Source organism: Durio zibethinus, chromosome 14 (genome assembly GCF_047325235.1).
Source record: "Durio zibethinus cultivar Kanyao isolate XHJ-2024 chromosome 14, ASM4732523v1, whole genome shotgun sequence".
Taxonomy (NCBI): Eukaryota; Viridiplantae; Streptophyta; class Magnoliopsida; order Malvales; family Malvaceae; genus Durio; species Durio zibethinus.
The window spans coordinates 11,480,721-11,602,616 of record NC_143175.1 but is presented as its reverse complement, the minus strand read 5'-3'; the positions used below and the strand labels follow the sequence as shown (position 1 = coordinate 11,602,616).

General features: G+C 29.6%; 7 protein-coding genes, 1 long non-coding RNA gene and 1 pseudogene across 22 annotated transcripts in view; 1 reads left to right on the top strand and 8 right to left on the bottom strand.

The window, feature by feature from the left end:
• Window positions 1–979: 979 nt before the first annotated feature.
• On the bottom strand, window positions 980–8,144 carry LOC111293704 (chaperone protein dnaJ 10-like). 2 transcript variants are annotated; one of them, XM_022886584.2, is made up of 10 exons: window positions 7,727–8,144; window positions 7,320–7,379; window positions 6,339–6,421; window positions 6,059–6,218; window positions 3,829–3,958; window positions 2,923–3,081; window positions 2,532–2,710; window positions 2,358–2,438; window positions 2,093–2,254; window positions 980–1,481 (listed from the first exon to the last, which is right to left on the bottom strand). In XM_022886584.2, exons 1-10 carry the CDS (start codon window positions 7,811–7,813, stop codon window positions 1,386–1,388), a joined length of 1,197 nt encoding a protein of 398 aa, XP_022742319.1. In that variant the 5' UTR covers window positions 7,814–8,144; the 3' UTR covers window positions 980–1,385. The 2 variants fall into 2 exon arrangements, with proteins under 2 accessions (XP_022742319.1, XP_089599651.1); XM_089743525.1 differs by lacking the exon at window positions 2,923–3,081 and having other exon boundaries at window positions 7,727–8,104.
• A 1,218-nt stretch (window positions 8,145–9,362) lies between these two features.
• On the bottom strand, window positions 9,363–21,185 carry TPR9 (Tetratricopeptide repeat (TPR)-like superfamily protein). Of its 6 annotated transcripts, XM_089743522.1 has the most exons (15): window positions 20,702–21,185; window positions 20,522–20,608; window positions 20,358–20,429; window positions 19,667–19,868; window positions 18,234–18,352; window positions 17,231–17,357; window positions 16,965–17,101; window positions 16,722–16,856; window positions 15,708–15,845; window positions 12,469–12,624; window positions 12,093–12,320; window positions 11,549–11,715; window positions 11,156–11,270; window positions 10,960–11,040; window positions 9,363–9,804 (listed from the first exon to the last, which is right to left on the bottom strand). In XM_089743522.1, exons 1-15 carry the CDS (start codon window positions 20,972–20,974, stop codon window positions 9,592–9,594), a joined length of 2,250 nt encoding a protein of 749 aa, XP_089599648.1. In that variant the 5' UTR covers window positions 20,975–21,185; the 3' UTR covers window positions 9,363–9,591. The 6 variants fall into 6 exon arrangements, 4 of the variants coding, with proteins under 4 accessions (XP_089599648.1, XP_022749270.2, XP_089599649.1 ...); XM_022893535.2 differs by having other exon boundaries at window positions 16,965–17,357; XR_016327521.1 differs by having other exon boundaries at window positions 9,420–9,804; window positions 11,156–11,320; window positions 16,965–17,357.
• Window positions 21,186–27,709: 6,524 nt separating this feature from the next.
• On the top strand, window positions 27,710–30,549 carry GRP23 (glutamine-rich protein 23). The gene is made up of 2 exons (XM_022886831.2): window positions 27,710–29,817; window positions 30,240–30,549. Exon 1 carries the CDS (start codon window positions 27,826–27,828, stop codon window positions 29,779–29,781), a length of 1,956 nt encoding a protein of 651 aa, XP_022742566.2. The 5' UTR covers window positions 27,710–27,825; the 3' UTR covers window positions 29,782–29,817; window positions 30,240–30,549.
• A 1,602-nt stretch (window positions 30,550–32,151) lies between these two features.
• On the bottom strand, window positions 32,152–37,410 carry LOC111298832 (uncharacterized). 5 transcript variants are annotated; one of them, XM_089743519.1, is made up of 11 exons: window positions 37,244–37,410; window positions 36,952–37,043; window positions 36,660–36,845; window positions 36,460–36,571; window positions 36,346–36,379; window positions 36,106–36,143; window positions 35,939–35,973; window positions 35,679–35,831; window positions 33,001–35,522; window positions 32,657–32,734; window positions 32,152–32,510 (listed from the first exon to the last, which is right to left on the bottom strand). In XM_089743519.1, the coding sequence occupies exons 2-11, from the start codon at window positions 37,008–37,010 to the stop codon at window positions 32,443–32,445; spliced, it is 3,285 nt and encodes a 1,094-aa protein (XP_089599645.1). In that variant the 5' UTR covers window positions 37,011–37,043; window positions 37,244–37,410; the 3' UTR covers window positions 32,152–32,442. The 5 variants fall into 5 exon arrangements, with proteins under 5 accessions (XP_089599645.1, XP_089599646.1, XP_089599644.1 ...); XM_089743520.1 differs by having other exon boundaries at window positions 37,186–37,343; XM_089743518.1 differs by having other exon boundaries at window positions 36,952–37,040; window positions 37,244–37,338.
• Window positions 37,411–38,900: 1,490 nt separating this feature from the next.
• On the bottom strand, window positions 38,901–43,248 carry LOC111294466 (uncharacterized). Its single transcript, XM_022887775.2, has 8 exons — window positions 42,725–43,248; window positions 41,588–41,735; window positions 41,328–41,478; window positions 41,014–41,139; window positions 40,830–40,910; window positions 40,379–40,571; window positions 40,033–40,303; window positions 38,901–39,321 (listed from the first exon to the last, which is right to left on the bottom strand). Exons 1-8 carry the CDS (start codon window positions 42,920–42,922, stop codon window positions 39,065–39,067), a joined length of 1,425 nt encoding a protein of 474 aa, XP_022743510.2. The 5' UTR covers window positions 42,923–43,248; the 3' UTR covers window positions 38,901–39,064.
• Window positions 43,249–51,725: 8,477 nt separating this feature from the next.
• Window positions 51,726–57,150, bottom strand: LOC111294781 (uncharacterized; annotated as a pseudogene).
• A 16,557-nt stretch (window positions 57,151–73,707) lies between these two features.
• Window positions 73,708–77,134, bottom strand: LOC111293591 (autophagy-related protein 18d-like). 3 transcript variants are annotated; one of them, XM_022886359.2, is made up of 5 exons: window positions 76,966–77,134; window positions 75,975–76,859; window positions 74,939–75,197; window positions 74,539–74,662; window positions 73,708–73,987 (listed from the first exon to the last, which is right to left on the bottom strand). In XM_022886359.2, exons 2-5 carry the CDS (start codon window positions 76,731–76,733, stop codon window positions 73,894–73,896), a joined length of 1,236 nt encoding a protein of 411 aa, XP_022742094.2. In that variant the 5' UTR covers window positions 76,734–76,859; window positions 76,966–77,134; the 3' UTR covers window positions 73,708–73,893. The 3 variants fall into 3 exon arrangements, with proteins under 3 accessions (XP_022742094.2, XP_022742096.2, XP_089599641.1); XM_022886361.2 differs by having other exon boundaries at window positions 73,708–73,978; window positions 76,966–77,120; XM_089743515.1 differs by having other exon boundaries at window positions 75,975–77,133.
• Window positions 77,135–109,608: 32,474 nt separating this feature from the next.
• Window positions 109,609–111,879, bottom strand: LOC149515041 (uncharacterized). Its single transcript, XR_016327520.1, has 2 exons — window positions 110,072–111,879; window positions 109,609–109,965 (listed from the first exon to the last, which is right to left on the bottom strand). It is a non-coding gene; the product is annotated as an uncharacterized LOC149515041 (long non-coding RNA).
• A 5,178-nt stretch (window positions 111,880–117,057) lies between these two features.
• Window positions 117,058–121,896, bottom strand: part of LOC111293590 (uncharacterized) — a 6,090-nt gene continuing 1,251 nt past the window's right edge. The window contains exons 2-8 of one of the 3 annotated variants that reach the window (XM_022886354.2): window positions 121,198–121,274; window positions 120,933–121,101; window positions 120,449–120,537; window positions 120,087–120,251; window positions 119,881–119,958; window positions 118,870–118,973; window positions 117,058–117,494 (exon numbers count right to left, since the gene is read on the bottom strand). In XM_022886354.2, the coding sequence (XP_022742089.1) occupies window positions 117,389–117,494; window positions 118,870–118,973; window positions 119,881–119,958; window positions 120,087–120,251; window positions 120,449–120,537; window positions 120,933–121,101; window positions 121,198–121,274 (788 nt within the window). In that variant the 3' untranslated portion in view covers window positions 117,058–117,388. The remainder of the gene's footprint in view (window positions 117,495–118,869; window positions 118,974–119,880; window positions 119,959–120,086; window positions 120,252–120,448; window positions 120,538–120,932; window positions 121,102–121,197; window positions 121,275–121,896) is intronic. The other 2 variants (XM_022886357.2, XM_022886358.2) reach the window with 2 other exon arrangements.

Here is a 121,896-nt window from a genome sequence, read left to right as displayed (position 1 = left end):
CTATCAGCATATTTGATATATATTATTTTTTAATTTTTTGTGTTTTTTTATATAAAAAAATATTTTAGTAGGTTTTAGAATCACACAGGACATCCCAGTCCTCACCGCCTGTCTTTGACTTCATTTGGAAGCGGGCGGCCACTGCGACTCCAACCCCACTAAACCCTGATTTCCTGATTCGTTACAGTTTTATTATATCTTAATTTAATCATAGTATTTTGGTGAAGATATATTAACTTATGTTTCGAAAGAGGTTTTCTTTTTTTTTTTTTGGGGGGGGGGGGGGGGGGGGGGTTGGGGAATCATTCTTTGAAAGAGCTGAGTAATGAAAGAAAAAAAAGTAGATAAAATTTTTATAAAATGTGAATAATTTTTTTAAAAAAAATAAATATTTTATAAGAAAATTTTTTTAAATTGTTAAATTTATGTCATCTGATATTGTTATTCTATTTAATTTTTAAGTAATTTAATCAACTTGTTATATATTGCTATTATAGATTATGACTAGGCCAAAAATTAAAATAAATTCCTATATTTTCTCAAAATTTCTGAAATAACTTTATTTTGCTTTTATCACTCAATTGATTTAAAATGTTATTTTTGTTTAGTTAAATTCTTATTTTGCATGAAAACTACTAAAATCCTTTAGATAAATAGAATTTTAATTAAAATAATAATATTTAAAAAACTTAAACAAAAATAACACTTTAAATTTTTAATTAGATAAAAAATGCTTTAAGAGTTTAATAGACTATAATAAAACAGTAAAAACTTTTTAAAAAATTTTGAACAAAAATGCTCTTTATAAAAATAATCTATCACAATTTAAAATTATATAGAATTTATCAAAATTTTATATAGAAATCACATTTATGAATGATGAATTGTGATTGAACAATTGTAGAATTTTTATAAAAAAAATTGTTGGTCGATGCTCCTACGTATCACAAAGTAAGAAGTCGAATCCTTTCCTAAGAAGTATGAAAAAGACGAATTGCAATCTCTGTGCTTCAAATAAAACGACGTCACAAGGTGTACGAGTCACTCATTTACATTGTGAAAATGAAAACACAACAAATGCAAAACGAACCAAAAGAAATAAAACAACAAACCGTCATTGAAGAAACCAGGCAGCCAATCTCGGCCAGCCTTTGACAACGGAAAAAAGTATATTCTACAGCCATCTTTCTCCCTATGCATATAGATCTAATCTGCCATAAAAAACATGCTCACTTGGGGGTTGGATGTGCTCTTTCATATCACAGCTCACAGGTATGAAGGAACAAATGATATAACACTCAAAACACCTGTGCCAGCTGCACCCACAATATCGATACATATGATAGCTGTATAATACAAGCATACACCTTTAGATCTCTGCTAATTCAAGGATGTCTTTGTGCACCAGGTGGTGCTGTTGGCCTTGGGAAGTTGTAGGTGAACTCAGCATCCACAAAGTTAGGGGCCTCCACATATGGGCTCTACAATGTCAAATTGTTTCAAACAGTCAGGAAAAAAAATAATAAAAGGAGAAAATGTGGGATTCTCTAGTATTCACCTTCATCCCCCCCCCCCCAACAAATTAAAAAAGGACATATTAAGGGTATTTCTGGAAATAAACAATTTATCACCACAACATATGAAGGTATAAATCCAATATTTGCTTTTTTGAACATTAAGAACCCAGGCTCCACATCTTATGTATTACTCTAAAGCTTCTTGGTTCAGAAATTTGAGTTTAAAATTCAAAGGTTCTCTTCCTCTCTCTAACAAATTCAAATCAAATCCCAACTTCTGTGTAGCCATTTATTACAGTATGAATCATTCAAAGATGAAACACACCACTTACCACCTGATAAAATAAGATGAAAGGTCTTCAAATCCCCCTTCCATAAATCTTAAGATCAAATCCCCGATCCTCTAAATGCAACCAAAGTATGGAAACACAATATTTTGATTGCCTCTTATGTCCCAGTTAGGTAACAGCTAATCTTAAACAGTTATAATGCCATATAAAGAAATGCAGAAAAAGACCCATAGCTGTTACATGGATTAAAAAAAAAAAGTTTATTAATCAGTATAATAACCATACCTGTGATGCAAATGTAGAACAAGATAACTCTTCCTGGTTTAGGGACTTTGGTGATGCATTAGGAGAACTACCATCATAGCTTGGTTGACTTCCATCCAATTTATGTACCTCACTACTGCTTAGTACAGGTTCACTCTCGCTTCCATTCACTGACTTGGCCCTCTACATTCATACCATGGCATTTGCAAGAAAGTTCAGAAGGAATTAAGAAATAATAAGGTAAGAGAACATAAAGATAAAAGAAAAGGAGAAAAAAAATGCACACCTGGAAGATTTTACCCAGAGTTTTCAACCCCTTTGCTCGTGTTCGAAGCTCTTCCTTTTTGGAATTGTTATCTTGGAGAACCTAAAACAATAGTTTGATAGATACAAGAAACATATAACAAATATCTAACCAGTGCCATCTAACAGTCATAAAAGAAGAAACAAGTGAAACAACCATTTGACAAACACGAGAAAGGGTAGCTTCTATGTCGGCTACATTAAGCTTCCATAATGAATCAATCATCAGCTTCTTGTGAGATTGCATGTACTCTTCAAGCTCCTTCTCAGTGTAGTTTCCTTCGGCATTAAGCTGCTTCTTCATGTCCTCCTGCAGCTGAAGCAAAGCAATTGCACCTACGCCATGAAGGGAAAAAAAAAAGATGAAACACAATAATTCTTTCTGCAAAAATTTTCTTTGTAAGAAACATTAACAACACAATTGATTTTTCCTTGTTAAGGATTGAATAAAGACCCAAACTTAATCTGACAGTAGTAGAAAATCAAACGAGTTATCAACAAAACATAATTATGTGTACTAACAATTAAAGTTAGCAGCATTTACTAACCAGTTGCTGCTGTTACTTGGGATTTAATAAAGTGGCCTTTGTTTCTAAACCACTCAGCTATGAATGGCACACCCAAGTATATTGCTTTCTTCCCAAGCTCTTTTGCTGCTTGTCTTGCATATATATAACCAATTGTGTTCAACATATCAACGCCATAAGCTGTAAAACATATACGGCAAATCTATCATAACTGAAAATCAATTAAACAATCAGACATCCAACAAAAATAAAGAAGATAGTGAGGAAACAAGCATACAAAATAGATATACCTATCCTAAATTAAGAATTGTTGGCATACTTCATCCATTTTTTACCCAATTTAGAACCTTTATCCAAGCACCCCAATAGTCACTAACGAGTTAACACTAAATGGCACTAAATTGCCCCTTGTGTGTATATATATATTTATGTGTGTGTGCAAGCACTTGTAAAATGGGAAAGTCATCTGAAACAAGATCCCAAACTAGATTAAATCATCAAACTTTATAATTTCCCATTTGTGGCCCAAAAAAAAAAAAAAAATGTAACCCCAAATGCAAGTTTCAACAGATATCAATAAGCAAAACAGGCATAAAAAGATTAAAGTTCAAATCCTAGCAAATCTTAAACAGTTCAACCACCATTGCACAACAATAATAGTGACGGGTCCATTTTTAAGGGCAACTATAATTGTGGAGGGTCCATTTTTGAGAGCATATAGCAGTTTAATTTTATCTTCAATTTGGTATCAATGACTGCCCACTTTGGTAGTTTATGCAATATTTCAGAAGGCCATATCATATGAGTGCTCAAGAATCATGAAGATGTTTACTAGTAAAAATTCATCCAAGAAGATGAAGAAAGATTTCCAATTTTCTCTCACCCTGAAGTAGTTATGTATCATTGTCAGATAACAAGATATACTACCTGCATTAGAGAGCCTCGATACTTCAGCTTGCGCATGACTAACAAAGTCCTCTTTGTTTCCTTGCACATATTGATTTAGTCGATCTTTCAGTATTTCTGCAAGCTTTTCTTCTCTTTCCTTCTGAACAACCTGTAGCCAAAAACATTTTGCACAAAAAGATTTATAATATCTTTGCTAAATTGAAGGGATGCCAGCAACAACAAACACTTGTACCACATATGAAGAGATTTTGTATTACTTTGCACCAGTGATGAGGGCCAAAGGATAATATTTTATAGGTAGGTAAAACAAAGTCAAGGTTAATGAATAAACATCTTTCTGCAAATGAAAGAATACCATGAAACCAACAATCCATCATAACACTGAGAACAATTCATTGATCAATTTCACATGAAAAAAAAGAAAAGAACAGAGATATCTAACTCTTTTCTTATAACTGCCAAGATATGCATTACCTTATAAATGCTGACATTAAATAGAATATTACAGAACAAAATTAGCTTTAACACTTGCCTCTTTTTACTTTTCTTGTCTTTGAGAAAACCAAGTAAGGAGGTCAAGAACAAAAAGGTGGAAGCTAGGAGATGATACAAGTGACTTCTCATAAATTCAGTAGCACCTCACTGGCAACCAAAAAAAGATACCTAATTTTATTATTAAAAAATCAATTCCATATTTCATGAATTATTCAGCCAAATATGCACTCAAGCCTGTCAATCAGGATTGAGCAAGGTTTTATTTACCGTTGACTCTTGGACCATTGAACAAAGTTGGAGACCCCTGTACAAATCACTTGCAATGTGAGGTCTAGGAGGGTCATATGAATACAGCCTTATGATTGAACCTAGTTATTTAATAATGCATTTCTTTATCATTTAAAATTGATAAAGAAGAGAGCATAAATAATAAAATTGAAAAGAAGAAAAAAACTAGTGGAGCAACACATAGATCCCTTGAGATATCCAAGCCTGTTTGTCTTTTCATAAAATAAATTAGGAACAGAGTCCCTCCCCACCCCCCCACCCCAATAATATATATATATATATATATATATCTTAAACAGAAAACAGGAAATGCGTTTATGTTTCACTTTGAAAACTTTGGGTGGTTATTGAAAACTTGTAAAGCCAAATCTAGTTTGCCCCTATCTACAATATTGCAGCATCTATGAATTAAAATAAATGGGTTCCTAAATTGACAGTGGTGATATACATGGCACACAACCCCTTATCACCCTTAAACAACAGTCATCCTGTTACCTCCACCAAAGTAAATGTTTCTGTTATTAGTATGATTTCTCTCCTAAAATTCCAGAAACCTCGTACCTTATTTCTAGCCACTTATTTGTCCTCAATATACACAGCCAATTCATTTTGTTGTCCTGCATTAGATCTGAAACTTTCTCCCTATGACCCAATACCTGATTCCCCAAGATTTCCATGTCTAACCAAATTGAAAGTACTATTAGGTGGTTTCTGAAAATTATCCTAAAGCAGAAAAACCAATTTCAATCCTAGGTTCGAACAACAAGGGGAATTACAACTAAGCTAAAGCTAATTCACTGTTTATTAAATTAAGACTCTGTTTGCCCTATTTCTTCATTCAATAACTCACCCTGTCAGAATTGAAATTCTTAGGGTGTGTTTGGATGAGGAGGGATTTCATTTCGATCAAGGTTTTTAAAAGTCCAAAAATAAATTTACTTGTGTGGGTAAAAATAAGAGAGAATTTCAAAATTTAAATAGAATTTCAGGAGGGAACTTTTCCTCTTGAAATTCCACCTAAAGAGGTGGTTTTTCAAAATTTCTCCAAATCCACCATCTCCTTACTGCACATGACCCACCATAAATATAAGACTCAAAAAATAAAATATCATTTTATTTAAATTTGATACATATTTTTTATTTTTATTATTATTAATAACATCTATATACTTTTAAAAATATAATGATACCCATATTGCATATTTTTTTTATACATATATTTTTTATCTTCAATATCATTATTCTTATTTTATAATTATTTTTTTACCTCATCAAATTCTAATAGATTAAATTTCTTTCTAAATGAATATTTATCCAAACAAAATAATTACAAATGCTAGCATTTTGAAATGATGCATTGTAAAATATCTTCATTTCAAATTTCTTCAAAATTTCAAAATTCTCCATCGAAACGCGCTCTCAGTAAAAGTCTCTATCATCTACATACATAAATAAGAATTTTTACCCTCATTTGCTCTTGCAACTTTTTGGCATCAAACTGCTGCCCTTCCGTGAAAATGTCTAATGAGGCCATTGATGCCATAGCAAGCTGTCCTATATATTCCTCAAAAAGCTCACTACCAAAAAGCATTGCAAATATTGCTGCAGGATCAATAATTGCCTCACTGCAAGAAAGGAAAACCATCAAATAAATTCCATGAAAATAATATTACACTTTCAATTTTTTTAGACAGCCTATGAACCTTAAGATTCACATATTCATAGAATAAGAATAGGAAACTAACGTTGAGATTCCTGATTTCCCATAAGCATCATATGCTTGTCGTTGTGCCGGATCACTTAATACTTGGTAAGCCTCTCCCAACACCTGGGTAAAACTTAAAAATAAAACTTCTCAAGAAAGATTTAATACCAATATTGAGGTCAAGAATAGATGCAATGAACACAGTACAAGCAGACACTGAAACAGTTTGCACCTGACACTTACAATGTTTAAAAGGCTGCCCATATAACTGTACATTTAAACAATTTCCATCTGCCTTTTTTTGCTCTTATTGAGGATATGACGATTAGGCCTTAATTAAAGCATATTAACATAATATGATTCGCACAACTAACCTCGTATAGTGGGAAAAGGCTTAGGTTTGTTGTTGTTCTACAAGAGCACTAAGATTCAGATATAGGATCACTATTCTCTACCCAAACAGCTTTCAAGTGTTATAATAACAATAGCAGACAACTTATCAATTCATGGCATGATGATAAGAGTGACTAATTCTGGCTCAATCAAGAAAATAAAATTTTTAAGGGGTCAAGGTCCAGAAAAGAAGTTATGCTGAAATTGAACTTCATAAAATTCCTTCTTAAGACTAGGAAGCAAACAACTTAAGAAGGAGGCACCTTATATAGAACAAGGGTAAGAAATGGCAAAGAGATTAATGGTATTCATGTTAAATCACATGGCATTCCTCATTGCAATTTTCATTTTCCAAGCAGAGGTCTGCTTAATTCTGTTCTGAAAGAAATGGTGTAAAGCAAAGTGATATAAACTTTGCCAATGTTAAACAACAAAAAAACTGATCTAGTATTCCAGTCGGCAGCATTTGGCAGTGCCAAAGTCGGGTGAGTTAGTGGTGCCGAAACGTTATTTGCATGTAAGGTAGAGATGATACTAATGGCAATTACTAGCAACAGACTATGATAAGAGAAACCATTATTTTAACTATAATTTTTTGGGTGATGAACATGCAAAATGTAAGGCTTGCCTGAAAATTCTGTGCTGCTAGAGGATCATTTGGATTTTTATCTGGGTGAACCTGCCGTGCCTGCATACAATAAACAAAGTGAGGGTTTTATCTGAAAAGACCACCACCCATAAAGTGAAGAGTTGAATGCTAAAAAATGCTGAGAAGCAGTAGTGAGAGAGCTGCAACCTAATAAGGATATACTGTATATAAAAAGATGAATGAGAAAGGGGGAAATTATTAGGACTGAGTAAATAAATCTTAAGAAAAACAGGGTAAATTGGATTGTATCGACTTTCCATGAGTATGGGTAGCTCTAATTTAACGATCAAGGATGGTTTGCCGACGGATCTACCAACATTAAACATCTACACAGAAAAGATTACCCAATCTAACTGTGATGGTGAAAGCAAGAGAGAAATAATCACCTTGATATAATAAGCTTTCTTGATTTCAGCCTCTGTAGCGGAAGGGCTGACCCCTAACACATCGTAGTATTCTGTCTCCTTCACCATTCCCGATCGATGACTTGCAGTATTCTTTTTTTTTTTGTTAATTTTCTTGATTTGAAAATTTTTATTGAAAAGCGAAAATTCCCTTCCTGGTTCTTATCGGCAAGCAGATAAATAAGACCACTGCAAAGAAATATCCCTTATTTCGATAGAAACGAAAAAGAAATGTAAATTGTCGAAAGGAGAAGAAAGAAGGATCCCAATATCAGATGTTCCAAATCAAAAGTCGCGTTACGTATTTGCCGCAACTCCACGCGCAGACCTCTCATTCATTAGCGTTGACTACAGCCCGTCTGCCGCGGCTTTTTTTTTGTTTTTTTCTTTATTCTTATTATTATTAAGCTATTTCTTTTATTTTTTTTCCCTCAAGGTAAAATTAAAAACAGGTTGGGCGGCCTGATAGACCAGACCTGTAGGCCTGGCCCGACATATTTTTAAAGTCCAATGATTGACTAAATTCATAATATTATTTTATTATAATCCTTGGCCTTGCCTATTAGGGATGAAAAACAAGAAGACAACCTACTTATATTATTGTAACTATTATATTTTGTTAGATCAAAATTAAATTTATAATATTAATATTTTGCCATTTTGATCTAAGAGTTAAAAAGGTATAACATTTATACTGATGTAAGAAGATTTAAAAAAAAAAAAAAAATTTTTTTAAAATAAAAAATTAATTAAAAATTATAATATTTTATTCGAATCAATTTAATTTTTTATTTGATTTAATTTTAATTTGGATATTAAATATTTATATTAATTCAAATCAAAAAATTAAAAATTAAAAATATGTTAACTTTATTATATATTTTATTAGTTTTTTATATTTTTTAAATTTTTATAAAATAAAAATAATTATTTTATATCTAAATTTATTTAAATATATTAAAAATTATATTAAAATAATTTAAAAACTAAAACAAATTTAAAATTTGATAAATCAAATCAATAAAATTCAATTTACATGAAATCAATTATTAAAAGAATTCGATTCAAAATTAGATTGACTTTTCAAAACCTAGAATGTTATACATTAATCTAAATAACCAGACTTTTCAAAACCTGTAATGTTGTGTATTAATCTAAATAACCAAACCATCATCACCGGTATCGTTTATGTCTCAATTCATTCCAAACATAAGCAGCCTAATAAATTGAACCTTGTATTCTCCAAATCACACCTCCACCTTGCTGCTGCATGAAACTTTGAGATAGCGCTCTCAATTTCAATTTCTGCCAACTTCAGCTAAATCTTTGGAGTGAAGGCAGCTGCATAATATTCATTCCTTTCAATACATAAAAGCTTGGATCCATGCTATCCACTGTAAGCCAACTTCCATCCCAAAAGTTTAGGCTAATTTGACACAAATATAATGTTAGATCCTTAATTGAAAATCAAATCAAACATTTGATCCAAAATCAACACCTATTTAGTCATATATTCATGATTGAAAAAAAAGAGTACAGAGATAAATAAATTATATAAGGAAGATCATTTTTATCTTATAATTCACATATATATTTGCCATTGAATTTTGAGCAGTCGTAAATAATTTAGATACTTTATTAAGAGAGATAAATATATATATCAAGACCTACCCTATTGAGTAATAAGAGTTTAATACTTGCACTTTGTTCATTGCAATGAAAAACCACTCATTTATAGGCATATACATAATTGACATCAAGCCAAGATGGCGCCCACAACTCCAGAAAAAATATTGTGGGATGCTATGAACTATCAGTTTCTCAAACTAGAAAAAAATTTGGTATTTTCAGTGTATGATATGGCAACTTTCTTTCTCAAGAAACAGTAGATAAGGAAATATAATGCCAGCATGTGGTCCATAATATTTGGAAAATATAACACTGAGTCGACTTATGTTGTCCACAGCAGTACAATCACCCATCGATAGGTGAATAGATGAAAGCTTAACCAATTCGTGTCCAATCACAATGTGATTGGGGCCATAGAGCTTTTCCAATATCTGCAACCAAAAACAAAACTATGAAAATCTTGTTCAAACATCATTAATTGGAAACTTATAATAGCCCCTCACAAGGCCTTGTATAATTAATGATTAAAATGTAGGACCCAAAATAAATTTCATCGAGACTTTCTGCAAATAATGGGAAAGAGTGATCCTCCTAACCTAGCATGTTATACAATTTCCTGAATCTCATGTTAGGTAGTTTATGCGTGCACACCACCATATGGATGTAGCTTTTGGCATCTCGAGACATCTGGAAACCTACTCCTGGAAGAAGTTTTCTATATGGCAGTGATAGTGAAAGACACTTGAGTTCTAAATATACAAGTGCAATTTAGTTCTCCAAAAAGATACATGCTGTCTAGCTTGAACAACCATAAAGTTGTTGAAGATAACAGACAGCTTAAGATTCAAAACAGTCACTATTTGCAGGTCAATCAGACGAAAATTTAGAAGTAGTGCCCCAAGACTTTGATGCAATTCCTTTTTGTTGTCCTTTTCTTTATGTGCTCTATGGTCGTGATAAACAATGGCCAACACTTGCATATGATAGGTTTTTTTTTGCCAAGTGCATACAATTAGTTCAATGTGACAGCTTTAATGATAATGAGGTATATAGAAGATTTATTAGGTTTGACAAAGTCCTTGTTTACAGACATTTAAAGTTTATAAAAGAATACGATTTGGAAGCCTCTAGTGCTTATTAAAGGGGATGACTATTACTTGGGTCTCTCTTCAGGGTTAAATCAATTCTCAGACAAGTTAAAGTTGAACTGTAGTGGCAATGGCATTGGACACCATCCTAATTTTGTTTTCTAATTGTGGGCCTACTCACTCTTCCATTTTCAAAGTAAAAGCATTAATTTAGCAAAACAAAAGCCTTTAGAGATGGGGAGAACAATATCTATCCCCCCTTACAATGCCCATTTTCATTTCCTCTTCCTCTTCTCCTAACTATTATTATCTTTTCTCATTTGAACAATTCCAATAAAACATTTTATACATTTTAGCTGCACTAATATGAAATTTAACGATTATTCTTAAGATCAAAAAGCAGTGAACAAAATGACTAAAAAGTTATAACTGGTAACATAAACTAATGTTTCATCAGAGTTGAGTAGCAATATGATTCTTGCACTAGCAAACAGTTACCTCAATCGATGCTTTACAATGATCTCTTGCTGGCTGCAAATCTCCAGTGAAACAAAATGCCTTTGCAAGATTGTCCTCTGCCTGCAAAAGACAATATCATAGATGGTTAAATCTACTATTAGTGGTTGTAATTCTTATTAAACTCAGATTGGCAGAGCTTCAAGGGAGGTGTTAATAGTTAGTCAATGAAACTCACTTCTGCAATGCCTTTGTTATAAGCATGCAGTGTTGATCTTAGAAGACCAAGAGATCTCAAAGCATCTGAAAGCCTAGTACTGCAGATATCTTTTGAAGCTATCGAGTCCTGCAACCTATCAAGCAACGAACAGACTGTAGGTAAAGCAGGTATGCTTCTCTGTAGCTGGGCAGTATACATACATCCATACATTGTAAGTTAAAGCTTTACAACATAATTTAAAATGAATTAGAAAAGTACGGCCTAGAATCAACGATGATAGTCCTGATGAGTTATATTTAAAAAAAAAAAAAAGAAAATAACAGAACCAAGATCTTGCCATGTGATTCCGCAGATTCAGAAAGAATACAATCATTAACATCACAAAAGCTTTGGAACATATAAACTGCGGACCTTCTGAGATGAACCCAAGCCTTTTTAACTGCTTCACTGCTAGATGCCAAATTGCAGTAGGAACCACATTTCAAGCAATACCCAGAATCAATACGGAGGCAATTACGTGTTTCATCAAGTGAAATGTGAGCCACTTCCTTGATGTGAATATCATTGAGGTCGAGTACCTGGAGATATAATGATAAAGTTACATGATCCATCTGATGAACTCTGCAGAAACCAACAAAATTCCCCCACAAATGGGCTACAGATTACATAATAATGTTTACAAAAATAATACGTGCTTTAATTCAGTCTCTCATAAAAGTTCAATAATTAATTAAGAAAAAGTCATTCCTGCAGCAATATTCATCTATTATTGGCACTTGTCGAATACTAATTAGGTCTTAACCATTTATACATAGGAATTTAAAACAAATATTTTATTTAGTATTTAGCATAACTCCATCAGTTGAAAATTTTGTGGTCGAACAGCTAGGCCGTACTCGTTGTTTTACTTTATAGCTGATGCTTACTAAATTGCACCAAGAAGATACTAAAGTACCTGCAAATGAGAATCAATGCTGATTGTTTCTGGAATTTTAGGTTTCTGCTTTTCACAGTTAGCCACGAGATTATCTAAAACCACTCCAGAACAATTTGGATTAACACAACAAAATCCACTAATTACAAGATCAGATGCATTCACTTCTGAACAACCACGGCACCAACATCGAAAAAAGTACCCTTCTTCAAGAAATCTAAGGCGGTCTTTACAGTCCCATTGCCCAACCTGTAAAATAAAACTCTAAATTAAGAAATTGATCTTGCTCTGTTTGCAACAGATTCGATGTAACACAACCCTAGAGAAAAAAGTAACGTCACCATTCCCTTCCCTTGAGAAAATGTGTATGCGTGTGCGTATGAGAGACAGAGAGTACCTGTGGACCATAAGACAATTCCAGGGGACACCCTCCAGCCACAAACTCTGTTGCTCTTATCAAGAGAGAGCGTGAAATAAAATATGCATGAATGTTTGGCTGGCAGGAATGGTTGAACAAACTGGCAGCTTTATAAATAGCCTGACCTACTCTGACCTGGGCAAGACACAAACTAATCAAAAGATGGCACATGTTTAGTAACAAATACAAATTTAAAGGTATCACTTAACGTGCAGCGAGTGAGAATAAGTGAGAATAATTCCCAATGGGTGTCATGATACAGTTTGGAAGGAATTTTTAAAATCAAACTGAAAAGTTTGACTCCACAAATTGAAACCAAACTAAACCAAATTAAACATCCAAATTAAATCAATTCAATTTGGTTTGGTCAGCTATTCCATTGAGGACTTTAGTTTACTCAGGTTTTCCTTTCAAATGCCTAAATTTCAAATTTCTACAATGCCAATGCAATAAACAATCATAGAAATAAATACTTAAGCAAGTATAAAGTAATTCAAATAAAAATTAATTGCATAGGTACAAATATTGATTATATAAAATAATATTTGGTTTGGTCTAAAAAATCGGAAAACATCTAAACCAAAACAAAATGGCAATTGTGGTTAGTTTTGAAACCAATCTAAATTTCTATGCATAGGAACTAAATGAAAGTGATTGATCATTTGGGTATTTTTGGTTTATACCAAATAGTGACCCTTGTCTAAGAGTATATATAGGAAGCACCACTAAAAAGGATGGAGGATTCAATTGTAGCATCTCGTGGCCTTGACTATGAAGGAATAACTGCATTTGGAAAAAAAATGCTTAAGGATATTTCTCCTTACCAATGAGTTGGGTAAGCATGTTTCTTCTGATGGCCCTAGATGATGGATTTAAATAATTTGGTGAGAAAGAATTTAAGCTCTATTGATTTTTTACAGTCTTCTGGGGGTAATAGGTTGATTAATGAAATATCCTTAAAATACCCCTTAAACGTATATGAGTTAGAAGGCACCCATATGTGGCTCTTCTAGGTTGGACATTGATATAAGCATAAAATGCCCCTTCAAAGGATATAAGGTGAACTGGTGAAGCACATATTCAAGTTTCCAAGGTAACTGGTGAACAAAATAGCAACAAAATGAAAAAGAATAAAATCATCTACATGGTTTTGTAATAGATCTATATATACAACTACAAGTAAAGAAAGAGAATATCTCAACCCTCGTTCTGGAGATCACAATGATAACTTCTCCAAAAAAACCCCAATCAATCAATGCACCAAAAATGGAGATTTTATCTAAAGATGCTTTGCCAAGAAATAAACCAAGATCTCTGTTTCTCAGTCCACCTAAATGACAAAATCTGAGGTCCATATGATGTGGCACCAACAATAATTAAACAGAATAGCAAGATACCAAGCAAATTTAACACTTGGGATATCCCAATATATAATCTAGAATTTCTTATCAAACCTTAAAACTCAAGTCTCAATAACAAGTCTGAACCATATCAAGTATCTGACAAATTCCATATTTGTCTGAAAATTCATTTCAATATCAATATCCAAAATCCCAATTTCTCAATCACCAAAGCTAACCCTCAAGTATCTGAAGGTAACCTATTCATGTGAGCACCACAAAGCACTAACATAAGCCCAGACAAAGAAAAGAAGGCAATGAAGTCAAAACCAAGGTTTAAAAATCAGTATCAGTGAATGTATTGCAACCTTTACAATAAAAAAATATTGATGGATGTAAAGATATAGATAGAAATTCTAAAACAAGGATATTCAAAACATTGAAAATGCTAAAGGAAATTTTATAATGTATTTATACTTATTTTAAAATAATAGTACTACATATATGATATGTGAAAAGATAGTGAACAAAGAACAGAGCAGCAATATGTTAAGCGAATTGCCATAAATAATTTCTAATGTAGAATGCATCTATCTACAACACAACAACAAAAAATTAACTTTTATCACATTTAAATATAATTACATATGTTAATTATAGAAACTAAACTTAAATAAAACCCAGAGATTGGCTTTTAAGAGGATCGGAGGCCAACAAAGGACATTTCTTGTTCTATGGTTTTCTGGGAATTTAATTCCAAGTCCAGCACCAAGGTCATTTTTTTAACAGACAATATCCAAAAATTATTTTATTTTTAATTTAAAACACTTGTCTATATTATAGGCATTCCTTCTTTGGGCCTTTCATACAACCGACCCCAGAGTTATGGGATATAAGGCTTAGTTTGTTCCATATTATAAGCAACACCTGCCCCAGAGTTATGGGATATAAGGCTTAGTATGGAACAGTTATGGGACATAAGGCTTAGTTTGTTCCATATTATGGGCAACACCTGCCCCAGAGTTATGGGATATAAGGCTTACTTTGTTCCATATTACATGCAACACCTGGATTAACCATCCATTTTATCCTCCCACGCTGCTCCTTTACCTCAACTTTTCTTCCCTCTTCTTTCTCTTAATTCCTTTCTTTCCTTTGTCCCTTATGTTTCTTTTTTGTAGCTATTTTTTCTTATCCAACCTTTCATCAGTCACGGATTTGAATAAGTTATTCTTTTCTCTGGAAAATAGACTTTGCTGAATTTTCATGAAGAAATTGATACATCTCTGATACTTTGGCAATATCACCCAGAATTATGTCAAATTCTATTATCATTTTGCTGAAATATTACCAATATTCACTTAGTCCACAAATATCCGCTAAAATATTTATATACCTACAGATTGCTATCCAAAATTAAAAAAAAAAAAAAAAGAATGTCGGAAAATAGATCAGAGCCCCTTGACATGTGATACATTGGCAATGTTGCTAATATTTCAATTCCATGGACCAGACAAAATAAAGCAAACTCCACTATAAAAGTCCTTGTTTCTAAGTTTTTACCTAGCACAGGTGCACCTATAATATTCAGACAGTGGCAATCCATTACCATAAGAAAACCAAAATAAATCCAACAGACCACCAACCAAACCCGATCATATCAGTCGTATAGAGGTCAGAAACTCAGAATGGACTTAAGATCCCATTACAGTTCATCATTAGGAATGCCCAGAAACAAAAGGAAATATAAATAACAAGCCATTAAAGCTTTCAACTATGAATTGAAGTGAAGGAATGAAAAGCAGGTTATTGAAGAATAAGACCAACAAAAAAAAGGTACTTAAAGGGAAAGAATGACAAGCATACAGTAAAACAAACCTGTTCCACACTACTAGCTGCCTCTGCCTCACCAGAGGAGAACTTTTGAAGCCAATCTTGCTGGTCATAAAAATCACTGGATTTCATACGAACAATTGCCATAGAATTCACTCTAATTTGAGATAGAAGTATGACAATCTGCATATGAATCGCAAAACAGATCCCAATAACTAAACATGATCAGTTATGCAGTGAAGGAAATGAGGCCATATCAACAGTCCAAACATGCAAAATATCAAATCTTTGGGCAGAGCCAACATGTGCAAAGTACTGATTGAAACCACGTAGGTAATCTGATGCAGAACTTAATGATTGAATGGAAAAATGGGAAATGCTAACTGAGACATAAACACATTTTTAAAAAGTTGCTGTAACCAGTCTATGTGTCAAATACTTAGAGGGCAAAGACAAAATATTCAGCATGTAGAAAATTAACATGCTGATTTCCTGGTTATTGAAACCATTTAACATATGCATAGCATGTATGAGAGAGAGAATGGGAGAGAGAAATGAATTGAATCTGGCAAGTAACTTTATGGTCTTGTTTGCTTTTGCACCAATAACTTGCACGTCAGCCATATGACCAAGTGAAGCGAAAGGTGATGTAGGTTGCAGTCATGTCAAGTAAACACCTTGACTGAGAATGTATAGATAAGTCTTGAAATAACTCCTGGTGATATATGAAAATAAAGCTAGCTCCAAGAATCCTCACATTAAGTAAAAAGGATTTCCATCCCTTCTATTGCTTTCTGAATTGTTTGGGAATGGATTCTCCATCAGTTTTTATTTATTTATTTATTTTTATTTTTAGGGTTCGGTTCAGATTTAAGAAGGCGGGAAACTTTAAGTCTCATAGTCTCACTGCTAAGATGAAAGGATACAAAAATATAATGGCAGTTGTAAGAAGAGATTAGAAAAGTACACCAAGAATATAGTAGTAAGAAAAAATCGAGATTGTAGTACAATTTCTCATCAAATGTAAATAACTAACAGAGAGAGAAGGATTGAGAGGACCTGTGATGTGGAGTCTCCATTTATTGACAGTTCAGAACAGTAAGAGTGCTGGAGACAAAACAACAATACAATGGAATATATGTGTAGTTCCAATTTGCTTTCTGGCAGCATTTTTGAATAACTCTCACAAAGCCCCTACAAGGAAAAAACTACAGCCCATAAGCTGGAAGGTCAACCCATGACATAATAGTTATCCACTAACAGAATTAAAGTCAACATCAAAATTAAACTTAAGGGATATACCAAAGTTTCCAAAAGATTAGGAATCTCAGTAAATTGTCCTTTCTGCTCTAAAGATTTCACTACTACTCGACCAGCCAGAACTACATCCGAAGGCAATATTGCAGGCCAGTGAACACCTTGACATTCATGTTTATGTTCTGGAATGCAATCAAGTTTGGGATAGGAATTACTCCCTACAGTTATATCTGGAATATTCTCTTCCATACAGTTGGACTTCTTTTCATGTATGTTAATTTTACTTGAATAATTGACATGTATTTGTCCACCTGCTCGCACTTGGCAATGCTGGGAACAGTACAATGGCAACGAACACGAAATACAGGGGATTGTATCTGCCGGTAGTTCATTCAAGCAATAATGGCAATGAGTTTCCCTGCAGTGCTTCAGAATGACCTGCATATTGTATGGTCAGGTAAAAGTTATATTTCTTATTAGCAAAATTGGAAGTTCCCACAGTGAGAGGCTGAGGGATGTACAAAATGAACCAAGATATTAAATCAAACTGAAGTGAGAAACCTTAAAGTTAAGTATATAGATAGTAATTTTTTTTATTACTTTTAAGACATAAGTTATTGTATAGCCTCATACATTGCTACAAACCGCACCCACATTTAAACCAAAAAGAAAGAACCGCTCAGTATCTCTAATGTTGGCCTAAATCTTTCAGTTTAATTTTCCTCCCTCCGTTCTAAGTCCTAAACTCTTTTTCACAAAAAAAGTAACTTATGGAAAGACAAGCAAATATACACAAAGAAAAGAAACAAAAGAACAAAACTGTGGGATTCTCTCTCATTTTAATTCCATTTTCTGTTTCACATCAAGAGAATAGGAAATCTGCCTATGTGCCTCATGTGGATGGCTAGAGCTTGGTAATGTACAATGAATTGAATCAAGGGGAGGTAAAGTATAATAATGCTCTAAGCTCATGTGGTAAACAATAGCGCATTGAAGTAAACATGTTATGACCTTAGATAATAAAGTTAATGAATTAAATCTTTAAGGTAGTAAAGTGCAATGCTCAAACCACAAGAAAAGAGGTAAATACCATCCAATATTATTCTACTAAGTGAAAGATGCAAAGAGGACACCGTACACTATAAAAATGATATTTCCCAGGACCAAAGCATTTGTACAGAAAAATAAGTATATTTGATGAAGTAAGTTTCTAAGTACTCATTAAGCAATGCCTACTCAAATTTAAAACCATTTAAATAAAATGATAAAACCTACAATAAAATATATAAAGCAAAAAATATAATATGTTCATACCACAGCATAAGGTTCTTCAATATGAATCAAGGAAGCTTGAGGAATGTCAAATTTTGAAGCCATACCCCTTCCTTTGTCTGGTGTTTTGACACAGTGTAGTTTTATTTGTTGTGGCACATCTGACAGATGATTTGAAAAATCAATAATTTAAAAAAAAGAAAAAAGAAAAAGGAAAAACAAAGCACCTTGTGCTACAATTATATATCAAAAAAATCAAGAATGCAATAAAGATTGATAAACAATCATTAAAGTAACCACAAGGCAGATCACAAAGTTCTGATGCTTAATGAAAGTTATCAATCTACAAAGCCTCTACAAAATGTCTGCGGGCAGTAATAACCTGTTTATTGATTTTATAAGCAAATATAATTCTTCTCTGCAAAGGATTGCAACAATCATGACAAACAAGTATAAGTATTTCAATATTCTCTATAACTTTTCAATGATAAGTTATTAGTATCACACTTCAGTTTTAACTAGAAAATGTACTATCGAATACCACATGTTTGGCAACATGTGAAGGTAAAATATGCATGATGCAGCCACCTTTGACAATGGATGTCAACAGACATTAGAACCAGTTCATACCTACACGTTTAGAAACAGCTGAATGTATACATAAAAATAAATTAATAAATTATCACAGTGATGGAGAAGAAAAGCTTTAACAAGAATACAAATGAAGCACCATGTTGCAAATTTTTATTATATTAGATGAAGAGGAAAAATGAAATCTTAAAGAAGGAGACTCATCCTGGGTCCATCGATACCAACAATCTAGCATTGAAAGACGGAACAAAGAAGGGTGCTCAAAAGGGAATATAATTATAAATTAACTGTCTGGCACCCCTCTTTGGCATGACTCTTAGAGGTCAGTGAAGAGAAGCCTAAACATTTGGCAATTTATCTCCTTCTTCCTTTTAATTAAGTTCTCAACCATATTTGACCCACAATTAGCTTAAAGTGTTGCCTTGCACCCTTGTAGACGGCCTCAAACTGATGTAGGACATCTTGGAGAGCTAGGGTTTAAAGTTGAATTGCAATCTGAAATCCTTCGGAAATTTAAAAAAAAAAAAGAGGAAAAGAGAAGAAAATATCCCTATGGATATCACCCAGGGTTCCTAGATTGCTTCACACAAACAAGATGAAGAAAATAAAAGATTAGTGGAACCCATCCAAGGATTTAGAGTAAACAAGTAGATTCGGCAACTCATACTACATATTTTATGGCACACATCAGGAGAAACGAAAATTTTAGAATGTCAGGTCCTTCATGTTACACAGAGATTTATATTAAGTTTCGGCTGAAAAAGAATTTAATAAAATGGTCATAGACAAGGAAAATATGTAAAGAGTAAAAGGATTGGTTATTGACAAAAAATAGAAAGGGAAATCATAGATATATAAGTGCTGAGCAATGGCTACCATCTTACCTGGGATTCCTACACTTTTCTGGCTTTTGTGAACTGATTTAGCACTTTTATTCTCATGATGCCGTGCAAGTATATCCAGTTCATTTTCTATCTGTTTCTTTCCCCCTAGTGATGGCTCCATATTCTTAGCAACAGTTAAGTCATGGACCGCATCTTCAGAATTCCCCAAAGTAGCATTCACCTTACCTCTCCTATACCACGCCTACAATAAAGTTATGTCACTGCCACCAGAAACTGCTAAGTAGTTTGGTGGAATAAGAACAAAAAAGAAACAAATAACAATCACAATAGGAAAGGAAAGAACTGGTATATGCACTTTGGCACCAAAGAAAGCTACATCCATGCCATGAATGATGGAGAAATTTCCATAAAATACGAGATATAAATTGTGTCTCAAATCAAACAAGCCAAACCAAGTTGCATAAACCCTTCTACACAAATTTAAAAATCTTGTGTTTCACCCCTCTATCCTATGTCTCTTTTTGACAAAATCTCATAGCCCATTGTTCACATTTTGATATTCACTGTCACCACATAACCCTAAGTTCAGTGCTACTTTGGAAAGCAAAATGCGATTGAATGTGAAGAAGAGTGAAGGAATGAAAAGGCCATAGGTAATTAAATTAATGTCAGCAATTAATAACTGCAAAGTATTTGAAACTGAGTCTGGGAAGCAGCATATCATATATACCTTTGGATAGGAAGGAGAAATGTCTAGAGCCCTGCTGCAATCTCGAAGAGACTCCATTGACAGGCCCATTTTCTATACAGTAGAAAACAAACATGTTAGGAAAATTAAACATTGGGGAAAGAATCATTTTGCCTTTAGCAGTGAGAAGTGAGAGAGAGACTCACGTGAAATAAAGAAGCTCGATTTAAATACAATGTTGCAACAAGATTTTTGCCAATGTCTTGGGCGTCAATGGGAGAAAGACGAAGCGCCTGTTAGTTGATGTGTTGAGGGCAGCATCAGCAAGAAAAGTTTTGGATTTTATTTATGGAAATTCATTAATAGAGTTGAGAGGCAGTAAAGACCTGAGAATAGCAACGCAAAGCCTGGGAGTGATCTCCAGAGGAATAGCATTGATTTCCCTTTTGCTTCAAGTCCAAAGCAGCCTCCTTGTTCTTACCACAAAGACCGGCCTGGGTCTTGGGGTCTGCTGTCAACTCTGCTATCAAATGATGAAATTGCGGCAAACTGATAAACAAGTGAAGCAGAGAAGATGATAGTGAAGGAAGATCATCAGTACTGCTCTCCGCCACCCTCCGCTTCAGGCTTTCTGGAACCAAACATTTAAGCTTCTCCATTTACGAATCGTCCCCAGCCCCAACCCAGGCCTTTTCTTTTCTGCCTGCTCCACTTGAGTGTTTCATGTTTTGCTTTTGTCACAATAACTCATATTTCTCTCCTCCTTAGACACGGATCGTCATATTTTACTAAACTTTGTTAAGGCGGAGGAGAATAGAACCCAACCTAAACCCTAAATTCATCTCAAATCCACTCAACTCAAACGAGCTCGTTATGAATGATGACCAAAATGAATTTAAAAAAAAAAAAAACTAATCCAAAATTATTTCAACTATAATAATTTTATCTTTTAAAATGTTTTGTAATTTAATTAATTAAAAATACCTAAATATAATACAACTATTTTACATTTTAATAATGTAATAATAAAAAATATATATAATCTTTTTCCTTTACGAGTACTTCCAAATATATCACAATTTTTGCTTTTCACACTCTCTATTTTATTCAAAAAATTTTATAAGTGAAATTATTTATTTTTTTTAATTTTCAAATATCAATATTTGGTAAGTTTTATAATTTTTTAAAAATTCAATTTTAAAAAATTATATAACTTGTTAGAAATGAATGCTAAAAATATAGAAAAAATTAAATAAATTTTAAATTTTAAAATTAATAAAATTTTATAATTTTACTATTTTGATCTTAAAAAAATAAAATTTTATGAGATTCTAATTAAATTAAGAATAAAATAGTAAATGTGATTCTTTTATAAATTTAAAATATTATTTTTTAATAAATATTTTTTATCAATTATTAAAATTATATAATCTAACTTAATTGAATTTCTTATAGAAATTTTTTCATCTATTTATCACGGTGAATTTTTCAGTCAGCATATTATATTTTAATAAAATTATATATTATTCCATAGTACAACATCAAAAAGTTTCAATTTTTATATGTTAATCAGATCTAATAATTCTTTCATTATCCTTGATAACATGAAAAAATAAAATATTTAATTCATAACATTTTATTCTTTTTTTATGATTAAAATGATAAAATTAATTTTTTTATTAATTTTGAAATTTATGATTTTTTAATAATAATTTTTTTATTACACTAATTAATAAAAAGATTTAATAAATTTTTTTGTAATTTTTCTTAAAATTTCAATATCCCCCTAAGAAAATGGATTTCCAAAGAGTTATAACTTTCCGAAAACCTATTTTTAGTAAATTATATAATTTTTCATAAAATAATTTTTGAAAATTTATAAAATTTATTGAATATGGATATCAAAAAAATTATAAGAAAGATAATTAAGTAATTTTATTTATAACAAATTTTAAAAAAATGAAGTGTGAAAAGTGGAAATGGCGATACATTTAGAAACTCCTTTCTTTATTTTCTTAATTTTTAAGCAAACATAATAAATAAATCCTAAATTTTACTCTTTTAGTTAAATAAACTCATATACTTTTATTGTATTTAAATAAATCATTAAACTTTAATTTGTATCTAAATAAATATTTATCTTTTAATTTGTATCTAAATAACTTTTAATTTTTACCTAATTAAGTTCCAACCATAAATCAATCTTTCCTTTTAAATAAAGTTTTATTTAGATATAAATCAAAGGATAAAAATTTATTTAAGTACAATAAAAGTACAAGAGCTAATTTAAAAAATGTTAAATAGTTCAAAGGATTTTTATTTAGTATTTTAACCTATTTTTAATTTTACAAAACTTTGATTTATTATGATATAAAAATAATAAAAAACAAATTATATTTATTAGTATTTTTATAATCATATATTATTATGTATAAAATGTTTGATTTCCACTTTTTTATTTTCATTTTTATTAAAAAAAAAACCCTTGAATATATATATATATATATATCATTTTAGACAGATAATAAAATTAAAAATATTCACTAAATTAAAATGGCATTCTTTTTTTATCAATTAAAAAGTCATTCTTCTGGTTGGTAAAAAAAAAAAAAATCATTCTTCATATAAAAAAAACAATAAAAACATAATACTATAGATCTATAATTATATAAAAAGAATATTATATATATAATATAGTAAGTTAAAATATTATGGAATAATGTGTGCTGACATAAATATTTATATGAATTGTCTTAACACATAATATAATGATTAAAATATGCAATTTATTGAATTTAAATAAAAACTTAAATATTGATATTTAAAATTATGCAATTTATCAAAGCCAAAGTAGATTAAGAAAAATATTTTAAAATTGTTGTAAAATTTTTTTAATATTTTTAATTTTAAAATTATATGCATATCTCTTTTATCTCCATTAATCTAATTATAATATTTTTATTATTGAGCTCTTTTGAAACTAAATAATCATTTTATTTCATTTTCATATTTTTTAATCATTTTAAAAATCAATTTGAATACTTTGTAGCTTGCTAAAATTCTAATTAATTCAATACAAATATTTGCGATTTTATCCTAATTTTAAATGTTGGACTATAATTTTTTGTTTTAAGGTTGAACAATATTTGTTTATAAAATTAAATATCCTCCATTAACCTATGGTTTTAGTTTAGCTATTTAGAATTGATTTTCACCAAAGTTTTTATTTTCTATTAAATTAGTTTATTTATTTTTTAAAAAATGAGACATAATTTTAATTTTCAAATGATTTCTTTTTTTAATAATTAATATCATAAATGATCCTTAAATTACAACAAAATATTTAATATAATATTTGAACTATAAATATGTTAATTAATGTGGTACTTATCCTTAACATAACTAGCTTCAAATAATGATACGTGACATATAAATTTTTTTTAAAGTATCATATTAATTAACATATTTATAATTTATGTACTGTATTAGAGACTTTTAAAAATTAAATATCATATTAAATATTTTACTATAACTTAGAGATCATTCATGAATTTATCCCTTTTTTAATTCTAAAAATCAATCAAATTAATATACAAAACTTAATACTATTAATTTTACATTGAGACAAATTAAGATTGATGCATTATAATAAACTTACTAACATTTGGATTACTCATAAAGTATTAATGTTTTAATTACTTATACCAAAATATAAATTTGATATAAAATTGCCATTCTTTGATGTTTAACTAATACTTCTTTCGTCCAATGTTATTTGGGTAATATGATTTTCATAAAATTAAAAAAAAAATTGTGACTTTAATGTATTTAATATTAAATTTTAATTTTTTTTTTATAAAATTAAAGTTCTATAATTTTTAATATAAAAAAATAAAAAAATATAAAAAATAAGAGTTTTAAATGTAATATATATATATATATAATTTTGAGATATTAAAAAAAGATAGAACAAAAAAAAAAAAAAAAAAGAGACGGAAGGAGTATCTCAATTAAACCAAAATATAAAATTTAAAGTCCTTAGCCACTTATAAACTAGGGTATTTAAATTATATCATGTAATATGGTATACAATTTTGTTATAAAATAGTATATAATGTTCATTCATAGATATGTTTAATTTATATAATAGTGTTATTGTCGCCATGTATATGACTGTAATTTAACTATCCTTTTTGTCCATACAATTGTTTAAAAAAATATTAATAAAAAGAATAAAATTTCCTTTTTATTATTAAAATTTATATTCATATTAGTTAGAGACTCGTGCTTCGTGAAATTTAAAGCTTCCTTCTAGACTTAAATAATAAGATGCTATGTTAATAATTAACATTAAAAAATAGTATAAAAATTAAATGAAAATGATAACAATATGCCCTCAATAAACAAACTAAAATGTTCCAACTAATTCTCAATAAACAAACTAAAATGACCTAACTAACCCTACACCTAATTTAAAGTTAATTAAAATTAACAAACTACACCATTTTGTATATGAAATTAACTTCTTATTTAATTAATTAATTATGAAATTAATTCTCAACTTTTTTTTTTTTTTGAATTGTGGACTGGATTGAAGATTTTTGGACTAGATGGATATTGGGTTTTTAACAATCTAATTGAGTCTTTGAGATGGGATAAATATATATTTGATTATTGTATTATACATTTTTTGTCAATTTAATACTTAAAAAAATAAAATTATTAATTTAATATTTTAACCTTTGTTTTGTCATGTAGTTTGTTATTTCAAAATAACGTCATTACTCAATTTATTGATGTAACATTAACATTCAATTAATGCCACATTAGTAATTAAAAGAAAATTTTGAAAAAATTTCTAATTTTTTTTAAAATTAAAAAAAAATCTTAAATATTTCAAAAACTTATGAAAACCAAAATATTTTAAAAATTATAAAACAATTTTAAAATTAAAAAAATCTCAAAATTTTTTTAAAAAAATAAAAAAACGGGAATTTAAAATAAATTCTTAAAATTCAAAAAGTAAAAAAGTAAAAAAAAAAAACTTAAAATTTTTGAAAATTTTAAAAATATTCTAAATTTTTTTAAAATAAAATCTTTAAAAATCTAAAACATTTTTAGTAAATTATAAAAAAAAAAAAAAGAGTAATGAAAAATTAAAAATTTTGAAAATAATAAGAAAAATGCTACAAATTAAAAAAAATCTTAAAAATTAAAAAAACTAAAACCTTAAAAATTTAATACAAAATCCAAGAATATAAAAAAAAAAGTTTTGAAAATTTTAACACAAATATTAAAAATGAATATAATAATAAAAACAAAAAAATTCACAAAAATTAAAAATACTGAAAATTTTAAAAAAATTTAAATTACATTAAAAATATAAATTTTAAGAAATTTTAAGAATACTTTTTAAAAATTTAGAAAAACTAATAAAAATTCAAAAAAATCTCAAAAATCTTTAAAAATTTACAAAAATTACAAGTTTATGAAAAATTGAAAAAAAAATTAAAATGCTTTGTTTTTATTTTTTAAATTTTTAAATTTTTATTTGAATTTTTAGATTTTTTATTAAAACTTTCAAAATTTTCTGATTCTTTTAATTGTTCAAAAACTTTTTAATTTTTTTTTATAAATTTTAAAATGTTTTAGATTTTTTGAAATATTGTAATTTTAAGAATTTTAAAAAATTCGGATTCTTTCAAAATGTTTTAAATTTTTTAATTTTCACTTTTTTTTTTCAAAACAAATTAGATTTAGATTTTTTAAAAAGATTTTTGAATTTTTTTAGAACTTTAAGAAAATTTTATTTTTATTTAAAGTTTCATTTTTTGCATTTTCATAATTTTTAAATTTTTTTTTAAAAAAATTCTTTTTTTTTAAATCCAAAATTTTTTTAATTTTTAAATTTTTTTTGAAAATTTCTTTTAATGCTAACAAGCAATTTATGATGTAGCATTAGCGGAAAGTTTTACACATGTCAATATTTTATTAGATATTTATATCAAATCAGCAAGTTGATTGACGATATTAATTTAGTAATAAATCTGTGTTGATTTTGTAGTAAATAATCAAAAACGAAGTAGTAAACTAATAATAACTTAGTAGTAAATGCATAATAATATAGTACTAAACTAGTGATAACTTAATTGCAAATCAATGCTAATTTACTTATAAATCAGTGATAATTTTATAATAAATTAGTTAATTGTTGATAATTTTATAGTAAATTATTAACAAATTAATAAAAAATCAGTTGTAACTTTATAATAAATTATCAATAATTTAATAGTAAATCATTAATAATTTATTGGTAAATAATTCATAACTTAATAGTAAATTATTTATAAATTAGTAGTACTTCAATACTAATTTAATAGTATATTATTGATGACTTAGTAGTAAATCAATGATAAAATAATATTAAATTGATGATAACTTAATTATTAATTATTAATAAATTTGTTTTACTTAAAGTTGTCAGAAATTAAAACTTGGTTAATAACAAAAACAAAGCTACGAATTTTATCTTAAGAATCTATGATAATCTAATATGAAAATATTTAATAAAAAAATTCAGTGAATAAATTCTAAATTTGAATGAAATAATAATATTATTATATAAAAAATTACTTTTATATTAGAATTGAAATATCGTTCTTTTGCGATGAATCCATTGTTAAATATATGATGACACAAATTTTATCAATAATTACTAAAAATATATCATAAATTACTAAAAATTACTACAATTACATTAAGAGGTTACTAAAATTTTATAAACAATTATCAAAATTATATTAATAATTACCAAAATTATATTATAAGTTATCAAATTAATGTCGAATGTTATCAAAATTGTATCATAGGTTACCAAAATTTTATTAAACGCTATCAAAATCAAAATTATATTAAAAGTTATAAAATTTTACTTTTAATATAAAAAAACAAATTAAATTATTAATATTTATTATTATTTTTAAAAATATATAAAAGGTTATCAAAATTTACCTATAGTAGTATTTATAATTATTATTATCATATTATTAAAAAATTATTTATTGAAATAAAGTTTTAAAGATAATAATTTCACATGCATTATGTACGTGCCTAAAACTAATATATAAAGGTATATATATTTATTATTTTAATAAAATTATTATTTGATATTTTAAATTAAAATATTAATATTTTAAATTCAATGAGATTGTTTACGTTTTTTACAATTTTTTGTTTTAAATTTTTATTTTTTATTACATATTTTGTGAGAATAAGGGACCTAATTAGACATCAATGTGTCATCTTTATTTAATTATTTAATTTTAATTTAAATAAATTAAAAAAATTAATGAATAAAAGTAACAAAATTAAAAAAAATTTTGAGCAGCAAGAACGTTCGCGACTATCAGCTAGTTTCATATATTCCCCGAGAGAGAGTCTCCAAAGTCAAAGGTTTAAGCTGCTGTAATCTAGGGTTTAAGCATTTAGGGATCTCTTACTCGCTTGAGCCATGCCCCTCTTCCGCCTCTCCCTCTTTCGCTCCCTCCACTACCGCCACCAGCGTCCCAAAGCCACCCCTACTCTTCTCCTCTCTCGCTTACTTCACAATGTTGCGCTTAACCCTGCCTTCGAAAATCCAATCCAAAATCCTCAGACTCCTTCCCCGTCCCCACCCCCACTCCCACGCTCCTACGGCTTCACTTCTGCAGAAGAAGCCGCGGCAGAGCGACGCCGCCGAAAGCGGCGTTTGCGAATAGAGCCCCCAATACACGCCCTCCGTGCCTCTGCCCCGTCTGCCCCTCCCACTCGTGACCCTAATGCCCCGCGGCTTCCAGACAGCACCTCTGCCCTCGTTGGGCATCGGCTTAACCTGCACAACCGTGTTCAGTCCCTTATCCGCGCCTCCGACCTAGACGCCGCCTCTCTCCTGGCTCGTTCCTCCGTGTTCTTCTCCACTCGCCCCACTGTCTTCACTTGTAACGCCATCATTGCCGCCATGTACCGCAACAAACGCTTCAACGAGGCAATTGCTCTCTTTCACTTCTTCTTCAAGCAATCTGATCTCGTTCCAAATGTTGTTTCTTACAACAATTTGATTAATACGCATTGCGATAGGGGTGAAGTTGATACTGCTATTCAAGTTTACCGCGAGATTTTGGAGATGGCGCCGTTTAACCCCTCTCCTGTGACTTATAGGCACTTGACCAAAGGCTTGATCGATGCTGGGAGGATTGGGGAAGCCGTGGATATGCTCAGGGAAATGTTGAATAAAGGGCACGGTGCTGACTCTTTAGTTTTCAACAACCTTATATCCGGGTTTTTGAATTTGGGGAATTTGAACAAGGCCAATGAGCTGTTTGATGAGTTGAAAGAGCGTTGCTTGGTTTACGATGGAGTTGTCAATGCTACGTTTATGGAATGGTGGTTTAATCAGGGAAAGGATAAGGAAGCCATGGACTCGTATAAGTCGTTGTTGGATCGGAAATTTAAGATGCCTCCTCCCACTTGTAATACACTTTTGGAGGTTTTGCTTAAACATGGGAAGACGAAGGAAGCCTGGGCCTTGTTCGAAGATATGCTGGATAATCATACCCCTCCTAACACGCAGGCTGTGAATTCTGATACTTTTAATATCATGGTGAATGAGTGTTTCAAGTTGGGGAATTTTGAGGAGGCCATTAAAACTTTTAAGAAGGTAGGCACGAAGCCTGGATCCAAGCCTTTTGCGATGGATGTTGCTGGTTATAATAATATCGTCACCAGGTTTTGTGAGCATGGTATGCTATCTGAGGCGGAAAGATTTTTTCAAGAATTGTGTGGAAAGTCGTTGACACCAGATGTTCCAATGTATAGAACCATGATTGATGCATACTTGAAAGCAGAGCGGGTTGATGATGCTTTACAGTCATTCACAAAGATGGTTGAGACTGGTTTGAGGGTGGTTGCCAGTTTTGGAACTAGGGTTTTCAGTGAATTTCTCAAGAATGGGAAGAACATGGAAGCCGCATCACTTTTGACTAAAATGGGGGAGAAAGATCCTAAGCCAGATGCCGCTCTTTATGATGTTGTAGTCAGAGGACTTTGTGATGCTGATGAGCTGGACAAAAGCCTAGATATACTGGACCAGATGATGAAGTATTCTATTGGTGTTACTCCTGCATTGCAGGAGTTTGTGCGTGGGGCTTTTGGGAATGTTGGGCGGAATGAAGAGATTGATAGAGTTTTAAATGAAAATAGGTGGAGATTCCCTAGGCCTCAACCTCGAGCTTTTGGACAACCACCACAGCCACCACGGCCACCCTCAGGACCTGCTGAGATGGCTGGATGGCAGTCATCAGGTTCTCATCGGATGGCAGGACAACCACCATCAGGCTTCCCTCAGATGGGAGGACAGCAATATTCTGGACCTTCTCAAATGACAGGGCAACAGCCATTTGGATCCTCTTATTTTTCAGGGGAGCAGTAATTGAGATCAGCTTAGATATTGATGCAGGGGTGAAAGGTTTCATTTTCACTCTGGAATTGATCTCTTTTTTGCATTTATCTTTTATGATGGTTTAGCTATTCTTGTAGTCGGTATCTCTCAAATATATGAAAAGTTTGATGAATATTGTCATAATTAACTTCTCTGTTGAGATATCTATGCCAAAAACAGTATTAGAACTGCACTTGTTTGTCATTGAGTAATAATAGTCATCGCCGGTTGTATTAACAAATCTAATTATGGTTTATTTGGCTGCAAGGGGTGGATGTGTTGCTTCTTGGCTTTAACTGCTATATCTTCAACTGCTTCTTTTCTATTAATGCTTGTTGAATTCAAAATCTTGTGAATTTCCATATCTTTGGCAACAGATACAAGCCCAGTTAAGATCATATTTCAGAGCTCTTTGTGATAATTCTCATAATCACAATTTCATGTAACAGCTCAATAGAGACAAAGGGTCAGACCTTTGTGCTTTTAAGCTAGCTGAAAAGGTAAAGATGGTTATAATGTTATCAAGCCAAGGAAATGAAGGTGAAGGAGGAAAAAGAAGGTGGTGGGTGTTCGTTATGCATATCAAGTCTATTCTTGTTTTGCAGCAGCTTTATCAGCAACCAGAGATAAACTGCAGCTCCAAAAGTTAAGCAGGAAACTTCCTTGCATTGTATGTTAGCATGTTGGAAATAACAAGGGACTGGGGATTTGTGCTTTCCTTATTGCCCACATCACATCTCCCGAGATCTATTTTAGCAACACAGTATCTAAATTTTCTTATATAGTTATCCTTAGCCTTGAGGAGGATCCATATTAGTCCTGCGATGTTGCTTATCATAATGCTTGATTGCAATTTTTTCAAGGGTATTAACGAATTGAATATAAATGAATTTTAGTATGTTTGTGATTTGTTCATCTAATTAAAGAATCATGAAATAGTGTTTATAATTGTTTGTTAAATTTAGTAATTGAACATAAAGAAATAGAAATTGAGTCTGCTTATAAATTTTTTGTTGGATGTTTTGTTTTTTTATACTCTGGGTGTAAATGCTCATACATGAACAAATTTTGTTATATTCATGATTTATTTGTTTAATTAATGAACATTGAAATGTGTTCGTAATTATTTATTAAGTTTAATAAAAGAATATAAATGAATAAAATTCAAGCATATTTATGAATTTATTCGATGAACGTTTTCTTTGATAACAACTCCAGTTATTTTACCTGAGAACAGTAACTAGGTCTTTTACCGGAGAATAGCGATGCAAAGCCTGGGTGCCATCTCTAGTGGAATGGTTTTGATTGACCCTTAGTCTAAAGCAGCTTCAGCATCTGTCCAACCAATGAAACCGTCCGTAGTTTTGTAAAACCTAATTGTTACGCTATCATTAACATTGTTGTTAAAAGCAATAACAGAGAAACCTCTGAATTTAGATCGACAAATCGTTGAACTATAATTAGTTGTTTAGCTTCATATTTTGAAGTTTGAAACACGCGCTTGCCCCTTTCTTTTATGAATATCAAAGCAATTCAAATGCGAACACATGGTCTTAAAAGGGAATAAGGGATGTGTTGAGCTGGAAATCCTCCATTTCTGCCAGTTGTCTAAGAATTCAGTAGCTGCTGAACCGGACAACAATATTCATTGCTGAAAAATTAAGTGAACCACCAAACTGCTTAGTCTTTTATCAAACATAGGAAACTGAAAGTGTCAATAAATGGGAATCCAAAGCTACATATAAGGGTGACAACGGGTCAAAACGAGTTTTTGTCATTTTTATTCCAATCCGATTTTGATTTGAATTATTTTATTTTATACCTGATTTTTACCTAACTTATATATGTATAATCTATATCTAATTAGCATCTGACTTAAAATTATTTTAATAATTTTAATTTAATGCAATATTCATAAAATATTATTATTAATATTAATAATATTTTAGTTATTTATAAATATAATATTTTTATTAAATTAACATCTTAAATTAAAGTAAAAATAATAATTTTATTTATATATATATACATATATATATAAATATAAAATTAAATAAATAATAAAATATACATTCTAAATATATCTCGAAATGAGATGAAATAAAATATCTAAAACTTGCCTTTGACTTAATCTTGAATTTAAAAGAAATGCTCTTTATAGGATAAAATAAATTGAAACTCTTAAAGATATAAGTTGTTTTACCATCGCTACTATACAATTGCCAGTTCCCACTTAACATCCCTAGTGCTCCAAAGCTTCCATGTAGTGAAATAAGAATCTAGCTGAGAGCTAGCTGTCTATGGACTCCACAGTGTAAGGCTTGAAATTTTTGAATTTTGTTATAATGTGTGCTCATAAAAGGAAAATCAATTAATTCATCATTGTTTTATATCCTCAACATAGTGGTTCACATATAACAATATGTTTAGCAGGATGGAAATCCTAATACTGCAACGTACTGTATAAATGAACACTCCAACTACACAAAAGACAAGCCTAGAGAAGATCCACGACTGCTGACATGCAAAAGAAACACCCAAAAAATGGTAAGAGAAAGGCGGAGGAAATTTTGGCTCCAACAAAGTTTAGTTCGCCTAGGACTGGGAGAGAGCAAACGTCAATAACCTCGAATTTTATAAATCATCCTAGTCTTAGCGAAGCTTTGTCTCACTTGGTTTACTACCCCTAAATGCTGAAAGGGAGAAGAATGACCTTGTTCCTGAAAAAAAAAGTTGGCAAAAGAAGATTGGAATTCAAACTACAAAACATACAGTCCCAAATTGAAAAGAAAATGAACAATTATTCCAGAAAATAAGGGAAAGGAACTACGGAAACTTCAACAGAGTAAGGAAGGTGGAAATTGACCTTTAGTAGTGGAGGCAGCAGCTGAGACACTGCCCTTGTGCAATTTGTGGGCATCAAACGTGCTAATGCCTGATTGAGCTGCATACACAAAATGCACAGTACTCTGATAATGAGACTCGTAAAGAGTCTGGGAATGGTAATATTTATAATTATTTTGGTATTTCCCAGAAAGTTGAGCAAAGAAGAGACAACAGATAAGCTACAGAATAATGTGCCACAAGCATAAAAGCAATTACTTCTATGCTTTAGACCCATAACCATCTAGATTCTATCTATACGAGAAACACTGAAAACAGTTTGACAGAAAATAAGCATGTAATGATTATGGCGGAGAGAAAATATACCAGATGGAAGCTCATGAAAATCCAAATGATTTTCATAGCCATCAGTCAACAATGTCTTTTGTTGCTCATATTTCTTTGCATGAAGGGCAGCCTTTCGCAGTAGATTATCAGAATTTCTCTTATTAATAACTTTTGATTCTTCTGCATCATCCTCTCCTTCAGAAAAGACTGATGGGCTAGACCAACCAGTTATATTTGCATCCCCCTTACTCTTCCGAGCAAACTTCAACAGTCTCTTCAATCCCTTGGGTGCATCTTTCTGATTGACCATTGCAGGCGGATTTTCAGCATTTCCCCATTCAGTAGTATCGCCCTCACTACTTTCTTCTTGCAGCATCTGTGACAGAGAGTGACGGACACGTGGACTTGCCGATCCAACAGGTGCAATGGTGGTTGAAGATTTAATTTCACCTGTTTTCTCATCACATTGGTTAGGCAGGTCCTGATGCTCTTCTATTTCCACCCAAGCAGTTGGTGAGATGGCTGATTCTTCGTCACGTTGGAAAGAACCGGGAATATTTTTTAAGCCATCATCAAAGTCAGGAGCAAGTTCATCATCGCTCCCAATCACATCACATTTCTGATGGTCATTTAGTTGTGTTTCTGACTGAATAGCATCATCACAATGATCCTGTGATGAAACATCCTGATCCTGATGCTCATTCACCAAGACAGAAGCATTAACAATCACATCACTCTCTTGAGGATCATTAGAAATTTCAGTGTTTTTCAAAGAGTCCTCTAACTGAAAAGGATTTTTGGGCTTGTTAACAAGACCAGCACTAGAGGTAAATCCTGAACCTTTACGTAGATATGGCTTTGATTCCAGAGGAACTACACTACTTTTCTTCGTCACCTTGTTATACAAACTAGGCTTCGCTAGAAACATACTGGAAGAGTCCCCAGGAGCTGCTGCAACTGTTGTCTTTGTTGTTTTGCTGCTTTTCATCAAAGTTTTTTGCTGCTTCTCATTCACACCCACTAAACCTCGTTTATCAGTCTGGGTTGCCTTCACATTTCTTCGTTGTGGCTGGGAACTTTCCACTTTAGAACTTGGTCGAGGTACTGATTGTGCTGACTGAGGATTCCGCCGTGTTGGTGTAGTGCCAGCAGAAGAGATTCCACCGGAAGTTTTAGCTGGTGATGTTCCTGTTGTTCTCGGAGATGGTGTTGAAGGCCATGACTTACGAGTAGCAGGCAAGGGGGATGTTCTAGATGAAACCTTCTTTGCAGTTGAAGGTTTTGTGGTTTCCTTCCTTTTATTCGCAGGCTGAGAAGGATTCTTTAGTAACTTTTGGGAATTCTTAACAGATTTTTGGGTTTTTGCCGGAGGATCCTTTTTACAAAAATTATTCACGGTTGTGGAAGCCATTTCTGCTTTCCTCTCTTCAAGAATTTTCTGCATTGCTCTAAATTTTGCTTCTTTTTCAGCACGCTTTCCAGTATTCTCTCCTCTAAGTTTTTCATCCCTCTTCTCCTTGTAATAGTCATAAAATCCACCTCTCTGCTCTGGAGGCAGATTTTGTCTGACTTTCGTTTGAGGCTTCCAACAGCTATCAGGCTGATTTTCCATCACTTTTTTGAACATTTGGTTCAACTCCACTTCCTTCTGTCGACTCCATTCAGCTGAGCCTTTTGGCTTCTTGTTAGCTTCCTCTTCATGGATTATATCTGTTACCTCTTGAACATCTATTGGACTACATGAGCTCTCTTCCAGCCTTTCTAACTTCAGATCAGCAGTCTCATTGATGTTTTCTGCTCCAGTCCTAGTAGCTGATTCCAAATTAACTTCTGCTGACCTCCGTATGATATCACTATCAATGACATTATCAGGAGGCTCTGCAACAGGATATTCAGAAGCATTCTGTGATTGGCATTTGGAGGAGGATTCACCCATACCTGTACTCCATCTTCTCAATACAGACTTACTAGGACCAAGAGAGATATTTGTTAATGAGTTCTTTTTTGGAACATCAGTAATCTGATCCCTTTGTTTACTTTCAAAAAGATTTATTGCATCTTGAACACTCATACGCCGAACATTATTCTCAGGTTTCTTAATGTGTTCAGATCCTTCCTCTTCACTATCATCTGAAGCTACATCTCTTTGAGACAATATCTTTTCTCTAGCAGGAAAGTAACTAAGGCTCTTTATGGTCAGAGCAGGGGCTCTACGTGAGCCACTCCTCCCTATTTGAACCCTTCGCATAGGAGATGCTGACCGTCTAGGCGTTGCAGATCTTGTAAGAGCTCGACTTCTTTCTGCAGACATTTGATTCTCGTCACATGAGTCAGAAGATTCCTCACTTTCTGTCTGACGCTCAACCTGGGCAACTTTTGCTGGTGAAACACCGTATTTAACCGGTGCTTCTGAACTTACTAGCTTTGATATTTGTTTACTTCCATCAGTCTTGTTTATGCTGCCATTAACTGAAGCACGAGCAGATGAAGACATTTTATCATCTGGGGGATCTGCAATTTGGTGCTTTTGGCTCAGCTCTAGAAACATGCACAAAAAATTCCTGCAGTAGATATTAACAAGATTATTTGTTGCTTATAATTCATTTCATCAAGTGTTGTAAAAATTTTGGGAGGTAAAAGAAGATTGCAGTTACAAATTCTTTGGGCAAATTATGATTTAAAAGATCCATGCACTTTTCTTTTGGAAGGCAACTTACTTTACATCATTTGCCCCAAAGTTTTCAGAAAAATTTGCCAGATGAGAGATTTCTTTGTAGGAACAGGTTTCTCCAACCACCTGGTTAAAAGCTGCAACTAACTCACTTCTTAACGCTGTAAGTCTTGATTCCATAGCACGTAAGAGCTCATTCCTAGCAATACACTTTCCAAAGGTTGGTTGGATTTGCATGAGAACTAAAACAGACTAACAAACTAAATATATATTATATTAATATTAATATTAATGGAGTGAACATACTTTGAAGTTTCTGATGATGAATTCTGGACTTCGAACTGCCGAGGTCAAATGCATATATTAGTGGCCATAATAAAAGTATGGTGAAGTATTATGTAGAATCATAAGATCAACTTCTAACGGACCTAGAGGAAAAATTGACAAAAAAAGTTGTAAAGAATGGCATTTACTTTGGATGTTGGGACCATGTCTATTGAGTTGCATATATCTGTTCAACAAGGAAAGAGAACAATTAAAACTCTCGAGGCTTTTAGATACCAAGGCCGCAAGTGCAACACAGAAAAGAGACACCACTTATGTCCTCAATCAGTTGAAAAAGAAGAAACCTTAATCAAAACAATACTAAACAGAGAATATATCAAGGTAATGAACAGTGTCCGACTTTAAATTTCCTTGAACATGAGATTTACCTTTTTCGCTACTTTGAATATGATCTTGATGACCCTGAGAAGATGAAACTCTTGTTAGTGAGGAGAGCTCATGCATACTTAAATATCCAGACACTTAGAAGACATGATATTTACCTGAGCATATAGAGAAAGATGAAACTTTCTGGCTTCCTCCAACTGAGACATCTCATCTTCAATAACTTTAGCGGTATCCAACAAATCCGTTGAGCCAACAATATATAGGAATCTGAGAAAGTACAAGGGGTGAATGGAAAGTGGGAATTTCCAACAACAAACTGAGCAGAATGAAAAAATGTAAATAAAACGATAAGAACCTGGTGAAAGTAGATTTAGTAAACCAGGCGGCAGTGTTTAGATTGTGGGGTGGTTGGAGTTTGTAGTTAGCATTGGATCCTTTGGTGTACAAGTTGTTTAAACCGGGTAAATGAGGCAAAAGATTTTGTAGAACCCCAACAGTGAGTTGTTCTACTTGGTTGTCACGACATGTAAATGCCTCGAACCTAAAAATAGAGAAATTGATTGAACATGACATCGAATGAATTCCTCTATATTCCATGACAAATTGACAGGCAGATGCAGATTGAAGAAAAAGAGAGAAAGAAGAACCTGTTTTGGGAAGGCAAAATCTGAATGGTGGCGTTATCTAAAGGCGCATCTCCGTCCATATCTGGTGGTTTTGTCTTGTCTTATTTCTTCTTCTTACCCAACAAAAAAAAAAAAAAGTAAGTACGAACTGAAATGCTGCTTAGCTTAAATGAAGTTTCAGTAGCAGGTGCAGGTGCAGGTGGATTATACAAGACGGATCTGAAGAAAAGCGAAAAACAAAAGAATGCGCACTACACTTTAAAACACACAAGACAAGACAAAGAGGGAGGGAGGGGATGGAGAGCACCGACACCTTGACCTTGACCCCTTTCACTTTCACCTTGTTATAGTAGTAATTGCAATTGTAATTCTAATTATGACGGAAAGAAAGAGAGTGAATCGAGAAAGAGAGTGAATCGAGAAAGAAAATGTACTTCGGATGAAATACTAACTGGAAATAAGTTTTTTATTTTTATTTTTAATTTTCTAATCTAACCCTGATCTAATTTTATAATAAAAGAATGTTAGGCATAGATATAAATTATTTGAGTTTATAATTTTTAAATATTAATAAAAATTTTAAGTCAACTGCATCTAACTTTTAGTTTATATTTTATTGTGTTTTTATGGTAAAGAAATAGTAATAATAATGTTAGTTACGATTATTATTACTAATAAATTGGGATCCAATAATGCTAATTGTAATAGATGTAGTAGATAAAAGTTGAATTACTTGAAAACAAAAACGGGCAGAGTAAAAGATAGCGTGAAGATGAAATAAAAGGAAGAAGAGCAGTCCAGTTGGCAGTGTCCCGCGTGTGGTAGAGTGGAGATTACAGGCAAAGGCAGTAGGCGCGTTTCTTCATCTACCCTAGTAATAATAATTACTTCATCATTACCAAGCTGTTGTCGCCAAAGCCACTCGCGTCAACTCACGCTCCATTACTTCCAACTCAAATCTATTTTTTTTTTTTAAAATCAATTTGCTTCTACATCCTTTTTCTTTATTTCATTTTTGTTTTTTTTTTTCCCATCTGCCATGGAGTACCTCATTTTTCTTTGCTTTTTCACATTTCAAGTACAATTTAAATCTGAAAAAAGTGCTCAAAATTTTGAAATTTTTTATATGCAACAACCAAACAATTTGAACGTCTAGCGATATAAAATATAAATAGTAAATAATAAATAAAAAATAGATAGGAGCTGATGAAAAATAGAAAAGTGCAAAGCACGCGAAGAACCCACGTGATCATAATAATTAATTAATGATCTTTTATTATTATTTTTTTATAGTTTATAATATAGTACGATAAAAAATAATTTAATTTATATTTTTTATATCCAAATATATTATAATATATAATTTTTATATAAAAAACGATAAATATATAAAATTTTAATGTTTTACTGGTTGTAAACCCACGAATTATAAATCCACCTTGAACATCATTGTTGTCTTGGCTTGACTGGCCATTCGTAAAGCACATTCGCACGTTCTCTTTCCCTGTGTCCCTTGCAACTTGCAACTTCCATTTCCATCCAACACATTATAACTCTCAACCCCCACACGCCACGGAATATCTGATTCTTCATCTTTCCTCCTTCTACTAATACTAAGCAATATCTATGCCCTCCTCATCTCATCTAACACAAACAAACAAACAAACAAGCAATAGCAATGCATACCAAAATGTTACAGACCCCCTTCTCCCTTTCTGCTGCTCTTCTTCTATTCCACGCTTGCTTTGCTTTGCTCATCATTCAAGTTAAGGGATTCAAAAGACATGCCTTCATTACATTCATCCATTCATAGTCGAAGACGGGGCATAGAGCCCAGCAAATGCTTCACTCCATCCCTCCCTTTAGTGATTTAGCATATTACCCCAAATAAAATGCATCTCCATCAACATCATAAAATCATAATTCATACATAAACCAACAATTTACACACTCCCACACAGCACCAAAAATCAAAGCAAGAAAATAACTGAATTTAAAACATAAACTAAATGAATTGATACAATTAACACTTAATAATGGTACAGTTTCATGTCATGAGTCTCATAATGCCCATTCACAACCAACTCAACCTCCAGCAACTAAAATTACATAAATTCTAATGAAAATCAAACCATCAGTTAGACCACACATGAACTAGACCATGCCTATTACCTGTATAAATCTCATTGCGCTCTTCATCATAAAAAAGAGCAGTGATGTCTTCCAGTGCTTCTGCAACCGTGCTTCTAATCCTGGATGCAGTGCTCTGCTTCTTTGATCTGCAACCACACTTGACACTGCAGCTGCATTGTTTTTCCACAGGGAAACTGTTGCTTGCTCTTATTTTAGCAAGACATTTCCCAGTCAATATATTGCTGATATTAATGGATCCTGCCACACCAGGGACGTAAAAAATTCATTAGAGGCACATATATCGGTGAAACAAATCCAGATGAGATCTTTTCCACACTTTCCATGTCTCTACAAAAGCATACCATCACATCCTCCCTATTCCCCCCTCCCCCTCCCCCAACTCCCCATTTCCCTTTCTCTCCTCGCTTTAGTTGTTATACAGTAAATTTGAACATGTACATTTCCCTTCAAAACGACCAAGGAAACGATGAAAATTTTCCACAATCCAATTGAAAAAGCTAGCCAAGCCCAAAAAACCCATAAAAACACATAATTTGCCAAAAAGCCAACAAACAATAAACATAGAACAACTCAACAAGCCTTTTTAAATCATTTTTTAAAAAAAGAAATCATTAAGATACCCAAGCAATATTATAGAGCCCTTTACAATGTAATGCAAAATTGATGATACAAAAAACCCTTCAATGATGTATTAAATTTAATGTTTACTGGATAGTATTCTTTTGCAACTGGTGGTTTCTACTTTTTATTTCTATAACCTTTATGGAAACAGTTTATCAAAATAACAAGCTAAATCTGAACTCAGATCAAAATTTCAAATGGACAGAAAGGCTATAGCCAAAATACTATTTAAAGGAGAGATACAGTTATCTATAGGAGGAAGAGCAGCTAGGAGATTCCTAAGAAAATGTAAGATGGAATAAGTTTTTAAAGAAAGAAAAAACAAACCATTTCCTTCAGACAATGGATCATCAGAATCAGCCTTGCAGTAAGAGATAATAAGATCCTGATCACTTGTGATGTATATATTATTAGTGTTGCAATCAGGATGCCACAAAAGGTGATCCTCAAATGAAGTTACAAGTTCTCCACGGAAGTTCCAGACGGCCACCGTGCGATTTCTAAATGTAAGGAATAACTGGTTCTCATACAGAAATATGAATGCTGACGGGGTCATAAACTCATTTTTGCTAACTTCTGTTAGCTCAGAATTGCGGACCTGCACAATGACAGTTTTGATTTTTTTAGCTTTAATAAATGCATAAGATTGCAATAAATTGACAATGATACTGACATCAAGAATTTGGAGGTTTTCATTTTCCTGCTTCACAAGAAGCTTTTCATTGAACTGTTCAATGAAATCCACCTTCTTATTCCGGTGAAGAAGATGGCTAAAAGATTTCAGAACAGTACCATCCTCTATTGAGAGAATCTTAAGAGGAACATGGCCACCAACTTTAGTGAAAATCAATAACATGATCCCTGGACTGTCAAAAAAAAAATGATGGAAACAAAGTCAATTAATTTACGTGACAAAATCAAAAGCAAACAAGTTATGGGCATCATTTGATTTTTACTCTCAGTACTTTCTTTTGCTTCCAGGAGAAAGGAGAAAGCTTGTTTGGACTAAACAATACTTACAACAGAAGAATAAAGAAAATCAGAAAGGTTTTTCTTTTTTCTATCAGTGAGTTAATCTTTATTTTTGTAGCAAGAAGATATAACCATCATGAAAGGAGCATTACCTGATCTTAATCTCTTGAACATTTTTATCCGATATTGAGTATAACATCGTATAATTTTTTAGGTCAAACACCTTGTATATGCTGATTAAAAGACAAAAACAGTATGTCAAAACTCATGAATCTAGTTGAGGATCCAATTATTATATTTTAGCACAAAAGCACATTCATATGGATGATTACTTACCTATCCTGTGCAGAATATGTGAGTACCTTCCCATTTACATCATCAAATTCTACAAAACCAGGCCACTTCAGTGACTCAGATTCAAAAAGGGCAAAACCAGCATCAGGTTGACCTCTCCGTATGTATCTGTCCGTCAAACAGAATTGTTTCAGAAAGAAAACAAATGCAAATTACAAATTACAAATTAAAAATTACAAATTACAATGCCCAGATGCAGTATTTCACGTTTTTCTTAGATTTTTTCCCTTTTTCTCCTTTCGGCTCAAATTGGGATAAGATAAGTGTTGTAAAGAGGTTAAAAAAGATTGACATACTCAATCCTTGTGCTTCTGCATTTCAAAGAGCTGAAATTGTCTGAAGCGTAAACTGAGACTGTGATAAGTGAGTCATTGTTTTTATTATAAAACAAGCTTCTTATAACCTCATCAGCAGTGATGTTTAGAAAGCATATTCTTTGATTAGTCTCTGCATCCAAAACAATAAAATATCAAAATTCCCATTCTAATTATTGATGCAAATAGAAATAGGCAAGCCCATGCAAAATAAGTTTAGAAGTGTGAAACACAGCTCCTACCTCGGCTAAATGCCGCACATACACCAGACTGGGCAAGAGCAAAGACAATGTCTCGTGCAGCTACAATCTCTATAATCTTTGACCTCTTCCTCAGAAATGGTAATACCATCGAACAATGCCCTTTTGGATCATGAGTATCATATTCCTCCTATATAGTTTTGCAACATATCACCAACAGGAATTTAATAAAAAAGCTCAATAAGAACAGCAATGCAAACAGATTTGTCCCCGTGGCTACACAAATAAAAGATAACCCATTGACCTTTGAAATTAATCTTTTCCTTGATAGACTTCCAACTAAACAAAAGGAAAGAAATGCCCTTTTCTATCCTGCTACTTAATGTAGAATAATACACATATAACTATTCAACCAAAGGTGAACTGGTTCAAATAGCAGGAATGTAACATGTTTGTCTGAATGCCAGCAAATGCAAATAAAGCATCTACATTTTGATTTCAACCTACGTATTTGACCCTACATTTCTTAATCAAAATTCTCAAATAAGCTTCATCATTCATGGAAATTTTGAAATCAACATCAGGAATCTTTTGACAAAAATACTCCACCGTTTCAAGCTTTTGTCTTTTACTATTAATCATATTAAAGACCCCTTTTTTTTATAGATCATATTAAAGACTTAAACAGCCATAAATCTAAAAATATCAAATTTAAAAAAAAAATGAAAGTAGATCAGGTTTGCAACGATATCTCATAAGGTAACATTGAAAGGGTAGGCAATATACTCTAGTTGTATATTATAGATCAAAGCCTGTGAATATGATTAGAACAGAAACTATTAAACAGATAATATGTATCAAACTAATTTGAGCACTAATGATGCAACGCTAGATCTTTCTTTGTTCCCTCCCACCAATTTGCAACTAGGGTTAAAATGTTCAAATTTCCTTAGATTGATATCTGGGAAAAAAAAAAAAAAGGAAAACAAGGTTTGGACTTGGAAGCATGACGGAGTAGATACATCAACTGAAACTGTATATTAGAAAGCAGAATTCTCGTGCAATTTGAACACCCAAAACAAGAGGAAAAGAAAAATAGCAAAATATATGGAAGAAAAATTGTGAAATAATAAAATAATTAAAGGAGTAAGGTTAGGTTAAATAAGTAAAAGAAAGAACCTGCAAGCGGATGTTGCGGAAGCGCTCCTGGGCATCGGTGATGGAGAAAGCACGATGTCGCTTGGAGCAGATTTCTCTTCGTTGAAGCTTCTTGACGCTGTTAACGAAGCCATCCGCTCTCCCTCTTTTCTTGGATGCGACTATTCTCCGTCCACTGCAAGGCCTTGGGCTCGCCGCTATTCTACGCCCACCATCCATATCTTTTTGTTTCTCCTTTGTATCTACCTAAACTCTACTTAAAACCCTACCTCTCCAAATACCCAATAGCCGCTGCTGCTGCCCATCAAATTAACGGCCTCCTCCTCGAATTCTAGGGCTTGCTTATTACTACCGTGCTGACCCAAAGATTATCTTCCAAAAAAAAAAAACTCTCTGGCTTTTCTCCTTTTTTCTTTTCTTTAAAGTAAGAAATCGACGGAATAAGTTTTCCTAGTCTAGTCCTCTACAACACAATTCTGTCTCAGATGCTAGTGAGAATGGCTTCCGATCTGCTTTTCAATTTTCGAATTTGTTGCTATCATATTAATATATTATTAGTATGATGAATATATATATCCATCTGATCTCTGTCAGTCGACCTGTTTCGAAAGTTACTGTACTGTTTTCTTATATTTATTAACATTTACAATTTACAGTTCCTCTTTCTTTGGTAACTTTTTTTTTTTTTTTGGTTTCGCAGTATTGTAATACTGCGATTGGGCCTAGGCTTTGGAATTGGACTTCTATCTTCCATGTTCACTTCACCTCTCCTGCCCAACTTACCACTAATCCATTTTCTTGCCCCAATTGATCTTTTCTCTACAACTGGAACCTTTTTAGAGTTTGGATGAAAGTTTTCTTGTTTGTGATGATTTTTGTCAATGTGATTATTGAATTCAAAGATCTGGTTTTTGCAGGTAATGAGAAAGGACTTGGTCTCATGGACCATAGGACTAATATTGCATTATTTGCTGAAGGACGCATCTATCCAATAGAATCAAAACAGCTGCCTCTAACGCCCCCTCCCTTTTTCACGGCCAGATAATCTATTTCAAAGTAAAACATTCCATGTACATATTCGGTGCCACATCCTACAAACTATTGCAAACCCATCTCTAGGTGAACCTAGCTATCCATCAACTTCTGGACCCACCTATCGTCCACCTCCGGCCACCTTATAATGTTGGTTACATTCCCACTTTCCTCCCAAGAACAGATCATCTAACAGAGACTTATTTGATTATGTCATCATCTGCCGCTGCACCTGGATGAGGGCCGAGACTTGGTTTTGCAGTGGGAGTAGGAGCAGGAGCAGTGGCTGTTGTACTTGGGGTTGGCAACTTATGTAAACTTTGTAAACTCGTCAAATTGTTGTGTATGCATCAATTAACAAATATGTAACTTCGTTGAAAAAGATGAATTTGAAGGAAAAACTTTGAATGAGGCACTTGCAAGAAGCTTTCTTAAAAACAATAATTCTCCCACTAGATGTAAATGGTTATTAGAAATGTTATCCTATACAATACTCAACAACGAACTAATTGCACTTCAATTTTTCTTTGATCCCTCTTGAATCATGAACCAAAAAATAGAGTACAAGAAGAAGAAATGTTGATTTGATCTTGATAAGATGAAAAGTTGTTTGAGACTATGTATCATTTATTTATATTTATCTATCTATCTATATAAAAAAGTGTAAACTTTAAAAATGTTAATAATAATTGACCTAAATACTCTTATAAATTTTTAAATTAACAAATTTATTCTTAAATATATAACTTTTATTAATTTATTTAAGTTTAATTTAAATTAATTAAAATTAAAAATAGAATTTATGTGAAATTAAACTATTTAAAATTTTAAAATTTTAATTTTAAAAGTGTTAAAAATGTTTGACTAAAATATGCATAGTAAATTCATTATAAATTTTAATTTAAATGAAAATTTTTATTAGTAAACTTTTTTTTTATAATTAGACTAAAAAAGTACTAAAATTAATTTACTAAAATACCCTTAATAAAATTTTAATTCCAAAAATATTAAAAGTGATTGATTAAAATGTCATTAGTAATTTTTTTGTAAATCTTAATTTAAATGACTTTATTTTTATTATGGAACTCTTTTTTTTTTTTTTTTATAAGTAGAATGATTTTTTACATCAAATAAAAATACAAACAAAACAATATCAAAGCTTGATGTGCATAGGAATAAAACAATTATATGAAATTTGTTTCTTTAGTTGTAAAAACAATTGTATATGTAATTTATGTTGATAAATAAATTAATTAAAGATAATCATAATTAAGTAATTTGATCATTTACTTTTTTTATTTGAATATATTATTTTTTTTATTTTAATATATTACCCACATATGTATGTTAATTATTTCATTATTTATATGTTTTATAGGTTGATCATTTGATTATTGATAACTTAATTAAATCTTTTTAGTCTCTTAAAATAATTTTTTAATATATTATTCATACAATTTAGTTTGATTTTTATAATTAATTTCTCTTTTTTATTTTTTCTTTTAGAATTTTATAATTGTTATTTTCATAAATAAAAATTAATATCAAACCAAATGCAAATTAATTGCATCTCCTCCACCAATAATTAGCTCTATTTGATTCATTAAACACTTTAATTGGACTTTTAACTCGTAAAATTAGATGATTGAGGAGGTGGTCAAACTTTCACTAACTCAGGATTGGGTTGCATCAAATTGCCATAAGAGTTATTCATCTTGATTGAAATAATAATTGATTTAATTTTCTTTTAACTTTTATCTTAATATGTATATATATGATTAATTTATATCTCATGATTATTTTATTTTTCTTAATTATATTAAATTGCTTGCTTTTTTTAGGTCATTTAGGTGGTTGAACGACCTTATATAAATTATTCTAAGAAAAAAATTATCAAGTAAAATAAAATTAATTATTTCTGGTGAATTCTTTTAATGTGTGACAAAATTCATTGTAACTATCTTTTGAACGTGTTTATATCAAAAATACATTTATTCATGAAAATTTATATTGTTAATACTGCAAATGAAATCATTACAAATTATATAGCTATTATTTAATAAGTTTGTTATTCTTAAAATTTGAAATTTCTTAAGAAAACATAAAAACATTAAGGTTAGAAATTTATTTTATTTTTTTTAAAAAATATATTTTAATATTTTTATATAATAAAAATTTTTAAATAAAAGAAAAATTAAGTTTTTAATCGATATAATGTACAATTACATTCAATTGATGGAAGTACCAAGGGAAGATTATCTTACGTAGAAAAATGAAATGCAAGATTGATTGGTTATGTATAACTCCATCTTCTCCTTATGAAATTATGACAAAGAAGGTTAGTGTTATATAATGTGTCAATAATATATATATATATATATATGTAGACAAATGTATTGATTTCAAAATTTTTAGGGATTAATATGAAACTCTTTTATTAGAAAAAAATATTGTATGCTTTTTTATTTTCTTCTTTATGTTAGTTGAATATTCACTATTGTATCAAAATTTTTACAGAATGTTTGGATACATATAAATAAAGGAAAGGAAAAGAAAGGAAAAGAACAGAAATGCAAGTTTTTTGAAGGAAAAGAAAAGGTACATGTACTCTTTATTTGAATAGTTAAAATTAATAAAGAAAAAGAAAGGAAATGAATTCTAACAATCATTATTTGAATAAATAGTGAAAAAGAAAGGAAATAATTTATTATAATATTTTTTCCAATTATAACATTTTTTTTATAAAGCAACATATAATATACAAATATATCTTTATACAACCTAGCTTGTATAAACAAAATTTTCTAAACAAAATTAAGCATGTTTAATATAGTAAAATGTATTAACTAGTTATTGATTTACTCTTAATTTTGTGTTTAATTCAATCTTTAATTTACTCTAACAATAATTTGACTTGTTTTGTTGTTAAAACTTGAAAAATCATAAAATATTTATAAATTGTAATGTTATATAAAATACTCATAAAAAAAATTATTTTTGTAGGAAGTGTTAGTTATATAATCAAATATAATCTCATAATAAAAATATGGATATAATAGTCTTTTTATAAAAATAAAAATTTTTTAACTTTCCTTCCTTTAACTTTTCCTCCAAATTGGGGTATTAAAAAAGTGAGGATTACAAGGGAAATCAAAAGATATTAAGTTTTCACATCTTTCATTTTCTTTACTTTTCTTGATTTTCCTTTCCTTTCCTTCCCCTCCTCTTAAACCAAACATAGTGTTAAGGTTATCATATTATGTAATATTTGTTCAAAACAATTAAAACTTATCAAATTAATTATCATTATTACATTTATATAAAATATTATTATAAATTATAATTTAATTAAACTTAAAAGTGATTTAAAGGTATTTATTAGGAAAATTTATTTGATAAATCTTTATTTAGTTGTGTATTAAGTATTTCAATCATTTTGAATTTTGACTTTTTATAATTTCGAGTTGGATTTTAGACTTTGGATCAGTGATCAATTAGATTGAGTCAAGTTTTATTATGAACTTTTATTCATAGTATACTGAATTATTCATTCATGTAACAGAATAAATTTGATTCAATAATTAATGTATGCTTCTCTTTGTTTAAAAAGTTGGATTTAAATCATTCTAAATCTAAATAAAAAAGTATACTTAATTACTTATAATTGTAATTTCACTTTAAAAATACTCTTAAAATTAATTAACAAATTCAACTATAAATACAATAAAAATAAAAAATTGAAGATGAAAAGAAAAAAACTAAAATAAGAAACTTTTAAATAGTTATAAAAGAAGAATAAGAGATATTGGATTTTGGTTAGATTATTATTTCAATTTGAATTTTAATTATGTTTAATTATTTTGGGTTTTAAATAACGACCAAATTGCTAACTTTTAAAAACAATTGAAATCGAGTCAAGTTAGTTTATTTTTATAATTATATGTATTTTATTATTTTTAATTAAATTAAAATTTAAAATGAGTAAAAAATTTATTATACTTAATTTGAGTTTTGAATTATTTTAAATTTGAGTTGATTAATTTATGTTATTTTAACTATATTTTTATGACACCAATAATAACTTTCAAAATAAAATGAGAACACAACACAATAAAAATTTAAGTGCAAAAATTATGGAGATACTATTAATAATTCTAGAAAAAAAATCTTTAAGTTCAAGTCTTGTAGAAATTAAATGATATATATCTTTTTGAGAATTTTGAAATTCATACTGTAAAAATATTAATCTAGATCAACGGATGTATAATCGTTTATTTGTTGAGTAAATTGCTGCTATATGAGTTGAAAGAAATAATTTAAACATTTTATTTAGAAGAGATTTCATAGTTCATACTCATTCAAGAACACAACATAAAATTAGATATTATTTTGGTCGTTATGACCTCTTATTCTATTCTTTACTTTTTTCAAATAAAAAAATTGATTGGCATCAAAATTTATAAAAAAAAATCATTTTGAATGATGGTAACAAGAATGAAGCAACAATTAAAAATTTATCAACTTTTTGTTGAGTAAAATTTTTTTTATGGAGAATGCAAAGGTAATTATTATGAATTCAATATTTTTTAAAATTATTGTTTATTTAATTTTTATAAATTTTGTTTAGTAAATTTGTTCTTGTTATTTTTGTCATATATATAATAAAACTATTACCCAAAATTATATAGTTAAATATAAAAATATAAGACAAAGTTTATTACTTTCATTGATGATAAAACACTTCAAATTTTTTAATTTTTTAGGTGCAATTGTACTTCGCTAATAAATATAAAAATACATACATTAATAATTTAACTAAATTATCAATAAATCTTATTTTAATATGTGCTATTTTACCTTGAACTAAAAAATTTGAAAAACATCTTAGAAATATTGACTTAATAAATATTTTATATATTTATTTAATTTTAATGCTTGCATTACCATAAAAAGTTAAATTTTAATTTACCATTGCATGTTAAATTACTGATAGTAAATTAAAAACATTTGCTTATTCTTTTCATGTCATTTACACTTAAACTTTTTTTTTCCTTTCTTTCTCTACCTTACAAATTATATAATTTATTATTATTATTATTATTATTATTATTATTTTGATATGCACAAATCAATAATAACATAGTAGTGGATAATTAATAATTTAATAATTAATCATTGAAAATTTAAATGTAATAAATATAACTTAATAGTAATTATTAATAACTTAGTACTAAATCAGTGATAATTTAATAGTAAATGAATGATAATTTAGTAGTCATAATTTTTAATAAATCATTAATAATATAATAATAAATGCATAATATTTTAATAGTAAATTAATTATATTATAATTGTAAATGCGTAACATTATAGTACTAAATTAATAATAACTTAATAATAAATTAGTAATAATTTAATAGCAAATCAATTTTAGTTCAATAGTAATTAATTGATAGTAGTAAATTATAAATAACTTAGTAGTAAATTAATTATAAATTAGTAATAAACAATTAATAATTTAGTAGTTAATTATTAAAAATTTAAAAATAAATTAATATAACTTACTAGTAAATCATGCATAATTTAATATAATTAATAATAATTTGGTAGTAAATTATAAATAATTTAGTAATAAATCAGTGATAATTTTGTAATAAAAAATTAAAAATTAAAAAATAAATAATAACATAATAGTAGAAGTTTGTTAAAAATTTAACTCATGTACTAATGGGTCGTGTCAAACCAACACTATTATTTAATGTGTTGTGTTGACACGACTCACGAAAAACTAAAAGTATGATCGAGCACAACATATGGCCAATAATCTTTACGTGTCATGCTTAGCAAGGCACTATTCTTTGTGCAATATCGGGCCAAGCATAACCCATTAATAGTTTTTTAAAATTTTATTTTTTTAGAATTTAAAAAAATAGTGAAAAACTTCTAAACTTGAATAAAACAATAATGTTATTATATAAAAAAATTATCTCATATATTATTAGTAGACTTTTAATTTCATGTTTCATAATTATAAATGTATAACAACATATTAGTAAATAAATGATAGGTTAACAAAAAAAGTGTACTTTAGTAGTTAATAATTGATAACTTAATAATAAACTAATGATAGTTTAATAAAAATTAGTGATAATTTAAAAAGTAAATCAATTTTAATTTAATCTTAATTAATTGATAAACTTAGTCGTAAATAAAAAATAATTTGATAGTATATGAATGATAATTTAGTACTTAATCATTGAAAACTTAAAAGTAAATCAATATAACTTAGCAATAATTAATCATAAATAATTTAATAGTTAATTGATGATAATTTAATAGTAAATCATGAATAATTTAATATAAATTAATGATAATATGATAATGAAGCATGGTTGATTTAGGAATAAATCTGTGATGATTTTGTAGTAAATAATTGAAAACTAAGTAGTAAATCAATATAACATAGTAATAAATACATAATAATATAATAGTAAATCATTAATAATTTATATGTAAATTGTTGATAATTTAGTAGTAAATCACTAATAACTTAGTTATAAATTAGTGATAATTTAATATTAAATTACTTAATTATTGATAATTTTGTAGTAAATCATTGATAATTTTGTAGTAAATCATTGACAAATTAATGGTAAACCAATTATAACTTTATAACAAATAATCAGTAAGTTGTAGTAAATCATCAACAATTTATTGGTAAATCAGTCATAACTTAACAGTAAATTATTCATAAATTAATAGTAAATCAATGTTAATTTAGTAATAAATCATTGGTAATTTAGCAACATATCATTGATAATTTAATAGTAAATCATTAACAACATAATAGTAAATCAATGATAGCTTAATTGTCAATCATTAATAAATTTTTTATAATTAAAGTTATCAAGAATTGAATATTGATTACTAGCAGAAACAAAGTTAGAAATTTTAAACAAAGTTAGAAATTTCATCTTGATAGATTGGGATTAACCTATCATAAATTTATTCAATAAAAAAATATATGAAAAAAATTTTAAATTCAAATGAAACAATAATGTTATTATATAGAAAATTTATTTTATACTAAAACTAAACTCGCGCTTTCTTATAAGAATTCATTGTTGAATATATGATAACATAAATTTTATTACTAATTAATAAAATATATCATAAGTTACCAAAATGTTACTAAACTTACATCAAAAGTTTATTAAAATTTTATAAAAAATTATCAAAATTGTATCAATAGTTATTAAAATTATATCATAAGTTATCAAAATTGTGTGAAAATTACCAAAATTTTATAAAATATAATCAAAATCAAAATTATATCAAAAGTTATCAAATTTTATTTATATTATATTAAAATCAAAATTAAATTATTAGTATTTATCATTATTATTATATTAAAAAATTATTTATTAAAATGAATTTTTAGAGATAAAAATTTTGTCAAAAACTAGTGAAACAATGTTTAAGAAAGTATTTATAAACTCCAAAAGTCACTTCTAATGTTCTTCCATGAAAGAACATATGATGTTCGAACGTTCTAGGACTTTTAATTTTTTCCATCCAAAATGTGGTATTTGAATGCTCTCTTTCTGACTTCAATTTTTTTCATTCTGAGATAGGACATTCGGTTGTCCTTCAAGAGTATTCGAATTCCATATCCACTGGCGGCTGGTGCTGTGATCTTCGGGGATGACTCCATGTCAGGGTTTGATGCTAATGTGACCATATCCGCTGACCCTCCTTTCTGATAAAACTGTGGTTTGCTGCTGTAATATGTTGTAATTATAGTAATCCAGCACGTTAGTGAAATATCGTTGGGAGAATTCATTCAATGGACATTGTTTATAAAGAGTTCAGCATCTAGATAATGGTAAGTTCAATTACTGCCAAGGTTGCAAAAACAGATATTCTACAACCAAAACCTAATGATGTCTGAAATGCTCTTAGCAGTTAGAATCTAAGAAACACACTGCTTCTAAAGGAAAGTGTGGAGGATTTTAGGAATGCAAATTTCAAGTTTCTGCTTGTAGAGAATGCTACTCTCTGAACCACCAACAGCTCTTTGCAGAAACTTCTCAACTACTCTAACAAACTCTTCGACCTTTTCCTCATGGGGCAAGTGACAGCAATTCTTAATTACTTCAAGCTTATATTGAGGGATGGCCCGTGAAACTCTCTCAGAAATCCAAGAAGGAACTATTCTATCGGTGTCACCCGTGACGATCAGAACTAAGTTTCATCGAGACAATAACAAGTGAAACCATTACATTCTGCCGATTCATATCAACAATAAGGCAACATAGCAGACGAGAAGTACAAAAATATAGGAACCATGATAGGGGTGATATCCAGTTATTCATGTTGAACTACTGAAATAATTATCAGTAAATAAGAGTGGCACATGCATTAGCCAATAAGATAATATCTAGATTAGATTAAAAGTTTTTAGTTCTCGGGTCTTTCATGGAACATTCTTTCGATTTCTTTGTATAACTCTTTCCAGGGTTCAACATAGCCTCAACAACTGAGACTTAGCTGCTACAGTTATTTGACTTTGACCGCCTGTATAGCCAAGTGTTGTACTGAATTGGCACTACTAAAACATGGATTTAGCTGCCAGCGGCTCTGCTCATTCATTGGCACCATTAATAGCACTACTTGCCATTCAGAGAGGCTTTTCTATTCGCCATCTTTCCTGATTATCTTTCCAATTTTAAACTTATAATATCGAGCAAGAAATTATTACCAGGACAGGAGATTCCATGCAGTCTTTTTGCCGGTGATGGCCTCATTTCATACTTGTCATTAATAAGCATTGCTGCTGTGAATTCTACAAGAGCCCTGTCCCTACACTTGGATCTCAGCGGCTGCATAAAAAAATATTGATTTAAACACTATGAGTTGAAGGTAACAGCAAATAAATACCAGCAAAGCATTCCATTCATCTTCCCAGGAGTAAGAATAAGACAATATAGAGATTAGTGTAAATCACCTTGGTACACCCTTCTAGGATGTGTTCAGTGACTTGTTTAGAATCACACTATTACAGCAGCTATACCAAATTTATTAATTATCACCGTTACCTGAGAAATAAAATAGATAGTAAGCTTCATTGCACATAAAATGGATGTGAAATTAAATTGAAAATGAAAAAAAAAAAAACTATTTAAAAGCTGCATTGTTAGTGAGATTTCTTTAAGCAACAAAGTCTAGATGAAATGAATATCATGGTTAAGAGAGAACTGCAGGGCTGTGCCAGGTTGTCTGCTAAAGCATTGACAACTCGAGATTTAGTTTATTTACCCATCTATAGGTGGTCAACTTTTATTGGTTTAAAACATTTGTGAATTCTTTTGAAGCAATATCACTTCCAAGAATTTATAAAAGAAAGCAGCCATCAAGGTGGTATCCTACATTTGGTACTCTAATTTGATTTGCCAGGATTAAAAATCCACTTTGATTGGCAAAAGCCCCTAAGCAATTCAATCAGGGTGTATTGCAAAGATCATTCACAAAGAAAGTCAATACCAGCATTATAGCAAAGGCAGATCGAAGAACAGAAGAAGGTGCTTTCTTATATAGAGAGTTGAGCTCGTCTGCCATCCCCTTTATCATTCGCATTATTGCTTCTGTGACATACATGGTAAACTTGAAAAAAATTTCAGAAAGCTTGAATTCCTAGATTATTTGAGTCTGATCTGTCTCCTTTAGTCTCAACAACTTTAGGCTTTGAAATAGCACGCGGGGTCAATATTGCTGGGGCAACAAGGAACAAGGCAGCAATACGTTCAGGAGCTTCAAAATATGCATTAACTGCTACAAGAGCACCTGCTGAATGCCTGGCCTGCCAAGTTTTAAAGAGGTCAAGAGAGGTATCAGTGTTCATGGAAGTGGAATTGTAAAACAGAAGCAATCCCTCCTACATAATTTGTACTAGTAGTACATTTTCAAAAGACAAAAGGATCGAATATGAAGGGGAGAGGCTCTTGTACGTATGTATCCATAAGAAAATAAAGATGAGAAAGATGCATAACCCACCAGAATTGTCTTTTCGGCAGCCAAGAAATCAACTAAGTACAAAGTAGCAAGCATACAAAACGCCATGGAGTAGGGATTCAGAGGTTTTGCATCACTAGTTTGGGTCCCAAAAGTATTGAGTCTTGAAGTTAAGCCAACTGCTGGTCTATCAAAGGCAAGAACTTTGGAGCCTGTGAGGTGTGCCAAGCGCTTCATAACTTTGTTCCATGAGAAAACTGAAGCTCCAAAACCGTGTAGTAGAATCATAGGAAGACCAAGCTTCAAGGATGGTGTTTGCGTCTGGTCTTGGGCATCCTGGCTGCGACTGAATAAGGAGTCATCTGAGGACTGTGACTCTTTATCATAAAGCTTGTGATGGATTTCAACCCCTTGAAACTCACAAAAGCAACTGTCTGGATCAGCTAGGACTTTTGGATCCAACAGTTCATCTTGATCAATGCCAGCTATTCTCTTCTTTTCTGCTTCCTTTGGGTGCCGATTAATTCTCCTACGAATTTTAATACTATGTTTTTTTTCTTTAGATTCTATGTTTTACCACTATTAAGTACTAGATGGTAACTATTACAGGTATTGCTGGTTCTTGGTGCCGCTGGAGACGTTGGCGTTGCGGCTGTTCAGATTGGCAAGGTTTGCGGGGCATTTGAAATTGCTATTCCCCAACTCCAACTACCCATCACCCATCCCTACCTGCTACTTTCTCCATTACATTGGTAGCTGCAATGAGCTTTTTATTCATGTCAAAACTTAATTATTGCTATCAAATTTCAGGGAGCTGAAAAGGATATTAGAAAATATTTTAAAATATAAAAATATGATTAGGTGATAACTTACTGAAAGAAAATCAAGTTAATAAATCATTTAAGGTAAGCTTTCTAAGGTCAAATTTATGATTCAATATTTAAAAGAAAAGTATAAGTACTATATAGGAATGCAATCAACTGTCATGCTTAAAGCAATTGAATGTCTTAGACGTCAGGAAAAGCAACCGATTGCCAAAGGTATGAAGTTGACTATTTTACCAAACAGAAAATAAATTTAGATCTATTAAAATAGCAGTTGACTGCTAAGTCTAAAAAGATTGTGAAATGGATTCAAACCCTAATGGAATCAATTGTCATTGAACAATAATCTTATAGGATTGATCTATGCTATAAGCAGTCGACTACCATTAAAGGGAGTCAACAATTCTATAAAAGGCCAAATGTAGAACCTTTCTGATATTGAAAGGAGTCGAGTGCTATATGAATAAATCGACTGCTCATGTGTTGAATGCATTATATATAAAGCAAAGAGTTGACGGCTTTATGAAAGGTCAATTGTCTTATTTCTAAAAATATTTTGGAATTTGAAAATACAAAAAGATAGTGGATTGCCTTTTTGGGACAATCAACAACTCTATATGAAAAATTACAATTTCTAAAAACGTGAAAAAATATTTCTCTTTATATGAAAGAGTTTGATTATATAAATAAATAAATATGTCTGTAATATTTCAAAGAAACATATTTATAATAAAAAAGAAATGATCTTTAATTGAAATAATACAATAAAAATGTTACCACCTTAGTATTCAATATTTATAAATAGAGATTGATGTGAATTCATTTTAATATCTAATTCAATCCTAAATTACTCTCTTCTTTCTCTCAATCCTTTCTCAATTAAAGGCAAGTTACTTTAGCATTATTTGCTGTAGAAAACTTTGCAAAGATAAGGTATTTTCGTCATACTAAAGTGTGTTTAGTGATTTGTTAAGTGCAAAGTGTAAACAAATAAGACTTCATTGTATTTTGAATGAGTTTTGATTTACCTTTTTACATATTATAACTAGTTAGGGTGAAATAATCCTTAAGTAAAGTGCCATTCACTACAATAATTAAGAATTTTAATGACAATTTTCTTACGACCGTGAGAAATTTTGTTACAAATATTAGGTTTTTTGTAATGAAATTTTTCTATGACACTATTGTAATAAGTAATAGTGACATATTGTTATTCGGTCACTAATATATTAGTGATTGTGATGGTTTAAACTTTTTCACAATTAAATCATCATTATAAGTATATTCTTGTGATACAAATTATTTATCACTATAAAATCATCATTGATAATATGCACAAATTCGCGGTAAGTGATTTTTGGTGAGAAGTAATGTACTAGTGATGACATATAAAGTGGTCATTATTATTAGACATTATTGTGATGAAAAAATAATTTACCACATGATACTTTACTTTTTGTTTCAAAAATTTTTGTCACCATCAAACATAACATATCACTATAAACTATATATTATCAAAATTACAAATTTATCAGTGACAATTGAAGTCGTCATTATTAAAATATTATAATGACTAAAAATTTATTTGTCACAATTTATATTGATAAATTTAAGAAATTTATTTTTTATTGCAATAACAAATTGTGTATTATTAAATTTATTTTTAATCGAAATAACAATTGTAAAATGTTTTTAAATATAAATATATTCGAACTATTAATATTGAAAATTTATCACTAATGATAGCATATTAATATATATTTACAAAATGTAATATAAATTTAACACCATGTTAAAAGAAAATATAAAAAATAAAGATTTATAATCAATAAAAAATTCAAAATAGATATTATGACATACAGGTGTATAATTTTATCAGTAGTTTTTTATTCATAAAAGTAGCACTATTCTTAATTTTTGTAATTTTTATTTATTTAATTAATTAATTAATATTAATAGTAGTAATAGACAAGTTTAACAGATTGTTTTTATATCAACAATTAAGGTGGTTGGTCATTGTTATTGAGTGGATCCATATCTATTTTGCTTTGATTTCTGTGACCTTCTTAGCTTGTTTTGATAAAAGCTAATATTTCAATTATTCTGTGAATAATAAAATAATGCAGATGACTACAAAACTTGGGAGAAGAAATAATGATTTCTTTTTTTTTTTCCCTTTATTGCTAAATTCATTGGAGTTGAAAAAAATAATTGTGAATTTATGGTTCTGTGAGTTCTTTTCAATATCAAAATTTATAATCAATAAAAAAATAAAGATTTATAATCAATAAAAAAATAAAAATTTATAATTAATAAAAATTTTTGTACTTAAACAAAATCTCGAATTAAAATTACAAAAAATTATAAGTAGTTAATTTAATCACCATCATCATCCTCAACCTCAACTTCACTTGTTAGATTTATCTCATCATTATTATCAATAAAAATAAACTCATCATGATCATATTCATCATCTTTTTCTTCAATATTGAACATATCAAGATTTAATGAACTTCTTTCAACATTTGTACTGACTAATTTAGGCCTATCCAAAATCATCGTATTATCACCATCATCCATCACATTAGAGTCTTAAGATATGAAACCTAACTCCTTATTTTCTTGGCATGGCTCATTTTCTACTTTTTCAAAAGTAAGTAGTGTCAGAACCCTAGCCATTTAATCTTGTCGCCTAAAAATTAAGGGGAGGAGAAAGTTTTAATTAGGCGGTAATATTTTGTTTTTACCCATTAACACAATAAATAAAATACAAACAATATAAAATGAAATAAACCTTAGCCATCAAGTCTGTTCTAAGGATCTCACATGTATTTATTTGTTTTAAGGTTATTTTTTATTTAAAATTTTGTCTTTAATATGATTAAAATACTTAATTTTACTTTGATTTAGACAATTGATTTTTTTTAGGGAATTTTAGTTTATGATTTTTTATGGTTTAAAAATATGAAATTTTTAATCATTAAATAATTGAAATAAGGGTAGATGTGTATTCATTTTGTTGTAAGAGATGAATTTAGGGGATCAAATAGGAATTTAAAGTATTTTTTTGTGTTTATGTTTTTTTTTTCTTTTTTGTGTTGTAGAAGCACTCATATTTTTGCTCAACTATAACATACCTCTATCCCATGTTTGACTCAAAGAAGTAAAAGGGATTACTATTATAACACTCTTTTTGGTGAAAGATAGGATTGAAATTATAAAAGTTAAAAGTCTTGAGGGAAAAGAATAAAAGTTTATTAGCAATGCAAAAACTAAAATATAACAAATTTAAAAAAAAATGGAGTTGATAGAGTTCAATTTTTCAAACAAAAAAAGTTTTTTGTAGAAAAAAAAAAGCCTTAAATGGTTTTTTAAGAATTTTTTGAATAAAAAAACCTTTCAATTTTTTGAACAAAAAAAGTTTATTAGCAACGTAATTTTTCATCCCCATCTAATAACAACAGAATCCCAAGTTAGACCATAATAGTAGAACCCTAAGTTCTGTGTTTATGATGCTTCATTATTTTGGATGATTTATAAAGAAATAGTTTTTATTTGTTATTTACTTGCTCTGTTTTGTAAATAATAAATTTATCTTTGATACTCTTGTTTATAATTAACTCTATTTTTTATATCCTTATTTATTTATTTATTTATCCCAAGTAAATTAAATTTAGAATTATTTAGGAATATTATAGAACTTTTGAATTTTATGAATTGTGATTATGATAATGTTTTCTAACTGAAATATTAATTAGTTTTTAGGAACAAAATGGCTAATATTTTATGATGCAAGTCTTTGGCAAATTCAAGGGATGCACACCATGATACTCTCCATACTACAGATGAGTCTCAAGTTGCCCATGTGCCTAATCAACTACCTAATATTCTACTTGAGAATTCAAATATTGAGATAAGTCTAGAAGGATAAGTTGTTGCTTCCACAGGTAATGTGATTTCAAAAATATATGTAACAATGCTTTAAGTAAGTTTGGTGATAAATATGACTGTATATGAAGTTATATGTCTTCTAATTGTAAATTTTTTAATAGGGAATTGAGCTTCTAATAAAAAAGGAAGGGGACCAACAAAAAATACAAAATTGGTCAAAATGAAAACAAAAGGTAATAATCTTGATATCCAGTTTCTTCCTCCATACTATAAGATATGTGGTAAGGATGCCAACCTCTTCAAGGTAGAAGTAACAAATTGCGTTCGGCAAAATGCATCTCTTTAAGTCACAAGTTCGAAAAAAATTCTTCAAAATGATATTAAGACAATGTGGATTTTCTTAAACGTATTATATATACATATATTTAAAGTTTTTAGTATTTTATGAATACAAAATTTAATACGATAAATTGATTTATATTTTTCATATTTTATTGAGAAAGACATAAATAAAGAGACATGTTCTTTGCAGACATTAGGCTATGTACCCTGATTGGGCTACATCATCTTTTATTGCATACAATATAGCTTATGGGTACTAAATTTGTTAATTATGTTTTATGCATACAATTCAAATTCATGGTTTCTTCTATACAATCAATAGTAATTGAAAGCAAGCAAATTAATTGCAAGTTGGTTAAAAATAGGTAAAAATATGGCATATATATATTGCATTTTATAGTTCATATAATTAAATAAATTATAATGAGTTTCATATAGTTTTTTATTATGTTTTTAATGTTATATTATTTTAACTTTTTATTTGAATTGTAGGACAAGTTTACTTTCTCAGATGATGTATATTCTTATGTGATGAAATACAAGTGTAAGCTTAATGCAAGAATTGTCATTACCATTTGTACCAAAGCTATCTTAAGAGAACTAATTGTCTAATTGATATGGACCTAAATGATTGGCAATGACTAATCGCCAATAAATGGATTACAAATAAATTTAAGGTACTTTGTTTATTCAATAAATTTAACTATATTTGGTTATTTATGTTATAAAATTATTTTTTTATCATAATGTAGGCTCAAAGTGAATGAAATACATCTAATAGAGGAAATTAATAGATAGGATCCATTCTTAGAACAAAGTTAATTATTCAAAAGGCATATGAGATGGTAAAATCAAGTTTAATATATAATAAAAAGTCAAATTCATGCTTATTTTAGGTCATTTTTTAAATTAATTATGTTTATACTTGGTCATTTACTTTTTTGTTCTTAAGAAAATAAAGATTCAGAAGAGTGGCTAGATGTTGTGACACTCTGGAAAGCACCACGAATGAGACCTAATGGAACTTAGTTTGTTTCAAATAGAGAAAAAAATAATGGTATAGAATTTATTTAAAATTTTGTTTGTGATTTAATACTAAATTTATTAATATGAAAAACTTTAATTATAATTCATACCATGTAGAACAAACTTTACAAAGAGGATGAAAAAAATTAAGAGAAGATTTCATCTACACTAATACCATTAGTGGAGCATTTTAATTTTGTTTTGGTAACAAAGTCAAATTACTCATGTGGTATAGGTGTTGGAGGGATCACATCTACCTCTTAAGAAAAAAGTCACATTATTGTAGAAGTTGAGGCTGTAAAGAAATGTGCAGCGAAAGAGGTTGAAAGGCTTATTGAAATCACAAAAAAAAAAAAAAAAGAGGAGACCAACATCCAACTTCAAAAAAATATGGAAGCTCAACATGAAGAACTTATGGCTCAAGGTAGGGCTATTGAGAAATAAACTACAGAATTGAAACAAGTGAAAGATGTATTTGCATGTTTAGTAAGTAAATAATTAATTTCTAGTTTGGTATCCAACGCATCTACATAAAATTCTCCAAGTAATGATGTAAGTACAATAATTAAATAATTAATGTCACTTATTAATATTATAATAACAATTATATAAGATAATTTTTTACTATTCATTGATTTGTTTATTTTTTCTTATTTTTGTTTGTTTTGTAGAAAAACAATGAAAAGTAAACTTTACTAGAATCAATTATGGACTTCTAGCTTGGATTTCCATTTACACACTATCATATTTATGGACTAAAATTTTTTTAGTAATTATTTAGTTTTTTGGTAGAAAAATACTAATATGCTTTTATTGATAATTGTATTTTGGATATTACTTTTGAAATTGGTTTAGGAAATTAAAAACATGATGTATATTAGTTTTTTATTTATAATTATTGTTATCATTTTCTTTTATTTTTAAAATAGATGAAGTGACCATATTTTTATGTCACTATAATCATATTTTATTGTGAAACAACTTTTTATGAACTATTATTTTGTAATTACAAATGCAATTTTTTTGTGACAATTTATTTTTTATAGTCACTAATGATAGCTTTTTTAATAAATTGACAAATTTTATCATGACAATAACTAATTTATTAGTGACAATAATTATTGCAAGACATAATTTTAATGTTTGTGAAATAATTCATTTGACATTATTTTAACGAACGCTAGTGGAGAAAATTTTGTCACTAATAAAAATAACATGAGTGACTATAGTTTTGTAACTATTGCTATACTTTTAGAGTTGATATTATCGTCACAAGAAAATCATGTTATTGTGACAACTTTTTTTTGTAACTATTTTAATTTTTTTAAAGTCGAAAAATTATCACAATAAAATGATCTATTGTGACAACTTATTGTAGTCACATATTTTTAGTGTCAAAATTTGTGTAAAAAAAAAAAAGCTATTGTGGCAACTTAATAAATATCGTTGTTATAACATATAGATTTATGAACCTACTGCTATACATAAATTTTAGGAGTCATCATAAATTTTTTTTTGTTAAGGTGTGATTGGCCACCTAACAGAATTTTTCCTATTTAAAGATGAGTCTCAAGATTGACTTAGGTATATTTAAATAGTAGATTATAATATACGAAATCAGATTTTATGTTTGAAAGTATGGTTATGCATGAAAAAAAGCTATAGTACCCTTACAACGTCTATCCAAAGGATGGTACCGGTTTGATTTCAGATTATCCAAGCCTTAACATGTTTATGACTTACCAAAATATTAAATATTGAAAATTAATCCTAAAATTACTCCAATAGTTTGGTAGTGATTTAAAATAATTCTCTCACTTTAAGAGTATTCATAGAGACTAATGTCCCACTTCAAAGAGGCTCCGTCATCGAGTTCATTAATATATTTTTATTCAGGAAAATAGTTAGTAAAATCCTCCAATAATTTGATAAAATTTATTTTGATAGAGATCTCCTAATAGTTTGGTAAGATTTTATTGTAAAATTATATTTTAAAAATGTATTAAATCTTTCAATAGTTTGATAAGATTTAATTTAAGATTTAAATACTATGATAGTTTGATAGGATCAAAACAAAATATTTTATTGATAATAGTTATTATTATTTTTTTAAATTGATTTATGAAATTATTCAATAGTTTGGTAGAATTCATAAAAATTTAAATTCATGAATTTATTTAGAAATAGTTTTTGATTACATTTTATAAATAAAATAATGAAAATGAAATTCATAAAAGTATTAAAAAAAGGTAATAAATTATTCATTTTAAAATAACAATAATAATAGTAATAATAATAATACTAAGTAAAAAATAATAAAAAAAATAAAAAGCCTAAAAGTTAAAATTAAAAAATGTAAACAAAAAATAAAAATAAAAGGAAAAAAAAAACATGGATTGGGTCAGGTCTGGAAACAGGTAGAAATGCAGATCACATGTAGGTCGAATACGAGTTAAGGCCTTTTCAAAACAACATCATTTTGAAAAAGAATAAAATGGTGTTCCTACGTTTTTCCTTAAACTCGCCTCGATCTTTCTCTCTCTAGTTGGGATGTCCTCTAGCTTTTCTCTAGGATTCTTTGGGTTCAGTTGCCGAAAACTGGGTTTGATCGTCAATTTTTGGAAAACTCACTAGAACTTGCCCAGAAACTTCAAATCTAGCTGGAAAATTTAATCGAAAAGTTTAAATCTTCAACCCAAAATTTAGATTTTTTTAGATTTCCTAGAAAACCAAAATTTCTAAAGACCAAAGATCCAATCCTTGTTAATTGTAAAACCCAAAAATAATACAAAAAATCTCAGAACTGCCAAAACAATTTTCACGCCAACCTTCCTCCCCTATCCCTTTGGCCTTTACATTCAATTTATATCTTGTTTTAGTAGTAATTTTAGGGTTTAGATAGACTTATTCCAGGCTTAAATCCTAAGATTCGATTCTATCTGTTTTGATTTGATTTTATGCCTAAATCCTTTTGATTCAGTTTTATGCAAATTTATTGTCTGATTATAAAAAATTGGTTTGATTTCCTTTTCTTTTTATTATCCATCACTTTCATTGTTAACAAAAAGAAAGAAAAAAAATAAAAAATAAACAATAAACAATAATAACAATAATAACATGAATAATATAACAATATAATAAACAAAAGAAAATTTGATCGCACCCCAGATAAAAATGAGTGTCTACAATCATCAATAATATAATAATGATAGAATTATTTGTGATGACAAGTGACAACTTTAACATTGGTCACTATAAATTTTAGTAACTAAATTTTATATTTTTAGCGACAATTTTTTCTTTGCTAAAAATATTATTTCTTGTAGTGATTTGTAGCATGCTTTGAAGCCATTTCGTTTATGATTGAATGTCCATAATTGCTTAACTTTAACTATTTGATAAAAGGCTACAAAAAGTTCACATGACAATCTAAGTATTTACAAGTCGCATCTTTTAACCTTGTAATCCATTTATTTCTCTAACATTTTTAAGGATTATTTTCAACAATATAGACAAGTTCAATTCCATGAAAAAGATAATAATCAACTTCCAAATTTCAAAATAGTTTAATGGAGGCAACTTACTGAGGTGGCAACAAAATATGCATATCTTTTTTACCATATTGACGATTGCATTTGTTCTCACCACTCCAAGGTTAGAAGAAAAAGAAAAAGAATCTCACAATGAAACTCACAAAAAGCAAAAGTAAAAGAATGATGATTACATATACATGTAGGCTACATTTTAAATGGTATGTTCGATTTTTTATTTGATACCTACATTACATGTACATCAATGAAAAAAGTAAAGGATAAGTTAGATGCAACGTACATTAAAAATATACTCCTTCCAAGAAGTTCTTAGTTTCAATATGGAACATGTACAAAATTACTTATTCAAAATTAATCATGGATCAATTTCTTAAATTTGAGATTATCTTAAATAAGTTCAAATAATACAAGATAAAGATTGAAAATGTATTTCTTGTATCCTTTATTATTGGTAAGCTTTCATCATCATAGAAAGACTTTAATAAAACATTGAAACACAAAAAGAAAATGTTAATCTTAAAGAGCTTGCAAATAATCTTCACTTAGAAGAGCAATATCATAAGGAAAATGACAAAAAAAAAAAAAAAGATAACATTTTCAATGTTAATATAGTGAAAGATGTTAAGCCATCTATATCCATAAAGAAAATAGAACTCTTATCAAAGGCCAAAAAGTTCAAGAAAAAAAAAGGTACATATTTTTATTGTGGAAAACAAGGTCACTTTAAAAAGGATTGTCCATAAGAAAAAAAAAACAAAAAAACACCTAAGGTAACCAAAGAAAACTTTATTGCTATAATTCCTTAAATCAATGTCACAAAAGACAATAAGGTATGATGGATTAATTTCGGTGTTATAATGCATGTTTGCACCAACAAAGCCTTATTTAAAACTTTTCAAGAGAAAAATGAAGGTAACATGTTATACATGGAAAATTATTCTATAATTGAAATTAAAGATAGATGATCAATTGATTTGGAATTTATATCCAGTAAAGCATTAACAATTATTGATGTGTTATATGTCCTGAAAGTTAGGAAAAATCTTGTGTTTATTAGCTTGCTTAATAAACATGGTTTTAAGCTAGTATTTGAAAGAGACAAGTTTAACTTGTTTAAGAGTGGCATATTTGTAGGAAAAGGTTATGCCTATGATGGCATGTTTAAACTTAATGTATCCCTTATTATGATTAATAATAAGAATAATTCTTTTACTTACTTGATTTTTTTTTATCTTCGGCATTATAGATTAGGACATTTCATTATTATAGAATGAATGCAATGTTTCAATCAAATTTAATTCAAAGTGTTAAAAAGAATGATGAAAAATGTAAAACATGTATGTTACCTAAATTAACAAGAAAGCCTTTTTATAAAGTTGAAATAAGTTCTAAAATCCTTGAATTGATACATAATGATTTACATGATTTGCATATAGTACTCTATCAATTGGTAGTAAAAGGTACTTTGTAACTTATACTAATGATTAAAATATTGTTATGTTTACTTAATGTATTTTAAAGATGAAACATTGGATAAGTTTAAAACTTATAAAAATGAAGTCGAATTGCATTATAATTCTATGATTATGACTTTGAGAACTAATAAGGGAGGTAAATATTTTGAACCTAACTATTTTGAATCAAATGGAATTATTAATAAGGTGACTGTACCTTAAAGTTCATAATCTAATGGTGTGGTTGAAAGTAAAAATAGATTATTAATTGAAATGGTTAATGCATTTTTGTCCTACTCCGGTTTAAAACAAGGTTTTGGGATGAGGCATTATTAAAATTTCATGTCGTATCCAAAATAAGTTTCTTAACAAAAGGAACAAGCAAACCACATATGAACTATAGAGGAAAAAGAAGCCTAGTATGGGATTGTAGAGCAATTGCAAGGGTTTTTGAACCTAAAAAAATTAACTTAGGTGAAAAGAAAATTGAATGCATATTAATTGGTTATGCTCAAGACAAAAATGCATATAGATTCATAGTGATAGAATCAAATGATTCAATATCTATTAATACTATAATTAAATCAAATGATACTATCTTTGATAAATATAGGTTCAAAATAAAATATAATTTTAAAAAAATTACTTTAGATAGTTCAAAAGAGTAAAGAAAGATAATATCTATTGAAAAAAAATGACCTTGTACTTAAAACAAGTAGAACAGTAAAAAAAAGTTAAAACATTTGGGCCAAAATTTTACATATTCCTAGTAAAAGGAATAAGAAACACAATCAACAAGCATATTGAATATATTTTCAATATAGAGTCAAATCTTTGGACATTTGAAAAGGTTATAAAATCTCAAGATGTAACCTTTTGGAATTAAGCTATAAATGATGAAATGGATTCCATTATGGGGAACAATACATGAATCTTAATTGATCTACTTCTTAGTTGCAAATCAATTGGTTGTAAGTGGATTTTCAAAAATAAAATAAAAATCAGTGGAACTATAGATAGGTTTAAAGCTAAACATATTGCTAAAGGATTTACATAAAAGTATGAAATCGATTATTTTGGTACCTATGCACCTATATAAAGTTGACATCGGGTCAGGTTTGAGACGGGTTTTGCTCACTCCGAACCCGACCCTACCCAATTTTTTTTTGTTTTTTCATACCCAAACCTGACCCTGACTCGAAATTAATAAAATATTATTTTTTAAAATATAAAATATTATTTTTTAAATATAAATATTTAAAAATATCATTACACAAATATATATAAATAAAAAATTAAATAATTAATTAAAAAATAATTTTTTATTTAATTTTGGGTCAGATCGAGTCGGGTTTGTCTAAAACCCGAACCCACCTGACCCCAATTATTTTCATAATCTTACCCGATCCGACCCGACCTGAAATTCGAATTTAAAAAAAAAAATGATCCCGTAAGGTCGGGTCGAAACCCGTCAGAGATGGGTTAAATTGTCGACCCTACACCTATAGCAAGAATTGCTACAATAAGTACACCAATAACATTGGTTACCATATACAAACTTGAAATTCACCAAATAGATATAAAAATAGCATTTCTAAATGGTGAATTATATGAAAAAGTTTAAAACCCGAACCCGACCTGACCCCGATTGTTTTCATAATCTTACCCGACCCGACCTGACCTGAAATTCGAATTTAAAAAAAAAATGATCCCGTAAGGTCGGGTCGAAACCCGTCAGAGATGGGTTAAATTGTCGACCCTACACCTATAGCAAGAATTGCTACAATAAGTACACCAATAACATTGGTTACCATATACAAACTTGAAATTCACCAAATAGATATAAAAATAGCATTTCTAAATGGTGAATTATATGAAAAAGTTTATATGGGACAATAAAAAAGGTTCATACTTTAGGATAAAAAAAGAAAATGTGTAAATTGGTTAAGTCTTTATTAGACCTAATTAAGCTCCTAAGTAATAGCATAAAAAATTTGATGGTGTAATGCTGGCAAATGGATTTAAGATTAATGAATTTGATAAATGTATTTATTGTAAGTTTGAAAAAGGAAAATGTGTCATTATATGTCTATATGTGGATGATATGCTAATTTTTTTATAGACTTGAAACAAGATGAAATTACTAAAAGTTCTTGTTTAGCAATTTTGCTATGATAAAAATGAGTGTTGTAAATGTGATTTTAGGAATCAAGATTATTAGAGAAAACTCTAATATAACATTGTCACAATCACATTATATTAAGAAAATTTTTAAGAAATTTAATTATGTTGATAGTGCAATAATCACAATACTATTTGATCTTAATTTGAAATTAATTTCAAATAAGAGGACGCTAATTGTACAACTTGAATATATAAAGGTTATAGGTTGTTTAATGTATGTAATGACTTGTACTAGATTGGACATAACCTATGCGGTTAGTAAACTTAGTAGATATATGAGCAACTCAAGTAATTTGAATTGAAATGCTATTACAAGAGTTTTTAAATACTTAAAAAAGACTATGAATTATAGCTTTTATTATAGTGGTTCGGTGTTAAAAAGATACATGGGTACAAGTTGGATAACTAATATGAAAGATTATTCATCTACAAGTTGCTAGGTTTTCATGATTGGTGGAGGTACAATTTTTTTAGGTTCTAAAAAATAAACTTGTATAACTAATTCTACTATGGCATATGAATTTGTCATATAGCTTCATCTTGTAAAGAAATGGAATGGCTAACAAATTTACTTTTAAAAATTTTTTTATTGTCAAAACCAATTTCACCAATATCTATCCATTGTGGTAGTCAAGCTACACTTGCAAAAGCTTATAGTCAAGTTTATTATGAGAAGTCAAGACCCGTAGGTCTAAGTTATAACTATGTTAGTCAACTCATAAAAGATAGGGTAATCACCATTGATTTTATCAAGTTAAGTGAAAAATTTTCTGATGCATTAGCAAAAGGTCTTACAAAAGATATAATGTCTAAAACTTCCATAGAAATAGGACTCAAGTTCATAAATTAAGTCACACATGATGAAACCTTAACTCAACACATAATTGCACATTAAAATTGAGTTTTAATGAGTAAAATACATCATTTATATGTGACAGTAAGTACTTTAAACTATACACCATCCTAAGGTAGAAAAGTACTTGAACCATATGTGTAATTGTTGAGAATTAACTTTTAATGAATCTATAACATGGCAATTTAATTTTGGAATGCTTATATGGTTCATTCTTGATGGAGTTTCCCTATATAAGTGAAAGTAGTATCACTTCTAGGAGCATAGACTTAACTTTGAAAGCACTTATGAATATACATAACATACAATCATTGAAACTGTGTCATAGCAAGATTAAATGATGTCTTGGTAGGACTTAAAGTTTTATATGTGGTATTAGTGCATGACTAGTTGCATAAATTGATTGATTCAAAGATCTAAGATCTACATTTCAATTTAACTAACTCAACAATACTTTATCACTAAAATAAATATTTTAAAATTATGTTATATGATATCTTTGCTTATGCATAAAAAGTACTGAAACTTAGCTCTATGTCAAAAAAAGGTGGAGGAATGTTAGAAAACATTTTCAAAATATGAAATTAAAATTAAGGAATAACTTAATCAAGGAAATATCAAATTAAATTGATAAATAACTTAAGGTAAGGTCCTAATGTCAAATTTATGATTTTATACTTAAAAAAATTATGTATAAAGACTATATAAATAAGCAGTAAACTACTATGTTTAGAGCAATCGACTACCTTAGACATCTAAGAAAAGTAGTTGATTGCCAAAGGCATGGGTTGATTGCTTTGTCAAAAAAGGCTAAACTTAGATTTTATATAAATAGCAGCTAACTGCTATGTCTTAAATGAATATGAAATTAATTCCAAACCCTCATTGCATCACTTGCCATTGATGATAGTCTTTTAGGATTGATTTATGTTATAAATAGTCAACTACTATTGAAGGAAAAGACTACTCTATAGAAAGTTAAATGTGAAACCTTTTTGGTATTGAAAGAAGTCGACTACTATATAGAGTAGTTTACTACTCACATGTTGAATGCATTTTGTATAAAGCAAGGAGTTGACTGCCATCATTCTGAAATCATTCTAGAATTTGAAAATATAAAGAGGTGATTGACTGCCTTTTTTGGGCATTCAACTGCTCTGCATGAAAAGTTATAATTTTCAAAAGTGTGAAAAATAATTTCTCATTGTATGAATAGTTTGATTATTAAAATGAACAAATATGTATGTAATCTTTAAAATTGACATATTTATAATCAAACAAAAGTAATCTTTTATTGAAACAACATAATAAAAAATTCACAATCTTAGGATTCAATTATGAATTAGTACTTTCTTTTTCTTTCAATCTTTTCTTAATTAAAGACAAAATGCTTTAGCATTGTTTGCTGCAAAAAACCTTAGAACGATAAAGCATTATCGTTCCTACTAAGCTATGTTTAATGATTTGTTATACTTGTGCAAAGTATGCGTAAATAAGACTTCATTGTATTTTAGAGGAGTTTTAATTTACCTTTTTGAATATAACTAGTTAGGGCAAAATAATCTTTTAAAAAATGGCATTTATAGCACATCTTGAGACTATTTTGTTAGGAATTAGAGATTCGTAATTGTTTTACTCTAACTATTCAATAAAAAAACTACAAGAAACTCACAAGACAATCAAGTATCTTGTATCTTTTAGCCTTGTAACAACCTTAATTGCTAGTGTAAATTAGTTCATCAAGTCGAGTAACCTAAAAAGGGTTAATGTATTTTATGATCCTGTTTTTGGCAAGCTTGGTGAAGAAATTATGAAGCTCTTGAATTAGGGTGCTTAAATTCTTGTCATTGGATTTGCTAGTGGTGAAATCCTTGTCATCCCTGCTAATATCACTTTTATTATGGTATTTCACCTTTTTTCCTCAAATTGATGCATCACATACGACACTATGTTACCTTCATTTTCACTCTAATTTACCATTCTTTTCCTTGTTGGAATCTTATTATAAAGAAGATGGCACTGAATATACCATCTTACATATTGAATACTATAGACAAATAGACAAATGAATGAAAACTACTTTTGAAAATATTCACTATAGACAAATAAAGATTTGTACAATTGTACTTTTAAGAGTTAAATATAGTTTTAATGCAACAGAACTGGGTGGTTAACCTCATTTAATGAATCATAGTAGTGAATACTCAATTCCAACATTAAACAGGTTAGTTGCACTCTCCACTTACTTATTATTAGTTGTTTATCTTGAATAGCCTTCTCAAGCATCTATCTTATGCAAAATTGAACTGTGCATGGGCTTTACTGGATAGCTATAAGATACATTGACTAACTGTGCTTGAGGATTTCATCCAAGAGTTATTCTCTTGGATGGAAAAGAGCATGAATACCATTCACATTTCTCATACTTGCAGACTATCTGTTAGGAATAGTGATTTAAGTCCCATAACATATTTATTTAAGATTAGTTAGATATTACTTGTTAGATAAGAAAACTTGTAGAAAAAAAATTCTAAGAGAAAAAAGATTCTTAATAGGTAAGTTTGACTTGTAAAAGAAGAATCATAAGAGGAAAGGGATTCTTAATAGGCAAGTTGGTATGCATATAAATAGGTGAAGTCTCCATAGGGTTAGTTATGAGAAAAAGATATAAAAGAGTTATAAAGTTTTATGAGATAGATACTTCCATAAGACTATTAAAGATTAACGTCTTATGGGTGTATATGTTTGAATGTTTGTAAGTGGACTGGAAGAGACTAAGAGGATCTACATAGATATAGGTGCATGAGTAGATATGAATTTGTGTTTGTTTGGGTTAAGAATACTCCATAGTATTAGAAGATATTGAGAGGGCTTATGGGTATTGATTATTGAGTTAGATTGATTTAATGTATGTTTGTAATTTTTTACAACTAGTGAATCTTATTTCTCATCTATGGACGTAGGTCGATTGGATCGAACCACGTTAAATTATTGTATCTTATGTGATTGATTAATTGTTTGATTTTACTTCTGCTGGTGTTGTTGGATTGGGACCTTTTGGTCTAACAGTGGTATTAAAGCATGGTTCAAGCCGTGGGAAAATGTAAGCATAAAGGAGCTTGATTCAAGAAAAGAGTTCGAATTCAAATTTTGAGAATTAAGGATTGATTTGCATGAAACATAAAGACACATAAAAAAAGATGCTTGTAAGACTTTCATTGCAGGTGGAGCCAAATATGTCTAACATGAATACAAATGATTTGATGAAATTTGAATTAAGTTGAAAATTGTTAGGAATAGGGATTCAAATTCCATAATAGATTTGTTTGAGATTGGTTAGATATTACTTGATGGACAAGAAGATTTGCATAAGAAAAATTTTAAGAGAAAAAATATTCTTAATAGGTAAGTTTAACTTGCAGAAGAAAAATTCTAAGAGTAAAGAGATTTTTAATAGGCAAATTTATATGCTTATAAATAGATGAAGTCTCTATAGGATTAGTTATGAGAAAAAGATATAAGAGAGTTATAGGATTTTATGAGATAGACATCCTATAAGATTAGTAGAGATTTATATCTTATGGGTGTGTATATTTAAATATTTGTGAATTGATTAAAAAAGACTGAGAGGGTCTACATAGATATGGGTGCAGGAGTGTATATGAGTTTGTATTTATTTAGGTTAAAAATACTTCATAGGACTAGAGGATTGTATTTATTGATTGTTAAATGAGAATGATTTGATGTATATTTGTAATTCATTATAACTAGTAGATTTTATTTCTCATTTATGGATGTATGTCGATTGGATCAAACCATATTAAATTGTTATATCTTGTGAGATTGATTAATTATTTAATTTTACTTCTGCTGATATGATTGACCTAACACTATTATAGGTTAGGAACTCCCACCAGTCTTTTCATTTTCCTCCTTTACGATATATGCTTTCATTCTTTGGTTGAAGAAGCTCTAATCCATTTAGGAAAGGGGAAATATATAGAGAAAGTAGAAATTTGATTTATTAAACCACAACGCTCCGAAAAAGCCGAGTGCCCCTGCTGAAAGCCAGTTTAACTCATGCTTAGAATTGCAGCAGATTCATCACATTAGATTTAATTTGACCCAAGAGAAGTAGTATTCATCTGGATTAGTCATTTTGGGGCGGATGGATGAATGCTGTTTCCAGTGTCCTAATTTCCCATGACTATCTTAAATCTAGCAACTTCATGCAGAAAATAGGCATGTTATTATTTGGTGAGAATTTAAGACGCATAAATGCATAATTTACTTTTGTTCCACACGTTTTCACAGGAATCACCAAAAGTATGAAGTTAATATTTGTTAGTGATCCATTTCTTTCACTCATGATGTTATTGTCTTTTCGAGGAAAAAGAAAGAAGATGAAGTGGCATATGCTTAAGCGAAATAACAGTTTCATACGATGTTTTTTTGGGGACTAGTTGTTATACCCGTTCCAGATGAAAGTCCATAGTTTGTCATAACATAGTCTTATGATGGGTGCTTACAAGGGCTTTATTGTGATTTCTTCCATTGATTTTATATTTTCCTTCCCATTTAGGAGATAATGCGGCCTGAAGTGTTCAGGGATTGGACAGTTGCCCAAGTTGGAGGCCTAATTTTTTCCCCATCAAGGTAAGTTTTATAAATAGTGGGATGAAGGGTCAGGTAAGATAAGTCGAATATAAACTAAAAAAAAAACAAAGAAGTGAGAGAGATAAATGTGAAAATTTTGCTGTTGTAGTTTCTACTTTCTACTTTGACTTGCAACATCTGAGCTTATTGATTACTTGTCTTTGACAGGCCAATCATGCATTCTCTGCAATTAAAGATAGAAAAGCAATCGGGAAAGTAATGATTTTATTTGATGATATGGGAGGTGCAAGATCAAAGCTTTAAGCGATTATGATTTAGCAAGCGTCAAAAATTAGAATCCTTTCAATATGACGTATTTGAACCGTATCTAGAATTGTCTTTGGTACAAGAGGATGCAAGTGATTTTGCAACTAAGTTGTTGTTACAGAAATGGAAAATAATAGAAGTTTCCAAGCTTTGCCGTCTAATGTTCAAAACTGTATGCATCTATCGTGTCATAAAATTTCAATGAGCAGATTCTCCAACACGATGTACAGGAGTTCTAAGGAGGGTGTCAATGTATGGCATTTCTTTGTATACTTTCAGTTTTGTTATCACCTGGTATAGACTGGAGTACAACAGGTGAACTCTCAACTTGTTCAATATTTTTGTAGAACAGTGAAATTCCAAGGGATTGAGCAAGTTTCAAACTGAACCACATGCCTGGCAGTTGCAGAAATCAAGACCACCAAAGGTGCCAATTCTTTGGACCTGTTTCTATATAAAGGCGGCTTTTTTTCCGCAGGAAATATTATTTATCAGTGTTTAAGGAGGTGTCCCCACATTCTTTCAGTTTCTTTTCTTGGTATGTAAGCAAATATTCCATATAAACCCTCCTCACTCAGCAAAAATATGCTCCATAGTTTAGCGAATTCATTGGTAATTTGGTATGATTCACTTGCTTTGCTCTACCAGTGCTTCGCTGTTGATGCTTGATTTTGCTAATCAAAGAAAATTCACTTGTTGCCCATGACTGAATTTTATATCTCCATATCCAATTCCAAAACAAGGACCCCCGCAGCTGTTAGTATCTCACTTGACTTTAAGCTATTGCGCAAGGAATAACAAACCCTATCGCATTATGCAGCCTGGACGCTTTGGAACTGTCAGAAAGAAACACTCAACGAAAGCTCTATAGTTTCAGCAGCAAAATGAATGTACCAGCAAATTGGGCTCTGACTTAATCCATTGTAATATATGCCGTTACCAGCAATCTATTACCATACACAAAGCACCTGGCACAGCAACTTCTTGCACAATATACAGGAAGAAGCATCATTCAATAAAAGATTTTAAGATATTTACAAGTGATAGATATTAGTGGTCCATGTTTACAAAGATCAGAAGCATATGTTTGAGTGCAGCTCTATCTAGGCCGGCTATCGTTTTTCAGAAATCGGAAATATTCCTGCTGCAACATCTCTCCTCCATGCACAGGATCAAAACTGCATCTGTAGAAACTGACAATAAGAAAAGTTATAAGATGGAGTCGAAAATTCCCAAAACTTAATAAAGAAAGAAAGCAGAGGGGCCTAGAAGGAGAAATATCTTATGCTGTGAAGTTCAGATCATTCCTAAAAAAATTCGAAAACTGTGTGTGTGTGTGTGTAAGTTGTATGTTATATGTCCTTGTTGGTAAATTACCGAAGTTCAGTATCCAAGCTAAACATTAACTATATAGCATCTCCACAACCTCACTCCACACTTTATAAGCAATTAGATGTCATACATCATAAAAGATGTTAAAATGTTTCAATAAAACAGCACATATTTGAAGCTGACAAGAAACAAAGGGATATTAAAAGGTGGGATAAAGGTGTCCAAGATTTTTCCATACCTTTATTACAGTAAGATAATATTAAGTCCAAGAACAATTAATTAAACTAACAACTTAAACTTTCTATTTCATCATATTAGTTCCTTAAGTTCAATAGGACATCAAGCACAACTCCTCTATATTGATCAAGGAATGTTTGAATGGTTTTTCAAGAGAATAAGGAAATCAAAATACCTCCCATCCATGCCAACAACAATAACAGTGTTTTGAGATCCAAATGCTGCAATAAATTGGGTATCTTCAGGTAAGTGAAACTGAGCAAATGACCATTCCGAGCTAAAATATTTTGGTAAAACCCCTGGAAAATGCCAGAAAGTTGAGATGTTTAGAGAAGCAAACACAAGGCTTTTAATTTTCATAAAAGCAACCGACTAAATTCTCCTCTTATCCTCATTGTTATACACCAGATTTTCTATAAAATCTCCACAAACTTGTGATCTGCTGATTTAAATTGTTTATAATATATAAATTTGACTTTTATTTGAATTTTCATGAACTGAGTTACATGAATTCTGTCTTAACACAGTAATAGCATGCCTGCATACAAACTATAAAGGCAAATTGTATTTATTACCTCTCATAAAAAAGAGTGATGAACCAGGATTGGCACCAGTGCTTGGAGAGATAAGTGCATCAACTGAAGTTGAAGAATTCTGATGAAATAATGCTGGACTTTGGACAGAAGATAGTTGAGAAGATGAATCCTCCCCAAAAACTCTAACACGAAGATTAAATATATGAACAGTGCCCTTATCACTTGACACTACTAACCATCGGACATTTGGTGAGAAGGCAATGCTATAGATATCTGCTCTGTCCACTCCTCTTCGTACCTACATGGACAGTAACTATGAGGGCCTAAATTGCAGAGAAAGTGAATAGCGATGAATATAATTCTGTAGTGTCCAGCATGCTAACTGCAGACATAAGTGTCATTATGCCTCTTGTTAAGACTTAAGACCACTGTTTCACAGGTCAGGCCAGTTTAAAAGCATAAAGTGTTTGTAATCATTTTACAATGATGAATTACTCATCTACTGAGTGAGGTTGAAAAAAATAAAACCATCAAAGGTTACATTTTTTTTCTTTAGGATATTAATGAAAGGGTTGAAAACCATTCAACCAAGTGAAATTCTTGTAACTAATTGAGCATTGTCTTTGGTGGATCGCTTTTAGCAAAATGTATATCTTATTCAAGCATATATGCATGTAGCATATTCGAAACACACAGTCCAAAGAATGTAATTGAGCCAATTGACTTTACCTCTTAATAGGCTCAACTTCTTCAATATATATTATTGCCATCACTTTTGAGCTACAATCTAAATGTTGTTTGACTGGCAAAAGGTAAGGAGGGAAAAAAAATTTCACAGTGCCTCAATAAAAGAAGAAATGAGAAAAAGAAAAAAGGGGAAGAAGGGAAGTTAACTGATTGCTCATACTTGAAGAAAAAAAAAGGAAATGAGCAAAGCTTGACTTAACAATGTTTCCCCTTGAATCTACATTCTTTAACACCATGGAGATATAAGCATATTATGATTGATCAACAAATCCTCAAAGATAACGAGTATTAGTTTAAGAGAAAGCAGAACCATGGTCCAGCAGTGTACCTCTTGTAAGCGAGTTCCATCCATTGTGTTGAATATTCTTATCAAGGTGCCCCTGGTACTAGCAGTTGCAAGAAGTAGACCATCGAATGTCAAGGTGAAGCAGGCAATATGAGAATCATGAGCATTAATGAGTTTCATCATATTAAGGCCAAAGTGTTCAACTCGAACCTGCCCTCGATGAAGACCAGGACAAGCCAATACAGATGTATTTGAATGGTGAGAAAGGCAACAGAGTCCCCTAGGATTGGCCAGAGTCTCAATTTGATGAAGAAGCTTGAGATCCATAAAACTGTAGACATATATCTTGTGCTCCAGAACCACGACAATTCGATCTCGTCTCAATTTGACAGCACGAACGTCAGACCTAAATGCAAATTCACTAATACAGCGGCTCTGATGGTCATCCCAGATTATAGCTTTGTTTGGAGGATAGTGGGAATTGGAGTCACCACCAACAAGTGCCAAAATGTTGCAGCGGAAGAGCATTTCAACAATTTTGAAACCCCCAGTTTTAAGATCGCGTCTGAAGGTTTCCTTAAAGGGCTGGCAATTATAAATGCGAAACCCACAGGATGTGCCAGCAGCAAAGCAGCCGTAATCCTGGTTCCAAGATACAGAGAGTAACTCTGTTTGGTCGATATCAGGGAAATCGAGAGGGTGGGCGGAGGAAGAAGGATGACCGGGAATGGGGGGTTGAGGAGGTTCGAGGGAAGGCGTAGGAAGGAGAGGTGGAGAGGTGGAGAGTGTGGTTGAAGTCATGTGGGAATTGGGGTAAGTGAAAGCGATTTTATTTGAAAAAGGGTATCCAATTCAGGAATTAGTAGTAGAATTACTATGTCTAATGATGATGATGATGATGATGAATTAAGCAGAATGAAGTGGGAGCTATCAAATAAAAACGAAGATGATTAGTAAGCTAGAATTTTAATTCGATTGTAAATTGAGCAAGAAGAAGATTGTAAAAGAAAAAAAAAAGAACTCTGAAACTGACCGATCCGATAATCTGAAAGAACGACAAAAATCTGGGTTTAGTTCATAGATCTGATCCGAGTCTGTGCTGTAATTTGCAAATTCGCCTTCCTCTTCCTTCTCTCCTGGTTTTTTTTTTAAATAGTAACAGGAAAACTGATTTAAAAAAAAAAAAAAATTTGGTAATGGGAAAATGGAAAAGAAAAATTGTGAAAAGTCTCCATTATGCGAAGCTGTCATAACAAACGGGTAACAACCCAACTCAAAGCCCATTGTAAGCTTTTTCTTTTCGTTTGAGGAAAAAAAAACAAAGCCCATATTATTATTACTTTTTTTTTTTTTGGAAAATTATAATTACAGATTCATTATTCGATACAAGGAATATTAATTAATATATAAAGCTTGCAAAATTAATGGTTCGAATTGAAGAAGAGAGAAAAAGAAAAAGAAATAGAAATAGAAAATTGTTATGCATAATTGCTTAGTTCTATTGTTTTTTTTCTTTTTTTTTATCTTTTCATTTTTTATTATCCCTTATCTAAAATTAAAGTTGACAACGGTTCGAATTAAGATAAATTTTTACTTGTTTTGAATTTGATTTAATTTTATATTCATAATATTCAAAACTGATTTGATTTGATGTTATATAAAATCATATATAATCTGATCAAATTTGAAATTAATAAAATATTATTTTTAAATATAAAATATTAATTTTTTAATATAAATATAAAATTAAATAATTAATTAAAAAATAATTTATATATATATATATATTAGATTATGTCCCAATTTGACCTCAACTTTTTTTTTATTATTATTCAATTTAACTTATTCAAAACTTGATTTAAAAAAAAAAAATTAACTTTAAGAAGTCAAGTCTGATCAAATCAAAATTCATCAAGGTCGAATTAAACTATTAATCTTACCTGAAATCTCACTTTAAATTAAAAATTCTTTTAAAGCAACTAATTGAATAAATCAAGTTACAATTAGTAATGCAAATGCTCTTCTAAGACTTGAAAAATTTTCCCTTTACTGTATATATATTATTCTTTTTATTTTTTTTTCATATTAAGAGATACTTTAAAATTTTTATTAAATAAATAATAAAAAAATTATAAATTTAATAAAGGAAAAATATGCAAACTGAGCATTGTACATATGATCTTGCATATCACGTGTGATCTGATGGAGTTTGTAACTTTTATTTTATTTTAGTTTTATTTTTACCTTTAAGCTCTGGTTAATTTGTTTTTAATACACCTAATTATAAGGCTTAACTTTTGTAATTTAAAATAATGCTAAAAAATTTACCTTTATTTATTTATCAAAAAAAAAATCTGGTCAAGTTAAATTAGACTTCCAAATCATTACTTATAATTCAATTATAAATATATAATATAATTTTAGTTTACATTTTGTTAAATTTAAAAAAAAGAATTATACAATTATCGTTTCATACTTTTTAATATAAAAATAACAAAATCAAGAAAAATAATTTTGAAATATATAAAAAAAGAGCATAAAATATTGGGGAAAAAAAAGGGCATACTTTAAAACATTAAAAAAAAAAAAAGAGATGGAGTAAAAATGTAAAATATGTGTTGAAAAATGAAAAAAAAAAAGCAAAAAGAAAAGCTTGAGGCCAAAAATATGTATTATTTTCATATGAAAATAATTCATATATTTTGTGATAAAAAAAAAAACCATATGAAAATGAATTATTATTAATATTTTTTAAAAATTGCTAATGGAGAAATATTTTATAATATATATATATATATAATAATGATATTGACTTCTCTTTTCTTCGTGTTATCTGAAGTCAAGTAATTTGCCTGAAGTTGTTCACAGTGATTCATTTCATCTGCCAAAAGAACCACAAAAAAAAGGATCCTCTCTTTCCCTTCTCCATCCCAAAAACCAAACCTTTCCTCACCACTCATCTTCAGCGTCAGCATCGGCACCAGCATTATCAATCATGGACTCTGAATTTTCCGCCGACGGAACAACCCCAAAGCGTCAGCTGCAAATCCAAGGTTCCCCAGCCCCACTAAAAGTCAGCAAAGACTCCCATAAAATCAGAAAGCCGCCTCACCCACCAACCCACGCCCTCGCCGCTGCCATCCCAGCAGCAGCACCAGCCGAACAACGCTGTCGCGAGCCGGTAATCATCTACGCCGTCTCACTCAAAGTCATCGACGCCGAAGAATCCGATTTCATGTCAAGCAATGAAAAGTAGGAATGTCAAGATAACTAGAGGTGTTTATTTTAATTAATTTATTTAAAATTGAATTAATCAAAATATTTTATTTTATTTTTATTTATTGATCTAAAATTTTTATTTTCAAAAGTTAATTGATAGAATTAATTTCAATCAATTTGAGTAAAATTTTGGTTAATTGAAAAAAATTTTTCTCATTGCTTTTGGTTCCAGACACTTTAAAAAAAAAAAAATTGTAAACAGAAATAGAATGTAATTACTAAGGTTGACACAAAACAATATTAAATCTTTATAAACACATAATGCAATATTCTTAAAATATTATCCAAAGTTTTATACACAAATAGATATAACACAATAAATTATTGCTAATAATATTCTTGCCACAAACATCATCTAAAGTTAAGCAAAATAACTTAAAACATCATCCAAAGTTTTAAATTTTAACACATTAAAATTATTAAACTTAAACTAGAATTAGAATCCAGTGTTCCAAATATAAAAAATAGTCAACCATCATTCACTACTTCATCCATAAGCTCATAATTCAAAGGTTAAACTCGATTCTATTGCATCCAAAGATTTATATAAAATCTAAAAAGTACAAATTAAGATTAACATTCATAAACTATTTTCAATACATAAAGTGATAGTAAGATAAACAAAAGGGAAAATATATTTATACCATTTTCAATGTTGTCAAGTTCTTGTCGCTCTTGCACCATGTCAAGTTGTTTTGATGATTTTCAAATCTAATCTTAAATACGAATAAAGATCTGCATTATTTTAAAAGTTAAAAAACTTATAAATGAATCAAGAACATGTCTTTCAATATTAAATGTAGACTCAAGGTAATAATAAAAATAAAAATAGCTAACACATCTTTGGTCAACTGTGAAAAGATAAAAAATCTAGAGTTGTTGATTTTTCATCGTCCTAAAATATCAAAATCTTCACTATCAATCTCGACAGTATCATTTAGATACCTATTCATCTTTTACTTTTGGTTCCCAACACCAGATTCAATCATGTGCATCCTATATAAATACTTCATACACTTTTTCAATTTATGTTGTGGTTCTTCTACATCACTCATCATATTTGATTGGGCACTATCATTAAAAAGTGAAAGATGATATGCATGATATAATTCATAAGTAACTTCCTTCACCCTTTTCACCATTGACAAACTAAGTTCACCATCATACATACTTTTAAGTGTAAATTTCACATAATTTAATTTATGCCTAGGATCAAGAACAACCTCAACAAAAATAAGCATATATTCTCAATGTTTTCCCAATACCTATCATATTTGTCTTTCATTCTCATAGCCATCACACCAAACTCAACATCATTACTAATTTGAGCATTTTGTAAAAGACATTTCATTTCAACAAGTTCATCAAACAAAATATTGGATGTGACACATAAAATGCTTAAAACCCGCAATGTGAGTTCATAAAAGTGCTCAAGAAACTGTTCTAAACTTCTAACAGTTTTTCAATCATCCTTCGTAATGACTCAAGTTCAACTTTAAAGTTGTTATCAAACTCTTCAAATCTTTCAAAAGCTCTTTCAAATTTTTGAGCAATATCCAATATTAAGTAGGTAGAGTTCCACCTAATACAAACATCAAGCAATAACAAATTTTTGCTTTCTATATGTTTAATCTCAACACATTCTTTAAATTTTTATAATCTAGAGGGAGATTGCCTTACATATCTCACTGCCCCTTAATACGAGCAATCGATTTATTCATTTCTTTCAAGCTTTTAGTTACAATTAAATTCACAATATTTGCAATCCATCTCATATGAATGTACTGTCCATTTAAAATGCAACCCCTTCGACTCCCAAATTTTTTTGCTCAAGTACCCAACAACAACATTATTTGAACTTGCATTATCAATTATGATATTGAACAATTTATCAATCCCTTAACCAAGCAAGCATTTCTTAATCATCTTTACCAATGGTTTCACCTTTATGACTTTAAATTTGACAAAAGTTTAAGATTCTTTCATTCAATTTCCAATCATTATCAATAAAGTGAGTCGTAAGATATAAATAATTTACTTTTTGCAAATATATTCATATGTTTGTGGTTATACAAATTTTTTAACATGAATGTTTCAAAAATTATTTGATTTTCTACTTCTTATCTAAATAAAGCTAATAAACATCCCTTGTAATTGTAGATCATGAAAGAACATGAAATCTAAGACATGCAATAAATATAAAGTCCCTAAAGCCTTCACTTTCTACAAACCTAAAAGGTGACTCATCAATCATAATTATACAAGCTAAACTCTTTCTAGTTGCCTGTTGATCAAACTTCCAAGTGATGATATTTTTCTTCCCTTTCAATACCTTTACTTGAAAAAATTAATTAAGCTCATGCATTATCAAAGTTATTAGAATTTTGCTTGCATGAGTTCATGTGATATTTTAGAGATCCAGTACCATTTTTCTTTCCATCACAACAAAATTTCTTACTACAATAATTGCATCTACCCTTTGACTTACCTTTATCATTAACAAACTTAGTAAAATGAGTCCATACTTCTGACCTTGGCTTCATGGCTTTCTTTTTCGTCCTTCTTAAACTCTTAATATTGGGATAACTTAAAGCTTCAAGCATTGAACTTTCAGATTCATTCACATTGTGAAAATTAGGTGTAAGAGAATTTCTCGTATTGGACATCTACAAATATATATATTACATAAAATACAAGTATCATAATATTAAGGATCAGGATCATATAGGTTTTGGGTTTCATTTATCAAACAAAAAGGGATGAAAATAGTCTGTTACTATTCTTGAAATCCAGTTATACAGTTTCAAAATAGTTATTTTCAAGTTAACTAGTACATAGGCATCACAACTACACAACTAAACAACTTTAAAAAAAAAAATAGCAAATTATACTAAAGACAATATCCTTGTATTTATGAGAACATTAAAGACAATGGAGAAAATTGATGAATCTGTAATTTGTCACCATATATGTTTTCAACTTCCAAGCTTTCATATCAGCTCTCAATTTTAAGGATGGTCAATTTATATATAAACTGATAAATCAAGTTATTCAGCCCATAATTCATATTTATGAATAGTTTTCAACCAAGCCATCTTTGTTGGCATTAACTTATTAACAACCATTGCTTGCAAATCAAACAAGATGCAATGTTTTTCTTAGTGCACTAATCTAATATTAACCAAATATTTTTTTAATAGTAATTATTAAAGAACAAATATCCCCAACTTTATATAGTCATTGACCACGACATTACTCATATAAGCTAATGTTTTTACAAATGCATATTAATCAATAGAAATTACATATTTATGCCCATACATGTCATTAGTTATTTATTTATTTTATATAAAAGAAGTTATAATTTAGAAATAAAATAAAAGAAGTGTTGAGATGTAAACCCTAAATTTAGTAAATATTATTTTTTAAAAAATGCAATCATTCACCAAAAAATGTCTAAACAAGTGATTAATTTATAAGAAATAAGAACTTACATTACGTGAAGAGAATGTTGAAGCCGTTGTTATTTGTAAAAAAACCCATTAGTTGAACAGAACCCAACTAAAACCTTAAATACAACAATAAAACTAGAAAAAACTAGTAAAAATTTGTATAACAAAAATGATAGTAAAAATAAGAGAAATAAAATGCTTAGATGAACCTCAGGACCTTACGTGAAACCAAGAACTATCGAGATCAAAATGGTTCAAATGTTGAGAGGCTAAGGACTTTTGACTCTTAAGATAATGAGAGTTGAGAGAAGAAACTATGACTCTTGAGTTGAAGAAGGAGGCCAATGTTTCAGACTTTGTCGAGAGTGGAATTGGAAAATAGGAAAAGGTAAAAATAAAGGAGTAGGGAGATATAGGAGATGAGGCATACGGTGGGGTGGGGAGAGATGAAAACTTTTCAAAATGAGGGTTTTTTTTTTTTTTTTTTTACTTTTAAGGTAAAAAGTCAATAGTCAATAGCCTAAAAAAAACATATAAACTAAAACGGTGCATTTAAGGTTGTAAATTTTAGTTAATTATTCAACTAATTTGGTTAATTCGGTATTAAACCAAATTAATAAAAAATTGAATTTTGTCTAAAATTATTTTCGAAAACTGAAACGATTTAATTCGGTGACGTACTAATTAATCGAATTAAATTGGTTTAGTCTATTAATTTGATTAAAACCAAAATTTGAACACCTCTAACAATAACCATTATTATCATGTTTCGCATAGTCAAATTGAGTATTGTAACTTTAAATAAAAAATAAAGTAAGTATAATTTAAATGAATTGGAATGAAATATAATGTAGGTGAAATGGAGATTTTACTTTGTTCTTGTTGCATGATATTTTCTGTTGTAGAAATGGATGAATGAGGATGTAGAATATTGAAAAAGTATTTGGATTGATATATGTAAAAGTTAAAATGTTTTGATATGCAAACCGATGCACATTAACAAATTCGTGCCATCCATTTTGAAAGTATAATTTGTCATTGATTTTTGTCAATTGCACCTTGAATGTATTGGACAAAAAACCCTTTATGTGTAAAGTTGTTGGAGTTTGAACTGTTGACATATGTTATTGAATAAAGTTTTCTGAAAGTTCCTATAATAATAATTGGTAACAAGAAAGTAATATAAATGTAATTATAAGTAAAACAAACAAAGTAATGTAAAAGTAGCTAAAAAATAAAAGTATGAACAGAATGAAGAGTTCATGCACATGAGGTTTATAGTGCCATAAAACATTTAGAGTAGTGAAATGTCTTTTCATTTATTATGAAACATTTGATTATAATGAAAGCTAATATTCTTTCATTTATTACTTTTCACAACTTAAATCTCATATAAAAGTAGTTAATATTAATAGCTAGCATTTGAGTTAGAGTAATCATTTTAAGTTTATTATTGATAATGATATTAATTTAAATAGCAGATAAAGGGCATTAAGTAACCTAAAGGCTTAATAGTTTATTTAAAAGCAATATGGCTACATCATTTCTATGATATTTTTAGTTTGCAGTAGATGATAAAAATAGTTGACATAATAATATAATTACAAAATCAAAGTTAATGTATTATGATACCTTGTCTCTGTAACTATCATAATCACAAAATGGTATGTTATTTAATATAATAATAAAATCAAAGTTAATGTATTATAATATCATGTTTGTGTAACTATTGTAATTACAAATAAAAGCTAAGGTTCTTGCATTTATTCTTTTCAATTAGATAATGTATAATCGACAACTAAGTGAAGATGCTTGAAATTTTCACAACTTCAATCCTATGTAAAAGTAGACAATATTAATAGCTAATATATGAGTTGAAGTAATAATTTTAAGTTTGTTATTAATAATGATATTAATTTAAATAGTAGATAAAGAGCACTAAGTAGCCAAATGGTTTAACAGTGTATTTAATAGCAATATAAGGGTATTTTTATGAGTTAATATAAATACCTTATCTATGTAACTATCATAATCACAAAATAATATCTTTGTCTCTTTTTTATCAACACAACTAAGAATAAAAAGATGATTTTGTTGATTTATTCTTTTTTGTTTTTAATTAAAAGAAAGTCAAAAAAAATTTTTTGGTTTTTTATTTTCTATATACTATCTATTTTGAATATTCATTTTAAGTCTAGTTGTAATCCAAGCTATGTTCTAATGGTAGTATCTCTTTTATGTTTTTTTTTATATCTATAGATTTTAAGATATGGTTGTCAATGAAGATAGATGACAATCATAGATATGAGTTAACATAATTTGAAACCCTAAATGAAATATAAAAAATGGAATACAAAAGAATGAATTGTCTATGATTTAAAGAAAGAATATTGTATTGGAAAGATTTTTATCATGAAGTCTTAGATGGTATCTTTATGAGTTAAACACTTGAGGAATTACAATGGTTGCTGAAAGTTTTTGGTGTTTTGACTAGGAGAAGAAGTGTGAGCCGTCATGTTTTTTTTTTGGTAAAGGATTGATTCTAATAGGGGAATTTGAAAGGATTTGTGGTGTCTGAGGTGTTTTTATGGGTTAGTATAAATTTTATATTTAGGTTTTGTTTTAATATAAGATGGCCTATGTTTTGAGACTATTGGAGGGGCCAGGTCTATGGGCTATATTTGTGGAATAGGTAGTTTTATATTTTTTATATTTGTAATACTTTTATAAAAAAATTTTAACAAAAAATTTCTATAATAATTTATAGTGTATTGTTTTTTTGTTAATATGTATATTTTTTAACAAAAATGTGCTATTCTATTTTTTCTTTTTTTTATAATCATTTTTATTGGATATTTTATATAATTTTATCATTTTTTGAAAAAATTTTTTTATTAAGAATTGTTATAATAATTTGGAGATCATTTTTAAGCTTTTATGTTATTTTTGTGTGGTAATAAAATATTTTATTCTATAAATTGTTAAAATTTAATTTTTTTTAAAAAAATGAAATTTTATTAATTTATTATAATGTGAATATATTTTTTATAAAAAAAGTTATAATTATAGTATCAGTAGCTGCTAATGAAACAAATAACAAAATAGAATATGATAATCAAACCTTAGTTTGAATAAAGCATAAAGGAAGAAAAAAGGAAGAAAAAAGGAAGAGGTGGTAGGAAATTTGATGACAAAGATTTTTGTATGAAATCAAGTTGAAGTTCTTGTAATGCAGTATATAAGGTAATGAAACTAGCTTTCAATGATATTATGATTTCAACCTCAAATGCATCTAGAATGATGTTTGTATGGATGCAAATGTTTAAAATGATAAATATAGGAAAGTAGATATTTGATTCTTACTAATAAATTTCAAACTCTTTTTCATTATTTCTAAAGGATATTCTTTATAGCTATTTCATATTTACAAAAAGAAGATGCTTTGTGTAAAGAAGAAAAAGTAATAGGTGTTGTTAACAAAAACAGAACATTAACAGCTATTTAATAAAAAAAAATCAACGATTGTTGAACAAAATGATAACATCAATAGGTTTTCAACAAAATGATAACATTATAGGAGTAAATTTGCTATTGAACAAAATGATAGCATTGACACTAACATGGTTTTTTTGATCAACCAATATGGTAGATAAAAACATCAAACTTGTTTACATCAATCTTATCAAAGATTGAGAGCATTGTCAATTGCAAAACGATGCCATCCACCTGAGAAACTTTTATTTATTTATTTTTTGTGTGAATACGATTAATAGATCATTTTGTTTACTATTGATTGCTGTTATCACTAGTGGTTTGAATAGATGTTCCTATTTCTTCTTTTAGAATTGAAAGGATTTATTTCATTAGGTGATATGGAAGAAAATGTTTAGCAAATGATGCAAGAACATGCTATATAAAGAGTGAAAATAGTATTCATTAGAAGTATAATAAAGATTGTTCAATATAGATTGACATTAAGACAAATGATTAGAAATGATAAGGTAGATAAGAAATATACATTATAGATCATCAAAGGTTAAAATATTAATATAGCAATAAAGTTATTGTGAAAGCTAATTATGTCATACAAAAGTTATTTGAAGTGATAAAACTTAATTTTAACTACTTATTGCTATTCCAACAATGAGTGAAATATTACAGTGATAAAAACAGATTTTGATAAAACTATTCATTTTATATATGCAAAAAAAGTTTATGTATGTAACATGAAAGAAAATTAGATAAATAACGTAATCATTTAAATTAAATTGTTATAAGAGATTTTTTTTACCAAAATATAAGATGTTCGAACATTGGTTTCACTCATTGTGCATTGAAAAAGTGACAAATCAGTGTCTGAATCTAATTCTGAGCTTGAATTTTCAATTTCAATAACTTAAGGAGGTTATTGTAGCTAGTTGCGTCATTTTTTATCTACAGAGAAAAATAATGTGTATTTTATTTCTTATTTTAGGTATATTTTATATACAAAAATAAAATGTTATTTTTTCTAATTTGTACGTCATCAATAGTCATCAAAGTAGCACTCTATCATAAAAGTATACATCAAATGTAATATCATGGTTAATCCTAAACATAAGAAAATCCCTTAATTCAACATTGTCAACAGTTAGAAATTGTTTCCATCATCGCAAAAGTAAACATTCTTATTTATTTGAACCATTTTCACTTTAAATGCAGTTGGGATTAAACCTATAAAATAGATAGTTTTGGGCATTTGAAAATCTTTCATGTAGCGATTAATGAATCTTTTTGGTAGATACTGAAAGTTTTAATCAAATTTATCATATTAGTAAAAAAAAATTTAAGGCCAAACACAATTTATAAAAATATTACAATTTAAATACCAAAAATATAAAAGGCAACATAACTTCAATACAAATAGAAAATTATACAAAATTAACTTCCCGTTGAACATAATTTAACATGTTGAACATAATTTAACATGTTGAACATAATTCAATGGTAGTTACTACCAATTTCAACGTTGGTTTTCAAGTATAAAAATAGTTACTACCATAAATTTGAATAGCAAATTAATTGAAGTCAATTAATTCACTTGTGGTTTATTAAGACCAAATAGCAAATATTAGAATTGTCAAATTGTAATTTGACAACCTTTTTATTTGTTTTAGTTATGAAAGCCAGTTCAACCTGTCAACCAATAATATGAACCTGATATTTTTAGATTTAGTTCAAACATGATCAAGAATCAAGTTGAAAGAACTTTTATAATATTTTTTATTTATTAGAAGCAAGAACATATGAGCTAAGGTTTGGGATTTTAAATGCAGAATGGAAGTAAACATGAATAAGCCAAAAAAATTGCATGCTATAAAATAAAAGTTCATTGTGTAAAGTATAGAAAATAAACACATAAAAAAATATAATACATAAGTAAATGGAATCAGCATAAGCAGATTACTTGTTTAACTTTTCTGTTGATATAGTAAACAACTAAAAAATAAAAAACCATGCAAAACAAATACAATATATAAGCAAATTAAACAAATAAAAAAGCAATTGCAAAATACAAAATGAAAAAATATATATATGGATTTGAAAATTGAGTGTGTGAAATTTATTTTGAGATAAAGGAAAAGAAAAGATCTTTTTCAGGGTTAAGACATGATAAATTTTAAAAACCAAGTTAGATTGAAAAGGAATGTTTAAAAATAGAAAGTTTAAACTTTTTAGTGTCTATTAGCCTTAACTTCATTGAAAAGTATATGAAAATCTAAATCCATTAAATTATCTAGATTCATATGATTTTTTATGTGTTCTTACTCTGAAAGACTCAAAATCAAGAAGAAAAGAGAAAAGTTCATGCTATTGAAACATGTATATGATCGGCATGAATCTGTTGTTTGAATATTTTAAAAAAGTTGAAAACTTTCAAAGAGACTTACCACACGATTGCAAAACAAAGCTCCTTTGATAATCATTTTGAAAAATTCTGGCATAATATTTGTTCTAGGTAAAGCTTTTTTATTTTGTTCATGGTGTTCGACCATTTTTCAAATTTTGTTTGTTTTTTTTTTTAAATGTTAGAAGTTAAGAAGTGAATCTCCTTATTTGGGGTTTTTAATAAAGTGAAAAGCTTCTGACTCTTTATTAGCCAGTTAGAAAAAAAAAAGATAATATACTTTTATATTTGACCTCAAAACCTATGAAATTTTTTTTTATTTGATTCTTTTCTTAGTTTGAATATTGTTGGGTTATATTTTTTTCAGAGTTGGTTAAGAAATACTTGGGCTTTATATAAAGGTTGGGTTGATGTTTTATACATTTGTTATTATTTTGTTGATTTTATGGATTATTTTTAAGTAAAAATAGTTGGGCTTTAATGGGTATTTGAAATGGCTATTTCAAAAAAGAATGAATATATGGGCTTGTTTAAATTAGTTGTTATTTAAATATAATTTCATGAATTTTGATTGTATGCATGTGTTACAAACTTAAAATTTTTTCAAAGTGATTTGGTTAGGTAAATTTTGTATTTTTTTAGGGTACTATTTTACAGAATTTTTTTAGAGCAAATTTGTTTTTTTTTTTTTTTAGTATGGATAGTTATAAATTTATAGAGGATATATGTTATTTTGTTCATTGATTTTGAGTAGTTTATTTTTTATTTGATAATCTACTTTGTAATTTGAATTTAATTGTCTTAAGTAAGGAATTTTTTATACTAATAATGACATCATCAAATTTTTTTTAATGATATTTGTAAAAGGTTGAGCTTTTAATTTGGATTAAAAGTATGGTAGATTTTAGTGGGTTTTAAATTATGGTAAAAGGTATGGAAGCCTTTGGTTTGTATTTGTTGTGTTTTTATTCAAATTAACTAATATTTGTAAGTTTTTTTTTTTATAAAAAATGAGTTGTAAAATATGTTTTCGAGTTTATTTATTTAAAATGGACTGAATATATAGGAAATTAATATGTTTTTTTTTTTTCAATAAGTGTTTTTTTTTTGTTTTGTTTATAAGATTGAATTGTATGTATTTTCCTAACTTTACTTTTTGAATTTTAGTTTGATATTTGAGATTTTGTTGTGGTTATTTTTTTTTAGAGATTTATCTTTTTTTGTTAGAGTATAAAATTTGGATAAATGAAAATAAAGAAGTTATTTATAAAGAAATGAGTTTTTTATAATTTTTTTTATAATCATTGTTTGATAAATTAATTAAAACTTTATCCAATTCTGTTAATTGTTTGTTGATGGTTTCTTTTAAGATTAACAATATGTTTAGTTTGTTTGAGTGGAATTGCATTAAACTTAAAATCATAAATTATAATAATTTAAATTAATAATTTCTTTGTTTCTATTAATGCAAGTAATAGTAAATAATGAAAAGTATGTCGATATTGTAAACCAATCTTTACCTAACTTATGCTTCATTAATTAAATAGGATAAAATATTATACAGAATAAATTAGTCATAAGCATGTGAATTTGGTAACATAGAATAGTGCAAGAAGAAAAAGAACTTACTTGGTAAAAAACATTTGCCACCTTAATATCTTAAAAGTATTAGTATTGTTTTACATGCTTTAAACTATATATAAAAGGCTTAAAAGAGTATGAACAAAATAAAGAACAAAAGATAAAAAAATCAGTCAAACATTTTAGAAATAGAATATCAGCATGATGGGATCAGTAAACAATACATAGACAATCATGTTTGATGTCCATCATAAGATTTTTAATTAAGTTTGTTTTGGTTGATGCATTTAATAAGAATGTGATTTTTCTCTTGAAATGCTCCATTGAATCAATGAAGCTATTTCTTTTTATTATGTTAGTAATAAAACATCAAAACGTTATAATATTCATTGGTTTAATACAATTAATATCTAAATTGTAGGAAATAATTACTTGATAATTTGATGTCAGTTAAAAGAAGAATCAAATATTTAATATAGAGTCAATTGTATATATGATGATATAAATAATGTTATGTGGCTTACCTTGAAGAAAGAGCAACAAGTTCCTATATTCTTATTCTGAAATAGTTTTTATAGTTTTTTCAATAACTCCAATATCATCCTGATGAGCTGAAAGATGCTTTACATCAAATGTGAATATCTAAATTATAGGAAATAATTACTTGATAATTTGATGTCAGTTAAAAGAAGAATCAAATATTTAATATAGAGTCAATTGTATACATGATGATATAAATAATGTTATGTGGCTTACCTTGAAGAAAGAGCAGCAAGTTCCTATATTCTTATTTTGAAATAGTTTTTATAGTTTTTTCAATAACTCCAATATCATCATGATGAGCTGAAAGATGCTTTACATCAAATGTGAGAGATTAAAGTTCTCTAGCAACATTGATTTTCATAATCTTTAATGAATTATTCAATTAGAAATAATACATACTATGTCATCTTAACATAGAATATATAGATGCAAATAGAAAATATAAAACTTTAAGTAATTGTTTAGCAATAATAAATGTAATAACCAATAGAAATTTTTTAACTATAAAATATAGTGATAAAGTAAATAAGCTATTAATAGTTGATTGAAATGATTTCAAACCTGTTTGTATCATGCGTAATAGTGGTTCTCAATTTTTTGATTAAAGATTGATTTGGTAAAAGTGACCTTGGCATTGGTTTAGGAATGTAAGGCATTTACAGCTTCTATTTGGTCTTTTACTTCCAGCAATATCAACTGTTGGCTGATAAAATTCATGAGGACTTAAAGGTGGCATTGTTTCAAAAGCAACAATCATCGTGAAAGGCTGCAAATTAATAGAAGACATTTCATTGCCCTTGGTCTAATAAATCATTAATTTCTTGTATAGTAGTTTCTATTGATGTCATTGTTGTTTTAGCTACTGTTGCGAGTATAGATGATTCAAACTTATTTTTGGATAGTAAAACTTCTTATTTGAAAAGCTCATTCGTTTGTTTCTCATTAAACTTTAGCAAATTTTTTGGAGTTTGATTAGTTCCAAGTGGCTCAATTTTCATTTTTTTTTTCAACTTTGAATCATCACAGTCAAGTAATTTGTATGAAATGATTCTAGTTTGGATAGTTCTAAAAGTAAGAAGAACATTAAAGATTTTCATTTCATTTTTCAGTGATTTGATTGATCCTAGAAATACCATTTTGTTCATCTGGTAGAGTTGCATTAATTGTGTGAATGTAGTTCTAGTTAATTTTTCCACTAGTTTGCTAAACATCAACGGCATTTGTACAGTCTCATCTTCAATCACAAACTATAGCTTAGCTTTGAATGAAAAAGAATATCTTTATTATTATGTATTAGTATATGCAAATTTCAAGAAGATAGTATATTTCATTTCTGTCCAAAAAAACTTACAATAGCAAAAGAATCTTTAACCATGCTATAAACACCAAAATTTTTCAGTACAAAATTGCAAAGTATTAACACACTCATTGTATGTATTAATGATTCTAGCTTTTATAATAAAGATAGTATTCTATTAAACAAACAATTAAACGATTCAAATAGCATCAACAATCGAATTTTTTTTATTCAGATTTGTAAAATCAAAGTGTTATACCAAAACATGTATCTTTGTTGGATCAACAGTAAGTGAATCTGTAATTTTTGCATTTTGCTTTGGTTTCTATTGAGGAGTTTTCTTAAAAGGGTGGGGTTGTTGTTACAAAACTTGTACATAAATTGGATGAAGTTCATTACTGATAAACATGTAACATTAAATAAAAAGTAGAACTAAAAAAATCTATGTAATATATACATAACATATAAATTAAAATAATCATAAAGGTATAATTTTTATATTATTGTGCTCTAAATTCATTTGTCTCTGGAATATCAAAATCTACGTAAAACTTTGTTGCAGTGTTAAATGCCAAATAAATTTTTCTTGCATGTGTAAGTCAAAGAGAATTAAGGACTATTATAAAAAATTAACAATAAATGTACTATTTGATATAAGTTATCAAAAGTATATTATAACAAAATAACAAACCCATGTATTTTTTAACCATCATTGTAGTAGAAATGACAACCAGATTTTTTGTTTCTTGAACGAAATATTCTTCCTTAATTTGAAGCGTCATAGCGCCATAAAGAACAATTTTAAATGATGATCATTTTTACAAATAGTAAATAATGTAAAAAATAAATAGCGACGCATAAAAAGTACATTATTGTACGAAAAAACTAAGTAAAAAATAGTCAAATATTATATCCTGAACATATATATCTCTTTAGTAACATTATTAGACCTATTGTTCAATCTAACTTGTCTAGTAGGTCCAATACATACCAAAATCCAATTAAATCTACTTCAATAGTAAGTTAAATAAATAATTGAGAAAAAAATTATCATAATTGTAAATTTTAACAAAAAAAAAAACCAATCAAGTATTTATCACAACTAAGTTGACCATTCAACTTATCATAAGAGATAAAATTAAAACAATATCGAGGATATGAAGTCACATCCTCTTGTATTTCATCAATTTGGGTTGCTCTCGTTAGACAAATGTTAAATAAGCTAAGAACAATGTTATAATTGTGCTTGCAATTTCTCTGCTGAAATCGTGTCATTGAATACAAAGAACCTTCATAAAACATTATTTTAAAGAAAGGCGCATCAAATTCTTTTATGTAGAAATGCATTGTATCTCCTTGTAAAAAGTATTGAATTAAATAGACTAAAAGATGTTCATTTATACTATAGTAACTATAATTGTAATAGAAAAGAAAGTTTTTTTTAACATTCTACTAACTTAAGCATATGTTTTTACAAATTTAAGGCTAAGAATGTTATTTGGTTCAGTAGGATTAACACCTTTTCAAAAATTACATATTTTAAATTTAACACCTTTTAAAGGTTTGGAATGATCAAGTTCATTGAAAAATTGATAACTCATCTTGAGAAACCTAAATGCAAAATTAAAAATAATTGAACAAAAGTTTAGCATTTTGCATAGAAGAAACCAAAAAGATACGATGAAAGAAGCATCAATTATAAGTTAAAAAATTAAATTAAACAACATGGTCAAGGTCAGAGAAATTTATAGTTTATATTGAAAATCATAGGAGAAACAAAAAAGATACAATGAAAGAAAGCATCAATTATAAGCTAATAAATTAAATGAAACAACATGGTCAATGTCATAGAGAAATTTATAGTTTATATTGCAAAACCTAAATGCAAAAGTAAAATTAATTGAAATAAAATAGAGAATTTTACATAAAATTAAGGGAAAATGAAAAAATAAAACATCAATCATAGATTCATTAATGAAATAAAATAGCATGCCCAATTTGTAAGGAAAAGTAAAATAAAAAATAAAACAATTACAGACCAAAATTTAAATTCTCAAAAACTTTCTTGAAAACAATATTTTTTTCATCATTTTCTATTCTATGTTCATCATGATCAAAATTTTCAAACATTTTTTAGATGTCACTCTTGAAAGAGCTACATATGTTTTAACCATGTATAAAAATAGGTCTAGGTAAATAAAGACCAATAATATCTAATGTTTGTCCTTAACTTTTGTTAATGGTCATTCCGTAACATAATTTCATAAGAAATTACTTTCTATTCAAAACAAAAGGCCATTTCTGATGTTTAACAATCAAAATAATTCTAGAAAAAAGAAACTTTATCACCAGTATGAGTTTCTGATAATATTTGATCCTCAATGACGTTTGAAGCTAATTGTGCCACTAGAAATCTATTACCATTGCATAAACCTGAATATTGGTTTATATTTCACAAAAGCATAATGACAACACCAATCTTCAAAGGTAATTGATAGTTAGGAATACTAGAAAAATTTAGAGAGTTCAAAATTTTAGTTGGATAAAGCAAAATTTGATCACTAACATGTTCTAAATCCTTTGAAATGTAATCATTGCTTAATTATGTTTTTGTTTCACCTGTAATTAAATCATGAACATAAGAATTGATTAAATCAACTAATAATTGCTTTTTGTTTGAAATAGCAAGGATCATAAATATTGTCCTGAAAGTTAGAGTATACTATAGAAACTATATTGGCTATTGAATTGTCAATAAAATCGACCAACAAATCTTAGGGAATTTTTATACAAGTTGCTACTTCGTCAGTTTCAACCATTATAGATCCAATCTTACCATCACCTATGTTCAACTACCATTGACCAAATTCTACAATCTCATTTTGTATTATCTTATCTAGATTTTGTCTATATAATCTCATATTTATTCTTAAGTAAAATATCTTGTAATTATACCAAAGCTTGGATTGAATTATTGAAGCATTTAAAATATCTGTCTTTATTCCTGTTTGAACAACAAGTAATACTTGCCCAAAATTGCCTCCCAAAATAATTTTTTTCCTTAAAATGGTTTCTCTATAGGAATAGAAACATCTTCTATTAAGTACATCCCTTAATGACTTATCCAAACTCTCAAAGTAGTTTCTATGAACTATAAGAGTCTCATTCTAAAGAATCAAACTAGTTTTTTTATATTAATCAAGCAAGTTATGTCCCTTTTTTTTTTTATTTGACATGTAGAACATTCGTTAATACTTAAAGGAATTTTGAACCAAGAATGTGTTATTCTACCTCTTGGAAGTAGCAAAAAAGCAATATCTGACAAAACCATTGCTAAAACAATTCTTTCTGTTGATCTAACACCAGAAATAAGTGTATTTCATAAATATGCCTTTTCTATTCCTCCATGACCATAAACAAAAAATATCTTGCCTTTATTTTCATTAATTGACAACTTGAAAAATTCATATATTTGCATTTGTTGTTCATTTAAAGTAGATAGCAACTCCAAATGTTCATATTGAAGCTCAACCAAATCATAACTCAATTCATCATGGATCAATCTATCATTTATTTTATATAAATTCTTTTCAGTTAGTAGAGGCAATTTATACTCAGATAAAAAGCTACAATTTATTAAAATTTTATTCAAGAGCTATCAACACATTTTTTTCAATTCATCAATCGAAATAGAATAATTAAATGATCCAAATGCACCATTTAATCTTTATTTAATATCTTCAGCCATAAATCTCTAATTTTGTTCTCAAAAATTAAAAGGATTTCCAACTTGATAGATCATAATGATCTTAACAAAAAATTACCTAAGTTCTTCACCTGAAGTCCATTAAAAAGCTTGAACCAAACTATCATTTCATTCTTGATCATCACCTAACAAACTTAAAGCATGACATGTAGCTTGAAATTTAGGATAAATAATTCCGTCAACTGTTCCAATCTTTTAAAAATTTCTTATTCCTTTAATGCTGTTTAGCAACATCCTCAAAAAGTATAACTTACTAAATGTAGGATATACGCATACAATTCTACCTATCGATCTTTCCTATTTTTTAGGCTATCATTCTTTGATCTTAGTATTCTAAACCCATTTTGTAGAAAAATTTATCTACAACAAAAGTCTAACATCTTCATGCACTTAATTAATACACATCCATTGAGTCAACATTATTTTTTGAACATAAAGTCTTCTAATAACATAATATAAATATTCTTTATCATTGAAGTATAAATATTATTCATTAGGTAGATGTACAAGTAATCTTTAAATAACTAGCTCTCTATGGGGTATGCCAAAGGTAAAAATTCTCTAATACGCTTCATAAACTGATAGATATTTACCATCAAGGTAAGTTTTGACTTTATCAATCTCAATAAGATGTTGATTATTAGCTACATTTTCAGATGGTTGAACATTCTTAAGATTGGCTTTTGATCTATCAGGTCTTTTGTTTATGTATTTAAACAAATATTTGATAGCTCAGGTTTTACTATAAACTTTAACATTAACATGAACATTATATTTTATAACCAAGTCTACATTGTGCGGTACGATAAAATGATTGCTAATTCAATTCCAGTTCTAACCACAATAATTTTTTGAACAATTGTTTCCCTCTTTCTATACAACAGGAATCCGTCTTTATTGATTCTAATATGTGATTAAAACTTCGTAGGAAAAAACTTTGAACATAGACCCTTAGACTTGCATGGCACTTAAAGAAATGCAGAATTGCATGGATCATGAATCATAAAATTAATAACAGCACTATATCTAATAGGATCTAATTTTTTATTAAAAATTTTAATAGTTATAATCCTCTCAATTTCAATAGCATTATGCATTTGGCATCAGGATGTAAACATAAAAGCATATGAATATTAGGCAGGCCATGCTTCGGGATCTCAATTGTAAAGTAATTGCATAAAATATTAAAAAATTAGTAAAACTCATTTTTTTAAAAAAATACATGAGAACATTGATAACAATTAATGATTTAAAAAAAAAACCTACCGTAACACGACCTAAGTAATTCTTCTTGGTTAAATCATTCATAAAATAACGTAACTTAATCTTGAAAACATGCGACATAATGTCAAGAAGATCATCAAGTCATTGTCTTGGAATAAAAACCAATGGTTCTTGGATTTTTGGCCACCGAGCATTGCACGTAAATGTTATGAACAAATCAGGATAACCATAAAACCTACAAATTGCCATAGCATCTTGATAGTTCTAAAATAAATATTGATAAAACTTGACAAGAATTTAACTCTTTGACCAATAGAATTATCTTAAAGCTTACATTTTACAATTGAATCTCTAACATCTTTATACATTTTAAACTTAATAAGTTTCTAATTATCTTTTATAAACTGTAATCGTATTTCCTTAACACTTTTATATGCATTGACAATAAGCTGCTGAAACAATCGACCACCTCACAACAAAGTATGACTATAATTCATTCTATTATAAAGGATAAATGCAGAATAGTCACACATTGTCAAGATCTTTCTTATGCCTCTCTCTTTTTTTACAGATTTAACATACTTAATATTAAGATGATAACTATCATCACCATAAAAAAATAATAAAAGATATTGCAGCCCATAAAAAAAGGATGAAGATCATTAATTCTCTTCAAACTGTCAGATCTATGATCAACAATTATATCTTGAAGCCTATCATTCTTACTTATATCTCTAACTATTAATGTAGCAATTTCACTACCAGTTGAAATATTATAAGTTCTATCTTTCTTTTCCCTTTCACGAATCAAACCTCAACCTCATATAAATATAGTTAGAATCACAAAACCTATCTGTAGTTGACTTAAAGACTTTAAAAATTTCATTTTTTGCATCTAACATTGTAATCAAACCAGAGACAATAGTTGGCTTAACTCTTAAAGCTTCATCAGAACTCTAAAAGATAGACATCCTATTCGAAATCTCATTTTCTGTATCATATATGTACATCTAAGCAAACTTAAGATGTTGACCAAGAAAAAGAAGCAAATACCCAATTTTATGATGATTCTATCTAAAGATCTTAAAAATATAAAGCCCTACTCTGTTATTGACACTATTGTCAATCTTACCTCTTGTTAAAGTAAATTGAAACATAGAATTATACACTCTAAAATTTTATCTAAAATTTACACTTCTACGTCTTCCGTCATATCTAAATAATTAATCCAAATATTATGGAATCTTTCTAAAAAAAAGGCAATCGAACAATCTCTTCCTGATAATAAAGTGTAAGTGCAGGATTTCATGTTTATTTGAGATATCAGCCCTTTCCTCATACCACATAACAACATCACAAAATGGACAAACAAATTTGGGGCCACCAAAATTAAAAGTTTCAAAACATGTCCCTTTAAAAACAATAAATATCAAATGAAAAGAATAACAATTAAACCACAAATGAATAAAATACACAAAACATAATAGAACTTACTTAAATGTTTAGTTTGTCTTATCTCCCCACTAAAGACATTTAATTGCTTTTCTTACTTTAAAGAAACTTCATAAAATTACAATCACCTAAACACGTTAAACCAAAGGAAAAAAATATAAATCAAACATTAATAATATATATATATATATAAAGAGGAATATATTAAATGAATATTACCAACACAATCTGCATAGCAAAATTTGAATTCTTAGCACATCTAGAAGAACTTGCAAAAACATCTAACTCCAATTTAAGCTTCTTTTTTTTTTTTACATATGAACAATGGAATCTTTTGTAACAACAAATTTTCAAGTTTTAACTCTATTGGTCTATAATTTCTTATTAGTATCAACAGAGGAATGCAATAATATATGAGGTTGATATTCGCCTCTTCCATTATCAAGGACCAGATCATGTTCAGACACATGTCTTACAGAACACGTTAAATTAGATACTAGAACTAAAGATCTTCTACTAGCATCATAACCAAATGGATTTTCTCTATCTTCATTGCTATTATTAAAACTAAGATCATCAAATTCTCTTGCACCAGTGTCTAATTACATTGAATTACCAACTAAACCTAAACATCTTCTTATTCTAACCTAACCTAAAAAAGATGTCTACCATGTTTAAATCCACTGGTGTCAAATAGAGAAAAATTACCTATACGAATAACTTGTTTTCTTCTCGATCTTGCATACTGTAACCTTTGTAATCTTCTAATTATATTCTCCATTCCTCTACTAATAAAGTCCATAACTAAATATACTAACTTAATACATACAATGTACAACTAATATATACACAAAACATCATTAACTAAAATAACCATAAATGACAAAAGAAGAACATAACTAAAAATAAAAAAAACATAATATCATATTGTATTCCAAATCTAACAATACACATAAAATAAACTTAAAAAAATAAAAAAAAATAAAGCATGGGAAAAAAAAGCACAAAAGGAAAAAAAATAACAAAACGAAAACCTAAATCACAACCTAAAAGTCACTTTGTACGCAAACTACCTAATACCCATAATTGTTGCTACAAGAAAACAATACCTCATCATTTGTAAGAATAAAAGTAAATCAAATAGCAAAGTAACAATATAATTTAAAAAAGAATAAAAATAGTCAGCTTTGTTAACAACTTTTAGCTACACATACAGAAATAAATAAAATGATTAGTTAACATTATAATTTACTACAATTAATTAAAAAAATACTTAGTAATCAAATTTTTAATTTTAAGTAAAATCAATTAATATAAATTCGTCTGTATACATTGCTCATAATATGAAAAAAATCTAGCAAACCTAGAATTTACTAGTGAAAGTATTGCACTTCTCATCATTTATGGTGACTTAAATGGCAAAGGATGGCTATTCAAAGTCAGACCATATATAGCATTAATTTCTTTTTAGGTGTGGTGACTTAAATGGCAGAGGATGGCCATTCAGAGTCAAACAACATATAGTGTTAAGTTTTTTTTAGGGATTGTTTAAAGCTTGATTCGAGAGTATACAGATTGTTAATACTTTCACTAGTAAATTTCAGGTTTGCCAAATTCTTTTCATATTATGAACGATGTATATAGATAAATTTATATTAATTGATTTTACTTTTTTCTTTGAATTGCCTTTACTGGAACCTAACAGAGAAGGTGATCATTATTTTCTAATGCCACATGACTTTGGTCCATGCTTCCATTATCAAGTAAATGTTAATCCTTATTTTGTTTTCTTTTCAACTATACTTAAACACATTTTCAACTGATTGTTTTAGTACTCTATTGGATTTTTGTATATAGCATTTGTTTGAATGTTATTTGGTTCTTATTTTCTGGAAAATGATTTTTTTCCAATCTTTTATTTAGGATAATCATTAATTATTCAAATATGTTATATCAAGAAAAGAAAGTCATTGAAAAAAGAATTCTCCCCTTGATCAAATGTGCCATATTGGTTGAAACTTTTGGACAGTAGAATCACGTATGCCTAAAATAGGATTCAATCATAATTCCATTATATGTTCCAACCCAAAAAATGCAAACACATCTCATTCTTGAAAAAGCTCTTAGGTCCGTCTTTGTTAACTTTTGTAGACTGTTTTATGATGTTGGAACATAAAAAAAGATTTATTTTTTTCTAAAGCTACATGAAAAAGTTCAGTCTAACTTAAAAATTAATAAAAGCTATAAACCTACAAATTTATAAAACACTTGATAACATTCAACTTCATTATTCTCCAACCTTTTTTTTTTTATCTTACCAAAATAAATGAAAACCTCACAGCCTCTAGATAAGCTCTAACAATACAACAAAATAGGTATCGAATATTTTCAAACTAATTAAATAAATTTACATATACAACTACTAGATAAAGTTTATATACGCTTTGTGTCCTTTGTATTTATATAAAACCTATGGATACAGTCTTTTATGTAAACCTTATATCTAAAAAAGAGCTCTACATAACTGCAAATGTAAGATTTTTGTTTTTGTTTTCATATTTGTGCTTAGTCATAAATTCCATTCCCTACTTATTCATCAAATCACTTATTTTGTTTCATACTTTCAATCATTTTCCATTACATAATCCCTAATACCTAACTAACTTTAAATTTTATAAATAAAAAAGTTAAATAAAAGTACAAAAGAAAAAAATTTTCATAAATCTCATATGTCACTTAACAAAGTGAAAGAACTATAGACATTTGCCTTTTCATTTGTAATTCATAATTCATAAATTGGCTTTAAGCAATAAGATCAAGTCAAATTTTTTAAACTCAAAAAAGAAAAGGTTCTAACTGCATTACCTTTGATCTTTCTAATTTTGAAAGACACAAAAAAATAAAGAAAAGGTGACAATTAAAAGCGTAAAAACCCCTACTAGTAAAATAGACAAGACAACAGCAACAACCCCTCCATCTCCAAAATCAAAGGAACAAAATATTATAGCTATTGTAAGGTTAAAAGTTTTAAGTAAAAATGAGGAACTGACCAAAGATCTAGTTGGATGGGATTGCATCAATTAGCACAACATTGTTTCTAAATGTCTCTTTAGAAAACGCACACCTCAGTCATCTTATTTGACATTTGGTAACTTAACAGCAATATTATTTCAAATTTGAAATACACCTATCATGACCGTTAACATTACATAAAAAAAAATACTTTCCATCTCCATCACTTTAAACCAATGATTTAACAATTAGTAGCTTCCTTATTTGTCATACTACATGTTGTACATCACCTAAATTTTTAATCATAGGAATATTTTCTTTATGTGATCCATAATAACAAATATTTGTAAACAATAAAAAATAAAACAACAAACTGTGGGTGGCACACCTCATACTTCTTCAACTACAAATGTGAGAATTTTTTTTTATCTTTAACTCATAAATCCCTTTTCTTGGTAATTAATCCAATTACTAAAGTACTTCTATTCATTATCCTTTCTTATCACATAATATAAGTTTCTCTATCAATCAAATATAACATAATGTAAAGCTCCATAATAATAATAATAATAATAATAATAATAATAATAAAGCCTAAACTTCAGATCAATTAATTTATAACCAAAAATCAAATACACAATATCAAAAAACAAACTACATACAACCTAACTAACCAAAATACACAATAAAAAAAAAAACATATATTACAATCCACACTAACTCGAAAATTTAAGATCCAAAAAACTTAATCAAACCCTAAGACAAAAAAACAAAAAAAAAATTGATCAAAGACAAAATCACAACATGATTCAAACAACATGCAAAACAAAATACTTCTAAAAAGCCAATTATGCATTGCAAAATAATGTTTCTATAAACAACAATCCTATTTTAATCCAACATCAGAACATACAACATACAAACCTAACAACCATAAAACCTAAACTTCATTTAACATAAAAATGTGTAATGCCAAAATCATCCTAAGAAAACCCAAAAAAAAAAAAAAAAACCCACATTCAATTCAACAACAAAAAACGGAGTATAGATTTTACCTAAAAACACTAGAAAACAAAAAACCTAACAACCACTAACCAAAAAAGGTTTTGTTTCATGTGAAAGTTATACTATCTCAAACAACAATGAAACCCTAAGAACAAAAATTTTGAAATTCAAATTTAAACTCACCTGTTGAAGTCAAAAGATAGCTATCAAAGATAAAAGAACAAATAAGACACCTATAAGTAGTGAAAAAAATTATGTTCTTTGGTCCAAGAAAAATCTCACTAGGCTTAAGTAAAATGACAAAACACTGTAAAAGAAGTTTAAAAAAATTATGCATGGCAAGTAAAAATCCCTTAAGGAATAGTTTTTATATAAGGGTGTATAGATTTTTTAAAAATTTTTAATAAAAAAACATTAATTATAAATTTTTTTCTTAAATATCACTTGAATCAATATTTAATGATAATTAAATTCACGCTGCAACTAAAATATTTTTAATTGATAGCCTAAGAAAGCATATCTAGGCTTGGCTATGTCTCACATGATCTTAATTTTAATTAAAATATTTACAAAAATTACAATTATAATATCTAATATAAAACCAATAGAAAAAAAACCATCAAGAAGTTTGCAGAACTTAAACATAAAAATGTTAAAATAAAAACATTTCAAAATACATCAATTCAAAATACTAGCATTTATAATTATATTTTTTAGATAAATATTTTTCAAAAATTGAATATTAAAATTTGATAAGATAAAAATAATTATAAAATAATAATATTATAAATTGAATAAGAAAAATATTGAAAAAATTGTAATTTAAGTGTCATAAAATTTGTAAAAATCTATAAATATTATTAATAGCATGAAAACATTTTTAAAGATAGATTTTAAAATGAAAATTTGAAGTTAGAAACTTAAAATTGAAAAATATAAAAATTGCATAAAAAAGAAACATAATAAATGTTAATATCTTATTTTTCAAAATATAAAATTTTAAAAGTTCCATTTCAATATGTGAAATTTGAAAAAGCAAAATAAACCATATAAAATCACTCTTTCAAATTCCCAATATTTTAACAAGTTTAATTTTTATTTTGTAAAATAAAATTATTTTATTTTTAATTTTAAAATCTCTTTACAAATATAAGAATTCCTTAGCAAAAATTTGTCGATTTTGAGACATCTCTATCTTTTATTTCTATTGCCATTGAATCAATAATAATTGATTATTTTATTTTGGGTTAATATTATAAATAATCTCTAATTATAGTAAAATATTTGATCTGATATCTAAATTTTAAAAATATTTAATGTGGTACTTGAACTATAAAGTTATTAATTAATATAGTATTCACTCCTAAAATGACTATCTTCAAATGATGACATATGGCACATAAATACCATTTTAAATACCATATTAATTAACAAATTTATAATTGAAATATTACATTAAAAATTTTTAAAATTCAAATACCACATTTAATATTTTATTATAATTTAAGAATCATTTATAACATTAACTCTTTTATTTTTAATTCTTTCAACTTTGTGTTCATAGTTGAGCTATAGGTAACAAATACTACGTAGTATGTGTATGTATGACCAAATTCTAGTGGTTTTTAAGAAAAAATTTAAAAAAAAAAAAGCAAAAGAAATTATTTTATGCAATGCAGTGAACAAAGTGTTGGGCTTAGTATCCTTCATGTGGAGGTGGCCTAAAACGAAAACCCATTCGTCAAGGACTTTTAAGTCATTTTCATGTTTGATTATAGGGTTTTAAACCCTTATATGGTTGAAAAAAGAAACAAGAGAGTGTGGTGGCAAAATAGAGGAAAAAAGGAAAAAAAAAGTTTTGTGCATTTTCGGTCAAATAGTTGATTGAGGTCAATCCATTATCCGATTGAGCTAAAATTTTATTAATGTGTCTATGACTCATTGTTGTACAGTCTGAACAGTGGAGATTGGGTTTTAAGTTTTCCACCTATTGATTTCATGGATATTTGTTAATATCTAAATTTATTGAGATTTTTTTAATTTTCTCTTGCAAGATTATTTTTTTACTAAGATTGTTTAATCTTAAGATATTACGGTTATATACCTCTAGTTCTAGCTAGAAAAAATTTTGTATTTTCATTATTTTGATAGTGGAGATTATTTGTTACTGTCCTTGGTTTTTACTCCTCGTTTAGGGAAGATTTTTCACGTAAATTACTGGTGTCCTTGTGCTTGTAGTTTGATGATTTATTTGCTAACTCTATTTATTTGATTCTTAATAGATTCACACAAGAGAGAGATAATTTGATTTTTTCATTACATGGCATATTCAGTTTGAATATTATTTGAGATTATTTTATCCCATCAAAATGGTATCAAAGCTTAGGCTATTTGATTTGTGCTTTGTGTTGAATAATGAAAGTTAATACAAATAAAATGATTAATTTGAATGGTTCAAATTACCATGTATAGGATTGGAAAATAGAAAACTTGCTTTATGTAAAGGATTATTATTTGCCTATATTTACCACTGAAAAATTGAAAAATAAAATAAATGTGGAACGAAATTTGTTTCATTGACAGGTAGTAGTTATATCAGACAGTGAGTATATGATAATTTTTTGAACCACGTTAATGGATAAATACATGCAACACTCTTTAGAGCAAGCTTAAAGAGTTGTATACTCAAAAAATTGAGAATAATAAACTATTTTTAATTAAAAAGTTAATGAGTTTGAAATATCAAGATGGAACTCTTATGATAGATTACTTGAATACATGTCAATATATTATTAATCAGTTGGCTAGCATGAATCTTAAGTTTGAATATGAGATGCTGGGTTTATGCCTTTTTAGTACACTGCTAAACTTATGGGAAACATTTAGAATATCATTATCTAACTCAACCCCAAATGGCATTATTACTATAGATTTGGCTAAGAGTAGTGCTTTGAATGAAAAGATAAGAAAAAAGTCACAAGGTTTCTCTTCACAATCTAAGGTCTTAGTTACAAAAAATAAGAGAAAAGGTAAAAGTAAAGTTCAGAGAATAAAGACATAAGCAAGAGTAAGTCCAATAGATTTACAATATTGTGTGTCATTATTGTGGTCTAAAATGACATACAAGAAAATATTGTCAAAAGTTGAAAAGAGACAACAATAGTGACAAAAATAAAGAAAAGAAAAATGGTGATGGTAATAATGTTGATAAAGTTACTTCTATCATAGATGACCTTCTTATTTTATATAATGATAATGTTGTTAATCTTACATGTCATAAGACTAGTTGGGTGATTGATACCAGTGCCACTATTCATGCTATATATCAAAAAGACTACTTTGCATCTTGCACATCTGATGATTTTGAAAGTGTTAAAATGAGAAATGGTGGCTCAACTAAAGCCATTAGTATAGGAGATGCATTCTTGAAGACCAATAATGGCACTATATTGGTCTTGAAAAATGTTAAACATATTCTTGATATTCGCATGAATTTGATTTTTGCAAAGAAGCTTGATGATGAAGAGTTTTGTAACACTTTTTATGATGATTAGTGAAAACTCACTAAAGGTTCTATGGTTGTAGCTAGGGATATAAAATGCTCTTCATTGTATTTGATGCAGGAAAATGTATCTAATTTCATTATTAATGCAGTAGATAATGATGATACAACTGAGCTTTGGCACAAACGACTTAAAACATAAGCGATAAGGGTTTGAAGGTTTTGGCTAAGAAAAATCTTTTTTCTCGAGTGAAAAATGTATCCTTAAAAGCTGTGATCATTGTTTGGTAAGAAAATAAATCAGAGCTGCATTCAAGATACCTTTTTCATCAAGAAAGCCAAGTATACTTAATTTAGTATATTCTGATATTTGTGGTCCTATGAGAACAAAAACACTTGGTGATTTCATCTATTTTATGACTTTTATAGATAATCATTTAAGGAAGATATGGGCTTATACCTTGAAATCAAAAGACCAAGTGTTAGATGTATTTAAACAATTTCATGCTTTAGTTGAAAGATAAATAATATTGAAATTGAAATGCATAAGGACTAATAATGAAAATGAGTACACTGGACCTTTTGATGAATATTGTAGACAGTAAGGTATTAGACATCAAAGGTCACTTTCTAAAACTCTTCAGTTCAATCACTTAGTTGAGAAGATAAATAAAAAACTAATAAAAATAGTGAAATGTTTGCTTTCACAAGCACAGTTATCAAAATCTTTTTAAAGTAAGGCTTTGAGTACAGTTGTACATATTTTTAATCTCTCACCATATGTTCTTCTAGATTTTGATGTTCTAGATAGAGTTTCATTATGCAAAGATGTGTCATATAATCACTTACATACATTTGGATGTAAGGCTTTTGTATATATTCCTAAAGATGAGAGATCCAACCTTAATGTCAAGACTAGACAATGTGTGTTCCTTGGCTATGGTCAGGATGAGTTTGGCTATAAGTTTTATGATCCAATGCAGAAGAACTTTGTAAGAAGCAGGGATATTATTTTTGTTGAAGACCAAACCATACGAGATATTCAAAAAACTGATACATCAATTCCATAATGTAGTGATGATTTGATTGGTTTGGATCTAGTTCTTCTAACATATGTGCCCATAGAGGTTGAAGATATTGAGGATAACCAATATAATATAGGTGGTGTTCTTACCAATCCTATATAGGTTGAAGTAGGTGATGATGCCCATGAACAGTCACCAGTATCAGAGGTTCAACAAAAGATTTTACAAGAAGTTTTGCTTAGAAAGTCTACTAGAGATCGACAACCTTCCATACGATATTCTGTTGATAAGTATGTGTTACTAATTGACGAAAAAAAATCTGAATGTCATGTAGAGGCCATGAAAGATGAACATAAGAAAGAATGGGTTGATGCTATGCAAAATGATATGAAGTCTTTGTATGAACATAATACTTTTGAGTTGGTAAAGCTACTAACACAGAAGTTTGAAGTTTGTCATTCGATCGCCAAAATGGCGATTCCCTCCACATAGTCGAAAATAGAAGGATTTGTTGGGCTTAGTTTCCTCTATGTGGAGGTGACCTAAAACTAAAGCCCATTCACCAAGGATTTTTTAGTCCTTTCATGCTTGATTATAGGGTTTTAAACCCTTATATGGCTGAAAAAAAAAAACAAGAGAGTGTGACGGCAAAATAGAGAAAAAAAAATAAAAAAAAAGGTTTTGTACAAATTCGATCAAGTAGTTTGATCGAGGTTAATCCATTATCCGATTGAGCTAAAATTTTATTAGTACGTTTATGACTCATTGTTCTTCAATCTGAACGGTGGAGATCGAGTTTTGAGTTTTTTTACCTATTAATATCATAGGTATTTGTTAATCTTTAAATTTGTTGAAACTTCTTCAATTTTCTCTTGTAAAATTGTTTCTTTACTAATATTGTTTAATTTTGAGATATTATGGTTATATACTTCTAGTTCTAGCTAGAGATAACTTTGTATTTTCATTATTTTGATAGTGAAGATTATTTGTTCATAACTGTGATTTTTACGTCTTGTTTTCAAGAGGTTTTTCACATAAATTGCTTGTGTCTTTCTACTTATGGTTTAGTGATTTATTTATTAATTCTATTTATTTGATTCTTGTTAAATTCACACAAGAGAAGAATAATTTAAATTTTTCGTTATGTGACATATTCGGTTTGAATATTATTTGAGATTATTTTATCCTATCACAAAGTCGAGAGTGTATTTGGATGTGCATGCAGTCTAATTGGTGGTGGGTGAATAAAGATGAGAAAAAATAGTATAAAAATTGCCGACAAATAGATTCTGCAACTTGCAAAGCAAATCTTCGGACAAGTGATTTAAGAAATGAGATTTTGTATGAATGATCATTGGACCAGGCTGAAGCAGCTGGATTTCGGAAGTGGGGACCAAACTTAAACTGATTCAATCACCAAAAAAATCAGACATGTTTAGAGTAACAACAAAATCTATAATATTGCATTACATATATCAAGTGAAAATGGTGGCTGGCTGTAAAACAAGCAACTATTTTGGGACCACACTCCCTTCTATTCTCTTCTCTTCTGCATATATGCATACGGCTTACGAGCAATGGTGGAAGCTGGGAAGCAAAGGGTACAATTGCAAGTTTGTTTATTCATCCATAATAATTCACTCATTTCCTGCAGTTGGGTTCAAACTTCAACCAAGGAGTTGCTAATGAATGCTATTGTTAGATGTTTATGGAAATTCACACTCCAAAATTTGAGATATTATCTATTTAACTCGAAAACTTTAAGATTTTATTCAAAAAAAAAAACCTTAAAAATATTAATTCAAGTCTATATATACATACTATAGGTCTATAACAATTTCTCACATTATCCAACGTGGGATTGATGCGATACAATGCTAGTTTCAAAGCCCTCACCCATATTTGGTAACACATGATCACATGGCCCGATGCATGTTCTTCCTTCACCTCACATTCCCAATTTCTATGTACATATATATATATATATATGTGTGTGTTGGACAGAATAAATAAAAATGAAAATATATGGTATATATAAACCAAGTTCCAAGTACCAATTACCATCATCAACAAGATTAATGCATCGTAATAAGCATGCAATGCAAAGTTCAAACAAAGAGAGAAACCAAACTCATTACTTATTTTATGAGGGAGGGTGGTGGCCTGGCCTTGTCATGTTTCAACTGCATAAAATAATGCCATTCTATTTCTATGCACACTTTCAGATGCAGTAAACAGAAAAAGAAACTGGGTTCTAAATGTACTTCCCCTCTCGATATAACCAAATCCAACACACAGCTTTCAACCATACATATATAAATATATATTTTAATTTCAACCTGTACCTGAAACACAAATAACTATTCACAAAAGCAGAATGTTTCTGCAACTTTTGAAATCAAACAGTTTTTTCCGATGACCCTTTATCGCATCCGCTATTGGTTGCTGGCTATTGCCAAAGTTCGAGGTGTAAGCAGTGCGCACTTAGCATACCCTACCCTCACCCGCTTATGCATTTTAAACTTGAGAAGCACTGAAAAACATTTACAAACAAACACATGCCAACACGTGCACCAAACTGTACACTGTCTGAATCAAAATGCAAATGCAACTGTAAATTTTATGAACAAAGACGAGTGGAAAAGGTGCCGTAGTAGTCAAGAGACATCAATATTTACTTACACAGCCTTCATTGTTCTCTTACTAATTGATCAGACCAACAGTTAGCTTTAACATCTCTTGTAGAGCATTAATAGTTTCATCAGATGGGGCTGACTTCACTTGAACTAATTAAATTTAACACTGTTCTAGAGCAGGAGGCAAAGGTATACTGTATACATATAAGTTAGAAAAGAGAAGGCCAATTTCTTAATTTGTCTGCCAGGAAAAAAAAAAAAGGAAAGGAAGGGAGCTGAGACTGGAGAGCCTGTCATCAATGCACCCTGCAAGCCAACCAACCATTTCCATTTGATAAGTGAGATGGCATGTTCTATGCTGCATTGGTTTTCCTGTCAAGTAAAAAAGTACAAGTAACTAGTATTTACGCCAAGTCACAGATATACCAACTCTTTGAGAACATGCTATTAATGATTCAACCCGGTTTGTATTACTTACAGAGAAGAACAAGCTGATCGATGATGATATGAATTAGCCAAGTTGATGGGTATCTGATTCGTCTGATAATGAGGTGAAAGATGATGTCTCTTTCTCGAAAGAAAAAGTGTGCAATTTGAGACAAGTAGGCCGCAATAGAAAGTATATTTTGGTAGTATGCATAGATATAAATGAGGGCAACAGAAAGAAGGAGCTCCCTTCAGTCCAAGCACGGAGAAAGAGGGATGCAAAATTATCTCCCGCATCATTCACACAACCACAGTAGCAAAAACGCCAATATTCCATTTTCTACTGAGTGCTTGAATGAATGAGTCGGCAGCTAGTTCAACCCCCTTGTTCCCATCCGTGAGTGGACTGAAGGAAGCTCTCTCATGCCATTTCTCATACACTCATACTTTTCTTGCTACTTATTTTCTAACTGCATGTATCATATATAGCAATTAGCCCTTAGCTAAATTAACAAAATTCACTTTAAAAACTAAAGTAATCAACTACATTCTGTTTTAGACAATCTAATTCTGCACCATAAGCTTATACCGTTTTTTAAAACACAACAACTAGTTCATAATTAATCAGTTTCGGCTTTATCTGTTTTTAAGTTTCTTAATGAAAAAGGACAAGTTTCAGGTTACTTAAGCTCAACAGGAAAATGAAAAAAATAAATATGGAATGAAAGCTTTGTCATTCTAGATAGATGAACCAGTTGGTGACCAAGATGATGAAAGATAATGTAAACAACAACTCAACCAACCGACAGAAATGAATGAGTGATGGAATGATTAGAAACGAACTCATGATAGAGAAGTGAGTGAAGTCGGAGGTTCTACTTCCACCTGGTATTAAAAACAGCAGAATCAAGAATGAATCTAATTGAATTCATTGAATAAACAAAATCGACCCTTGATTACCCTTTAATAAACATTATTATCAAGATGAATTGCAAAACACTAAACAGGAATTCTACTATTTTCTTCAAAATCTACAACCGTGATCGAACTTGAAACATCCGAAAGATACCGACCACTCACTATATAGTTAGCTAGCATCTGCAAAACATTCAGATTATGCAGCTTCACAGAGGAAAACCAAGAAAAACAAACTCTACAGAAAAAAATTTATGGTCTTCTAATTGGACGGAAAAATAATGAGCACACCGTACACTCCCTGTGATGAGAGAGAGATTACTTCAAAAAGGGCGGAAAAAAAGAAAAACCCATTTTCCATCAAGCGTCTAGGTCAATTAGAGCTTGAAGATTACAATAGAAGTTAACAGATCTGATAGAACTTACTGTTGCAAGCGGCAAGGCCAATGTGCACAAAGTCTAGACTGATTAGTTATGGGCTATAAAGGGAGTATTCGGGAGAGGGAAAGGAAAAAAGAAAAAAAAAATGACAGACCTAAGGAATTTACCCTGGAAACTTTGACACAGAGAAAACAACCATTTTCCCCTTGGGATGAGATAAAAGTGAACAACTGGTAGTATTAAGTTCAAACATGATCTAATCATGGAGAGCGTATGATTAATAGGGAAAAAAAAAGGGCTGATACCAAGAAAAAGTAAAACTAAAGTGTGTTTCACCTTAACCTAACCTAACCTAACCTCTAACAGCTAATACTCTACTAGTATTAACATTCATAGAGATGTATCTGTGGTGTTTGTTGAAACCCTAAATTTGGTAAGTGATGCAGTGCTTGTTAAAACCCTAATTTTGGGAAATAAATCAAAATTAAAAAAAAAAGAAGAAATTAATGGGATGGCAGTGGAGTGCACGGAGCAAAGCAAGGAAGGCAAGCAAGAGAGGAGTGCAAGGAAGGTGAAGTATAATAGAAAGGAGTAGTAATAAGAGATGAAAATAAGGAAGAAGGAATGAGTGTATATTTGTCAGGCAAAGGGAAATGAGGGGTCATTATCGTCATGAGAGTCAGAGACAGGAAAGCGACTCTAGATCTTAACATATCTTAACAAGTTGATGACACCTTTTCTTTTCTTTTTCTTCTATCCTGGATTTGCAAGAGATTTTATGTACGTTGGTAAGGGAAATGGAATCTAAATTTTATTGATGGAGTATTTTATTTTTATCAATTTAATCAAACTCTATTCTATTTTTTTTCTTTTTTCTTTCTGTTAAATTGTAACTGGTTAACGTTTTTTTGTTAATGTTGAGGCCTAAGGGAGGATTTGTTTGCAGTAGATGGTAATGGAAAAAAAAAATGAAATGAAAGGATGCAAAAGCAAAGCAGTCTCTCTTTCATCATCCATACTCTCTCACTTTTCACTCAATGAATGAATGAATATATACGTCAGTCAGTGATGGGCAGTGGGCAACAGAGCGGAAATACTTTACCCATTTCATTGTTTGATGTGTTGGGTTTAACTTTGACTCTACTCTCCAGTCTCTAGTGTGCAGTTAATGCTTTTACCTCAAAACTCAACAATCCATCGATCCAATCTTCCTCTCTTTGCTATTATAGTCCATACATTCTCCCACTTCTCACTAGCTTTCAACAGCTACCTGCCACACTGCTTTGCTCGGAATGATAATGTATTGGGTGAAATACGATTTGTTTTACTATTTCAATTTCCTCTCTCATTTACCATCCACTCTACTTCTCTACTCTCTCTCTCTTCTCTTATAATGCAACTGAGCCGACCATTTTATTGCATTTCATTTTTTAATATAGTTGTCACATGTCGATACTTAAATTTTAGGTTCGTGAGGCTCCAAAATTCGAGTATGCATTCATTTGATATTTTAAATCAGTTTACTTACGATTTATATTTTTGTGAGGTGTTATCCAATTCCTCTAACCTCACGGTTTTGTCCTATAAAAAATACCTCATAAAAAGAAGACGGTGTGAACCTTTTTATACCATAGTGATCCTCTTTTTATATTCGATATAAGATTCAAGACTCCTCCTTAGATCTGTGATATTTTTCCCTACCTAACCTCATAATGCTCTCATCACGGAGGTTGATCACACTCCTCTTTAGGTCAGTGATATTTTCTCCCACATAACCTCGAGACACCTTCGTCACGAAGCTGACCACCTTACTTACCTCACTTGAGACGCTTGACGTGGGTCAAACGATGCCTATCAAAAAAGTGAGTTAGTTCGGCCAATCCTCTTATGCCTTTTGTTAAGGATATTGAATAAAACGTATCTATGTAACCATGATTATATGACTAATCGTATATCAAATATATTATTTTACCCAAAAAAAATTCTTTTAAGATCCTTTTTTACGAACGGATTTTGTAAGTTCAAATTTTGTAAAGATGAATAAAAAGGCTTATATAAAAGGAATGATGTAAATATTCCAAAACAAACTATACTGACATTTTTTCTCACCCAATCTTGTGACGCCCTCATCACGAAAGCTGACCACACTCTTTCTTAGGTTCGTGACATTTTTTCTCACTCAATCCCGTGACTCCTTTACCATAGAGGCTGACCACTTTGCCTACCTCTCTCGAAGTGCTTGGTATATATCGAACGGTTTAGGGTTGTCTCAATCTCGTGACACCCTTGTCACGGAGGCTGGCCACCTTGCTTACCCCCCCGAGGTGCTTAGCGTTGGTGGAACGATTTAGGGTTATCTCTGATACCACTTGTCATGTGTCGAGACTTAAGCTCTAAACTCGTGCGGCTCTAGGACCCAGACATGCACTCATCCGACGTTCCAAATCAGCCTACCTGTCACGGTTCACACTCTTGTACGATATTATCTGTTCTGACCCCTCTGACTTCAAAGTTTTATCCTACAAAAAGTACCTCACAAAGAAAAGACGATGTAAACCCTCTTATATTCAAATGACTATCTTTTTATGTTTGACATGGGATTTAAGACTTTTTCAGTTCGTGATACAGTACTACTCCTATCACTAATATTGCAAAATATTAATATTAATTCTATTATGATGCAACAAAAATGGCAGCTGACATGCACTGTTTATAATATATATATATATATATATGTATATATATTTCCTTCTTCTGTTCAACATCCATCATACTTAGGGATGTAAATGATATATTAGTACTCGTAAATTACTCGGGTTTGATTCAAAAAAAACTTGAATTCGTTCGATTATTATCGAGTTGAGCTCGAGCTCGAGTAGCTCGACTTATCGATCGAGCCGAATTTGAGTATTCTTATATCCGACTCGAGTAACTCGCGAGTCTAATCGAGTTTTTATATTTAAATATATTTTTATTATTTTAATTAATAAAATATTTTGAATTCGAGTTCGAGTTCGAGCTCGAGCATAAATAATTGAACTCTTATCGAGTATATGAATTGAACTTATTTTTACATATTAATCGAGCGAGCTCGAGTAGCTCGAATTCGATCACGAATCAAACTCGAGCTTGAAAAATAAAACTCGATTGAATTCGAGTCGAGTATCGAACCGCGAGTTGTGAGTTGAGCTCGAGCTTGAGTTTCTCACTGTATTGACTCGACTCGACTTGATTACATGCCTAATCATACCCTCCCTTCCTGTTATGTAACTCAACCACTGAATTAAATTAACAAAACTATGTTGCTTGAAGATTAGAGAAAGTTATTAAAAAGAAAATTTCTCCATAAAATGATTGAATTGCACCACCTCTTTTTCCATTCATTGTATATATAATCTAATCATTAGATGAAACAACTTTTTATACTTTTTATCATACACAGCCTAGAACAAGTCTCACAGCCTTTCTTTTTTTTTTTTTTTTTTCACATTAAAGCTGTAATACATTGATCTTTTTTCTTCTTTCTTGCTTAAGGAATTAAAATAAAACCACTTTTTTTCCATTCCTAAAAATTCAAATTACATGAGCTTTTTTTATTCAACGATTGTGTAGAAATAGAATATTTAATCATATCTATGAATTTATTTATGTTATGTTCGGATAAACGGTTGAGAATTGCTTAAATCCAATTAAAAAAAGGGTTAATTGTGGATCTTGGGAGCATTCTTAATTCAAACAAGACATTTAGATAAATATATCAGGAAATTATGAACCTTTATAGTTAAATATGCCAAATTAAGCTATTTAATTAATACTAATGTATATTACTAAGGCACTAAGGTTGCAGAGGTAAAATCCTAGGAAAAAAACAAGCAACTAATTGAATGTTAGCAATACATATGCCCGTGTGAATGTGTCAAATGATTAGACACAATTCATAATTTCTCTGCTTTAAAGGAAAAGAGAGAGAAAGCGAGAGAGAAGGAGAGCATCGCTAGCGTTAATATCAGATGCAGGTACTTTCTGGCTCCTGCACAGTGTGTCATGGCTTGTGGAGGCTAAGCTTTATATAGATAAATCAATGAATATAATTTTGTAAAAGTAGATATTGATGATATGAGACATACAATGTGCTGTGCTGGGGTGAGACTGAGGCATAGCACATAGGATATTGCTTTTAGACTGTAAATTGCACATTTTTTCCCTAAAGCACTGAAAATGTCACAGAATTCCAAATGCCAAAAGAGAAGTCCTTTTTTCCCTGTAAGCTGTAACCCTCCTCTGCATCACAGAGAGTGCCCTAGTGGAGACCACTCTAGCTAGTCTTATTTGCCATCATCATCACTCATCACCCCCATTGATGCTAAAAGGAACTTTTCTAAGGCAAGGCATCAACCTGTGCAAATCCTGCAATTGGGTCCTTGAAACAGCCTTGATTAAGGTGGAACTCAATCGGAAATTCATGTGTGAATTTTCTATTTTATTGTTATATATGGTCGAGACTCGAGAGGCAATTAATCAATAATCAGCTATCAAGCATCCATTCCCTTTGCTATAAAATTCTTGACATTTATATGCCCATATATTGATCAATACTCATCCTGACTCCTCCAACTTTAGCCATTCATCACTGGGCCCGCGGCTTATTGTGGAATGGTAGGAGATGGAGCTAGCTGAGGGAGGAAAGTGGGACAACCGGCCATGGGAAAACAGATACGGACTGAATAAAACGTCACTATCTTGTATATCCATGTACAATGATGATCCCTTCGGTTAACAGGGAAATACTCTTCTTTTCCTATCTCAAATCTCAATTGTGCTAGGTTTTGATAAATGGAGAGAAGGAACCACTGCAACCGCAAAAATCCACAAGCATTAAAAGAGTTTTAGCCAGTGATGGTGATTGTTTCTGCTGCGATTAATGTTTGTGCTTTGCGGGATGAAACAGATCAAATGCTTTTGGAAAAAAATCTCAGTCTTCAAGAAAAGAAAAAACAGAAGATAATGAAGCAGTCAAGGTACACAAAACAGTAAAAATCTCACTCTCCATTGGATTGTACATGTGAAAACAAACAAGATGTATACGTGTAAAGAATAAGAATGCAAAATATGATTGGTGAATGTTATGGTTGAGAGTCGAGAGTTGAGCAACCGGGAATGAATATGTCGGCCTGAGTACCAACATTTAGAACATGCACATACAAGACTATGACCCTTTTTTGTTTGCCAGACCAATATGTCTAATGAAATTCACCAGTTGTGCAATTTATTCCAACAACTGGCAACACTCCACTAGGGGGAACACTTGGAATTTTACGGGACCACAAACCATTGATGCATGACTACGATCCAAACTAAAATCCCGATAATAATTCTGTTCTTTCACCAACTGCTTTCTCTATGCAAATTTTATGCATAAATAAACAAAGACCACAAGGCAGAAAATAACTGCACCAGATTAAAATGCTCGTGTTGATTATGGAAGAAAATGGGTACTTAAGCATGAAATTCAAATCAAACTGCTAATGAAGAAAACGGAGAGTCATATCACTATACAAGCCTGAACCAGAAATGGTAAATTCAATAATTAATCATGCATGCACAGCCACAGTATTCATGCATTAAACATTTTGATAATAGTAAGATCTCTATTTATACTAAAGCAGCCCAACTTAAACTGAGACCTAGTTCACTTGATTCAGATGCATAAAACTCATTACTTCGGAGAGAGAAAGAGAGAGAGAGAGTTCAAAGAAGTTATACATTCATGATTGAAATATAATGTTATGCCTTTTTTATTTATAAGGCAAGTATGATAAATTTAAGAAAGTAATGTAATACAACGTCAGAATCCTCCCTTCCATTCGAAAGCTCAGCTTCAATTAACCTCAGAACGGATGAATTGCACATACGGCTAATCTGTTTCTACTATCTGGCTTATACTATAACCATTATGAGCAATCTAGGACGAGATAATTCACTCACTGTATACCAATCTAAAAGACAAGACAAAACCTGAAGGAGAGCACAGCTCAAAAAGATAAGGCTATGACATGGAACTAAAATCTGAATTTTAAAACAACTGGAAAAGCAAACTCGTTGATCCATCCCCAAAGGATCGTAGATCTGCAGCTTTAACCACAGCTCTACACAGTGGGCAAGTCCTTTCTCTCTCAAACCTGAAATATAAATACCCACACAATGGTCAAGGGATGAAACTGAGGCACAAGTCAAGCATGTTACCAAATAATAGCTGATTTAAAACTTAAATACTTCTGTTTGAAAGTTAGGTTATCTAACAAAACATCACAACGGAATTTGATAGATAAGCAACACTTCAGGCCATTAGGCAACTAGGCCCTTGCATTGTATTACTGTAAGGTAAGTGCCATGTACAATAGCAGTCACAAATTTTCAGTATTCGGTAAAAACTATTGATCTCTGTTTTCTAGGAAAATGGGGAGCGTAATTTTTGATATTATACCCCCAACTTTAAAGCAGCAATTTCTCCTTAATCTTACATTGGAATGGCATCATTCTCCTATGGTACTACCATTCTTCAGTTTCCAAATTATTTTTTCTCTGATTATAACAGTTCACCAACATGTGTAATTTGTGAGTTTAGTCATAAGTGAAGGTATGAATGCATTACGTCAAGGCGTGTGCAGATAATATGCTATGCAGTTAAGAAATGGTTTTCACCCAATATGCAATCCTGCCTAATGAAGGTGGAGCACTAAAATTATCAATCTCTCATCACTTCACTAGGTGAAAGTTCTGGGCGCTCTAAAAGGCACAGGTTGGTATGTTTCTTTCCCCTCTCTTCCCAAATTTTTACACTAGTGAACAAATGCAAAAGGTTACAGTTTCAGATCTTTCTCCAATTCAATCATGCTACAAATACAGGCAAGTTCAATCAATTATTTCTGTTTAAACCATAGATTCTAATAACAAATCAGAACTTTATACAGAAGCAAAATAATTATATACTATTATGCTAAGGAGATATATTAAATATTTATGTATGGCATTTTTATTCTCAATTTCCCAGTTGGTCCAACAGGTGAAAGTTCTGTCTTCTAACTACTGTAAGGCACATGTTTATATTTTTTTTGTCCCCTCCTCTTTCCAAATCTTTATGATAGCAAACCAATGGTTATAGTTTCAAATCTCTTTCTCCAATGTAATCATTCTACAAAAGCAGGGAACTTTATCAAATTGAATTTGACAAACTAAACTTCTATCAGTTGCTACAGTTAAAGATATTCCAATAACAACTTAGAACTTGATACAGGAGTAAAATATTTATATATAGCAAATTCCCATATTCCCGTTCTATCTTCACATATATGTAGCCAAATTGAATAATTACAAACCATAAGTTTTTAGCTAGATGATAAGAGCCTAGACTATACAATCAATACTTGAGACTTGTTATAGGAACAAAAAAACACACTGTGAGTTTTAAAAAAAAAAAAACCAAACTTTCAACATTCACAATATTTCTTTCGCTTTATAATATGCAATTGCAACAAACTGGAGGTATAAACTAACCATTCAGAGACACAATCCTCACAGAATATGTGTTTACAGCGCAACAAAATTGGTGCTTGCATCTTCTCCTGGCATATGGCACAGAGGTCTCCTGCTTCATTTACCTGTAATAAATAAAATATATTTAGGAATAAGGGATAAATTCTATTGAGGGATGGAAACTTATCATAATAAATAGTTAGGAATAAAGGCTGAAATTTTCATGATGTCAGTTAATTTGAGATTTGACATGCCTGATCTATATGAATAATGCATTAAATCTATCAGAAAAATTAACAAAATATAAATTGTATAAAAAAATATGTACACTGTAATGGTGAATAATTGTTGCAGCAGTGCAAGTTGATCTTTACTCATCCCTAATCATATGAATTAGTAGGGATCAACTTCACCAGTGAAAGAGTTGCTACTTGTTACCCTATTTTGTAACTTTCTATACAGCATTATTTTACCAAAGCAATTTTTAAGTTACTATTACCAAAGCAATTATTAGAGTCAACAACCTATCCGTTCTCGTCATGCAGTCAATTTTAAAGTCTATCTGATACATATCACATTGATCAAGAATAAAATATTTTGCTAAAAATATTTAAGGCATGAAAATGTCACAATGTCAGTAAAATAGTTACACATTTTCAATTAACTTGAAATATCACATGAAAAACATTAAATCAAAAGGTTGAATTAACATAATAAATGTACAAGCAAAAGATGCATATTAGAGATGTCAATGAAATAAGTATCAAAAGATAACATTCTTTTCTCTGGGCTTGGCATTGAAAGATTAAGCAAGTAACACAAACATGTGCAAGAAGAAATTATTAGATACATCAAAAGGTTAGAACTACGGTACAAACAACAAGGCAACTTGAAACATTCAGGCATTTTCAAATTGAATTAAAATTGCAAAGAGAAACATTCTTTTTTCTTGTCAACTAGCCTTTCTTTAGGTCAGTAGGTGGAACCAAGTTTCAAATTGAATTAAAATTTTTGTTTCCCCCTTTCAGATACCTGTTCTAATGTGGCATACGACCCATAATGAACTTCCTTCTGCGACAATGCTTTTAGGGCAGCATAGAAGGATTGAACCTAAGAGCAATTCCAAATTGTTACAAATAAAGCAAATTATCATGTGAACAGATTCATAGTATTACATAGAAATTCAACAAAATCAGAAATTGCACATATGTACAAGTATTAGAATATGGAATTTATACCTTTTCAATAACAGATGTGAGCTTGAACGTTAAATACAGCCCTGTAGTCAATGAAGAGAAAAGGCTTCCATAGTCTTTGTTTAAGAAGAACCGGTACCAAACAGGTGTTGGTAACAATGCTCGGTACAATAGGAGTGTATATTCAACCAGGGTTAGCACTTTACCCTTGAAAACAGTATACCGACAGTTAGAGTTTCTTTTCATCTCTTTTGCTTCACTTTTTTTCTCTTGTGGGTTGATAAAAGTTCTTTTTCTTTTTTTTTTTTTTTTTTTGCGGGGGGTGGGATGGCGGGGAAGGGGAGTATAGTTGCAGTTGTATATAAAATGAAAAAGTAATTTTGCAACGCATAACATCATAAAACCTGTCGGCGGAAGTCATGCCTTCTGCCGTTTTTATAATAGATGAGTAGTACACACTTAAATGCCATCACTGCCTGCCGCACCACTGTATCTGAAAGTTAAATAGATCAGTCAATTAATAAAAGGAAACTCTAAAATGTTTGAACATTCATGACAAGTGATTTTACAATATGAAGAAAAATAAATCACTTCGGAAATTATTAGGACGAATTGTACATAGATGAGCAAAGAGATCAACAAAAAGTAAAGCAGAAATAAGGATTTAGTTACACTTGTAAAATGCTCAGTGTGTAGAATGATAAATTTTAAAGAGCAGCAGGGGCAACAACACACAAATTAACTTAGGAAATTTCAGCATGGCCAAATATAAAGGCACAGTTATAAGAAGGGTACACAAGATCAAGAATATCTGCCGTACATTCTTTATCTTACCATTAGAATAATGTCAATAGAAATGAACCCAAGTATTACAATTCAATTTCGTACCATTGATCAGAATGATGAAAATTGCGTGCCAGAAAGGTGGTATTGTCTTTGGAGGAAGCATGACCAATGGATATAAAATATCATTGTTCTGATACCACCAATAAACACCAATCACATGAAGCATAAAAAGTACAGAATACGTGATTAAAACTGCATTCTTTCTCTCTCCCTGCAAAACCAGTGAATGTCCAGTTTCATGGTTTTGCCCCTCTATTGGGATAGCAAGGCACTTAAAAGGAAAAACTTTAAAGACACATTTAAGCACCTTCATTGCTGTCTGCTTTTGAAGGATAACATTTGACTTGAACATAACAATCGTAACCCATATCATGACAATGAAACCTACAAGCCACCAAAATAAATAATGAGAAATAAAAGAGTTTAGACTATAGATAGTAAATTCCAAATAACTTGAGATAGAGCTATATACTCATGCAGGATAGAGATACTAAAACTTTTTACTTGGTTCAGTTGCTAAGAACCATGGCAGAACGAGGGTAATTCCGATGTTTGACCCTTCTTCTCCTTCTCTCTGTGTGAAACCTATCCTCCAACCCCTGTCTCTCTCTCTCTCTCTCTCTCTACTCTTTTTTTTTTTTTGTGATAGATAATTAGCAAAAGGAAGACTAGAAAGGACTCAACCACTAGTTAGAAGGAAATCCCTCGACTTCGCTTATGCCCTTATGCAGTAAAGAAAGCATCGACCGGGAACATTACACCACTTACAACTTACAAAGAGACACTAGGACAAAATCAAAACAAACTAATGCAAGGCAAGAGAAAAATGGTACACTAGCTTTTTCCTTAATGAAATTTCCAATTTTGTCCCAACAACTCAAACTCAACAGACAAGGAATACAAAAAAGGAACCTCGTTAATCTCTAATGAATACATGAAGTTCTTGATCTCCTTCAGAAGATGAGAAACCTGGACTCCTCATACAAAACACCAAAAATTGATTCTC

Excerpts from the sequence above, each read along its gene's own strand:
- TPR9 (XM_022893535.2), bottom strand. The coding sequence starts at position 20,974 with ATGGAGAAGCTTAAATGTTTGGTTCCAGAAAGCCTGAAGCGGAGGGTG. Across the intron at positions 12,321-12,468 it reads AATTGTCTTATGGTCCACAG|GTTGGGCAATGGGACTGTAA; the intron begins GTACTCTCTGTC and ends TTTATTTTACAG. Across the intron at positions 11,271-11,548 it reads GCTTGGGTTCATCTCAGAAG|GTTGCAGGACTCGATAGCTT; the intron begins GTCCGCAGTTTA and ends GTTGCTTGATAG.
- LOC111298832 (XM_089743519.1), bottom strand. The coding sequence starts at position 37,010 with ATGGACGGAGATGCGCCTTTAGATAACGCCACCATTCAGATTTTGCCT. Across the intron at positions 35,974-36,105 it reads ACATGGTCCCAACATCCAAA|TTCGAAGTCCAGAATTCATC; the intron begins GTAAATGCCATT and ends TGACCTCGGCAG. Across the intron at positions 35,523-35,678 it reads TTTGGGGCAAATGATGTAAA|GAATTTTTTGTGCATGTTTC; the intron begins GTAAGTTGCCTT and ends TATCTACTGCAG.
- LOC111293591 (XM_022886359.2), bottom strand. The coding sequence starts at position 76,733 with ATGACTTCAACCACACTCTCCACCTCTCCACCTCTCCTTCCTACGCCT. Across the intron at positions 74,663-74,938 it reads ATCACTCTTTTTTATGAGAG|GGGTTTTACCAAAATATTTT; the intron begins GTAATAAATACA and ends GGCATTTTCCAG. Across the intron at positions 73,988-74,538 it reads GTTGTTGGCATGGATGGGAG|TTTCTACAGATGCAGTTTTG; the intron begins GTATTTTGATTT and ends TCTTATTGTCAG.
- LOC111293704 (XM_022886584.2), bottom strand. The coding sequence starts at position 7,813 with ATGGTGAAGGAGACAGAATACTACGATGTGTTAGGGGTCAGCCCTTCC. Across the intron at positions 6,422-7,319 it reads TAGCAGCACAGAATTTTCAG|GTGTTGGGAGAGGCTTACCA; the intron begins GCAAGCCTTACA and ends AGTTTTACCCAG. Across the intron at positions 2,711-2,922 it reads CCAAGTAACAGCAGCAACTG|GTGCAATTGCTTTGCTTCAG; the intron begins GTTAGTAAATGC and ends TTCATGGCGTAG.
- LOC111294466 (XM_022887775.2), bottom strand. The coding sequence starts at position 42,922 with ATGGATGGTGGGCGTAGAATAGCGGCGAGCCCAAGGCCTTGCAGTGGA. Across the intron at positions 41,140-41,327 it reads TGCAGAAGCACAAGGATTGA|ATACATACGGAGAGGTCAAC; the intron begins GTATGTCAATCT and ends TTTGACGGACAG. Across the intron at positions 39,322-40,032 it reads TCCATTGTCTGAAGGAAATG|GATCCATTAATATCAGCAAT; the intron begins GTTTGTTTTTTC and ends CTGGTGTGGCAG.
- GRP23 (XM_022886831.2), top strand. The coding sequence starts at position 27,826 with ATGCCCCTCTTCCGCCTCTCCCTCTTTCGCTCCCTCCACTACCGCCAC.